At 35.5% G+C, this 144,179-nt stretch overlaps 1 long non-coding RNA gene and 1 other non-coding gene across 3 annotated transcripts, besides 1 other annotated feature; both read right to left on the bottom strand.

Moving 5' to 3' along the window:
- Nucleotides 1-39,759: 39,759 nt before the first annotated feature.
- Nucleotides 39,760-39,891, bottom strand: LOC124900519 (small nucleolar RNA SNORA72). Its single transcript, XR_007088710.1, has one exon. It is a non-coding gene; the product is annotated as a small nucleolar RNA SNORA72 (small nucleolar RNA).
- Nucleotides 65,990-66,536: an enhancer, noted in NCBI's record as "OCT4-NANOG hESC enhancer chr2:140242349-140242895 (GRCh37/hg19 assembly coordinates)". NCBI's record gives its function as "activates a minimal SCP1, AML or CMV promoter by ChIP-STARR-seq in primed H9 embryonic stem cells {active_cell/tissue: H9 hESC(primed)}" and the evidence as "EXISTENCE:reporter gene assay evidence [ECO:0000049][PMID:30033119]".
- Nucleotides 73,554-140,358, bottom strand: LOC105373645 (uncharacterized). 2 transcript variants are annotated; one of them, XR_923378.3, is made up of 3 exons: nt 139,744-140,358; nt 81,461-81,540; nt 73,554-76,746 (listed from the first exon to the last, which is right to left on the bottom strand). It is a non-coding gene; the product is annotated as an uncharacterized LOC105373645 (long non-coding RNA). The 2 variants fall into 2 exon arrangements; XR_007088681.1 differs by having other exon boundaries at nt 76,399-81,540.
- Between the last annotated feature and the right edge of the window lie 3,821 nt (nt 140,359-144,179).

Genomic DNA, 144,179 nt, shown 5'->3' with positions numbered 1-144,179 from the left:
CCTTCATGGCTTTCCTTGGTTCTATTATTCAGGGTTTTTTCTTTTTAAAAAATGACTCCATTTTGATTCTGACAACTTGTACAATTTTCCTTTTTATTACAATCTTTCTCTGAAAGCATTGCTGACCAATCCTCCTGTAGTTTGGTTTTGATTATCTCTTGGTGCTATTATAGACCTTTCCTGGCTTGTTGGTCTTGTCTCAAGTTTGTGAGTGATTGGAGACTAGCCATAAATGTCAACAGAATTTTAACAATGTTTGAGCAACAAGGGAGAGTTGGAGGGAGTGGCTTTCAAGCCAAGTCTAACTGGAGACCATTATTAAGTTTAATTTTGTCTCTTCCATAGGCATTGGCTATCATCTCAAAATGCTGGCCAGCACTATTCTGTTAAGAGTTGTATTTTTGCAGAAATTTTGCAAGTAACAGGTAAAATGTTTAACATGTAAAGTAATATAAAAGCAACATAAGAACTTTTAACATAATGGTTTAGTATTGTATAATAGTTTTGAGTCATGAATCTAGTCTTAAAGGCAACCAATTGAATAAATTAAATGCAAATTAGGTGACACCTGTTTTGTAACCATGTGACTTGTTTTCTTATTTTATATATATATGAGTCTCAATTTTCCCAAATGAATTTGTCCAGGTACAGCATGTAGTATTAGCAATAACAAAGTAGTTTTCTTATCTAGCCAATAGATAATATAAAGCAATTTTATCATCTACTATCTCACGGCTGGGTTGAATTAAAGCAGAGAATGAACACCAGTCATATTTTGGTTGTTGCCAAAGTCACCCACTAAATAGATTAAAGGATCTCTTAGGTCAGGTTCTGTCAAGTTACCAACAGAAGCTACTGATTGTAAAATTTCAATTACACTCTTATCCTGTCAAGTAAAATGGTAGGCATTGAGAGGGGTAAGAATATCATTATGATATGGAGTCTTGTTCTGACATCTTGAGAAAAGCTACCTATAGCATGAAGTCATCAGCTTCTTGTCTTAGTTTGCAGTTTAAATGTCTCTAGTGATGTTATTGGCAGCTTTATAAACTTTCTGTGTGGCCCATTTGTCAGGCCTAAGACTTGTCTCTTGAAATTTATTTAGTTTCAGCTTATAGTTCTTCAAGAAGAGTAGTTCCTGGTTTTAATAGTTTTATGGAAAATAATTAGATTAGAGGAACCATGAAGAATTTAAGAACCAGTCCAGTCTATAGGAGGATAAGAAGAACTCAAAAACCATGCATAGAGCTTCAGTTTAATAAAGATTGTATTATAGTTTTTCTTTAGAAAAATAACTTTTTTATTCATAATAATCTCCAATTCTACTAAAGATAATAAAGATAATTTTTGTGAAAGTAAGTTTATTTTATCAATTTTGGTCTGATCATTTATATGTGATTGATTATATAGGAATCTCAAACTTTAAAACCTTTTGAGATTAGGAAGCCAAACAAAGGCAGACTGTAGTTTTCACATGTAGTCTTAAGGTTCTTGGGCCTCTCGGGATGTGATAATATTTACTCACTGACTGTAAGGCCGGGAATCTTGGAAGCCAGGTATTATACCCTGTTCTCAATATGGCATTCCAGTAGAAGCCTTGGTAATATGAACAATGTTTCTAATTGTATCCAGCTATAAAGAGAGTACATTCTTACTGAACTTGTACAAATAAGCATATTGCTACAAGAAACAAGAACAGTCATAATTAGTTTTTATATTTTGGAGTGGCTAGGTAGAAATAAAAAGCACATATTTCCACTTTTATTCACAGAAGTATATTTTATTAAATTGCTCTAAAATATAGATAGCTTATGATAGAAAATGTTCTTAAATATAGGAAAAAAGTAAGTAAAGAGCAAAAACACTATTTTAAATAAAAGGCATAAGCGCACCACTTTCAGCAGTCATTCAATCTCATATAATTAATTTTTGTTCTGCTTGATCTTGATTAGCAGTTTCATGAAACCATTATTTTCTTCATTAGAGTTCTGGAAATTTTTAGTAGTTCATTGATCTTCAAGTTTTAGAAACCTGTGTTTAAGAATACTAGTTATTTTCCATGAATCTAATTGCAAATGCTTTTAGAGAAGTATCAAAATTGTGGATAAAAGAGACTTAGAATAGCCATGGCTAAAAATATGATGGAAGTTTAGTTATATTGATCAATTGACATGGAAATTTGGTTATTTTTGTGGCACATAACATTTTAACATAACAAATGAGATTATGACTAAAACCATATTAGATTTCTATAAATTTATATAGTTTTTGAAACTCATATTTAAAACACACCTATCTGAAAGAAGATTCAGCATCATTTATCATTTGACAATATTATCCATACAATTTACCAAATATGCCTAATCATTTGATATTACTGCAACATGAGTGATAACGCCCCTTAATGCTCTGCAAAGGATCAACTGTTAAGTCAGTTAGTTAATTCTAGGTGAAAAAGACTTAATTTAGAATTTTGATACTGGGGACGCCCATCAAAAATGCCAAAAATTTTAAAACCTTGATCAAAACATCATGACATGTCATTGTAAGATAATGTCCTTCATTTATCCAGAATGATAATCCAAGTTCTACTTCAAAAGTGATACAGAAAATTACATGAAGGTAAAAACAAAACAAAAACCAATACTTTGAAAGTTCAGTTTTCTATGTAATCGAAAAACCTAATAAAGACACCAAGACAACATAGAACACAGAATATTATCTGATGAGTTGTTTGTTTTGAATGAGGAGGATCATTGTGGACAGGAGGCAGGACTAGATTATAGCTTCCACTTGGACAGACACAGCAGCATGTGAAGTCTTGCATCATAAACTTTTGCTCCAGACCTACGGCTGGAATAAATCAGGAAAGGCAAGAGAACCCACAGACCCACTGAAGGAAGCAGATTGCTCCTGCAGGACCTGACACCCCAAATACCGGCTGGTGTCCATGACTGAGAGACCTACAGATAGTTCACATCACAGGACTCTGTGCAGAAACCCCCTAGTACCAGCCCAGAGCCTGGTAGACCTGCTAGGTGGCTAGTTCCAGAAGAGAGATAACAATAACTAACAGCTTAGCTCTCAGGAAGCCACATCCCTAAACAAACGGGGAGTGTACTACCTCAAGGAAATACTCCATGGGACAACAGCCTTGAGCCCTAGACCTTCTCTCTGACAGAGCCTACCCAAATGAGAAGAAACCAGAAAACCAACTCTGGTAATATGACAAAATAAGGTTCAATAACACCCTCAAAAATTCACACTTGCTCACCAGCAATGAATCCATCCAAAAAGAAATCCTTGATTTACCTGTAAAAAAAAATTCAGAAGGGCAATCTTTAAGCTAATCAAGGAGGCACCAGAGAAAGACAAAGTCCAATTTAAGGAAGTAAAAAAAAAAAAAAAAATGATACAAGAAATGAGGGAAGAAACCTTCAATGAAATAGATAACATAAATTAAAAACAAAACTTCAGGAATCAATGGACACACTTATAGAAATACAAAATGCTCTGGAAAGTCTCAGCAATGTAATCAAACAAGCAGGAGAAAGAACTTCAGACCATGAAGACAAAGTGTTTACATTAACCCAATCCAACAAAGACAAAGGAAAAAAAAATAAGCAAATATGTACAAAGCCTCCAAGAAGTCTGGGATTACATTAAATGACCAAACCTAAGAATAATCAGCATTTCTGAGGAAGAAGAGAAATCTAAAAGTTTGAAAAACATATTTGGGACAATAATTGAGGAAAACTTCCTGAGTCTTGTTAGAGACCTAGACATCCAGATACAAGAAGCTCAAAGAACACCCAGGAAATTAATCACAAAAAGATCATCACCTAGGCATATTGTCATGAGGTTATCTAAAGTTAAGACGAAGGAAAGAATCTTAAGAGCTGTGAGGCAAAAGCACCAGGTAAACTATAAAGGAAAACCTATCAGATTAACGGCAGATATGTCAGCAGAAAGCCCACAAGCTAGAAGAGATTGGAGCCCTATTTAAGACTCCTTAAACAAAACAATTATTAGCCAAAAATTTTGTAGCCAGTGAAACTAAACTTTATAAATCGAGGAAAGTTATAGTCTTTTTCAGACAAACAAATGCAGAGAGAATTCACCACTACCAAGCAAGCACTAAAAGAACTGCTGAAAGAAGCTCTAAATCTTGAAACAAATACTGAAAACATACCAAAACAGAATCACTTTAAGGTATAAATCTCACAAGACCTATGAAACAAAAGTACAATTAAAAAACAGACGGGGCCGGGCGCAGTGGCTCACGCCTGTAATCCCAGCACTTTGGGAGGCTGAGGAGGGTGGATCACAAGGTCAGGAGATTGAGACCATCCTGGCTAACATGGTGAAACCCCGTCTCTACTAAAAATACAAAAAAAATTAGCCGGGCGTGGTGGTGGGCACCTGTAGTCCCAGCTACTCGGGAGGCTGAGGCAGGAGAATGGCCTGAACCCAGGAGGTGGAGCTTGCAGTGAGTGGAGATGGCACCACTGCACTCCAGCCTGGGTGACAGAGCTAGACTCCATCTGAAAAACAAACAAACAAACAAACAAACAAACAAACAAAAGGTAAAAACAAAGGTAAAACAAAAGGCAACAAATAGTACGATTAACAGAATAGTACCTCACATCTCATTAGTAACATTGAATGTAAATGGCTTAAATACTCCACTGGAAAGATACAGAATTGCAGAATGGATAAGAATTCACCAACCAACCATCTGCTGCCTTCAAGAGACTCACCTAATGCATAAGGACTCACCTAAACTTAAGGTAAAGGAGTGGAAAAGTACATTCTATGCAGATGGACACCAAAAGCGATCAGGAGCAGCTATTCTTATATCAGACAAAACAAATTTTCTTCTCAAAAAGAGCACATATGTCATATAATTGTTCTCATAAAAAACACATTTTTTGCATACTTTGTGCACAAAGTTATATATATTAATTAGAATTTTAACTCTTAGTAAACTTATTTCTAGTTAAATCTAGGAAGCAAGACATTTTGAACTATCTTGTCACATGTCAGTATTTTCCAGATGTAAAACATTTTGTCATTTGTAGAAATATTTCTCCATAACATAATTTTATGCATATTAATAGACATAAATACATGCAGTCTTTCTGTAAAATTTAAGAAGCCAATAACAAATATTTATACTCAACAATTAATGTTTTAGTATTTTATGTTACTTGAAAATTGTTATCTATTACTTAATTTAACCTAACTTTAAGATTTTAAAATACATAAAAATTTCTTTATTAACATTTATTCCATTTATATTTATTTATTTTGATCAATTATTCCTGGATTACTTATATATACTGATAATGTAAACAGAACTAGTCATTATTTTAACATATACCCTTGTTAACCATTTTTATAGACTGTAAATATCACATGTTCACCTAAGTAAAAAACTTAGATTTATAGATATTTTACTGATAAGTCAAAAGATACAGTTGTTTAATTAAACCAACAATATTAAATTAACCTTACTTATCAAAGAGTTACAAAAACAAAGAACATTCACTCTGTGTTTTCTAGGTTTATAATTTTATAAATTTTGTGTCAAATCCTGACACCTTAAGACATCTTGCAGAGACAAATACAAAACTGTCTGACCGATAATCCCAGATAAAAATGTATGCTGACAATTCTCAAAATGATTCTTTTTTTATTTTATCTACAAATTTAATACTAGCTTATTTGTTAAAGATTTACTTAAGTCTCATGAATTAAAAAGCATTTGGATTAATTACTATACATTTTAACAATATTTATGTGATTGCTCACTTACCTAAGACAACCTGAATAGAATTTCTTAAGAAATATCTAGCTGACTAGTGCAGATTTTACCATGTAGCCATGAAATACAACATGATGCATTTATATATGTATAAAAACACCAAATATCTATTCACATACAATCAAAGATTTAGAGCTTTCATTTTAGAATTTTAATTATGAGACAGTAAAAGATAGTAATACAAACTACAAATCCACAAATTTATAAAACATATTTAAGTACAAATTATATTTCTAATAAAATGGGAACTGTTGACATATCTAAACTTATTTGCTGTGGTAGGTAATCTTACAAAGGCTATGGGCCAAAATTTTGGGTAAACCAGTTTGGCTTTAAAAAAAATCCTTATTTACATTTTTCGTCCCCCTTACAGCTTCAAATTGTGTTTAGAGTTAAATTTTCAGACTTCTACATTTAAGCTATGACTGGCTGAAGTGTAAAAGAAAAACAAAATCTTCAGGTTACCTTGAATTTTAGTAACATATTTTTCTTTTGTTTGCTGGTCTGACTAGTTAATGCACGGAAGAAAGCATTTTTTAAGAAAACATAATTTGCACTTTTTATGGCTCTTAGCAGGGCCATGTGTGGCAGACAAAGCAATTTTATGCCAGACGGAGAACATTTATTACTGATCTGAGCTCAAGATTTTGACCTATTTGATATGAGAGCCTAACTTTTATAAACATTTATCTAGTTCTTTCTTCTCAGACTATCAATTTTTCAATTAACTATTCCCTCACCCTAAGTTATCATTAGCCAGGCAAACCTAAATTTACATTAAAAAGGATGACTCCTTGGTCTAGGTTAGTGGTTGCCATGGAGCTGCTGTAATTTGTAAAGCCATTAATTTGAAATCCCTTGAAGTTTTGTTTTCTATCTTGGCTGGAATGGCATAAGGAGTTAGTTTATCTTAATACCATCAGAAAATCAATGGATTCAAAGTAGGCAGAAAAAAAAATAGAGAGATAAAGAACTTAGAAGATTCTACATGTTGACTTTACAGTTGGTTGCAGTTTCTAATTCATATCTATGGAAAATGGGCTTGGGGAGTTTAAATGAGCCCCATGATAGTCATTGACTTAAAAATATGCACAAGAAAAAGCCATGTAGCTGGCTGGAGTCCCGGGATGCCTGGCATGCCTTAATATTTGAGGATCTTACTCCATTTCATGTTAATTTCTCAAAAGCAAAGAAAAATCTACAAATCCTGTCAGAGACTGTCAGGAGTTTGGACTGGTGTTTTAGATGGTGGTGACTGCACTAGGCACTTTACGTTGGCCATCTAACGACCACTATTTAGAATGGTTATTTTTGCTCTTGGAAGAGCAAGCAAGGGGAGAATCAAACATGAAAGAGCCAAATCACTTACAGATGCATGTAACCAAACCAAAATAATAGTGTTCACAGAAATTTTAAGCCAGGCATTCAGACAAAACAACATTTTAAACTAGGGAAACAGAACCAAAGTGAATTCACCAGATAAGATGTGTCTCACAGACAAAACATCTATTCTTGGAAACCAGAGTATTCAAATAAGGACACTTGTCTTTATACCAGAAAAGGCCTGCCAAAAGCAAACAATACTTTTGTAGTCTCAAGGGGGATGCCAGGTCCTGTATTTAAGGTGGGCTTATCACTGACTCAGATCCCAAATAATGTAAAAATGAATTTGCAAATAATGAGTAGTCAGATAATCCCAGAGGAGATTCATTAGGGCAAAAAAGGCAATTCATGGAAATGTAGAGTGTGAAGGACTCAGTTGGTACCACACTGGATTCCAGAGGCAGCCAGTTCATCCAAGGTGACCTCATTTTGGTCCCACTTCTGAAGCACTGTCTACATAACATTGAGAGACCCTCTAAAAGAAAATATTCATTCAGGAATAGGCATTGCAATGGGAATATGCCATAGTAAACTATGTGCATATTCCACAAGGTATTATAAATGAAGGCAAGGTTTTGAAAGGGAAAACAAGGAGAATTTCAAAGTTATTTTGAAATAATTATCCTTGACTAAAGGATTAATAACAAGGGTTGTTTCAGTTTGAGGTTGGACAGGCAGGTAGGGATAGATGTCCTTGCAGAGGTACTATTTTGTGTAAGATTGTGGTGGTCTCTGTGCAAGGTTGTGCTTTTTGGGGAGTCTAATATGATAGTCATTGATGTCAGATATTTGTCAATGAGAACCCTCTCTTCATGGGTTTCCCTAGCCCTATTTATCAAAGTTTTTAACACAAGTGACTTCATTTAGTCATCGATATCCCACAATTTAGCCAATCAGTAATTTTCAAAAGTTTGAAATTGCATTGTAAAAAAAAAAAAAAAAAAAAAAAAAAGACAACATTGTAACAAGGTTCCCAGGTGTTTTTCAGGCACGTAAAAGTTTGAGGACTACTGGTCTACCAACTTCAACGAGACCAAGCTCCTATCCTCTCTCCACCCTCATGTTCTACCATCTTCATTTAGCTCTGGCCTCTGGGCTCCTCACTGTTCCTCAAACGTGGCAAGCATTGTGTCATTCAGGATGTCTGCTTCAATTCATCTGTTGCCTGGAATGTTCATCTCCTCACCACTTCCAGATCCCTGCCCACCATCGTCTTAGGAAGCCCTGACCACCCCCACTCTCCCCTGCCAACTCATGTTCTCTAGATTCCTGGACCCTGCTTTGATTTGATTATGATATTTATCACTACTTTATAAAGTTCTTTATATGTTTATATGAAATATTGCTCTCTCCTACAAACAAAATCTCCATAACTGCAAACACTTCCTCATTTGCTTATTTCACTGCTCTATCCCCAAAGCCCAGCAAATAGAAGATATTCAACAAATATTTGATGCTCAAGTGAATATATGACACTAGTGCTTCTAATGAACAGTGGCTTAGCCAAGTATCCAAACTTGTTTTAAAGACCTTAAAAATATAACTTAGGCACTTTTGATGCCTAAAAGAAAATTAGCTGTAGTTTACAAATGCAAAAGGACATATAGTCTAGAACGTCTGGGCCCTGAGTTGTATGAATAATCTGATCATATTTTTGAAGTTTTATGTCTTTGAAAATGGGATAAATGTGCTTTCAATTTTATATAAAGAAAGGTCAGTTTCATTAACATATAGTGGAGATTTTTTCCCTTAAATTCTGAGCATGGGAATAAGGCTACACATGTGTGCTAAGAAAGTAGAAGGCACTCCAGCCTGGGTGACAGAGCGAGACTCCATCTCAAAAAAAAATAAAAAATAAAAAAATAAAAAAAAAGAAAGTAGAAGGAATGGATTGCAGAAGATTCTGTCAGTGCCCTTTAACCTCAACTTACATTTTAATTTGAGGGAGTTCTTCATCATATGCATCTATGGAAGCCAATGAAGATAGATCTTCCCTTACCATAAACCATGGGAGCTTGAAGATGGGCATCTGAATAATTTTAGCAAGCAGACCCTTCTACCAGTGATTTTTAAAACTTACCTGAGTGATAAACATGCTTAAGGAAGTTTAAACTTGATTTACACTAGCCTGGGAATAAAGGGCACACCCTGAGTCCAGTTGTGGTGAGGTGCCCACAATTGTGGTGATGGCACTGGCAGCAGGGTCCTAGCCAAATCCTTCCAACTGCTGGACACTAGCTGTGGTTTCTGTTTCCCTCTTGTTTGTTTCATGCCTATATTTCAAGGCCCCAATATTCAGTCTTCCCAAACATTTTGTGAGATATATGCTAGATTTCCAATAAGTTCCTTTTCTGTTTATGTTAGCTAAAGTTAGTTGCTATTCCTTGCAACAAAGAAATATTCACTACTTCTTATGTATTTTCAATTCTTCTCCTGTGTGTGTACATTTATTTACTTCTTTCTGAGACACTTTCTTTGAAAGTTCTGCTAGTGGTTGCCTATGAGTAGTAAAATCTTTCAAAGTTTGTATGTTTGAAAGTATCATTATGGCCAGGCATGGCGGCTCACGTCTGTAATCCCAGCACTTTGGAAGGCCGAGGCGGGCAGATCACCTGAGGTCTGGAGTTCGACAGCCTGAGCAACATGGAGAAACCCTGTCTCTACTAAAAATACAAAAAGTTAGCCAGGAGTGGTGGCGCATGCCTGTAATCCCAGCTGCTGGAGAAGCTGAGGTAAGAGAATCGCTCGAACCCAGAAGGCGGAGGTTGTAGTGAGCCAAGATTGCACCATTGATTGCACTCCAGCCTGGGCAACAAGAGCGAAACTCCATCTCCAAAAAAAAAAAAAAAGAAAAAGAAAAAGAAAAAAAGAAAGAAAGAAAGTGTCATTATTAGCAAAAATATGCATTAATTTATTCAACATAATTCATTGTGTACCTACTACATGACTGGATCTAAGAAACCCCCTACACACACATGAATAAGATTTACTCTTGCAAGCACAAAGAGTAAATGTTTTTATTATGCTAAAGGAAAGTATTGCTAAGATTTATAACTAATGTAAAAATAAAAGATTGATATTTTTGAGAAAGTCATACACAATTTGGTTTAACATTTCAGCTCTCTGTGTGCTTTTAGAGTAATAGCCATATAGTTTTGAGATTTTTTTTTAAATAAAAGTAAGAATTTAACTTTTAAATCTTATGTGTTAAAAGACATATGTATTTAAGTCCTTTATACTTAGGCATATATGTATATAAGTACATATGTTCTGATACACACACACTGCACACAATATGTATACTCACACATATATGTATATGTGTGTATTTATATAAAAGTCTGTGAAGTGTGTGAATGTGTAGAATTGGACTAACTTTATAGGCTCTAGATTCAAGAAACTTTTTTTTTCAGAAAAATGAAGAGCTAAGAGATTACATAGGAGAGGATACAGCACATAAGTACCATGCAAGAGATTATAGACAACAAAATAGGTGATACACAGATGTCCATGTGTAGATAAAGGCTCATCTGAGTTTATCAAGAACAAGGTAAGGGTTGGAGAGGGCATTACTTGAAGTTTGGATGAGATTTTGATAAACAAAATATTGGAGAGGTAATGGCAAAAATAGGAAGGTACACACAAAAGTACCTCAGATAAATACTCATTATGAAGACACCATGAAATTCAGTAGGATTCTTCTTTCTTTCTTCCTTTCCCATATTTCATGATTCTAAAATGATTAGAAGGTAGTGGGAGTTTCAATAATTATTTTGAAGGAATAATCATAGTGAGTGACTTTTACTGCAGTACAACTTATACAAAATTCTTTTTACTTTCAAAAGAATTATTATATCTCAACAAAAAGGAATTAGTATTATTTCTTGCATTTTACAGATAAGAAAACTAAGGATTGAAATATAAATAACTTGCCAGGAGTGGCACAGCAGTAGGCGCAAAAGCTGAACTGGGTCCTTCTGTGTCCCTGACTCCTGGATCATTATCACCATCCAGGCTGCCTCCTGTTAGCCTCCCTTTGGATCTATACAATTTTAAATCAATACTCTCTCTTTTTTTTTTTTTTTTTAAAAAAAGGTAGAATCCTTATTTTAGTCACTAAACAAGTTTTATAATCATGCCGGGTCCCATATGCTTCCATCATTGTTTAATGTAGAAATATTGCTAAATATCAAGATGCTCCCATCTAAGTACGACTGTTTCCCTAAACTAAAATTTTATACTTTTTTTATTTTTATTTTTTTTTTGAGAGAGAGTCTTGCTGTCTTGCCCAGGCTAGAGTACAGTGATACCATCTTGGCTCACTGCAGCCTCCGCCTCCCGGGTTCAAGGGATTTCCCTGCCTCAGCCTCCCAGTAGCTGGGATTGCAGGCGTATGCCACCGTGCACGGCTAATTTTTGTATTTTTAGTAGAGATGGGGTTTCACCATGTTGGCCAGGCTGGTCTGGAGCCCCTGACCTCAGTTGATCTGCCTGTCTCGACCTCCCAAAGTGCTGGGATTATAGGCATGAGCCACCATGCCCAACCCTAAAGGTTTATACTTTTAACAGAAAAAAAAAAAAGAAACAACAGCACTCCATAGGATAGGTTTTTTCTTTATAAAATCTCAGTATGCAAATATAATTTTATTTATATTTCTCTTAATGTAATCATTAAAGAATATTCTCATATCCATCAGGCACGTGTGACTGTGGATGAAAATGCCATTCATTATTCTCTCTCTCACCACATAAGAATTGTTTTAAGATCTTTAATTATTTTTTAGTCTATTGAAAGTTAAGACCTTCTATCTCTCCTCATTGGCAGCAAATACTGGGCTAAAACTTTTTAGGTAGAAATCTGCTTTTATTTATCACACCCACCAGTGCTAAAGACTCTGACTTCTCCTAGTCCTGTGGCAGAAACAGGTGGGAGGTGTGTTAGTGATTTCAGTCCTGGGTGGATGATCATTCCTCCAGCAGAGAGGCCACGCTCTGTGTCTAGTGAAGGGAGGGACTAGAGGACATATAAACTAAGTTTAAGCCTTTTAAAGACTGTTGGAGCTGAGTAAAAACCTGTTTCAAAAGAGACGGTAGGCGAAAACTCTTTAAGACAGGAGCCCGTTTTCCCGGGGGGAGGAGCCAAGATGGCCGAATAGGAACAGCTCTGGTCTACAGCTCCCAGTGTGAGGGAGGCAGAAGGCAGGTGATTTCTGCATTTCCATCTGAGGTACCCGGTTCATCTCACTAGGGAGTGCCAGAGAGTGGGCGCAGATCAGTGGGTGCAGTGCACCGTGCGCGAGCCGAAGCAGGGCAAGGCACTGCCTCACTCAGGAAGTGCAAGGGGTCAGGGAGTTCCCTTTCCTAGTCAAAGAAAGGGGTGACAGACGGCACCTGGAAAATCAGGTCACTCCCACCCAAATATTGCGCTTTTCCAACGGGCTTAAAAAATGGAGCACCAGGAGATTATATCCTGCACCTGGCTTGGAGGGTCCTATGCCCACGGAGTCTCGCTGATTGCTAGCACAGCAGTCTGAGATCAAACTGCAAGGCGGCAGTGAGGCTGGGGGAGGGGCGCCCGCCATTGCCCAGGCTTGCTTGGGTAAACAAAGCAGCCGGAAAGCTCGAACTGGGTGGAGCCCACCACAGCTCAAGGAGGCCTGCCTGCCTCTGTAGGCTCCACCTCTGGGGGCAGGGCACAGACAAACAAAAAGACAGCAGTAACCTCTGCAGACTTAAATATCCCTGTCTGACAGCTTTGAAGAGAGCAGTGGTTCTCCCAGCACGCAGCTGGAGATCTGAGAACGGGCAGACTGCCTCCTCAAGTGGGTCCCTGACCCCTGACCCCTGAGCAGCCTAACTGGGAGGCACCCCCCAGTAGGGGCAGACTGACACCTCACACGGCCGGGTACTCCTCTGAGACAAAACCTCCAGAGGAACGATCAGACAGCAGCATTCGCGGTTCACGAAAAACCACTGTTCTGCAGACACCACTGCTGATACCCAGGCAAACAGGGTCTGGAGTGGACCTCTAGCAAACTCCAACAGACCTGCAACTGAGGGTCCTGTCTGTTAGAAGGAAAACTAATAAACAGAAAGGACATCCACACCAAAAACCCATCTGTACATCACCATCATCAAAGACCAAAAGTAGATAAAACGACAAAGATGGGGAAAAAACAGAGCAGAAAAACTGGAAACTCTAAAAAGCAGAGCACCTCTCCTCCAAAGGATCGCAGTTCCTCACCAGCAATGGAACAAAGCTGGATGGAGAATGACTTTGACGAGTTGAGAGAAGAAGGCTTCAGACGATCAAACTACTCCGAGCTACAGGAGGAAATTCAAACCAAAGGCAAAGAAGTTAAAAACTTTGAAAAAAATTTAGATGAATGTATAACTAGAATAACCAATGCAGAGAAGTCCTCAAAGGAGCTGATGGAGCTGAAAGCCAAGGCTCGAGAACTACATGAAGAATGCAGAAGCCTCAGGAGCTGACGCAATCCACTGGAAGGAAGGGTATCAGCGATGGAAGATGAAATGAATGAAATGAAGCGAAAAGTGAAGTTTAGAGAAAAAAGAATAAAAAGAAACGAACAAAGCCTCCAAGAAATATGGGACTATGTGAAACGACCAAATCTACGTCTGATTGGTGTACTTGAAAGTGACGGGGAGAATGGAACCAAGTTGGAAAACACTCTGAACGATATTATCCAGGAGAACTTCCCCAATCTAGCAAGGCAGGCCAACATTCAGATTCAGGAAATACAGAGAACGCCACAAAGATACTCCTCGAGAAGAGCAACACCAAGACACATAATTGTCAGATTCACCAAAGTTGAAATGAAGGAAAAAATGTTAAGGGCAGCTAGAGAGAAAGATCGGGTTACCCACAAAGGGAAGCCCATCAGACTAACAGCGGATATGTGGGCAGAAACTCCACAAGCCAGAAGAGAGTGGGGGCCAATATTCAACATTCTTAAAGAAAAGAATTTTCAACCCAGAATTTCATATCCAGCCAAACTAAGCTTCGTAAGTGAAGGAGAAATAAAATACTTTACAGACAAGCAAATGCTGAGAGATTTTGTCACCACCAGGCCTGCCCTAAAAGAGATCCTGAAGGAAGCACTAAACATGGAAAGGAACAACCGGTACCAGCCGCAGCAAAATCATGCCAAAATGTAAAGACCATCGAGACTAGGAAGAAACTGCATCAACTAACAAGGAAAATAACCAGCTAACATCATAATGACAGGATCAAATTCACACATAACAATATTAACTTTAAATGTACATGGACTAAATGCTCCAATTAAAAGACACAGACTGGCAAGTTGGATAAGGAGTCAAGACCCATCAGTGTGTTGTATTCAGGAAACCCATCTCACATGCAGAGACACACATAGGCTCAAAATAAAAGGATGGAGGAAGATCTACCAAGCAAATGGAAAACAAAAAAAGGCAGGGTTTGCAATCCTAGTCTCGGATAAAACAGACTTTAAACCAACAAAGATCAAAAGAGACAAAGAAGGCCATTACATAATGGTAAAGGGATCACTTCAACAAGAAGAGCTAACTATCCTAAATATATATGCACCCAATACAGGAGCACCCAGAATCATAAAGCAAGTCCTGAGTGACCTACAAAGAGACTTAGACTCCCATACATTAATAATGGGAGACTTTAACACCCCACTGTCAACATTAGACAGATCAACGAGACAGAAAGTTAACAAGGATACCCAGGAATTGAACTCAGCTCTGCACCAAGTGGACCTAATAGACATCTACAGAACTCTCCACCCAAAATCAACAAAATATACATTTTTTTTCAGCACCACACCACACCTATTCCAAAATTGACCACATACTTGGAAGTAAAGCTCTCCTCAGCAAATGTAAAAGAACAAAAATTATAACAAACTATCTCTCAGACCACAGTGCAATCAAACTAGAACTTAGGATTAAGAAACTCATTCAAAACCGCTCAACTACATGGAAACTGAACAACCTGCTCCTGAATGACTACTGGGTACATAACGAAATGAAGGCAGAAATAAAGATGTTCTTTGAAACCAACGAGAACAAAGACACAACATTCCAGAATCTCTGGGACACATTCAAAGCAGTGTGTAGAGGGAAATTTATAGCACTAAATGCCCACAAGAGAAAGCAGGAAAGATCCAAAATTGACACCCTAACATCACAATTAAAAGAACTAGAAAAGCAAGAGCAAACACATTCAAAAGCTAGCAGAAGGCAAGAAATAACTAAAATCAGAGCAGAACTGAAGGAAATAGAGACATAAAAAACCCTTCAAAAAATTAATGAATCCAGGAGCTGGTTTTTTGAAAGGATCAACAAAATTGATAGACTGCTAGCAAGACTAATAAAGAAAAAAAGAGAGAAGAATCAAATAGACGCAATAAAAAATGATAAAGGGGATATCACCACCGATCCCACAGAAATACAAACTACCATCAGAGAATACTACAAACACCTCTACGCAAATAAACTAGAAAATCTAGAAGAAATGGATAAATTCCTCAACACATACACCCTCCCAAGACTAAACCAGGAAGAAGTTGAATCTCTGAATAGGCCAATAACAGGATCTGAAATTGTGGCAAAAATCAATAGCTTACCAACCAAAAAGAGTCCAGGACCAGATGGATTCACAGCCGAATTCTATCAGAGGTACAAGGAGGAACTGGTACCATTCCTTCTGAAACTATTCCAATCAATAGAAAAAGAGGGAATCCTCCCTAACTCATTCTATGAGGCCAGCATCATCCTGATACCAAAGCCGGGCAGAGACACAACCAAAAAAGAGAATTTTAGACCAATAGCCTTGATGAACATTGATGCAAAAATCCTCAATAAAATACTGGCAAACCAAATCCAGCAGCACATCAAAAAGCTTATCCACCATGATCAAGTGGGCTTCATCCCTGGGATACAAGGCTGGTTCAATATACGCAAATCAATAAATGTAATCCAGCATATAAACAGAACCAAAGACAAAAACCACATGATTATCTCAATAGATGCAGAAAAGGCCTTTGACAAAATTCAACAACCCTTCATGCTAAAAACTCTCAATAAATTGGGTATTGATGGGACATATCTCAAACTAATAAGAGCTATCTATGACAAACCCACAGCCAATATCATACTGAATGGGCAAAAACTGGAAGCATTCCCTTTGAAAACTGGCACAAGACAGGGATGCCCTCTCTCACCACTCCTATTCAACATAGTGTTGGAAGTTCTGGCCAGGGCAATTAGGCAAGAGAAGGAAATAAAGGGTATTCAATTAGGAAAAGAGGAAGTCAAATTGTCCCTGTTACAGATGACATGATTGTATATCTAGAAAACTCCATTGTCTCAGCCCAAAATCTCCTTAAGCTGATAAGCAACTTCAGCAAAGTCTCAGGATACAAAATCAATGTACAAAAATCACAAGCATTCTTATACTCCAATAACAGACAAACAGAGAGCCAAATCATGAGTGAACTCCCATTCACAATTGCTTCAAAGAGAATAAAATACCTAGGAATCCAACTTACAAGGGATGTGAAGGACCTCTTCAAGGAGAACTACAAACCACTGCTCAATGAAATAAAAGAGGATACAAACAAATGGAAGAACATTCCATGCTCATGGGTAGGAAGAATCAATATCGTGAAAATGGCCATACTGCCCAAGGTAATTTATAGATTCAATGCCATCCCCATCAAGCTACCAATGACTTTCTTCGCAGAATTGGAAAAAACTACTTTAAAGTTCATATGGAACCAAAAAAAGAGCCCTCATCGCTAAGTCAATCCTAAGCCAAAAGAACCAAGCTGGAGGCATCGCACTACCTGACTTCAAACTATACTACAAGGCTACAGTGACCAAAACAGCATGGTACTGGTACCAAAACAGAGATATAGATCAATGGAACAGAACAGAGCCCTCAGAAATAATGCCACATATCTACAACTATCTGATCTTTGACAAATCTGAGAAAAACAAGCAATGGGGAAAGGATTCCCTATTTAATAAATGGTGCTGGGAAAACTGGCTAGCCATATGTAGAAAGCTGAAACTGGATCCCTTCCTTATGCCTTACACAAACATCAATTCAAGATGGATTAAAGACTTAAACGTTAGACCTAAAACCATAAAAACCCTAGAAGAAAACCTAGGCATTACCATTCAGGACATAGGCATGGGCAAGGGCTTCATGTATAAAACACCAAAAGCAATGGCAACAAAAGCCAAAATTGACAAATGAGATCTAATTAAACTAAAGAGCTTCTGCACAGCAAAAGAAACTACCATCAGAGTGAGCAGGCAACCCACAAAATGGGAGAAAATTTTCGCAACCTACTCATCTGACAAAGGGCTAATATCCAGAATCTACAATGAACTCAAACAAATTTACAAGAAAAAAACAAACAACCCCATCAAAAAGTGGGTGAAGGACATGAACAGACACTTCTCAAAAGAAGACATTTATGCAGCCAAAAAACACATGAAAAAATGCTCACCATCACTGGCCATCAGAGAAATGCAAATCAAAACCACAATGAGATACCATCTCACACCAGTTAGAATGGCAATCATTAAAAAGTCAGGAAACAACAGGTGCTGGAGAGGATGTGGAGAAATAGGAATACTTTTACACTGTTGGTGGGACTGGAAACTAGTTCAACCATTGTGGAAGTCAGTGTGGCGATTCCTCAGGGATCTAGAACTAGAAATACCATTTGACGCAGCCATCCCATTACTGGGTATATACCCAAAGGACTATAAATCATGCTGCTATAAAGACACATGCACACGTATGTTTATTGCGGCACTATTCACAATAGCAAAGACTTGGAACCAACCCAAATGTCCAACAATGATAGACTGGATTAAGAAAATGTGGTACATATACACCATGGAATACTATGCAGCCATAAAAAATGATGAGTTCATGTCCTTTGTAGGGACATGGATGAAATTGGAAATCATCATTCTCATTAAACTATTGCAAGAACAAAAAACCAAACACCGCATATTCTCACTCATAGGTGGGAATTGAACAATGAGAACACATGGACACAGGAAGGGGAACATCATACTCTGGGGACTGTTGTGGGGTGGGGGGTGGGGTGAGGGATAGCATTGGGAGATATACCTAATGCTAGATGACGAGTTAGTGGGTGCAGCGCACCAGCATGGCACATGTATACATATGTAACTAACCTGCACATTGTGCACATGTACCCTAAAACTTAAAGTATAATAATAAAAATAAATAAATAAAATAAAATAAAATAAAATAAAAGACAGGAGCCCACCTGACCTAAAAAAAAAAAAAAAAAAAAGACAAAAAGGCATGTCCCATATAAAATGGAAGATCACAATCTCAAAAACAGATCTGATAATGTCATTAAGTCTCTCAATTTAAACATCATCAATGTCCAACAAATCAGCAAAGTGTGTTGTGTTCCACAACAAGGCTGCCCTATACTTAACATCAATACTTTAAAGCTTCAACAGAAAGTATTGGACTGACTTTAAAGTTTAGAACTTGGGAAATGTTTAGTCATTTGACATCATCACCTCCTTTTTTGAATGCTCAAAGCAGTTTCTTTCTAAAAGTAAGTGTGTCATATAGTTGGAGACAGAATTCCTGAAAAGTAGAGCTAGAAAAAGAGACCAACAGAGGTGTCTGCTTTGGTTCTTATTTCAAATGATCATTTCTGTTTTTGACTCCTGTCCTTTGCTTTTTACTAACTGTAGTAAGAACAGGAGCATAAAAGCTAAAATTGAAATTGCCCTAGTAAAGTCACTGGGACCTTAAAGCTTGACAGGGATATTGGTGTTTGGTGATATTAGCTTTAGGTTTATCTGTCTGCATTCCCTTTCACACATTTGTGGAAATGCCAATCTTTTTTCAGATTTTTTTCCTTGAAAATTTATCTCCTGATCTTCCTAACCTCTTACTCTATTCCCAGGCATAAGCATAGCATACATCGCCACCATACTAGGTCTCCTTGGCCATGAAATATGACACTTTTGAAATTTTTTTGTAAATCCTAAGTATTGGTAGAAGGTTTACATTAGTATTGGAAGCGGCATTCATTTTGGCTCCTCTCAAGCCAAGGTTTGATTATTTTCTACCTTACAATTTTTTTTTCTTCTAGCAAGGGCAGAATCTCTTTCAAATCCTACCTGCTGTGGAAGCACAACAAAAGATTGAAGGGATGGGAATGCAGGGAGGCAGCCCAAATTCATTCTTTGACCTCTGAGCTCAAGTAGCTGTCATGCACAAATCCGATTTTTGCTAGAAAGATATATTCTTCCATCCTTCAAAGGACAAAATTAATGAAACTGAATGAGTTGAGGAATTATTTCTTAAGCAATTTTTCACAAGTGATGTGTAGCAAATCTGAGAGTTTTCAATATATATTTTTGTTGGACAATTTGAGGAGGACAAACCAGAGAAACTTTTTGCTTTAAAACATAGAAAACATGCTATAGAACTCAGTGATAGGGACCACATGGTACAGTGGAAAGCATCTTGAACTCAGAGTTTGAAGATGTGAACTGAATTTTAGAATGCTGCTTGCACTTCTTATCATCGTGTGTCATCTTTTTCCCCATGTCTGTTACCTCTCTTTACCCCAACTCATTATAATCATTCATAAACGGTGCTGAGTCATTCTGTCCAATCTCTCTCCTTCCACACAGAAATTTTCCTGAAAAAGGAAGTGATTTGCTCATCCAGAAAAGATTGATCACAAGTGAATGAGACACTGTCTGTATTCTAATGAATTTTAAGTTCAATTAAGCAGGGATAACATGCACATAAGAAATGTGTAAAAGTAGTCATGTAATGTTTGCTTAAATTCTATTATGAGGACATTTGCAAGGTGGCATTTTAGGAAAGAAAGAGAAAAGTTGAGATAAACGGAAGGAGGGGAGGAAGACTTCATGAGGGAACAGGACTTAGTCTGTGCCTGGAGTTCTTGGTAGAAGTTTCTGAGGGTGAACAAAGAAACCATTATTATATAATTGAAATTACACTGGTGTTGAGGCAAAAACTGCTAGCTTTTTTCAAAAAGTCATTTAAAACTCATAAACATTCAGATTCCTGCACAATTAAATGAAGCCACAATAATGATGTAATTATCCTATTTTCACAAGTTAATTGAGAGTATTTTAATAGATAGTATATATGAAAGAGACCAGTGCAGTGCCTGGCATATATCAAGTGCTAATTTGATACTGCATTTGGTTCAAGAGGAGGCAAGGTGTAGAAGCAAAGACAAGGCCATGATAGCAAATATGCCATGTCCAGAGAAGAGTACAGAAACCAGACTGGCTAAAGACGAATCAGTCACTCTAGATTTTGAACTGTAGCAAGAAAAGAGCCATTTCCCTTTGTGGCTAAGAAGTCTACTCTGACCTGTCTAAGCTAATTCTCACATCTTAATGGAATTGCCAGTGGAATTCGGGTTTCTAGATTTTCTACCTAAGTTTAAATCTTTAGTTCCCTATTCGTTGAGTTCACTTAAATTGTTCTTAGTGATGCCTGCACAGTGCCAGACCAACAGGTCAATACAGCCTAAAAGTTGATAAAGGCAGAGGGGAAAAATACAAATGATAGTTGACTATGGGTTATTGAATGAATAGATGAGTGAGTTCAATTTTTAAAACCCTGATGTACTAATGGTATATATTTTTGTAGTATAACTTTATTTATATTCTGAGATCATATATTAATTAGCTTTTTAAGTCATGCTGTGGTAACAAATGGCCCCAAAATCTCTGGGTTACAGCAGTATTTATTTCTCATTCACATGTATCTGCTGCAGCTTGATTTCAGTTTACTTCAGTTAGATTCTAATTTCAGGACCCAGACTGACAGATTGAAGAAGCAGTCTTGTGGCAGAGGGTAGAGTGGTATCACCACATTCTGGCCACATTTAAAATTCTGCAAATTGGGGGCATTTAGCACTTCTGCTTACTTTATGTTAGCTAAAGAAAGTCGTGTGGAGCAGGGATATATACTTCTACCACAGGGAGCACTTTAAGTTGCATATCATTGGAAAGTGAAGTACAATTCTTCTACAAATGAGGAACGACATGAACAAATGGGAAGAAAAACATAACCATAAATATGTGAATTAACATTTTCTAAAAGTTAACATACAACTCTTTTGCCCCCATTCTTTAATGGAAAATGTAGCCTAAAGCTAACATGTCATTCTCACTTCACTAAAACAACCTCTACTTCACAGATATGTAAAATTGCATTACCTGTTTTACCTGCTTGAGCTTCTGTGGGACACTTCAGAGGCTACTGTCCATTCCTAACACATCTCAATCAGACAGAGAGGCAGATTGTGGTCTGTCTCTGAGACCTCACTCTTGGATATGCCTATTATTGTTCAGAGAGTTTAATGGGTTTCCCCAAATCAAGATTTATTGATAAGATTCTAGGTGCTTCTAATATATGTTAAAAGGCATTGTGGCATGCATTGTAGTGACCTTGCGTTTAAAGAATTGCCTCAAGTAAAATGCAGACTGTGTAATGGATAAATCAGTCACTGTCTAGAGTCTTTGGAAAGTATGACTATCAATACAGCTGGAGCAATGAGTGAACTGGATTTGCTTTACATTCACACAGCCTCTCCAACAGTCTCCGTCTGTAGCTGATATTACAAAGCCAGTGTCTGAGACATCTTTGTTTTTATTGTGGCAATATATCTAAGCCTTCTCTTTATCTTAAGTAATCCACTACCCCTGAAATATGACACTGGGTCTCTGAAAGAAAAAAAACAACCTGATAAGATAACCACCTAGAGTGACATTTATATAATTGCCCAGTCAGAAATCATTTCCAGCTGCCTACGTGGAGCTTGCTTCACTGTTGTAGCTAGGAAACAGGGAAGGCAAATAGCTGCTTGTCTTTGGTGCCAACCTTCTGAACTAGTCATGCTTAAAGGAAAGCATTCCTGTACTCGCAGTTACACAGATTTGCCTCCTAAGGTCTCACTTTTTTTGAATGATAATTAGAGGGACCTGCCATTTGAAATCAAACTGTCCCGATGTAGATTCAACAAGAAAGTATCTTTATAATTAATAAAATTCCACATTTTTTCCTCCAATTTGTATATTATAGATGCCCTCAAACCCTCTATTTTAACTGAACTTTTAATCTCAAAATTCAGCTGGATTTACACTAGGGTGGCAGCTGATGTGTCCCTCTCTGCAGTCAGCAGGGATTTTCTGCATTTAGTAGGACTGGCCTAGAAGCTGTTGCCATAAATTCCCATCTGAAGATTTCAGGCAGTCTTTCTAGCCTCTCTCTCCAATTAATGGTCTCTTTGTTTATTGACTCCAGGCACCTCAAGACTTTACAGGTATCAAGAGTCTGCCTTAATGCTCTACTTTTAAACTAAGGTAACCAGTAAGGAAGAAAATTTACATGACATCGTAGGCATCTTCCAACAACTGTGTTTCTAATATTCTACCCAGTTCTCTCTGATTTTATACAATATAAAGCTTGGCCTTATTTATAAATTGTGTTGTTCTTGTCTCCTTAATATCCTTTGTTTCCATGGCTCTTACAGGAATCTAGGTCTACTTACCTCTCAGCATTTCCATTCCTGGAAGCCTTGGAGAAGAGCTTGCACATCTGTTATAGACTTTGATATACAAACCCCAGCCCCAAGCTATTTAGAAATTGGCCTGGGGCCTGGTGGTGTCAACTCAGAGCAAGGTTGACAGTACCTCCACTTTAAAAGTTGAAGTCTTGAAGAAAAGCCAGTCTCATTTGCTGCCATATAAATAATCTTTACTCTGTCAAACTAAAGGTCATTTAAATGGTGAATTACTCAGAGCACAGTTTCAAACTCTTGTGAGTTACATAGACTAACTTAGCCTTAAAGATTTGCACTTTGGGATAATACAAAAGTTTTGAGGGTCAGTTCAGATTTAATGTTTCCTTGATACTCGTTCCTCAAATCCTGTTTTTTGTCTGACAAAGCTCAAATTCATGAGACATACTATGCAGGAAATTCATAGTTATCACTTAGGAATAAGCACTGTTTGGGTATAAACTTCCATTAAATTTTATATATATCTGTGAACATACATCATAAAATTGAGGTTACAATGTGGAAATAATTATTTAATTTTTGAGACCATGATTTTAATGACTATACAGTATTTGATAACATAAACACATCTTAATTTAACTAGTCCTCAACTGATATTCATTTAGATTATTTTCACAAGTTTACTGTCAGAAATAAGACTGAAATGAACATCTTTATAAATAAATATGGGCTCGTGTGCCTGATTAGTTCCTTCTATTTAACATACATTCCTAGAAGTAACTCTTTGAACTCTTTATGTAACACCTCTGGAATTTAAAATTATATCTAAACAAAAACTTAAAAAATAATTTTTCACATTATATGTATATATGCACACAATTGCTTAGCTGGTTTTTTTTTTTTACATTTTTCTAATCTTTCTTTCAATGAATACACTTCATGTTCTACAAGAGTGCTTCTAGAAGAATTAAATGAGTAATACTACAGTTTGGCTGACAGGAAACATTCAGAAATATTTGAAGAATTATGAATGAATAAATGCATTAATAAATGACTTCTCTTCATGTTAACATGGCTGGAAATTCATACTATCTTGTATTTCTTTTTTTTCTGTCTACCACTGCTGATAACCACTGCATACCTCTTCTTTTACACATGAATAAGACATAAGGCCAATAACGGGAGGGCTGTTTTCTCTCTGCTCTCAATCAAATCCCCTACATGGTACTACTAACGGAATGTTAGTAATACAAAATTACTGCTCCTGAGGTACTACACTGCAGCTATTTTTGACCCCTCTGTTGGGACAAAATCTGGTGTCATTATGTTAGACATTCTCTGTCTACTCTATGTAGAGTTTCTATCTGAGAATGCCTCACGTTCATTTTATATTGAAAGGAATTTTAAATAGAACCTCTGACCTATTCTATATAAAAATGTTTTATTACAACCTTTATGATACTTTCAAAAGCTCTTTGGAAATCTAACATGTGAGTAGCCTATAAAATACTTACAGTTCCTTCTGCCAGTGTCAGATGAGAAACATAAGCTGTAGCTTTGGAAGCCAATGGAAAGCCTCATGACTTCAGAATCTGTCTTACTGGCCCTTGTATTGAAGCCCTTGAACTCTGACAGATATTTTATTTTTCCTCCTTATTCCTCTCTGAATCTAAGCTCTCAAGCCTATAGTCATTGTTTAGCTGCCTTTGCTTCTTTCTTTTGCTTTTCATTTACATGTTCATTGGAAGGTGGTTACATGAAAATTGATTCCTTATCTGGGAAAATGATAGTCTGTAGACATGTTTCCCTTCCTCTTCTTGCCTTTTTAGATGAGATCAGGATCTCAGATGCTCTGCTAAGACAGTTGTAAGTCATTGACTTATATTTAATTCTTCCTGTGGAAGAAAATATTCTTGCAAATTAACTTCCTTTATTTCTGAGTACCAGGCAGCAAGAGAAATCCATATAAGAATCTAATAATTAAATGAATTAGAATGCAGACCTGCCAAGAAATAGAAAAAGGGCATTCACAGAGATATGCTCTGACATATTTGAGGTGATTTTCTCCTTAAATTATAATTTTGTGTTAAATATGAGCATCTATTTTATTTCTCCTAAAATGAAGAAAGACAAAATTTTACCCTTCTTCCAGTAGGTTAATGGCCCCAAAATGATACCATGTAAAAAACCTGACTGAGGCACTTAACTTTTTTTCTTTTTAATACCTCCTGATATGGTTAGGCTTTGTGTCCCCACACAAATTTCATCTTGAATTGTAATCTCCCAGATGTTGAGAGGAGAACCTGGTGGGAGGTGATTGGATCATGTGGGTGGTTTCCTCCATGCTGTTCTCATAATAATGAGTTCTCACTAGATCTGGTGGTTTTATAAGTGTTTGGCAAGTTCCTCCTTCACTCACTCTTCTCTCTCTCCTGCTGCCACGTAAGATGTCCCTGCTTCACCTTCTGCCATAATTGTAAGTTTCTTGAGCCCTCCCCAGCCATAAAGAACTGTGAGTCAATTAAACCTCTTTCCTTTATAAATTACCCAGTCTTGGGTATTTCTTTATAGCAGTGTGAAAACGGAATAGTATGTCTTCTTTCCATTTTTATGAACAGATTGAGACTAAGAAGGAGATGTTCTGGATTCTACTCTCAATTAATTTGTAATTCACTGGATATGACCTTGGAAAAATTACTTAAATTCTTTCAGTCTTCATTTTTAATGCTGAAGCTTTTGATAACCTTTATTAAATATTTAACTTTTGATTTTAATGAAGCTTGATTTAATGTGATAGTATCTTTAGTAGATATCTATTTTTGTACCTGCCCAGATTTTATCCGTTCATCTGATAACTACATCAAATTTTCCTCTGGAGTACCACCCCTCACTTTACTTTTACCATGTTCAGTTGGGGATAGTTTACTCCACCCCTTTCTTCAGAGGTAGACATTTGACTGAGTAGCATATTTTTAGGTTCACACTGATTATTCAATGAGAGGTTTGAGATGCAATCAGAGTAAATGAGGAACAATAAGGTGTTGGCTGGGATTTCTGGGAAAAAATTCCTTGTCTTTACCTTGGGATTTGAGGCTGAGAATTCATGAAATAAATAGCGATTTTTGGACTGTGGTGGGGTGAGGACAGAGTTTCTAGGAACTGCTGCATGAAACCACAAAATGAACCCAATTAAATGGAAGAAAGACTCAAGAGAGACAAAACAAATCCTGATGTAATCAGTTGAGTTCCTATAATGCAGCCATGCCTAAAGATAGAATACTTGGTAACATCAGAATTATATAACCCAACAACTGGTGTGTGTGTGTGTGTGTGTGTGTGTGTGTGTGTGTGTGTGCATGTGTGCATACTAATGCCAGGGTATCAAGTTGAAATTGTTTTTTGTACAAATGAAAAAACAAATTACTACAAATGACTTAAATAACAGAGATAATTTATGGATTTATATAGATAAAAAGTACAAATATTAAAAGAGCATTAGATTTGTTTCACTTATGCAGCCTATAATGTCATTAATATTCACATTCTTTTGATTTCTGTAATCTGATTTCCATAACAAAAAGTTTCATATAAAAACTTGCTCCCTTATAGTACCAAGATGGCCAGTTGCAATCTGATTTACATATTTCCTTGTCCAAGGCAAGGACAGATCTTCCTTTTTCGTAAACCTGTTAGAAAAGTATTTTCCCTACAAAATGCTACATATTTACTAAATTCAGTGAAATGTTCATTTTTACATAATTTCTGTGGCCAGAGGATTTCCATAGCTGATGAGCTTAGAACCAGATTTCCTAAAGCAATAACTATGGCCTTGTGGCTTTAACAAGTCTGACCTCACCTACTCAGATACTGCAGTGAGTCAATCTCATCTACCTTCCATGAGGATAGCATAACAGGAAAGTGGTGAAGGTGATGTTGGGAGACAGCCACAATGTCTGCCACAGCCAGGTCAGTATAAAATTTTTGTCACTTACCTGTGACACTATTTTTCTAGTAGAGTATCTCATTTAATTTGCACTTCAGTTTACACAACACCTATTTGAAACCTGTAAATCAAACCTGGGGGAGAAACTGGAAACCACAGTTGCTTTATGTTCTTATTCCATCCTTCCTCTGACTTGAAGCTTCAGTAACCCCAGAAAATCTAAATGAGACAAGATGGGAGGACTGTTTACAGAAGAATGGTTTCTGGAAAGTGGATTGGAAACCAAATAAGACAAGAAAAGTTTGCCAAATCCAAAAGCTGAGGTCAATCGTTAGACCTGCTCTCTACCCTGTTTCTAAACCAGCCAAATCCTCTGATAGATCTTGAGAACTTCATCTCGGTTTCAGGTAGCCTCAAACCCTAGTAAGATTTAACAGTAAACCCTTTAATAGAGTTGCTACCCTTTGGCTTCAGACCCAAATCGTCTTCCACGACACTGCTATCGGGGTGTGGAGTGTCCATCCACCAGGGGACATATTCCACCAGCTGTAATGCTAACTTCCCTGGCCAGAGCAGGCTGGAACAAAGATGACAACCTAGCTAATGATAATGTGAACTAGGGGATAAAGACACTGAGGGTCTTCTGCTGTTAAACACTAGAGCTATAAAGTTACAACAAACAGAGATGCAGAGGAGCTGAAATCACAGTAGAACAGACATCACAAATGGTATGAAAGAAACTTATCTACAGAGAGCAGAATGGAGAATGAGCACACAGAAAAATAAGAAAGGATGTTGTGATTCTGGAGGGAGGATGATGGAGAAGGGCCTGTTTGCTGACTTTCTTCCTGTGAAATACAGTTGTACTAAGGTCTCTAAATTCTGACAGTACCTCCACCCTTACCCTATACATGTTTGCTAAAGCTCTTAAATGTAATTGAATGTTTTATTCTTTTAAGAGTGAATAATATTAATTTAGATAAGCCTCGAGAAGACATATACAAAAAATAAATATATAGGAGATTAATGTCTCTTGATACCTATTCTTAGACAGCCCTAAAGAAAAAAATTAATACTCACAGAATCATAAGGGCCCTAGCTGAGAGAAAGTCTTGAAGTCATAGAAATGATGGTCTGAAATAAACAAAAAACTACTATTTACTTTGCCCATAACATTTCATATGACCTTATTTAATCCTCATAACAACCACATGACATGTATATTATGATCCTCATTTTTTCATATGAGAAACTAAGACTCAAAGAGGCTTCATAACTTGCACAGAGGAAAGTGGCAAAGTAAAAATTTCTTCTATAACCTCAGAGGAAAAAGACTCTATACCTTTACACCATTTTTTTCTTTCTCCTTCCTCCTTTCATAATAAAGATTAGGAATCTTCATATATCAAAGTATTACTTTCAAGCCAGATACAATTTATGATTTTATTATTTGTACAGGAAATATGTAGCCAGAGGAAATAGCAAATGCAAAGACACATAGATGTGTGAAGGCCCAGTGTTTGAGAGAACTACATATAATTCCAGTTCTAGAATAGAAGGTTCAACATGAGGAGTGGTTGGTGGCTGATGAAGCTGCAGAAGTATAAAGGGGATCAGTTAATAGAGTCCCCTCTGAGGGATTCTAATTTTTTAGGTTTGCCTATCATAATACGAACTCTCTTAAAGAAGGGGAGTAGACAAAATGCCATCGAAGGCATCAGTATGTTGTTGCTGAGCTACAAAAACCACATAAAACATAAAGATGCACATACACAGAAAATGACAGATGAAGAAGCCTTGCATTGGAACTTTGAGACAAGAAGAAAAGGAATGCGGAATGATGCGACATTATCTCTACATGCTGAATTTTATTTTTAAACATATGGTATAGTTCTGCACAGGCATAATAATGCTGAAATCTCCACAACTAAATTCAGAGCTCTTTTGTTAAATATTTTGTACAATACCAATACGTTTCTTAACAAGTTCACAAAATGAAATTGCTGATGGAATAGGCAGGCATTGGCTTGATGAGCGCATAAAAACAAATTTTGCTCCTAAGACCCAGGTAACCTGGGCCTTCAATTCCCACTCAGTCTGCAAGCTGATTCTCTGGGTGCCACCTCTCTAGACACTTGCTGGTGTGTAGATGGATGGCGTTAATTTCAGATTGGGAGATCTCGTAATGCTGTCCTGAACCCTGCAAACAAGGTCGGACATTTGTAGAAGCTGTTGCCCTTCAGAGAAACATAGGCTTGTTTATTTTGTCTGTGAATTTTGTCTACAAATTACCTCAGAATAATTTTATGTGTGTCAGGGAACATAATAAATGTTTCCATGTTTACCTTTCCTATGGTTTTCAACAGGAAAAACAGAGGACTTCCTTGGTTTAATTAGAGAACACCTTGTCATCAGGCTAGAAAGCATCAGTTGTCTGGGGTATAGCTGAAAGGATGTATGTTTATGATAATTGGTAAAGGTGGGATTTAAACTCTTTAAGACCTTATCTAATGAAAATTGGGAGATGGACGACAGTCTTTCAACATCTCCTAGCTCCTTTTCACTCGTGATTACCCTGTGATGCTTCTCTCCTCCTCGTGTTTTTGTTCTTTTATGTAACTGAAGGATGACTGACCTTGGCATTATCATCATCTAATCAAATTCAACCAATATTTCCTCAGCAGTAGTTATGCACAAAACTGTGCAGGTACTGCAGAATAGGGTCACTGCCCTTAGAGAGCTTTTAATTTAGATGAGGAGACAAGGCATTTACAAAAGAAATAGTTTAATAACAATAATGTGAAAAGCTACTACTACAGAGCTGTTTGGTAGTTTGGTTCCTGCCCAGAGTTTACATGACATCCAAGAAGAAAGGTAATGTGGAGCAATCAAAATTTGTAACCAATATTATATCCCCTCATCCTCCCATTGTCACTAACATAATAAAGTCTGACAGATTGAAAATTCAGAAATGACTCCAAGGTATTAGGCTTGGGTGACAGTCAATGATTATATTCTTCACAAAGACAGAAGGAAAACAAAGGGAGCTATTTTTAAAGAGAAAATGCATCTAAAAAACTGCTTTGATGATGTTATTATCCTACTCAAAAAATGCCCATGACTTCCTGCTGGTGGCTTGTAGAGTTTGGTAGAGCAAAATGATTACCTTTAGCAGCCTTCATGCTAGGGATTGGTAACACAAGATGTAATAAACTGGACTCTCTGCCACTGAACTCAGTGTAAATAGAGAGTCATGGAAGTGGGTAAACACCTTGAGAAAAAGAAGGCTGTGAATCAAGTTAAGCAGAATTATCAGAAAGCACACACACCAGCCTTCTGGAATACCATTATTGGGGAAAAGTCACAGAAATGAAAGCAGTAATAGTAGGTATGCGTGACCCTGGCTCTTTGCAGTCTGTGGCAGCATATAAAGATATATTAGACTTCTAGAGAGGAACCTGACCCTTGGCCTGGGGGCTTCTAAGCTCCTTGACTGGGGAGGTACCCATCTTTCATGGCATTATTAGGAACTGAGATTCAATACTGGTATGATATCGCAGAACCTAGGCTCAAATGTAGTCCAACATCTAAGCACTCATTGGTTGAGAGAGCACCAGTCTCCCTCCCCTGGAGCAATCAGGAAACTAGGTCCAAGCCTTGAGACTACAGCTGTAAGGCTAGTGGAGTGCTGATCTATCACTCCAGTATTTGTGGTTGTAGGAGTCTTATCCCCACCACCAGCACGATCAAGGTGTGGGGCACAAGTCCACTAGTTACAGTTATGCATCCTGGCAGAACCTTGCCCTGAACTGACATTGTAGCACTGCCAAGATTGATTGCCTTAAGCATTCAGTGTACCAGTTTCTATGAAGCTTTGCTGCAGCCAGTCTGGAAAGAATGTCTTGCAATAGTTAGCCCTAATCTTCAAATGTTAAGAAGCAAAATTGGATTTGGGAAATTCTAAATTTAGGGGTCAGGAGAAGGGAGAACCACCTAAAGAGACAGAAAGAGTATCCAAAGAAGTATAAGGTGAACAAGAGTATTCCGGGCAACAGAGGCAAAAAGAGAAATGAATTTCAAGTAAAGAAGGACATTTACTTTGCTCAGTGCTAGTGAGGCTATAGGGAGAATGAAGCATAAACAAAAGATGTAAGATTTAAAAAGAAAGGGGTATATTAATGAGCATGTTTCAGTAGTGTTACACAGTTAGAAACTAGATTAAAAGTTGTTAAGAAATGAAGAGTGATAAGAAAAGATGGAAACAGGGGCAGGGAGAAGAAGGCAATAGTTTGAGATAGGAAGAGGCAGCGGCAAAAATCTTTCTTATATCTACACAGAGATAACCTGAGCTCTTGTGAGAGGGTCTATTGAGGATGGAGAAAGTTAAGCTGGTTAGAAAGAAATTGTGATCTCTGACAAATGCTTTTTAGTTCTCATGGGTTAACATATACCAAAATTAAAGGAGATCAATGAGGTCTTAAATAAGGTGATTGCTTTCATTTGATTAAGACCAATTTTGTGATTCTTTACTCCAGCTTATGAGAATAGTGCTAGCAGTGGTTTTTCAATCACCAAGGCTAGCTAAGAGAATTGTATTCTGGCTAGGATACTTTTTCATGATCCTTCACATGTCATCTTCAATCTACTCCTTTATTACTTATCAAACAGCTCTACCTATACAAAATAGCATAAGCACATGTTTTTCCCCTCCCCTAGAAATTTCCATCAAAATAAATATGGCCAAAATCAGGGGTGGAGAAACCACATGGGAATTTTCCTCTTGTCCTGAAAAATTATATTTTTAACTTCTATTTGTTACAAAGGCAAGAACTAGGAACAAGTGGATTGAAACATTTACTTTTCCTTGCTGGAGACTCAGCACCCTATAAATGTAATTTTACATTTTTAGTATTTTTTGAAATGTAATATTCAGTCAATAAATAAAGAAACTGAGGCACAGGAAACTTAAAAACATTTTTAGGATCACAAGAAAGGTGAATAAACATACCAGCTGTAAACAGCCAGGTGTCTCTGATTATTTTCATTTAGTTTTCTACTACACTTTTCTGTTGATATTGTACAGATGAAAGTAGAGTAGCTTGTTCTGAAGACACAAAACCATCTTCTATTAGTCCGTTCTTATGCTGCTATAAAGAACTGCCTGAGACTGAGTAATTTATAAAGAAAAGAGGCTTAATTTACTCACAGTTCCGCATGGCTGGGGAGGCCTCAGGAAACAATCATGGCAGAAGGGGAAGCAAATATGGCCTTCTTCACATGGTGGCAGGAAGGAGAAGTGCGAAGCAAAAGGGTGAAAAGCCCCTTATAAAACAATCAGATCTCATGAGAACTATCAGGAGAATAGCATGGAGGTAACTGCTCCCATGATTCAATTACCTCCCACTGGGTCCCTCCCATGACTCGTGGGGAATACGGGAACTACAATTCAAGATGAGATTTGGGTGGGGACACAGCCAAACCATGTCACATCTTATCCCAAAGTTGAGCTTGAGCTTTCCATGTTGTTGGATTTTTTTCTGTTCTGGATATTTTTACTATTTTGAGGCTTGATGGCCTTCTTTAAGATATGTCTAAGCAATACCATAACATAGGCTATTGTCAGCCAAGGTCATTTGAGTTACAATGTCAGTCAAAATTATAGCCTGGTATCTTGTAGAGTCATTTAACCAGTTGAATAACTGTTTTTTGTTCCCTTTACTTTTCAATTCATCAACCAGAAACATATCCCTACAACATACACCTTTACATATCATACCATACAGAAGATATTTACTAAATTACATCATATTAAGCAAAAGAGTTAAAGCTTTTTCCTGCTTCCCAATTCAGATGCTTTGTTACATCATTGAAAGTTTCTCAGCATGTATCAAAGCCACAGATCTTCTTTAGTTTGTATTTGAGATTCAGGCGATGTTAGCTAGAGCCAGTAATAATTACATTCCGAGAACAGGCATATGGTCTAATTCACACTATCATTTTTTCTCACAATTGAAAGATGCCAGTTTTTAAAAATACATGATTATTCCGCCTATAGTGGTCTGCCTTGCCAATTTGTGGGTCACAGACTCCCGTACGCTAAAGCTGGAACTCATAAATGCTTTATGGAATATCCTTTCAGTAGTAGAGATGGAGATTGCAGGGGCCAGATGGGACAATATTCATGGCAAAGCATGAGACTAGAAAGATCATTTACTCTTTTTTTTGTCCTGTTGCTCTAAAGATCTTTTTCCTACAACCATTAAAAGCACCAAAAATAAAGAGGTATTGTTCCAAAGAGTCCACTTGCAGTAATTTTTTAAAAGAAAAATGTTTATATTACAAGGAGAATCGTGATATGAAAAATTCAGACATCTGTTCTCTTCAGCTGACTACCGTATCCTGCTGATTCTACCTCAAAAATACTTCACCAGTTGTCCTGCGAATATAGGCCCTCAACACTTTCTACTTGGATTATTGCAATGGTTTATTACTTGTGCACCCCAGGCTTGCCTCTGCACATGTATGACAGGATATTTATCTGTCATACATGACAGATACACTGAATTTATCCACCTGTATATAACATATAATATATTTTACTTCCATGTCACTTTTAATTTTGTCTTTCTTCTGCCTGCACATAAATTCCATGAAGGCAGATGTCATTTTGTTCACTGGTGTTTCCCCATCTTCCAGAATGATGCCTTCTAATCACTATATCCTAGAGGACAAATAAAAAAATGTGTCATGTATTCATACCCAATTCCTCTCAGTAAATATTTTCTGAATAATTTAAAATTGTAGAGAATATATATCTTAGAATTATATAGAATATATATCTTAGATTGCAGGGAAGTTTCCTAAGAATTGAGTAATTAATATTCTTTTATCACTTTTCTGCCATTACCTTCCTTCACTCTGCTCATTGGAGTAGAGACAGATGGCTTGAGATGAAGCAGTTACTGAGGACCATGAGACAAAACTCATTTGTAAGAATGGTGAAGTAACGAAATCTACAAAGTCAAGATACCATGTCTCATTACGAGATAAAATAAAACTTCTATCTTATTTAAACCACTATTATTTTTGGGTTTCTCTTACAACTGAATTTATCTTTATGGATGGAAATATAATGTAATATATAAATTATTTGGAATGACATGTCCTATCCAAATTCCTGGCATTTTTTAATCCTCTGTCCACTGTCATATTTAATTTTATAGCTGTGGTTGCAAACAAGAGGCTCAAAGAGATTTAAATGGCACAAGGACATAGATTTTTGGCCAGTAAGAATTCAAACACTTATTTTTCCAACATTAAAAGTCATGAATTACACATAAAATCTAGCATTTGGGAGTCCAAATGCATCATAATAACAGAGCTGAGTTCAGATGAGGCAGATGTTCTACATTTCATCACAGTCTTTACACCTTCCACTAATCCTCATTAATCACCATACCTAGCCTGTTTCACACACTTACATTACTTACTGGATGTATTATGGAAAACACCACATATAAGAAGTTCTCCTTTGTTCTTTCTTCTATTCAATCAATGCTTTTGAACTACAGTACTCCCATTCTAAATAATGGGAATATGGTGGTTACAGGGACTACCAAAGTCGTTACATTTTAGAAACAGAAGACAGACAATAACCAAGTAAACAGAAATGCAAATGGATATTTTCTGACAGTTCTAAGTATAATGGAGATAATGAAAAAAACATGTGGAGAGAGAGACAGTGACTAATGTTAGGGAATGGGATCCCGTGGACTAGATTATCAGGAGAACCTCTTTGAGGAGAGGCCATTTGAATTGAGACCTGAGTGACAACCAGGAGTCAGTTATTCAAGGTCTAGACGAAGACAATTTTAGCTGGATGGAATGGCACCTAAAAATAACCTAAAATAAAAATGAGAAAAAATAAACTTTCTCAGACAGAAAAATAATTTCTGGTACATCATACTTTACAAGGTGTTGTGATCCATAGCTATCTAGGAATTCTCCCAATTTTCCTGGGACTATAAAAATGACAAAAAGACATCCTCTTCTCGGTCATAGATAGTGGCTGAAGCCTATAATTCCAGACTGTTAGAGATTGAGGCTGCCGGATCACTTGAGGCTGGACAACATGGCAAAACCCCGTCTCTACTCAAAATACAAAAATTAGCTGGAAATGTTGGAGCGCACCTGTAATCCCAGCTACTCGGGAGGCTGAGGCATGAAAATCACTTGAACTCGGGAGGCAGAGGTTGCAGTGAGCAGAGATTGCACCACTGCACTCCAGCCTGGGTGACAGAGTGAGACTCCGTCTCACTAAAAAAAAAAAAAAAAAAAAAAAAAAAAAAAAAAGAAATCCTCTTTTCTCTATTTAAAACTTTCAATTTCTAAAAAAAATTAAAAGGCTGATTGTTGCTCAGTAATCCCAAAGCCTGATTAAATATGTTAAGCTTAACAAATAGAGGGTAATGGTGTCCATAAAATGTTAATTGTATAAACACAACAGACTGCTAGGTATACATATGCTTCTGTCCAGTCTTCTACTTTTCCATTTTGTTTTATTCAAAATATGCTGAAAGTTATTAGTTCATGAATCTCAAGAAGCAGACTGATGCTCATCTCTTAATCAAGCAAATGTTTAAAATATAAATTCCATTTAAATATCAGTGTAAAAACTGAAAGCCTTAGTTGACTAATGATATACCAACAGCTTTGTGAGGAAAACTAAGCAGTCTATGATTATCATATAATCACAAACACACACACACTCAGAAACACACATAAGTACATTTTCTTTTAAAACTCAAGTTCACTTAGATTGGTGGAAAAGCTCCTTTCTTAAACAGCAATTTAAAAGTATTAAGTATTAGCATTTTTTCAACAACTCAATAAATTTATCTTGACTTTTTACAACTGAAAGAAATGTTGAGTTAAAAAAATTAAACCTTGGCACGCACCTTGGGTGGGGAGTGCATATGTATACAAACAGCCATTCTTAATTAAGGAAACACCATATCACAAACAATCAGAGCTGAGCTCTTTGAAACGTTCCCTCCTATGCCAGCATAATATTCAACCACCATCAAATTTTCTGCATTCTGCATAATGTGCTGGTAATTAACCTCATAAACTTATTTTGTGAACAACTCTCATAGTTGATAAATGTAGGTAAGGGCAAAACTCAGCAAGGTTATTGAATAACAATCAGTGCGTCCAGAATGAAAAATAACCCGCCTTCTTCTGAAATAAGATATGAATAGACTTTACCCTAGTAATTGATATTGCTGCATTTTGCATGAAGATGGGGTATTTTTCATTTAAAGCACATGTGTTAATTTTCCTTCATAGATAAGCCAAAAACCTTGACTCTGTCATCAGACCTTTGGCATCTCCTTCTGTTTCAGTCTTGGGACTCTGCCAATACACAGCTATTCTGTATTTGAACTTCCATGCTGGGGCTGGGGCATAGATAGTCGCCAGAATTCACTTTGTTTTCAACCAGATTCAGATTAAAAGAAGTCACATAAAAACCAAATGCTACTCCTATTAACCAAGCATATGCCAAACATTCGTCTGAAAGACAAGGAACCCTAAAAATCAGCATTAACGAAAGCTAAAGATAAAAGCTATTATAGGAGAATGATGATTGGGACCAAGCAGTGCCAGGTGATGACATTTTGCAACAATCTTCCAAAGTCACAGTGATGTGAAATCTTCAAATAACTCCGAAAAATTAATTAAGAGACTTGCATTCCAGTCCAGCTCTGCACCTGCCTGGTGGTAAGACCTTAAAATTCTCATTATGTATCTAAGAATCTTAATTTCTTTATCTGTACAAAGTGGAGATTGGCCTTGAATACTCCTTAGGCCCCATCCAAAACTAAAATTTGTATGACTTTGGAATGATTCAATTGTTTTCTTTTTTATTTGGAAAATATAAATCACATATTTCCTAAAGCAAGAAGCAATTGTTTATGTGAGTAACAGCTTTTATCATAGTTTCTGGTTTTAAAAATCTTTCAGTAGCTTGCCACTGTCCATATAACAAAGGTATTATCATGGGTCATGTGACCCTACAGAATCACATCTCTGTATTTTATACTCATCTCCCACTTATTGCTATAAATCTTCATTTTAAATTACAGGATAACTAACTATGTGTAGTTTTCTGAATATGCAATTCTATTTCACTCTATTGCCAATACTCTTTTTTTACCACCCCCATTTATCCAGTTAATTTCTGTTTGTAATCAAAAGCCCCATTCAAGCAAGACTGCTTCCCTAAAGACTATGTTGTGCCAAACAGTTAATCCCTTCCTTTTCTGTACTATCCTTTTGCCACATACCTCTTTTCTGTCATTTACATTTATGAGCTATCATATTCAATTCAACATAAAACAAAGCTTATATTATGTTCTTCCTTGCATTACCTAGCACTATGCCTTATAGGTGGGAAATACTCAGTATGTATGGATAAAATTAAAATCCTTGATCTTTTGATTTTGAATGATCCTTTGTTACATGTGCTGATTTAGTTCCATTTACCTTAATAAGCTTGTATGAGAATATACTTAGGACTTGTATTGGTCAGTTTAGTAAAACATTTTAAAACAGTCAATTACTGTTTGATTGTACAGTATCAGTCATTAGAGTAAAAATTGCAACACTTGTAGGAATATGTCTGTACTATAATAGGAAGATATCAAATATTTCTTCTGTAGTTTTAAAGTGTAAATAAATATCAAAAATTCTTAACACATGGCCAGTATTTATAAAGACAATCAAATATTTTAACGAGACAGTTGAAAAAATTGTAAGCTATGCTTCTAAATAGCAGGTCAGTAGTTTTACATCCCATAATTTGTGGAAATCCAAAATGTTGGCTAATGATTAACATGACCAGTTACATTTCAAGATTTCTCTTGGTTTATTCCATTTTCTCTGAGAACAAATCCAATTTCTCAGGAAAACAAAGATTGTTTACGTTTTAAAAAATATGTCCTCCTTATAGATACATACATAGATAATAGAAATGTGTATGTCTACATAGTATATATGTTTTAAATATTAATGCTCAGTTGCTAAACATAGAGGTGCCATTTGTTGGTAAATGTGCTATAATATGAAATGAGCCAGGCCCCAAAAGAAATGAAATGAAATGAGCCAGGCCCCGAAAGAAAAATACTGCATGATTTAACTTATATATGGAATCTCTATAATTTGCATACATAGAAACAGAGTTGGATAGTGTCTATCAGGGGAGGGGAGAAAGTGGAAATAGGAAGTAAGTCAAAAAGTACAAACTTGCAGCCATGTAGGATGAATACATCTAGAAATGTGATGTGCAGCATGAGGAATATAGCTAATAATATTGCATTATATATTGAAATTTGTGACAACTGTAGATTTCAGGTGCTCTCATCACAGAAAAAGGTAATGAAAGGTGATGGATATGTTAATTTGCTTGACTATAGTAATCATTTTATAATATATGTATATCAATACGACTTGTAAACCTTAAATTTATATAATAAAAATAAATTTAAAATGAAAAATCTTTAGATTTGTAATAATGGTTATTGTAAGTCATTTAAAATTTAATATAAAAAATTCAATGTGTAATAAATAATGACCTAGAACATGCTGTAGAAAAAAGAAAGTGCCAAGTTCAAAAACACTGATACATAATCTTTGAAAGTACAGCAATTAAAAGTATGCCTTGGACATGGTTGATATTCAACATATATTTTTGAAATAAAAAAAGACTATCACAAATGATTGCTATTGTGATGTGACTTTTTGATTTTGTTTACTTTTATCCATTTAATTTTTACTTTTACTCTATTTTCCCACTTAAAAAAAATGCCCAGGATCAAATCTTACTCTCTCACAGACACAGATACAATAATTTCAGATAAAGTGAAAGAAGTGATGATATTGAAAGAGTAACAAATATTTATTTTTTAATTTTATATTAAAGATAAACTAAAAATACCTGATTACACTCTCTTTTGTGACCATTTTTTTCATTGTTGTGCTTTGTGTGTGTGTGCATATATATATAGTATATATATATGTATAAAAATATATATAGTATATATTTTCTAAGATAACCAATATTATTCTGAGCAATTAACTCCCTAATGTCTTAATTAATATCAAATGTCTCTTAAACATTCATTTTAACATGTTGCTGAGACAGACATCCATTATTTGTTATTTTATTTTTTATCTAAGAAATTGCAGGTCATCACAAGAAACATATATATATACATATATATATGATACTTAAAAAACGTTGGTTCAGTGTCAGAATGGATGGATGAATGGATAGAGGAGGGGATGGATGGTTGCCTGATTCAATGAATAATAGGGAAATGAATAACTGCTTATATAACTAAGGCAAAGGGGTCCTCTAGGGAGTAGCTGATAAGTTGATGACATATATATAGCATCTAGAGTATGTTTGTTCACAGTATTTCAGGATTAATTTTTATTTTTTCAATCTTTTTCACATTGTCTCATATTAGCCAAGCTCATAGAACTGATGTAAAATTGAATGCTAATTTAATAAATTACAAAAAGAAATATAACTGCTAGGTAGACAATACTTATAGTTTTACTGGCCAACTTATTTACTTTGCAAGAAATTACTTGGAAAGTCAAAATATAAAGACAATGTTGCTAATGAAATATAAATTAGTACAAGGGGTGTTAAGGTAAATGATTATAATGTTAAACCATGTCATGTCCAGTGAATACTTCAAAATTGGTATTGCCAAATTTGGCTTCTGTTGAGAATGTATTTTCTAGGATAACCAATATTATTCTGAGCAATTAACTTCCTAATTTCTTAATTAGTATCAACTGTCTCTTAAACATTCATTTTAACATGTTGCTAAGACAGACATTCATTATTTGTTATTTTATTTTTTATCTAAGATATTGCATGTCATCACAAGAAACATTTTAAAAATATGATAACTTATTTTTTCTTTTGTCTGGTTTATCACCAGCATTTATAAGACCAGAGCTAGGGAATGGGCTACATCTGGGTACACATGCATGGTCTTAATGTAGCAAATGTTTAGCCTGTCCTGGCTCTCACATAATCAGAACACAGAGAATATTCACAGAAAATATGATAACTCTTTGAATGTTAGAAAAACAACTAAACATTTATTGATACAAGATAGTATACTAATGTCAGAAGAAATGCTTAATTCAATTGGTGGGAAAGAATATCAATAAAAATAATTATTTGGTATCACCTAAATTAAGATACATCAATTTCACTAATGCTTTGTGAAGAAGAGTTTATAACCAGGATAAATTCTAGACAATTTTTGTTCTTTAGATTCATGATAAAAATAATAACAATTATACTGAAGTGAATAATGTAAATGATATCTTTAAAACTGTCACTTAGAATTGTTCTGGCAATATGACAACCTTGATGTTCTGAAAAACTATGCAGTATTAAACACCTAGGAATGCTGGATAAACTATATCTTTAAATGCATAGGAGAGCTCTCAAGAGGCTAAAGGAAAATCCAAAGAGGGCCAAAACAAAAAGAAAGCTGACACCAAAGTGATAAGCAAGAACTGAAGCCACATCTGTTCTAAGATATATGATGATAACAGAAATTCAAAACTGTGAGTATTAATCATCACCTGGAGAAAGGAGGAAAAGGTCGTGGTGGACCGACAGAATCCTCACATACATCCAACATCTTTAAGCTACTACATCTCCAGTACACACACAGGCTAGAAATACACACACACACACACACACACACACACACACATGCACATACACACACGCCAGTAAAACAAACAAACAAATAAGACAGCAAATTTAAATAGGGTTTGTTTTTTTTTTTTTCCTGCTTTGGTTAAGACTTTGGGGAAAAATACATGCAATCATTGGCTTAAATTAAAAGGAGTTAAGATTTTAATTAAGAATACTTATACAGTTTAGAAAGCCATAGCCAAAAAAAATCACTCTAATTAGTAATGATAGGTGAAAAAAGATATATAGATACATAGATAGATGAAAAAAGAGATAGGAAAGAAAAGAAAAGAAAGGAGAAAGAGAGAGAAAGAAAAAGAAAGCAAGCCAGCCTTAAAAGCGACTAGACAAAAAAGACACAGAAAATACAGAAGACAATGAAAATAATGACAGCAGATTTCTTTTGGGAGAAAAGACTATCCAGAAAACAGTAGAACAATATCTTTAAAGTATAAAAAGGGGAGACAAAATAAAACAAACCATGAAAAAATAAAAGAAACCTGTGGATCCAAAATTCTATACCTAATGAAATCATCCTTGAAAACCAAGATGAAATAGACTTTCAAAATATATATAAAATCTTAAATAATTCATCACCATCAGATGTCTAAAACAAGCAAATATTAAGAAAGTCCTTTAGAGAGAAGGAAAATGACACCAGATGGAAATCTGGATCCACAAAAGGATTAAAGAACACTGGAAATGGTGGGTATGTGGGTAAATACAAAAAAGTTTCTTTTTATTATTATTTTAGTGCCTTTGAAAGATAACTGACAGTGTAAATAATTTTTTATAATATATTGTGGTGTTTATAACATGTGAAATAAATTGTATGACAATAACACAAAGGCTGAGAGAGGAAAAATAGAAATATTTAGTTGTTAGGTTCTTATATGTGAAATAGTATAATATCAACTGAAAATAGATTGTGTTGAATTAAATACGTATACTATAAACACTAAAGCAGCCACTAATGTACAAAAATATTACTAAGAGAAATTAAGGAATACTAAAATTATTGGTGAGTTATGCCAGGTTCCTGAATCAAAAACTGTAATATTGTTAAGATGTCAATAGTCAAAATATACTGGAAAAAGAAGAAACAAATTAGAGAACTTATACTATCTGATTTCAAGACCTGCTATTATGAAACCGTGGTAATAAATATAGTGCTGCATTAAGAGATACAAAAATAGGTCAATAGAATAAAATTATATGACAAGAAGTAGACTCATGCATAGATAGTCAATTAATTGTTTAGCATTCAAGAAAAATGCTAAATCAATTCAGTAAAGAAAGGATAAACTTTTCAACAAATAAAACAATTAGATATTCACATACAGCAATAATAAAACAAATGTTTCATAACTTGCACAATGCAAAAATTAACTCAAAATAAACCAAAGATCTAAATTATCTAAATTTTAAAACTAAAGTAAAACTTCTGAAAGGTATCATATGAGAAAATTTTTGTAACTATGGATTAGGCAAGCATCTTCTTTTTGCAGTATATGATTTCATTTATATAAAGTTCAACAACAACATAAACTAATTAAAGTTTATAGAAATCAGAATAGAGATTACCTCTAGGCAAGCAAGGATGAGGGTAGTAGTGGTGGCATGTATTGAAAAGGAGTGCAAAAATATGTATATGGTGATGAGATGTTCTATGTCTTTTTTAAAAAGGTTTTATTGTTGTTGTGTAGAGTAGTTTTAGGTTCACAGCAAAATTGAGAGGAAGGTACAGGGATTCCTCATATACTTCCTGCCCCTACACATTCCTAGCCTCTCCCATTATGACCATCCCGCACAAAAGTGATACATTAGTTACAACTGATAAACCTACATTGACACATCATTATCACGCAAAGTCCATAGTTTATATGAAGGTTCACTCTTGCTGTTGTTTGTTCTATGAGTTTGGACAAATGTATAACGATACAAATCCATAATTATAGTATTATTGTGGTAGTTTCACAGCCCTAATAATCTTCCATACTCTGCCTATTCATCCCTCCCTCCTCTGTATGCCTTGGCAACCACTGATCATTTTACTGTCTCTATACATTTGCCTTTTCAACAATGTCATATAGTTGGAATTCTACAGTACGTAGCCTTTTTAGGTCGCCTTATTTCATATAGTAGCACGCATTTAAGTAATTGCCATGTCTTTTCATGGTATGATAACCCATCTCTTTTATTGTAGAATAATGTTCCATTTTCTGGATGTATCACAGATTATTTATCCATTGAACTAAATAGGGATTGCGGTTCTTTCCAAGTTTTGGCAATTATGATTGATGATGTAAACACCTGTGCACATAAGATTTTTACTCTTTTGGGTAAATTCCAACTCCTTTGGAAGCATGATTGCTGAATCATATTATAAAAGTATGCTTAGTTATATTTAAAAAGAAAACAAAACATCAAACTGCCTTTCAAAGTGACTGTACCATTTTCCATTTCTAACAGTAATAAATTAGAGTCCTGTCACTTCACATCCTCACCAGCATTTGGTGTTGTCAGTGCTTTGAATTTGGCCATTCTAATAAGTATGTAGTGGTATCTCATTCTTTTAATTTGCATTTCCCTTATGATATTTGATGTGGAGCATGTTTTCATATGCTTATTTTCCATCTGCATATCTTGTTTGGTAAGGTCTGTTAAGTCTTTGGCCTATTTTTAAGTTTTGTTTTGTTTTGTTTTCTTATGTTGAAGTTTAAGTGCTCTTTGTATATTTTGAATAATAGTCCTTTATCAACTATGTCTTTTTCAAATATTTTCCCCCAGTATGGGGCTTGTCCGTTCACTCTCTTGAGAGCATTTCATGCATGGGAAATAAAATTAACTATAGTTAAGTCCAACTTATCTTTTATTTGTATTTTTTTTCTTAATTTTTTTCTTCTACTTTTAGGATCCAGAGGAACACACGCAGGTTTGTTACAAGGGTAAATTGTATGTTGCTAGGGCTTGGTGTACAAGTGATCTCATTACACAGCTAGTGAGCATAGTACCCCATAGGTAGCCTTCCGACCCATATCCCCTTCCCATTCTCTCTTCTCAAGCAGTCCCCAGTGTATATTGTTTCCATCTTTGTGTCCATGTGTACTCAATGTTTAGCTCCCACTTGTGAGTGAGAACGTGGTATTTGGTTTTCCATACCTGCATTAGTTTGCTTAGGATAATGGCCTCCAGCTGCATTCATATTTCTGCAAAGAAAATAATTTTGGTCTTTTTTTATGGCTGTGTGTGTGTGTATGTATGTATATTTCAAATTTTCTTTATTCAGTCCATCATTGATGGGTACTTCAGTTGAATCTCTTTTTGCTATTGTGAATAATGTTGCAATGAACATATTAGTGCATGTGTCTTTTTGGTAGAACAATTTATTTTTCTTTGGGTATATATGCAGTAGTAAAATTGCTGGATAAAATGATAATTTTTAAGTTCTTTGAGAAATCTTTAAAGGGCTTTCCACAGTGGCTAAGCTAATTTAAATTTCCACCAGCAGTGTACGTGTTCCTTTTCCTCTGTAACCTTGCCACCATCTGTTCTTGGTCTTTCATTTAAGTCTTTAATCCATCTTGTGTTAATTTTTGTATTTGGTGAAAGGAAGGGGTCCAGTTTCATTCTTCTGTATATGGCTAGCCAGTTATCCCAGCACCATGTTTTGAATAGGGTGTCCTTTCCCTATTGTTTGTTATTGTTGACTTTGTCAAAGATCAGGTGGTTGTAGATGTACAGCTTTATGTCTGGGTTCTCTATCCTGTTTCATTGATCTCTGTGTCTGTTTTTGTACCAGATTTATGCTGTTTTGGTTGCTGTAGCCCTGTAGTATAGTTTGAAGTCAGATAGTGTGATATCTCTGGCTTTGTTCTTTTTGCTCAGGATTGCTTTGGTTATTCTGGTTCTTTTTTGGTTCTATATAAATTTTAGAATAGCTTTTCTCAATTCTGTGAAAAATAATGTTGATAATTTGATTGGAATAGCATTGAATCTGTAAATTTCTTTGAGCAGTATGACCATTTTAACAATATTGATTCTTTCCATCCATGAGCACGAAATGTTCTTCCATTTGTTTTTGTCATCTGTTACTTCTTTCAGCAGTGTTTTGTAATTCTTACTGTAGAGGTCTTTCACCTCCTTGGTGAGTTGTATTTAAAGTTATTTTATTCTTTTTTGGCTATTGTAAATGGGATTGCATTCCTGATTTGGCTATCAGTTTGGAGATTTCTGATGTATAGAAATGCTACTGATTTTTGTACATTGACTTTGTTTCCTGAAACTTTACTGAAGTTGTTTTGCAGTTCTAGCAGCCTTTTGGTAGAGTCTATGGGGTTTTCTAGGTATAGAGTGTGCAAAGAGAGAGAGTTTGACTTTCTTCAGGGATTGTGCCTTTAATTTCATAACTGAAATCTCATTGCCAAACCCAAGGTCATCAATATCTTCTCTTCTGTTATTTTGTAAGAGTTTTACAGTGTTGCATTTTACATTTAGGTTTATGATCCATTTACAGTTAACTTTTGTGAAGACCCTAAGTTTTGTGTCTAAATTCATTTTTTTCCATGTGAATGTCCAGTTGTTCTCATACCATTTATTACAGAGACAATTTTTTCTCCATTGTATTTTTTTTGCTTCTTTTTAAAAGATCAGTTGATTATATTTATGTGGATCTATTTCTGAGCTCTCTATTCTATTTGTAGATTTTTTTTTGCCAATACCACACTGTTTCTCTTATTATAGTTTCATAGTAAATCTTAAACTTGAGTAGTGTCAGTTCTTCAAATTTGTTGTTCTTCTTCAATATTGTTTCAGCTATTCTGGATCTTGTGCCTCTTTATATGAACTCTAGAATCAATTTGCTAATAGCTAAAAAAAATAATAACTGTTTGGCATTGTGATTGAGACTGCATTGGATCTGAAGATCAAACTGGAAAGAAATGGCATCTTGACCACACTGGAGTCTTTGCCTTGTTCTCAATCTCAATAAAAAAGAAGCTATTTTCTCACACTTTAGAATTATGTTAGCTATCATTATTTAAATAAATATTTTAGATCAAGTTGGTGAAGTTTCCCGGCATTGTATTTTGCAGGGAGATTTTTATCATAAATGGATTTTGTGAAATGCCTTTTCTGCATCTATTGATATAATCATGTGACTTTTCTTTTTCAGCCTGATTATGTGATGAATTATGTTAATTTATTTTTAAAAGTTGAATTAGCTGTGCATTCTTGAGAAAATTCCCTCTTGGTTTTGGTGTACAATTGTTTTCATACAATGTTGGACTTTGTTTGCCAGTATTTTGTTGAGGATTTTTGCAACTATGCTTGTGAAAGTAATTAAACCCTTTAATTATTGTAATGCATTTGTCTGGTTTTAATATCAGCATGATGCTGGACTAATAGAATGAGTTAAGAAGTATTCTCTTTGCTTCTATATTCTTAAAGAGATCCTTTTTTTTTAATTGATAAATTTCTTCCTTGAATGTATGGTAGAATTCACCGGTGAACTTATCTGGACCTGGTGCTTTCTGTTTTGGAAGAGTTTTAGTAAGTTCAGGCTGCTATAACAAAATTATATAACCTGTGTAGCTTATAAACAAAAGGAACTTATTTTCCATAGGTGCAGAGAATGGAAAGTCTAAGACCAAGTTGCCAAAATTTTGGTGTCTGAAGAGGGACAAAGATAGCTTTTCATAGATAGCTTCTCCCTGTGTTCAATACACTGTGTGTATTGAAAGGGGAAAGATAGCTTTCTGGTGTTTCTTTTATAAGGGTACTGGTTCCATTAATGAAAGCACTACTCTCATAATCCAATCTCTGAATTAGCCCCATCTTTGAATACCATCACATTGATGATTAGATTTTCAACATATAAAATTTGGGGGGGACACAGACATTCAGATCATACCATTCTACCGCAGATCCACAAAATTTATGTCCTTCTTGCTTGTAAAACACATCATTCCATCCCAATAGCCTCAGAAGTCTTAACATGTTCCAACATCAACTCAAGTCTGAAGTCCAAAGTTACGTGAAAATACTATCTAAACTAGATATGGGTGACACTCTCTAGTTGTGAGCTTATAAAATAAACAGGTTATGTTCTTCCAAAGTACAGTGTTGGTACAGGCTTAGGATATACATTCTGATTCCAAAAGGGAGCAATAGGAAAGATGACAGAGGTAACAAGTCCCAAGCAAGTCTGAAACCAAACAGGGCAAACAAAATTAAATATTAAGGATCAAAAATAATCTTTTTTTACTCAATGTCATGCTTTCTGGAAATACAGGATAGGGGTTGGGCACCAGGATCCAGGCAGCCTTGTCCTTCAAAATCTAGATGGAGATAGCCACATCTCAACAGTTCATGCACTGTATGCTCTGGGGAAGATGAGATGGCACACAGTGGACACTGCCAATGTTGAGTATTTGTGCCCTCTGGAGAGGTAGCCAACTCAGTCCACACTGCACCTGAAACCACTGGAGTCACACCTAGGGCAGCCAAGGAGCACTGTGCTAAAATTCATGGAGCAGAGCCTTGAAATGGCTTCGACCTCCAGTTCCTTGCACTCTGGACCTATGATGGGAGGTGGTAACTCCAGTAATTTACAAAATGCCCTCAGGATTATTCCTCTCTTGTCTAGATGAGTAGTCCCTGGCTTCTGCTGAAATAGCAAGTCCAGACTAATCTTATGAAAATCACTTGTCTCTACCTCTATTCTCTCCTGAACATATTTTATCATTCTTTGCAACGAGTAGGCTGAGAATTTTCCAAATTTTTAAGTCCTGCTTCCTTTTTGATTAAAAGTTTGGCCTTTAATCATTTCTCTTTTCTTACATTTTATTGTAAGAATTGAAAAGGGGCCAGGACACACTTTAAGCACTTTGCTTAGAAATTTGTTCAGCCAAATACCCAATTCATTGCTCATACCTTTTGCCTTCCGCAAAACACAATTTAGCCAAGGATTTTGTCAGTTTATGACAAGGATTGCCTTTTCTCCAGTTTCCAATAACATATTCTTTATTTCTGTCTGTAGGGATTTTTTCCCAATATTTACTGTGAGAACCTGAGTAAACTCCTGGAGGGTAAACTTATGAAAGTGTGGGGTCCCCCTATGACTACGTCCCTCTGGAGTTTTTAATTCTCATACTTGTCCACACCTAGCCTCCAGCAATGTCAAATACAGTTTAGGTTTTATTACCTTGACACTGGTTCCCATGGAAGTTTTTGCTCTGATATGTTGTGATTCCCTATATCCCCCTGTCAGTTTCTCCAGTTTTAAGGACAGTGGTTTGCCCTGTCATCTGACTTCTCTTATGGATCTAAGATTTTTTTTATTTTTCAGTTTGTTCAGCTTTTTGCTTACTATTAGGATGGAATGGTGACTTTTAATCTCTTTATTTACAGAACTCAAGATTTTTTAGATATGACACCAAAACCATGACCCACAAAAGAAAAAAAAATGTAAATTAGACTTTATCAAAATTAATACTTTTTAATCTTCAAAAATTTCTAAGATAATTAAATGGAGACATAGGATGGAAAAAATAAGCATTTGTAAATAATATTTTGATGAAGTACTTATATCAAGATTATATCAAAATGTCTTCAAACCCAATAGGGAAGCAAACAACCCACAAAAGGTCTGCAATGTATTGGTGCACTTTACTAAAGAAGATACACAGATATAAGCATGTGAAAAGATGTTTAGCTAAATCAGTCATTATGGACATATCAATACATATCTTTTAGAATGTCTCATAGAGTGTTTGCTAGTCAGAGTGTAAAATGACACAAGGTTTTAGAAAACTATTATATTTTCTTTTTTTTAACTTTTAATTTCAGGTTTGGGGGTACATGTGGAGGTTTGTTACCTAGATAAACACATGCCATGGGGGTTTGTTGTACATATTATTATATCATCCAGGTATTGAGCTCAGTACCTATTAGTTATCTCTTTTGCTCCTCTCCCTCCTTCTACCCTCCCCATTCCAAGTAGACCCCAGTGTCTGTTGCTTTCCTCTTTGTGTGCATAAGTTCTTATCACTTAGCTTCCACTTTATGTGAGAACATGTGATATTTGGTTTTCTGTTCCTCCATTAATTTGCTAAGGGTGATAGCCTCTGGCTCCATCCATGTTCCCATAAAAGACACAGTCTCGTTCTTTTATGGCTGTATAATACTACATGGTTTGTATGTACCATATTTTCTTTATCCAGTCTGGCACTGACGGGCATTTAGGTTGATTCCATGTCCTTCCATTGATGGGCATTTTGGTTGATTCCATATTGTGAACAGTGCTACAGTGAACATTCACATTCTTGTTTCTTTATGGTAGAATACTTTATGTTCCTCTGGGTATACACCCAGTAATGGGATTGCTGGGTCAAATGTTAGTTTGCTTTTAGCACTTTGAGGAATCGCCATACTGTCTTCCATAATAGTTGAAATAATTTACACTCCCAGTAACAGTGTATAAGGGTTCCCTTTTCTCTGCAACCTTGCCAGCATCTGCAATTTTTTGACTTTTTAAATTATAGCCATTCTGACTGGTGTGAGATAGGTATCTCATTGTGGGTTTGATTAGCATTTCTCTAATGATCAGTGATACTGAACTTTTCTTCCTATGATTGTTGGCCCCATGTATTTCTTCTTTTGAGAAGCGTCTGTTCATGTCCTTTGACCACTTTTTTATGAGTTGTTTTTCTCTTGTAAATTTGTTTAAGTTCCTGATAGATGCTGGATATTAGATCTTTGTCAGATGCATGGTTTGCAAATATTTTCTCTAATTCTGTAGGTTGTTTGTGTACTCTGTTGATAGTTTCTTTTGATATGCAAAGGCTATTTAGTTTAATTAGATCCCATTTGTCAATGTTTGTTTTTGTTGTAATTGTTTTTGGTGTCTTTGTCATGAAATCTTTGCCTATTCCTATGTCCAGGATGGTATTGCCTGGGTTGTCTTCCAGGGTTTTTATAGTTTTGGGTTTTAAGTTTAAGTCTTTAAGCCATCTTGTGTTGATTTTTGTATATGGCATAAGGAAGGGATCCAGCTTCAATCTTCTGCATATGGCTATCCAATTTTTCTAACACCATTTATTGAATAGGGAGCATTTTTCCCATTGTTTGTCTTTGTTAGCTTTGTCAAATATCAGATAGTTGTGTATGTGCAGTCTTATTCCTGGGCTCTCTATTCTGTTCCATTGGTCTATATTTCTGTTTTTGTACCAGTACCACGCTGTTTTAGTCACTGTAGCCTTGTAATATAAAGTCAGTTAGTGTGATGCCTCCAGCTTTGTTCTTTTTGCTTAGGATTGCCTTGGCTATTCAGGCTTGCTTTTGAATCCATATAAATTTTAAAGTAATTTTTTCTAGTTCTGTAAATAATGTTGTTGGTAGTTTCATAGGAATAGCATTGAATTTGTAATTGCTTTGGGAAGTATAGCCACTTTAATGATATTGATTCTTCCTATCCATAAACATGGAATGTTTTTTCACTTGTTTGTGTCTTCTCTTATTTCTTTGAGCTGTGTTTTGTAGTTCTTATTGTAGAGATCTTTCACCTCCCTGGTTAGCTGTATTACTAGGCGTGTGTGTGTGTGTGTGTGCATGTGTGTCAATTATGAATGGGATTGCCTTTCAGATTTCGCTCTCGGTTTGGTTGTTTTTGGTGTATAGGAATGCTAGTAATTTTTACACATTGATTTTGTACTCTACAACTTTACTGAAGTTATTAGCTAAAAGAGGTTTTTGGCTGACACTATGGGGTTTTCTAGATATAGAATCATGTCGTCTGCAAACAGAGATAGTTTGACTTCCTCCCAACCTATTTGGATGCCCTTTATTTTTTTTCTCTTGCCTGATTGCTATGGCTAGGACTTCCAATACTTTGTTGAATAGAAGTTGCTAGAGAGGGAATCCTTGTCTTGTGCTGGTTTTCAAGGGGAATGCTTCCAGCTTTTACCAGTTTAGTATAATGTTGGCTGTGGGTTTGTCATAAGTGGTTCTTATTATTTTGAGGTATATTCCTTTAATACATAGCTTATTGAGAGTTTTTAACATAAAGGGATATTGAATTTTATCAAAAGCCTTTTCTGCATCTATTGAGATGATCATGTGGTTTTTGTCTTTAGTTCCATTCATGTGATAGGTCACATTTATTTATTTTCATATGTTCAACCAAACCTGCATCACAGGTTATAAAGCCTGCTTGATCATGGTGGATTCACTTTTTATGTACTGACAAATATGGTTTACAAGTATTTTGTTGAGGATTTTTGCATTGATGTTCCTCAAGAATATTGGCCTGAAGTTTTTGTTGTTGTTGTTGTTGTTGTATCTCTGCCGGGTTTTGGTATTAAGATGCTGCTGGCCTCAGAGAATGAGTTGAAGGACTCAGAGAAGTCCCTCCTTCTCAATTTTTTGAAATAGCTTTCATGGAATGGTACCAACTCTTCTTTGTACATCTGTTAGGATTTGACTGTGAATCCTTCAGGTCCTGGGCTTTTTTGTTGGTAGGCTATTTATTACTGATTCAATTTCAAAGCTCAGTATTGGTCTGTTCAGGGAATCAATTTCTTCTTGGCTTAGTCTTGGGAGGGTGTATGTGTCCAGGAATTTACCCATCTCTTCCAGGTTTTCTAGTTTGTGTTTCTAGAAATGTTCATAGTAGTTTCTGATGGTTGTTTTTATTTCTCTGCAGTGAGTACTAACATTCCCTTTGTCATTTCTAATTGTGTTCATTTGGATCTTATCTGTTTCCTTCTTAATTAGTCTAGCCAGTGGCCTATTTTATTAATTTTTTCAAAAAACCAACACCTGGATTTTTTGATCTTTTGAATGTTTTTTTGTGTCTCATTTTTCTTCAGCTCAGCTCTGACTTTTGTTATTTCTCATCTTCTGGAGCTTTGGGGTTGATTTGTTCTTGCTTCTCTAATTCTATCAGTTGTGAAGTTAGGTTGTTAATTTGCCATCTTTCTAACTTTTTATGTGGGCATTTAGTGCTATGAATTTTCCTCTTAATGCTGCCTTAGCTATGTTCCAGAGATTCTGGTATGTTGTATCTTTGTTCTCATTAGTTTCAGTTAATTTCTTGATTTCTGCCTTAATTTCATTATTTACCAAAAAGTAATTCAGAGCATGTTGTTTAATTTCCATGTAAATGTATAGTTTTGAGCAATTTTCATTGTGTTGACTTCTATTTTTATTGTGCCTTGGTCTAAGAGTTTATTTGGCATGATTTCAGTTCTTTTACATTTGTTGAAGATGGTTTTATGCCCAATTACGTGGTTGATTTTAGGGGATGTGCCATGTGGCAATAAGAAGAATGTACATTCTGTTGTTTTTAGGTGGAGACTTCTGTAAAGGTCTATCAAATCCATTTGATCCAATGCTGAGTTTAGGTCCTGAATATTTGTTAATTTTCTGCCTCAGTGATCTGTCTTATACTGTCAATGGAGTGTTGAAGTTTCCCACTAATATTCTGTGGGAGTCGATGTCTCTTTGTAGGTCTCTAAGAACTTGCTTTATGAATCTGGGTGCTCCTGTGTTGGGTACATATATATTTAGGATACTTAGGTCTTGTTGAATTAAACCCTTTACCATTATGCAATGCTCTTCATTGTCTTTTTTGATCATTGTTCTTTTGAAATCCATTTTTTGTGAAATTAGGATTGAAACCCCTGCATTTTTCTGTCTTCCATTTGTTTGGTAGATTTTTCTTCATCCTTTTATTTTGAGCCTATGAGTGTCACTGTATGAATGATGGGTCTCTTGAAGACAGCATACCATTGGTTCTTGCTTTTTATCCAGCTTGCCACTCTGTGACTTTTAAGTGGGGGCATTGAGCCCATTTACATTCAAGGTTAGTATCGCTATGTGTGGATTTGATCCTGTCATTGTGCTGTTAGCTGGTTATTATGTTGGCTTGTTTGTGTGTTGCTTTACAGTGACACTGGTCTGTGTGTCTAAGTGTGTTTTTGTATTATCTGGTAGCAGTCTTTCCTTTCTATATTTAGTATTCCTTTCAAGTCCTCTTGTAAGGCAGGTCTGGTAGTAATGAAGTCTATCAACTTTTGCTTACAATAGTAAGCAACTTTTGCTTTACAATAGTAAAGTTTTGGCTTTGTGACTTGATTTAGCCAACAGAATATGGTTGAATCAACATTGTGCTAGGTCCAATCTAGGCTTTAAAAAAGCATTACAACATTTCTGCTCACACTCTTGGACCTCTACTTCCATGAGGCAAATAAGCCCAAGCTAACATGCTACAGGATGAGAGACCAAAGCTTGTTTCATCCATAGCTATAATAAAGCACCCAGCCTAAAGACCCTCCAATTGGTTGCAGACACTTGAACACACCTAGCTAACATCATCCAAGCCCAGCTCATACAAGAAGGACCAACCACCTGAACACAGACCTAAGTGCTGATGTACAGAACCATAAGCTGAATAAATTATTATTCCAAGTTCAGAGTAGTTTGACAAATAGTAAAAGTTAACTGATACATATGTGAAGAAGTTATACAGAATATAACACAGACTTGCAGAGAGAGAGAATATAAGATCGGCTGTGAGACTTCAAAGATAGCATTCAAAGATCTAATGCTCACTTTGAAATTCTTAAAGAAAACAATAGAATAAGGAAGAGATATTTGAAAAGATAATAATGCTTGTGGTGGGTTAAGTAGTGGCCCACACCATACCCCAAAGATAATTTCATCAAGAATCTCAAAATGTTACATCATCTGGAATAAAGATTTAATTCACAGATACAATTAAAATAAGGATCTGAAAATGAAATCATACTGGATTAGGATGGGCCATAAAACTAATCATCACTGTTTTTATAAGAGACTAAAATGAGAAGACACAGAGAGGAAGGTTACATGAAGACAGAGGCAGAGATTATAGTGATATATTGATAAGCCAAGGAGTGTTAAGAATTTCTGGGTTCTACCACATCCTAGGAGAGAGGCATTGAATGACTCTTCCCTCCGAGCCTCCAGGGGGAACCAACCCTGCTGACACCTTGATTTTGGACTTATGACCTCCAGAACTATGAGATAATACATTTCTGTTGTTTTAAATTACCCACTTTGTAGTAGTTTGTCATGGCATTCCTAGAAAACTAATACTCTGGTTAAGGAGTTTTAAAAACTAATGAGGAATATGAATTCTCAGTTTCAAAATTCTAACACATATTAAAAGAGTGAAAAGGAAAAGACAACTATACCTACACAAACTGGTTAACTCGCCATCAAAGATAAGGTTATATGACAAAAAGTCTCCTAGCCACCCAATTCTCTTCCTCCCTGACACAACTACTCTTATCATTTTGTTTGCATGTATGTATCCCCTGCCCTAGATTTTGTATTTGGTACAAAATTTAATATTTTTAAAGATACATTTCAGTATCAATTGTTCAAATTAAAAGTATGTAAATTTTCTCCAGATTGAGAATATTCTTAGTTCTTAGGGGATATTCATCTGTTTTTGTCTCTTAGGGTAAAGTGGGGGTACCTAGGCATTCTATATTGTGGTTAATTTTGGTAAACTTTCTTTTACCAACCTAAATATCCATAATCGGCTATTTTGGTTTAGGGGTGACAAAGTAACAATCCTCAGACAGCATTTATTAGAGGTGAGTTTGGTTTGGCTAGCATTGTGATATTTATTTATGTTTTTATTTTATATTAAAGTAAAACATTAATTTAAAATTCATTAGGCTGGGCTTGGGTTTTCTGGTTGTTTCACAGACCTCCATTGTCTAATTTAGACACTTAAGTTACCTGCTTGGTCTTTTCTAAGCATTTACATTTTCTGTAACTTATTATAACAATAACTTATTAATTCATTAACAGAATAATACCACACTGTTATAAGTGATATTGGGATAAACTTTTATAAGAAAGAAGCATGGTCTTGATAAATGGTTTAGTGGGAATAAAAAGGATATGCTACTTGATGCTATAAGAAATTTAACTAATAATACATAAGGAAAAAAACATCTGGGAGAAACTTTACCATAATGTTGGCAACAGTTATTTCTAGGACAAGATTGTAAATATTGCACTTTTTTTTCTTATGTAAATGTTCCAATTTTTATATAATAAAAATATATTACTAACATCATAAACTATTCTAAAAGAGGGAAAAAAGAAAACCATCTTTTTTTTTTCTCTATTGGACTTTGAACTGTATTTATTGATATTTAATTACATTCCATTTTCTGTTAGGAACAACACATTGATAACTAAAATGACCAATTTTTAAAAAACCTATAAACTAAAATACAATACTACTTGTATTGTAGAACAATCCCCAGCCTTTTTGGCACCAGAAGCCGGTTTTGTGGAAGACAATTTTTCCACAGACCAGCATGATAAGGGGATGGTTTCAGAATGACTAAAGTGCATTACATTTATTGTGCGCTTTACTTCTATTATTATTACATTGTAATATACAGTGAAATAATAATACAACTCACTATAATGTAGAATCAGTGGGAGCCCTGAGTTTGTTTTCCTACAACTAGATGGTCCCGTCTGGGAATGATGGGAGGCAGTGACAAGTTCTCATGAGGAGCGCACAACCTAGATCCCTTACATATGCAGTTCACAATAGGGTTTGCATTCCTATGAGAATCTAATGCTGCCACTGATCTGACAGGTGGTGAAACTCAGGCTGCAATGCAAGTGGTGGGGAACAGCTGTAAATAAAGATGAAGCTTCACTCGCTCACCTGCTGCTCACCTCCTGCTGTGTGGCCTGGTTAGGGATCCCTGTTGTAGAGGACCAATACATTGACCAATACAAAACTTTCAACACCTCTTTTTCTTTCAGCTTAAGGGATTTATTACAAATACAAATGGTCAAGAAAGATTAGAACTCTACAATGTTTTGAATCCCTACTTAATCATACACTTCCATTATGATTTTGGTAAAATTTCTAATCCCTTCATCTTAGTTTTCTCATCTGCAAAATCTACAGTTGTTTCAAAAAGGTTAAAAAGATAGTGTTGAGAAAGTGTCAGGTATGTTGTAGATGCTCAATAAAGTATGTATAACTTTCCTCGAGACTGAATTTTTCCTTTTCAATTGATATCAAATGAAGAAAATCTGAGCATTATAAGACACCAAAACTATGTTTCTTTAGTTTCTCTGGCTTTTTAAAAAGGGGTTATACTTCTTTGTGATAGATTAAGTCAGTTTTTAAATAATCACAATGACATGGATATATATTGCAATTGTTACATTTTTTTCTATATATTTTTATATTTCCAATGGTTGGAGACTGCATTTCTATTTTTCTGCACTCCTATTTACTTTACACACATTAACATATGCGTAATTTTTACACATACAATATACATCATATTGATGTAGCATGCAGGTAGCTCTCTAGGGTAACACTCTCTAGCTTTCCCTTCTCTGTTCTTTGAATACATAGTCACACAAAGATATTCATGTACAATAAAGCAAAAAGTTTGTAACAATGTAAAACATTGATTTACCATTTCCCTAGTTCTATTTGACTGTCCTTTTCTTCCCTTCTTCAGTTTTAGAATCTCATACTCATTGCAAGGCATTAATATTTTGAGTCACACTCTTAGAAATAATCCAAATGTCACATTCATTTACATGCACAATCTGCTTATTAGAATTCATATATATCCAGTTTTTAATGCTTAAATTGAATCACTTCTCACAAAAAAACTGCCCCAATACATACTTTTTAAAAATTTCACCCATCCTTTTATACTAATTTGATTCATGCCAGTTTTGATCTTCTGTGATTTGTGCATTTGTGCATTTGGGCATTTCATTGTTCAAAGGGCTAAACTATTAGTTCCAGTTACATGCTCAACAAACTTATCACTTGATAAAGGAAAAGGCACCGTAAACAAAACCCTGGAAGTAATTATATCCTACAAAGCCTTCTATTTTATATCTACCCTACTAGGTAAGTACCAGAACCAAGAAGAAAGAAACCATCAATATGCTCTCCTAAATAAATAAAACTACATAATTGTTTTAATGGTTCCTCACAAAGAGTAATTGAGATTTAGTATCACATTATGGTTTGAACTTTTATTGACTTTCTCCCGGCATAAACCAGCAGAGATATTTCTTTATAATGTTCAAATGTGCTTCTTTTTTTTTCTTTTCTTTTCAATTTTACTCTGGGCACTGATTTTGTTATTACACTCAATATGTTGTAGCATTTATGTTATTCAAACAATTTTGGCTTTAATAAATAAATCTATAATCTGTCACTCTTTCTATACAAAACCTAAAATAATTTTATTCCTCTGATTTGAAAATCCTAGCAGCCTTATGTCTTATTTATATGGTATTGACAGAGGCCATTCCCTTCCTGGAGCCCTGGGCATCTATAAATTATAGTAAGCACAGAGTTGGGTAATGAGATATGCTGATAAAAGTGATGTTAATAGAAAACTGAGAACATTTCACTCCGAAAATCAGGTTGAACATTTATATTAAAAGAAGCAATAAACACTTTCTTAAATCTATAAATGTATTTAACTATATTTTCTCTTGAATTTTTACTCTCGCTTCTTTATTTTATTGCAATGCATTTTTCTTACTCAAATGCTGAAATGCAAGATCCTGGTCAGGAGAAAACTTTCAGCAGTTTCTCTTTTCTTTTAGGCTTAAGAGGCTTATTATAAACGCAAGTGGTCAATAAATATCAGAACTTAGTAATATCACTGTGAATCCCTACTTAACCATAAACTTGCATGACTATTTAGGTAAAATTTTTAATATCTCTTCATCTTAGCTTCCTCATCTTCAAAATAAAGTTTAGAGTCACTTCAAAGAGGGCTAAAAAGATAGTGTTGGGAAAATGTCAATTGTATTGTAGATGCTTAATAAGGTATTATGACTTTCCCCTAGATTGATTAATTTCAAGTTGATTAGGCTTTTTGAGGACATTGTAAAGGTTGATTTCTACATAAACAATACTTCCAGTTCAGTTGTCCATTTATTTCAGATATTTGGGTGTCTAATCCCCTCTGAAATTCACCACTTATTGCTTGACTTACGTATCAATCCTTTTCTTCTACTAGAGTCTATGTTTTGCTCTTTAAACTGTGAAGATTGCCAGGTTAGCAACTGTGTCTTCCTTGTTCACTATTGCTACTCTGAGGTCTATCAATAATGCCTGAAACAGAGTTGATGCTCTAAATAATCTTTACTGAGTGAATTCAATGCTGAATTTCTTCTCTCTCCACCTCTCTCTCTCTCTCTCTCTCTCTACCTCTATCTCTTGTCCCTCTCCTCTACTACTTTTCCCATTCAAGTTAGGCATCCATCGTAAGTACTTTAGTAACACCCTCTAACACTTCTGTGGCACATGCCATATGTCTACTAGATTATAATCTTAAAGCAGCAACTGGCCTTCTGCAGTGTTTGCAGGTTGAGCCCATTTGCAGTATTAAACATATGACAGACTTTCATAACTCAGCTATTGAGTGAATAGGAAAGTAAGCAAAAGAATAATCCATTCGTTACTAAAATTTTAGTATTCAAAGAAGTTTAGGCACTAAAGAAAAAATGGAACAAGTTTGACAATGACTAGTGATGGGGTGGGTGATTGTGCCGTCCTTTCATCCATCCATCTACTCATCCATTCATCAATTTATCAGCTAGCAAGCAGGTATTTAGAATTTGTTTATGACATCAGCACTAGGCTTTGGGAGATGGAAATAAAGTATATAAAATATATGAGAAGTGGTTCCTAACCTTAAATTGTTCACAATATAAAAAAATGCAAATAATGCTAAATCATTTATCTGGAATTTTGACGATTCTGGACCAGCATTAAGTGGGTAATAAAATGTCATATCAGATTTGTACTTCAGTCCACGGGCTTGCAGTAATGAAATGCTCCTGATTGTAGTTATTTGAAATTATAACTCAACTGTCTAATGTACAAGCTAAGCTCATTGGTTTTAGCACCAGTGAGAATTCATGTACTTATTGCACATATAAGATAACATATTTAGAAATAAAAAATATAAGCAAGTAAATGGGATTTCCGGTAAATAACGTACTAAATTTACTATATTAATAAATAATTCCTACTCATTTGTTTCAGCAATGCTATCCATCCAAAATGTGCCAGGTCAGTTATGACTCCAATCCCAAATGTCATTCTTCTGTCAAAATATGGCAGTCACTGGTGTTAGATGTTTCTTCCAAGAACAAATTATTTCCGGCAATAAAAGCCCATCTGTTTATCCAATTTGTGAATGTGCTCTGCCTACATTATCATTTGCCCAACTAGCCTTGAAATAAAATATCATGACAAAATATTATAGGCCCTGCCATGACATCATTTCTCTACATAGCTATTGGAGGACAGCAATTTCTCTAGCTTGGGGAATGAAATACACTGAAGCTAACAAACAATTCACTCTCCAATAATAGGTGCCAACTCTGCTGAAATACTGTGTCAAGTACTGCTGGGGATGGCAAAGGTTAATTACACCACCTGAGCCCTCATGAAGATTACAATTTTCTGGGAGCCAGAGCAGTCTATTGTAGTACATTTATTATTTTAATTGATTTTTTAAAGACATTCTCTTTGAAATAAAACAATAAAATTCAAGGTCATTGGAATTAAAAAAAATAATGCTAAATATAGCAAAGATTCACTTACATTACACATAAAAATAAAAAGCTGTAAATACAGTCATGCTTCATATAACAACCTTTTAGTTAACAACAAATATTATATTTGTTAATGATAATAAATGACTATTTCTAGTTTATGTATTTACTATACTTTTATATGTATACTATATATGATTATGTATATACTATACTTTTTAGTGTTATTTTAGAGCCTACTCATTTTACTTATTTGAAAACAAAGTTAACTGTAAAACAACCTCAGGTCTGTCCTTCAAGAGGTGTTCCAGAAGAAGGCATTGTTAGCATAGGAGATAACAGCTCCATGGTGCTACTGTCCCTGAAGACCTAGCAGGACGAGATGTGGAGGTGGAAGACAGTCATACTGATGATCCTGACCCTGGGTAGGCCTAGGCTAATGTGTGTATTTGTGTCGTAGTTTTTTACAAAAACATTTAAAAAGTTAAAAAATCGTGTTTAAAATAGACAAAAGCTTACAGAATAAAGATACTTTAAAAGAAAATATTTTTATACATCTAAACAATGTGTTAGTGTTTTAAGCTAAGCGTTATTGCAAAGAGTCAAAAAGTTTTTTTAAATTAAAGTTTATAAAGCAAAAATGTGACCATATGCCAAGATTAATTTATTATTGAAAGAATTTTTTAAATAAATTCAATGTAGCCTAAGTGTACAGTGTTTATAAAGTGTGCAGTACCAAACAATATTGTCCTAGGCCTTCACATTCACTCATCACTCACTCACAGGCTCACCCAGAGCAAATTTCAGTTGTGCAAGTTTCCTTCCTGGTGACAGTCCTATACAGGTATGTCATTGTTTATCTTTTAGACTTTATTTTTACTGTACCTTTTCTATGTTTAGATACACACATCCTTACCATTGTGTTACAATTGCCTACAGTGTTCAGTACAGTAACATGCTGTACAGATTTGTAGCCTAGAAGCAATAGACTATACCATATAGACTGGGTGTATAGTAGGCTGTACTATCTAGGTTTGTGAATGTTCTCACAATGCTTAACAATGCATTTATCAGAATGTATCTCCCTTGCTTAGCAATGCGTGACTATATACTAATTAATCAATCATAGTGATAAGTCTCACACAATAGAGCCTTTGAAGTCATGTCTGTGAAGACAGTGACATAGAACATTTTACTTTTTACTTACATATATCCCTCCAAAAAAAAATTCTCAAATGTAACAAATTGGAAAGAAGATTGAGAAAAAAATCACATTGTCTGAAGTGACAGAACTGTAAATACAGGAATTATTTTTTATTTCTTTTCTTCTGTGTTCTTTAAATTTTTAAAAACACTTCATATCATGAAAAATCAAAATACATCCCACATAAATTTAGGCTTGCCCTTCTTGCCCTTCTGACTTACCTACTTAACTTGTACATAACCTGGGGCCCAAAGCCTCCAGATTGGCAGAAATGTTTTTTTTTTAAAAAAATAGGTTTATAGATGGAAATTTTTGTGCAGGACCCCTTAAATAAAGACAGTATTTTCGAGTACTTTATATTTCACCAAATGCTTTCAGAAATACTATGTCATTATCTTTTCACCAAATAACCCTGGACAATAGACATTATTCTTGTTTTAGATCAGGCTATTCTAACTCAGGTTAAATGGCTTGCCCCAAAGCGAGGATTTAGTAAACATCAGAACTGAGCTTCAAATCCCCCCCATTTCATAACTCTGGGTCTAAGGTGTTTATTCTGCACATATTGTCTCTCACTACAATAATAGCCTCTGACTTCACTTGTATGTTGGGACAAGTTATTTCAACAAAAGGAACATTTTAAACATTGGTTTCCAAGCACTTTTTTTTTTTTTTTTGCCCACGGTTATACATAAACTATTTGTTTTGCCTTTAAAAATAAAAGCCCATTTGACATTTTATTTAAAATAATGCATCCAATGTTCAATATAAACCATAATGTATCTGGGGTGGTTACTTCTAGGTCTCAAATGCCTCTTAACATCCCTTCTAGGTCATAATTCATAATGCTTTTCTCTGTCACCCCACAAAAAAAAAAGCAGGATAAAATGCAGTGTAGCCTAAGTGTACAGAGTTTATAAAGTGTACAGTAAAGTGAGAAAATGTTTTCATGAGTGATCTTAATGTCCAGGCTAATACAAGACATGTACAGGCCAGGCACAGTGGCTCACGCCTGTAATCCTAGCACTTTGGGAGGCCGAGGTGGGTGGATCACAAGGTCAAGAGATGGAGACCATCCTGGCTAACACGGTGAAACCCTGGAACCCAGGAGGCGGAGCTTGCAATGAGCTGAAATCGCACCACTGCATTCTAGCCTGGGCAACACAGCAAGACTCGGTCTCAAAAAAAAAAAAAAAAAAAAAAAAAAAAAAAAAAAAAAAAAACATGTATGATAACCACAATCCCCCACATCCAGTCCAAAAGAGAAATAACCTTCCAATAAATTTATATAAGGCATTTATTTTGAGACCTGCCAATAACTTATGCCTCTGTGTCACCTCATGCCTGTGCCACAGAGGACAAAACAGTAAATTAATTTTATATCATCTAAATAAGATAACTTTAATCAAGAGTATTTGTTCAATGACCAATATGTGGATAATTTTCTAACTTTAATTTTTCAGAGCTGTCTCTAGACTAATGGGTAGCAAACTCGTCTTAAAACAAAAGACCTGAATGTCACATAGAGCTATGGAAACAAGACATCACAAGCACTAATAGGATCCCTTGTTCAAGTCTTAGTATAATAAAATATTAATAATACTGCATAGCAATGGAAGAAATTATATATTTTTAAAAAGCTATTTGGTGCCACTACATGTTTCTGGTCTCCATCTAGTGTGTATCTTCTAAGCCATGGCCAAACCCTCCAGTTGTTTTGGCCAACATGTTCTCCAAGGTCTTTTCATCACTGCCCTTAACCTCTATGCCCCCAGGCTCATCATATTCAGCAGACAGAAATGCAATCAGGTATCATCTTTCTCAAATACAAAGCTTCTCTTACACAACTATGCAACCACATATTTGTTTTGATTTCTGTCTTTGTAATATTTTTCTTCATTCTCAGATGTAGTGTCCCTTCTATTCAAAGGCATTCTACTCTCTCTTCCTTGTACTTATCCACTTCCTAGGTCCTAGTTTAGATTTACATTTCTTTGTCTCTGTATAACCCTGAGCCTAAATCCTCCGCCAATAATCAAATATTTTTCTTGTATTTCTCATCTGACTTCAAAACATGATCTATTCTCATTGTTACCACTTTCTGACCTCATGTTCATTCTTAATCTATTGAATTCCAGCCTTGTCCCCTGACTCTACTAATATTATCTCTCACTAAAATCAAAAAGAGCATCCAAATTTTTAAATCTGGTGGATATTCCTAAGTCTTTATTATACTAAATCTTTGCATTGAATTTGCCTTAATTACTTCTTTCTGTTTAAAATGTCATGCTCCTCTCTTCTTACCAATGTTCAACCAAAACAGCATGGTACTGGTAGAAAAACAGGCAAGTAGACCAATGAACAGAATAGAGAACCCAGAAATAAGACCATACACCTACAAGTATCTGATCTTTGCCAAACCTGAAAAAAAAAAAAGGAACAAGCAATGTGGAAAGGATTCCCCATTCAATAAATAGTGCTGGGATAATTGTCTAGCCATGCAGAAGATTGAAATGGTACCCCTTCTTTACACCATATGCAAAAATTAACTCGAGATAACTTGAAGACTTAAATGTATAACCCCAAACTATAAAAATCCTGGAAGACAACTTAGGCAATACCCTTCAGGCACAGGCAAAGATTTCATAACAAAGATGCCAAAAGCAATTGCAACAAAAACAAACATTGACAAATGGAGATCTAATTAAACTACAGAGCTCTGCAGAGCAAAAGAAACTATCAACAGAGTGATCAGACAACCTAGAGAATGGGAGAAAATTTTTCCAAACTATGCATCTGACAAAAGTCTAATATTTAGCCTATATATCAGGAACTTAAACAAATTAACAAGAAAAAAACAACCCCATAAAAAAGTGGGAAAAGGACATGAACACTTTTCAAAAGAAATACATGTGGCCAACAATCATATGAAAACAAGCTCAACATCACTGATATTACAGACATGGAAATCAAAACCACAATGAGATGTCATTTCATACCAGTCAGAATGTCTATTATTAAAAAGTCAAAAAATAACAGATGCTATCATTTTATACTCGAACACTTATACACTGTTGGGGGGTGGGTGGAAGAGTGTATGATGATTCCATACACTGTGGAAGAGTGTATGATGATTCCTCAAAGACCTAAAAACAGAACTACCATTTGATCCAGCAATCCCATTATTGGGTACACCAGGATATATAAGCATTCTACATAAAGACACATGCACATGAATGTTTATTGCAGCACTATTCACAATAGCAAAGGCATGGAATCCACCTAAATAACCATCAGTGATAGAGTAAAGAAAATGTGGCACATATACAAAATGGAATATTATGCAGTCATAAAAAGGAAGGAGATCATGTCCTTTGGAGGGACATGGATGGAAATGAAGGCCATTATTCTTAGCAAACTAACACAGGAACAGAAAACCAAATACCACATGTTCTCACTTATAAGTGGGAGCTAAATCACGAGAACACATGGACACGCAGAGGGGAACAATGCACACTGGGTCCTTTCAGAGGGTGGATGGTGGGAGGAGGGAGAGAATCAGAAAAAAATAACTAATGGATATTAGACTTAATACTGGATGATGAAATAATTTGTACAACAAACCCCCATGACATAAGTTTACCTATGTAACAAACCTGCACATGTACCCCTGAACTTAAAATAAAAATTTACTTCTATGGCACCAGAACTTCCTTTCTTTCTGCACACTTCTCTGAGTATTAACTCTCTCCCAGAGCACAAACAAAATAATTTACTAGGCAATTTCATCAGTACCACCAAAAACGATTCCTATTTCACCATTCTATAAATTTTTTAAAGTTTAAAATGGAATCATGTTTAAAAATTTTATGGAAAACTAAAATTTTAAAACAAATTATAATTTTGAAATTGTTTTTTTAATATCAAACAAGTAATATGATAGATATATTTTGATAGTTTTGTTTCTCTTTTGGCTAATTTTAAAAATTAATTGATATTTGTAAAATCTATTTTAAGAGTCTTGAGACATTAGTTTTTATTCGAACACTGCCACTATTCTCAGGGGAACTATTTAACCTTTTCTTTGTTTTTACCATTCTATAGATTCATGAGTAAAATAAAATGCTATCCCTGCTTATAGATAATCAGGAATGAAATAAACATAAGGAAAGGAGTTCTCATATTTATAAAAGTATAAACTACAAAATTATGTTAATTTCTAATTCTAATCATTTTAAAGAACCAGAGCATGCTCTGCTTACCCTGGGAAACTACTTTCTTCTTTTTATTTCCAGATTGCTTACTGTCTGTGTGACTTATTTGTCATTTACTACCTAGAGTACTAGTAGGCTTTTCATCTGTATAGCTCTTATTTTACTAATTAGAATGTAACCCCCTTGGGAGGAGAACTACATTGTATTCTTACTGTATTTCTCAGGTTGCTTTTCAAAAATTAGTTGCTCAAAATTGTTTTCTGACTACTTTATTATATAATGTATTTATTAAAATACAGTGTTTTTTATTCCTACTAGAGCATCATATATAGATTTTTTCCCATTTGACATCTACTTAGAAGAAAATTACTGCCTGTTCAGTTTCTAGCATATGGAGGTAGAGGGAAATAACTGTAAGAATACATTTGTGTATAAAATGTGTCTTTAACCACTCACGTATTTTTAAATACCCTAGAAAGGGATTATTACAAATAGAGCAGTTTGGGAAATAAAAGTTTGGTGTGAATAGGTTTGTAATAGTTATCTATTGCTGTATAACAAATTACCCCCGTATTTAGTGGCTTGCCTAAAAACATAGTGACATTTGTTATAGCACAGAGGAATATGTTTCAAGTCCTCTGGCTCTAGGTCTCTATGAAGGTTGGATCAAGGTGATGGACAGTAGGGGCTACAGTCATCTTAGGCTCAGTTGGGGTTAGAGTCATTTCCAAGCTCAGTTAAGTGATTGTTGGTGGGGTTTAGATCTTCACAGTTCATTGGACTGAGGGCCTTAGTTCCTTATGAGCTGTTGATCAGAAGCTTCCCTCAATTCCCTGCTATGTGGCATACTCCAGAGAGCAGCTCCCAATATTGCAGCTGGTTTCCTCCAAGTGAGAAAACAACAAGGGAAGAGAGTGTGGGCTACAATGAAGTCAACAGTCTTTTGTAACCTATCCTAGAAAGTGACATCCCATAACGTTTACCTATTCAGTGCATTAGAAGTCAGTCAGTTGGTCTTACCCACATTCAAGAAAAGAGGATTACACTGGGGAGTGAGTACCAGGAGGAAGGGGTCACTGAGAGCCATGTTAGAGAGGTGCCCACCACAGGGTGATTTTATTCTTTCTTTCTAATGAGAGAGATAAAATTTGGGGATAGTAAAGCATGGAGGGATGAATTGGGAGAAACTCTCCTGAGCTGAAAATTGAAATCAGTATATGAAGAAGAAAAACTGTTATATAGAATATTAATAGGAATAATAACTTTTAAGTAACAATCATATCTAGGCTTTGTGCTAGACTTTATTGTCTCTAACCCATTACAATCCTTTGAAAGTGTGAACCCCTAAAGGTATTAAAGACAGGTCTCAGTTAATATAGAAAGTTTGTTTTGCCGAGATTGAGGATGCACACCTATGACATGGCCTCAGGAGGTCATGACAACGTATGTGCAAGGTGGTCAGAGCAGTTTTGTTCTACACATTTTAGGGAGACCTGAGACATCAATCAACATGTGTAAGATTAACATTGGTCCAGTCTGCTGGAAAGGCAGGACAACTCGAAGCAAAGGTGGGACAACTGGAAGAGGGGAGGGGACTTCCAGGTCAGAGTTAGATAAGAGGCAAATTGTTGTATTCTTTTGAGTTTCTGATTAGCCTCTCCAAAGGAGGCAATCAGATATGCATTGATCTCAGTGAGCAAGGGGGTGACTTTGAATAGAATGGGAGGCAGGTTTTCCCTGAGCAGTTCCCAGCTTGACTTTCCTCTTTAGCTTAGTGATTTTGAGGCCCAAAGATTTATTTTCCTTTCACAAAAGATAGCATTATTCATGGTTAACAAATTAAGAAATGGTAGTTCACAAAAGGAGAATGACTAATTAAGCCTCATTAATTATCAAGTGACAGGGCACAACCTATATTAGAACACAATTCTTCTGGTCTTCAAAACTCACAAATTTAAAAATAAGAAAACTAATATAGAGTTGGAGTATTTCATTTTTAACATAAAATCTCCTTTTATCATAGATCTGTATCTTCTTTTCTTTTTTTAAAAAAATTATAATTCAGATGCTTTAAAAAATGGCATTCTTCTGGAAATGGCATTTTTCTGGAAAACACAGCACATCAAGTTGCAATTTGGTGCTTGCTACTTTGATCAGTTTTCAATACTTCCTGAAAAGCCAAGTTTGTTTTGGAGAGAGATAAATGAAATGCTACTTAGGATATATCTGTGTGGGATGTGTGCTTTTAAGAGGCGGGTGGTGGTGGTTGCCATATCCTGGCTTATACGATGGAAGAAAGTAATACAGATATGGGATTCATGGCTCTGAGTCACACACATCACTGTAATTCTGGTAATATTTATCTCCCTGTTCGGGTAAGGTATACATCTTTATTTATATCTATAGGTAGAGCTATATTATCTGTCTAACCAGCCTCATCTCACATTCAAATATTGCCTAATAACCTATTACTTCATTAATCTTCACTACAATTTAATTTGAGGAATGTTAACTTAGCCTAATAATAAAAATATAAGTAGTACAATTTATCAAATTAACTGAATAAAGAAGAAAATCATATGATTATCTTAATAGGTAAATAAAAATTATTTGTTAAATTTAAAAACTCAGTCATGATAACTACTCATTGAATTAAATTAAAAAGAAAACTCTTTGCCCTGATTAACAGTTACCTGTGAAAATTATACCACTTTACACTGAAGGTGAAATATTTAGAGCTTTTCCTAAACTGGAGGAAAAAACAACGACACGTGTTACCAACATTTGTATCCACCTTGAATTTGAGAAGCTAGAATTGTGCAATAGAGAAAGATAAAAATAGGATGTAAAACAATAAATGAAACAGATAATATAAAACTGTAATTATTTATAGATGACATAATGATGCAGGTAGAAAAATCCAAGTGAATTCATATGGGAATATTACAAGGTCACTAAATATTGTAAATATGTAGAATCAACTGTATTGCTATATATTAGTAACAAACAGGAAAGTTAATTTTAAATGATAATATTTGCTATATTATAATAAATATAACCCATTAATTGTTTTCGTAAAAGATATGAGGCATATACACTAAAACAAACTAGCAACAAAAACAGCAACAAAAGGCCTAAAATACCACTGAGATAAAGAAAACTACATAATTGGAAGCAAATGCGATGTTCACAGGTTAGAAGATTCAAAACTATAAAGATAGCAACTCTCCATCAGATTTATCTATAAAGTCAAGGCAGTCTTAATCAAAATCTCTCCATTATTTTCTTACAAATTTACAAGCTTATTTTGAAACTTACATTGCAATACAAAGAGCTAAGAATAGCCAAGACAATCTTGAAGAACAAAGCCAGGGCACTTATGCTTCCAGAAATCAAAACTTGTCATGAAACTACAGTAATTTAGATAATATTATGTTGGTACATAGAAAGTCCAATAGACAGAAGAAATGGGGAGAAAAGAGACCTGATTCAATGCAGATTCACACAAATATAATAATTTGCTTTATAACAAAGTTGCTTGCTTTATAACACTGCAGTGCATAAGACAAAGAAGGCCTTTCAATAAATGATGCTAATGTATTAGAGTTTCCATATGGGAAAAAAAAATTGAAACTTTACCTCTACCTCACACCACAGATAAAAACCAGTTCCAGATGGATTACAGATCTAAATATAAATGTTAAAATAATTAGCTATTTGGACAAAAACAGTAATAATATCACGGTAGTTCTGAAGAAAGCAAAGTTTTAAAAAATGAAACACAAGAAGAACTACCTATACTGGAAAATATTGGTGAAATGAAATTTATTAAAAATGAAAACTTAGATTAAAATAAAATGAAATCAAAAGTTTCAGAGAATGAAAATACAGGCCACAGAGTTATGATGGATATTTTCAAAACATATATGCCACAGTGAACTCACATCCAGGATATTCAAAGAACTTTTACAGATCTATAGAAAAAGTAAAGACTCAAAAGAAAAATTGGCCAAAACTTTTGCAGACACTTTTCAAAAGAAGATATTCAAATAATTATTAAATATATGGAAAAGATCCTCATGCATAGACACCAGAGAAATGTGAATTAAAATCTGAAAACCTATCAGAATTGCTAACAATTACAAAGAAAGATGATGTGAAGTGTTGCCGAGGTTATGAAATAACTGTAATTCCCACACACTGATGGAAGTTATATAAATTGGTACAACACCTCTTGAAACTGTTTAGTAATAGCTACTAAAGCTGATGATAGACACAAGTTATACTCTGGCCTTCTCAATCTAATTATACTCCACAGAAATACAGACATATGTTTACAAAGACACATAAAGCAATGTTCATAAATAGCACTATTGTAGTAACTACCCAATGTTAGAAGAATCGACCGATAAATTGTGGTATATTTTTACAGTACAATGCCATATATCAATGAGAGAAAAACTATAATTAGAAGTAACCATAAATACATATCACAAACATGGTTTTGAGAAAAACAAGGAACATACACTATGATTGCAGTTATGTAAGTTTCAAAAGTAAGCAAAATTAACTTATGGTTTTGAAATTCAGAATAATGATTACCTTTGAGGGGAATAATTACGAGAAGGGTCATAAGAGTGTCTTCTAGAGTGTTGATAGTGTTCCATATCTCGATCTAGGTGACGGTTAAAAGTTTGTCTTTACTTTGTGAGAATTTATCAAGCTGTACATTGAGTGTGTTTCTTTATTATGTGATATTTTAATGAACTGTAAATTTAGAAAAGGGAGAAGGTACACTTCTCTTTTTTCCCTTTCTCCTTTCTTCTACTTGGAATATGAATGTGATAGTAGGAGCACAAGGAGCTGTTTTAAGTCAGCAATCTTGAGACAACATTCTCGGGATGGCAGAGCAATAAGAATGGAGGATCCTGGGTCCCAGTTAACATGAAGCTGCTATGCCAGCCCTAAACTGGCAACTTCTGGGCTTTTCTTACATGATACATATATTTTTATCTTGTTACATATAAAGTAAGGGAGCAGTATTTTTTCCTACGCACTAAACAGTATGACAAAATTAGAGTTCATACTGCCAGAGTTTAGACAGCCCATTTCTTTTCTTCTTGACTAAAAGGAATAATAACAAGGGACTTAAAAGTTAATCATTCTTCAGGCCCACTTTTGAATTTCTCCATCATTTTCATTAGACATAAAATCTCCCAAACAGATTAATGGAAAAGATGTAGATGTAATTATTTTCCCATGGGCATTAACAAAAGCAGTAACATGCACTTTATTTATTGGGGCTGTTCTACACCATCACAACTCTTTGGGAGACTTTTCTCATCAGCATTCTTTGCTTGAAAAGAGTGATAGCTTTTCTGCTAAAGTTAAGGTAATTCCACCACTCAGCTTTAGCGAACACCCCTTAGCACATTAATGAATAATATTTGTGCATTAGCAAACATGCTCCAGAGACAAAATCAAATCAAATGGGCTTGGATGTTCATAAATTCTGACACTTCTAAGCTCTCCTAGAGAAACTGCTTTATAATGAATTGCTCAGGTTACATGCATTCCACCAGGAGACTGAAGGCTCTGCTGTACTTCAATAGAGTGAAATTTAGTTAAGGATAAAACAGCAACAATAATTAAGAATTTTCACAAATCCATAAGGATTTAATTAAAATTTGACTTTCTAATCATCAACTGTGTACATTCGGTGTTGATTTAAATCACCTAACCTTTGGCAATGTTCTTCCACGTATTGTAGTACACACGTTGATCACACAGTTTTTCAAAACTCTCCTACCCCCTCCCAATTATGTTAGTTAGTTCCTTATAGGTGCTGGGATGATGACAGAAGAATTCCTACAAAGGAGGCTTAGAGATTAAGTGGATTTCAAAATGAGTAGTTTGCAATGGTTACTGCTTAAGAGAAGCAGAAAAAATGTTTTTAAATAATTAAACCACTAATTGAATACAGGTCTTGATATATCTATAGTTCTAATTTCTTTATGTAAACCTTCCCTCCCATTAAAAATGATCTCATTATTTCAAAGTTGTCTGTTAATATCCTTTTCTGCTCTTGTTCTAAATTCTCTTCCCATCCAAACTTTTGTTTGTGATGCTTCTACTTTCCATCGACATTTTCACACTTGCCATTCAAATTTAAATCATAATCTGTTTTACTACCCTACCGCTTGCTGAAAACTCAACTTGCTGCAACCTTCTCCAGGCTCCTTGTTCTTGAACACAATGGACACTTTTCAGTCTCTGTTTAACTTGTGTAGCACTCTGAAACATTTCACAATCTGAGTGAGTTCTCTTTTGGGAAGAAGCCATTGTTCCCTGGCCTCCGTAGGTCTTTGTTTCCCATCATTTCAATGGACTTCTTTCAGTTTTGTGTCAGTTCTTCACCATCTGATCTTCCTTTAAGTTTGTTGTTATTCAAGGTTCCATACTAAGCTCTTTTGTGGTCTCACTCTGTTACTGCCCTTGGAAATAGCCCATGCACTTCCATAGCTTTACCTACCTTCATACCACTAACCCCAAATTAAATATCCTCATTTTGTACTCCATATCTCTAAATACAGCTCTCTACAGACACTACAGGCCCAGAGGTGTCTCCACTTGCATGCCTTCCAATGCCTCAAATATTAAAAGTCAAAAAAGGAACTAATTAAAATCTGACTTTCTCATTTTCATCTGAGTACTTTAGGTTTTGATTTAAGCTGTTAACCTCTGGCAGCGTTTTTCCTTTTAAAATATGCTAATCTGACATGCCCTTTTGAACAAACAATATATTTGATTGTAATTATAGCTGTAAAATAGGGAGCTTTCTTTCATCCCTTTCTCCACCACATCTTATCATATTATCACATTTTTTAAAAATTGTGTATTTTAAGTGGTTCTTAGAAATATATACTTATTGCTATCACCATTGATCTCAGTCCAATCTACCACCTTATCTTTTATAATAGCCTACTAGATGGGCACTAATTTTTTTAACAATTATTCTGGTAGACCTATCAGGCATGTAGGATATCATTTCTCCTCCTCCATAGATGTATCATCTCAGTTTGTTCCTCACTCTATAGCCATGGTGACTGTTTTAAAACTAAATCTGATCATGTCACTCTCCTTGAATTTGTTTGTTAATTATCTCAGCACCTTAAGATAACGTAGGAGTTTAAAACTCTTAATCCATTCATTCTTCAGATACATTTTGTTTGGCACTTTTTGGTGTTTTAAAAACATTAGATTTGAATGTATTCAATTAGTGGCTTCACTCATCCCCTTCAATACAGAACTAAACAGTTTCCTATATCTTACCTCCTGGCATTCTTCATGTTAGACACCTTTCTGCCTAACCCATGAATTCATTTGAATTTGTGGTTCTTTAATGGTTTACTTTGTCTTTTCTGATTGTGTCCATGCTTATTCCAGCCTTAACTATCGCTAAACTCTTTGCTTCCCTTGGCCTCCTTGGGTCTTTGTTTCCCATAATTTCTTTAATGGTTAACTTCCTCTTTTCTGGTTACTTCAACCTAGCCAAAATCGTATTTCTTTCCGAAAGCATATAAAGTTCAATCTGCTGTGCTTTGCATATACTGATCCCTCTGTCTCAAATGCATGCCTTCTCCCTTTCATACTAAATACACTCATTTTAACACTCAGCTCAAATGACAGGCTTCCATAAACATTTTAATTCTAACCTCAGATAAATGACCACTTCTTTCTTTGCGTCAACACTGTAACATCAGCATGCTTCTAATTTAGACTCATTGCCATGATTATAATTTTAAAAAATATATCCGTATACCTTAATAAACCATATTTTTTTTAATTTCTTGTACTCCTAGTGCCTAGCATAATCCAAGATGCACAGTGGTGGCTCAATAAGAATTTGTGACTAAACAATACATAAATTGATCATTTTACTTTTTATTTATTTATTTATTTTTGGCTACAATTTTATTATTCCGAGCCCCATCTACTGGTCATTTCTTCAAGCTACAGACACATAATCCCTGGAGCTTTTAAGGAAGTGTTAGCTTTTAAGGATTGTCTTCATAGAATCAATTTATAATGGATTTATCACAACCACATCACCCCTAGTAGAAACTATAAGTGCAAGGATGAATGCCACCCAATTAAATAACCCAAATGTCTTTAAAAACTGAGCTTCTCCAGCAGGAGTAAGTAATTATTTAAAGCTCTTCAAAATATGGGCCACAGACCAATTTAGTATGTCAGGATTTTACAGCTTAATTGGACTCAGTACACAGAAAGAAAGGCTTAGGCCTTTTTCCAACAGCTGTTAGCTGATGGAGGAGTCATATGGTTATAATTTTCATTGTTGAAAGGGTGTCTCAGATAGCACTATCCAACTTTATGACTTCCAGACACTTTTTTATTGTTTTTCCCCACAGGAAACGTTATACATATCAAAACAAATACTCTGCCTTCCACTGTTAACCAGGAAAAGTGGAGATTTACAACAGTTGTCTAAACAATTGTTTCTTAATTAGTTACCTGCTTTGTGTAATTTAGCTTTGAGCTTACTTTTTACTTGAGAAAGAATGTTCTGTGCAGTCTTTTCTTGGTTTTCTACAAAAAAGCAAGAAGCTAGATAAATCAAAAAATGTTCGGTAGGTGATGTGCTCAGCACGATTGGTGAACATTTACTGTGGATCCTTAAGTGTATAAGACACAGAATTCACTCTGGAGAATTAATCTGAATATAATCCTTTTGTCTAAATATATCTGGAATCTACTTGCTTTCCACTGTTTCTAATGTCACCTACTCTGCTGGGCCGGTTTAATTACCTGCTTGTGTAACTGGAGTTGAGCTTAGGTTCTTGGCCTTGCTGACTCCGAAGAATGGAATAGTGGGCCACGGTCCCGCAGTGAGTGTTACAGCTCAAAGAAATTCACAGGCCAGAAGAGTGTGCAGCAGCGCAGTTTATTGAGCAAACCAAAAGTAAAGCTTCCACGTGGTGGAAGGGGACCCGGAAGAGGGTGCCGTTGCTAGTCTGACTTATATTCCCATGTTGTTCCCTCCCATATTCTCCCTTTGTCCATTCAGAAGAGTCTGTTTTTCAATCCTCCTCTTGATTGGGTATTTTTGAATCCTCTATTTGATTGGTTAGGAGCTGAATCCTGGCCGTCGTGTTCTGGTTTGTCCTATAGGGCAGTGAGGACCTGTTTTTCTTCTTTCTGTGGAGGGAAAGTCTCTATATTGGAAAGTTCCTGCCCAACCCAGGAAGTTTCTTCCATTTATGTCCCTCATTTGGACAACTGCTATAGCCTGCTAACTGGTTTCCTCATCAATTTCTGTTCTCTTGCAATCGATTATGCAATTATCCCAGTGTCCTTATTACTATACTATAGTAATTCTTAAGATAAAGGGTACAATCCTCAACCTGCACTCTAAGTCCTTATAGGATCCAGTTCTGGCTTCCTTCTCTGGCTTCATATTGATGCCTTTTTCCCTTCCTTTAGGAAGTTCTGCCATAGTGGCCTTTTTTCAGAGACACGTCATTTCCAAGTCCTTTCTCAGTGCAGTGATCACTCCTTTGCTCTTCTTTATACTTAGAACCTTCTCCTCACTCTACCCCTACCACCTTGGTCAGCTCCTACTTATTTTTCAACGTTCAGCCTCTCACATGCTTAGAGGATCCTTCTCTATCTTGTCGTAAAACGTTGGGCCACCCTATTATTTGCTTTAGTAATGGGCCCTGCTGCAATCCAGACAACTAAAAACAAGTTAGTTAACAAAACAGCAACAATTTACACATTCATATGAGGGTTACCCAATACAAAAGTGTTTTTTTTTTTTAAATCAACTTCCAGAAATTAGTTGAGATGATACATAAGCAATAGCTTTAAACATCTAAAACTGACTCTCATGATTTTGGATGAAAATGTTTCCAAACTAAATTACATCTTCATGTATTTTTAAATAAATCATATTGAACAAAATAATTGCTTCGGTGACATGGGGCTGTTGTGATGAATATGAACGATGTGTGTGAGAGCCAACTGGACCTGCTGCTGGAACCTCATGCTTATTAACCCTCCTGAATCAAGTTTTTCTCTATACCGTCAATGATTCCAGTGGAAAGGCCACTGTTTGAGGTAAAAAGGTAGAACTGAGCTCAATCTAGTAAATTATTCTTTCTTGATTTCCTACTAGGTTACTATTGAAAGATGACTTTCCATGCACCTACATGGTGAGGGCCTTTCTTTGAAGAGCAGTCTTACAGATAACGTATGCCTCCAGAGAGATATGAAGACAAACCTTCCCAGAACTATCTAAGGATAAATAATCGTAATATCCTCTTTTTCTCCTTCCTGAAGATATTTGCTTCTATACAAGGGTAATATGTTTTTTCTGTCTCTCTCACTCTTTCTCTGTCTCTCGTAACAAGAAAGGTAGATGTGCCACCAGCCCCACAGAAAGTCAGTCTCCTATTGTCACGGTTCCTGTCCTGTGATGTAACCCTCTACACACACAGGTAACACTTGGCCTTCATCATATTGCCCTGTGGGAACTGGGGTGCTAGGAACTGATGCAAGATGCTGCTCTGCCTGATCTTTTTGCTTTAAAAATTATCTATTTCTCTCATCCAGTGATTTTGTGTTCTTCTGTCACAGTTACTGACTTAAAAATAAATTATTTCAATTCCCTAAAGGTGAAAAGAGTAAAAAGACAAGAGAGACATATAATGTACTCTGGGACAACTTCTCTTTCTGGAAGTTAAGAAATGGGAAAAAAAGTGTTTGCCCTTTTCTAACAATGATGACCAGGATACAGATAAGAGGAACAGCAACATAGTACTTCTCGTTATAAATGCTTACAATAATCTCTTTACAAAGAAACTTACTGTTATCTCACTTAACCCCCAGCAATTTCATGGAAGAAGTACTTTTATCACCCCTACATTTTAAAAAAGAAGAAATTAAAGATTAGAAAGGTTAAAAGACTTCCTCCAAGTCATGATAATATGCGTAGAAATTGGAATAAATGCCCAGGTCTGCTTGACAAAGAATCGATGCTCTCTTTTGCTAAGTAATAATGAAAGCACCATAAGGAGTGAGGTTGTATCATTTGCTGACTGCTAAATTTTTAGTGCCTACCATAGTACCAGAACCTCAAAATACCTTGCCTCTTCATAGGGCAGCTCTCAGCATGGCAGCTTGCTTTCCTCAGATCCAGCACACGAGAGGGCGAGAAAGGGTTCTCAACCTGAAACCTTGTTGGGATCTAGTCTTGGAAGTGACATATCATTTTTGATGAATTACAATTGTTAGAAGCAAGTCTCTAGGTCCAGCCCACCCTTAGAGGGATGATTACACAAGGCGTGAATACAAGGAAGCAGGGATCCTTGGCAGCCATTTCAGAAGCTACCTACAGCACAGGGTAAGATCTCTCCTTTCAATTGCTGGCAGGACGCTGGCTCTAACTGCAAAACCATGAGAGCCATGGTTCCTGGTTTATCCTGCGGTGCTCTGCTAGAGAGAGGCACTGGCTTCACCTATTACCTCTGGATAGTTCTCTACTCTTTTAATACACTTAGAAGGCCTTGATTTTACTGTTTTAAGTGTTCTGTTTTCTGTAGCTATTCCTGTTGGTACCCTGAAAAACAACTGCTAAGAAGAAAAAAAGAAATGAGAATGAATGTACAAGAATCCTTGTATTCATTTTAGCTAAATTATCCTCCCATATGACTAATATTTCTGAGTCACTTAAAAACTTAAGGATATTCAATGATTAACCAATAGCACTTGCTGCAAGCCATAATTTTTTAATATATATTTTATGGCAATTGATCCACGAAAGAGCTACATATATTGCTATTGAGTGTGTGCACATTTACATGGGTGCTTGTGTATAAAATAAGCTTATGACAGTGATCTACATGAAATTACACCACAAATGTTGCCCAGTTGATGATCTCCATCTTGGTTCTTCACTGGAAAATAGAAGTTTCAGCTTGATTTTGTTTTTTAAGCACTTCATTGTTAAGAATAAACATTTCATAATGAATGGTGATATATATTTAGGACTCGTGGCACATGGTTTGTTTTGATCTTTATCTTGCTTTTTTTTGTACCCAGTAATGAAGCTGTTCTTTACCTAAGAAAAATAACCAAAGATAAAATAAAATAAAATAAAATAAAAAGTTAGAATGCACTCAATGGGAGAACTGTATTTTAGCTTTGTTGTTCAAGTTTTCTTGTTTCTTTACTTGCTTGTTTTTAAACGAGAGCACAGAGCACACACCTTATACAACCTGAAAATGGACAATTCTGGGCACCCATTTGTTTGGTTTTGAATAAATTACCAGAATCTAAGGGTATACCCTAAAAAAATTGAAGTAGTTGGGAGAATTTCTTAATTAACACAGGCCTCTAATATATGTTCAGCAATGGGAAAACCTGTCAATCAGCTTGAGTCCCTAGTCAATCATGAGCAAAGCTCTTCAGAAGGAAGGTGGTCATAGAAGTCAGACTGGCCCAACAGTAGCCAGCCCCTCTTTTCAAAAGAAAACGAAATAGAATTTGGAGTTGTTATTCAGGAAGTTTGGATGTCTAAACGGCTGCATAACCAATTATTTTTTCTCTCTTTTCCCCCAGTGATTCCTGGGCTATTTTCCAAATATGGGATACTTCTAAAGTATTTAAGATTTAATTATCCTAAGCAACTATCTTTCCTATGAATGCCAGTGACTTTAAGAGGAAATAGGGTTTATAAAAATTTCATTTTCATTTATTTCCAGAGACTAATCTGATAATTAGGATAAAGTGCTAACAATCTCAAAATACAGAAGGATGCAAATTTTTCAATGCAATTATTCTATATTAACTAACCACTTATTCTATATAAATTATTATGCTTGGCATAGATATGAGAAAAATAAAATACCCACTTTTAAGAAGTTCACAGCCCTAATGGGGCAAGAAATACATACGTATAACTCTACTGCAAGAAACTTCTATTCTTCTGGAAAAATTCACGTGGAAAGTTTCTACTTCTACCATAGATCTAAATTCCAAATTCAGACATATGAAAAACATGACTTAAAAACACATTTAGTCTTTAACAAATTTTTTCATTAAACTTATGTGATTCTGAAATTTAAGACTCTTCATGTATTTTCCATAAACGTGCCTTTCCAAACTGTATCCCTTAGAATCAATAGAGCTCAGAGGAAACTTCCACGGGATCATAAATAGAACAAGAAAGGGGAATATGGAAAGGAGTGGCAGATGATTGACCAGGGCTCTAGAGTCAGTCTCTCTAGATGGCAGGTTGGCCAATTATGTCTTGTTCCCAAATCCCACCATGTGTTTTTGTGAATAAAGTTTTACAGGAACACAGTTATAACTACTTACTTATGTATTGTCTGTGGCCACTTTATGATTCAACAGGAGATTTTTGTTGCAGCAGTTGTGACAGAGATGAGTTGTGACAGAGATGAGTTGTGACAGAGATCATAAAATGGGAAAAGTCTAAAATGTTTACTACCCCTTTCTAGGAAAAGTTTGCCCACACTTGATCTATATTTAATTTGAATCAGATTTGGTGATCTTATCTGTTTCACATATGAGATTAAAATATACAAGAAGAAGAAAAAAAATGAGAAAAAAACTAAACTGTCTTTTCTCCCATAATCCAGGGGAGTAGTAGCAATTGCCTTAGAGGTCAAAGACTCTTATTCCAGAAAATATCGCTTCTATTCAGTTTCATTGAATTAAAAGTGATAAGTAAAAGTTGTACATATTTAAGGGGTACAACGTGATGTTTTGGTATACACATATATTGTGAAAAGATTGCCACAATCAAGCAAGTTACTATATCCATCACATCACAGTTACCTTGTATGTGGGTGTGATAAGACCATTTAAGATCTACTCTCTTAGTGAGTTCCAAATACACAATACAGTATTATTAACTATAGTCCTCATGCTGTGTATTAGAACTCCAAAATTTATTCCCCATACATAGCTGAAACTTCTTACCCTTTAATGAACATTTTCCTGTTTCCTGACTCCTCAGCTCCTGACAACCACCATTGTACTCTCTACTTCAATGAGTTCTGCTTTTTAGATTCCACATATAAGAGAAATCATGCAGTATTTGTCTTTCTGTGCATAGCTTATTTCACCTCCAGGTTCATCCACGTTGTTGCAAATGGCAGAATTTCTGTCTTTTTTAAGGTTGAATAATAATCCACTGTATATATACACCATATTTTCTCCATCCATTCATCCATTAATGGAGATTTAGCTTGATTTTATATCTTGGCCATAGTAAATAATGCTGCAAGGAACATGGAGTGCAGATGTCTCTTCAACATACTGATTTTATTTCCTTTGGATATATACCCAGAAATGAGATTTCAAGATCATGTGGTAGTTCTTTTTTTAATCTTTTGAGGAATTTCTATGTTTTTTCCTAATGACTGTACAAATTTACATTTTTACCAACAATGTAAAAAGTTTCCTTTCTTTCTATTCTCACTAACACTTACCTTTCACCTTTTGATAATAAACATTCTAATAGATGTGAAGAAATCTCTCTGATGTTTTTATTTGCATTTCCCTGATAGTGATATGGAGGAACATTCTATACTTTATTTGTTGAGAATTTTTATCATTAAAAAATTGGATTTTTTGGACTGCTTTTTCTGCCTCAGTTGAGATGTTCATTTAATTTTTATTCTTGATTCTGTTAATGTGGTGTATCACATTTATTCATTTGCATATGTTGAATCATTGTTGCATCCCAGGGATAAATCTCACTTGATCATGGTACATGATTCTTCTAATACACTGTTGAATTTGGTTTGGAGAAAATATCTTAATAAGCCTTTTGGTCAAAAAGCAAAGTTCTTTGGGCCTGATATAGATAAGAGCTTTATACCAAATATGCAAATTATACCGTATTATAATATAAGAAACATGCTCAATTTCCTCCTGCTATACCTTTGAAACAAAATGCTGTCAGAATGGTGTTAAGAGTGACCTTGGTGTGCACAAGAAGCAGAAGAGAGAATTAATGGAAGGGCGGACATGGGGAGTTTGCTCTGCAACATGGTATGAAGTGAAATCTCAGAAGACGACCAGTAAGAATGTTCTTGTGGTGGAGATGGTCGATGAATTTTAGAATTCAGGGTATTATATTATGATTTGCTTTATTCTTTTTGCTAAAAGTATCCCAACACCACTTCCATAATCTGTAAAACTTTAGTAATAACGTGATACTAATAGCCATGTTTATGTTACAGGGAAAGCAGAGAAAGAGCTGCTCTAACTTGGGTCCTTCTACGGGAATGGAGATCATGTTTCAGAGATGCTGAAACAATGCTTATGAGCTAGATAACTGCAGAAAAGCAGGCTGCCAATACTCAGGAGGTACATTCAGGCAATTCTGCTTTCCCTCCAGGATAGAGAGGAAGGAGATGATTGATGAGAACTAAAGTAGGGAATAGATTCCACTATTATATGAGATAAGGTTTAAGCCTTTCCTTTCCTTTTATTTTTTTTGTGGGAGACAGGGAGAAGGGAGTGACAGGAATTTGGATTATAAATGTGAGAGACTGAATATACCAATGGACCATGGCCAGACCATATATAAAAATAAAACTCTGACCTATAACTGGCAGCAACCTGCCTAGGATCCCAATCAGGAAGCCAGCCTGCCGTAAGTCAGACTTGTGGAAAGCCAGATTGCCATCTCGAGTAACAATCTAGAAGCAAAAAATTCTGTAACAATCAGCTCTGAATAGTCGGAACTTAATAAATTACAACTTTTCTAATTTTGGTTCCCATGTCCAACTTAGGACCAATCAGAGAATGTATGTATCCCTTAGCCATTCCATAGGATGTCCCACTTCTAGTTAGCCTGTAGCATTCCCCATGCCAAAAGCCTTTGATCAGGGCATAATTGAAACCTTCTCTTTCTCCACTAATTAAAACTTTTCCACTCCTCTGCCTGCCTTTGAGTCTCTGCCAAAATGCAAGGGACAAAGGCTAACTCCCTTGCTATAGCAAGCTTTGAATAAAAGCTTTTGTTTTCTAATTTGGTTGGTCTTTGTTTATTTCCACAAATGTTAAGATTTTTCTTAAGATATAGATTGAGATTTGTGTCCCCTTTCAAAAAAAAGTGGAAGCCATTTTATAATCCAACATTTTTATTATATAGATGAGAAACTTGATTTTGGAGAATATCATTGACTTGACATTAGACCAATGATTCACAACCTCCTGCACATTAGAATCAGTTGGGGATTTTGAAAATATCTGATGCTCAAGTCCCTACCCCTAGAAAGACTGGGGTAAAGCCAAGTATAAAGATATATATTAAAAGCTTCCTAGAAAATTCTAATAAGCCATAAGAATCTAGATTCTCTGTCTTACAAGACGGTAAAAGTCAGATGCATGTGCAGAAAGCTGAACTCTTCACCTCACTGTTTTCCATTATCCTCTGACATCTGAAACCTTTCATCATCTCAGTGGAGAAAATGATAGGTAATCCAAAGAAATACAGTAACATTCCTCCTGGGTAGAATTTAAATACCAAGCAGCTCCACCTGTCTAACAAATAAAACAAAGGAACACAAAAATGACCTCTAGGTAGTCAAAATAGTGTCATTTATTCATAGAGGACTCCCTCAAGCCTTCACTCAGAAAATAGGTATTCTTATTTTACACATACCTCTGATATGTTTGGAAATCCAGGTTTCAGATTTGCAAGTTTTAGAAGTGCAATGCTTCATGCCCTGCCCATTTTTATGATTGCCCTGAAAAATGATACTCAAGAACAATGGAGAAGCTGGGAAACTTACAAAATCCAGGATGTGTATAACTTCTTATGCTATACATCTCAGTAGATCCTGGGATCACAAAACAACCAGAGATCATATATCTGGGGAAAGAACACAAATAATTAAAACACAAATCTGTTGTTTAGCTAAAAACATTTATTCCCAATTATTCAGAGAAGTTGATATTTCAAATGGCACATTTCTCTAAACTTTTGCACAGCAGAAATGTTTTGAAATTTACCAATATTGTGTTTTAAATAAATGAGGAAAACTGTATCAGCTTTTACTTCCAAAAATGCTTACCCAGTGAGGTATATTTTGCAAACACCAAAATATCAGTCAAAGCTATGAACGATGCTCCATTTTTAATGTATCTGCTTCAGCACTTGCTGCTTTTTCAAAATATTTTTCTCTTAGAATTTTATTCAAAATGAATTCTTGGCTGGGTGCGGTGGCTCATGCCTGTTATCCCAGCACTTTGGGAGGCCAAGGTGGGTGGATCACTTGAGGTCAGGAGCTCAAGACCAGCCTGGCCCACATGGTGAAAAACCCATCTCTACTAAAAATACAAAAACTAGCTGGGAGTGGTGGCAGGCGCCTGTAATCCCAGCTACTCGGGAGGCTGAAGCAGGAGAATCACTTGAACCTGGGAAGCGGAGGTTGCAGTGAGCCAAGATTGCACCATTGCACTCCAGCCTGGGTGACAGAGCAAGACTCTGTCTCAAAAAATAAAAATAAAATTAAAAATGAATTATTGTAATTTACAGCAAGTGAAAGAGTCATTGGTTATTATATTCCTACTCCCATTGTTTGTTTAAATAAAATCCTCCTAGCTAAGCCACAAGTGAAGTTAACACTCAGTATGGAGAAAAACGTCCTCTATTGACCCTTGGGTCTCTGTCAGTTCTAATCTTTACTGCTTGTAGCCTAAACTAATAAACCCTTGCCCTTGAAAACCTGCTTGAAGGGTGATCATGTGAATGACACGAAGGCAAACACAGACAATATGTATATTCATTCAATATTTAATGTTCCTTTCCTGCATACACTTTAAAGTGAACATTTTGCATATTGCCTATACTGGTACTTGAAATAAAGTGGCAGCTTCAGTAATAATAAATGCAACAAAAATATTCATTTTAGTGGAGATCCTAATAAATTTGGAACATTGCAAGTGGTGTTTACAAAATGACCCAAATCCAAATATTGAAAACATTTTTGTGTTAGATGTTACATTTCATTCAAATATCTGTCATTGAGAGGCACTTCTAGATAGACTCTGCCATTTTTATCTCCTCAAAGTTAAATATCAAATGTCACCTGTCGTGACATCCACAAACTACTACTAGGCTAAGCCAGAAGGAATAAATTTAAATAAAATTAAAAGGCATTAGTTATTTACATTACGTATTTTAAGTGACTGTCTAAAGTAGTAGAGTTTGGTGGTCTCTATTGCCTGAGGAGTCCGCCTTCTATTTAAAAACCTTTGTGTGACCTATCAAGCCTGACCATAAGCAATTACAAAGGCTTTGCCTAGCAGGTCTCATGGAGAAGAAAGCTGCTCTCCCCACTGCAGATAGGGTGCACAGCCAGTGCACGGGGAGGTCTCTGCAGGGGGTTGCAGTCAAGGATTCAGGTTCCCCAGGCAGGTCATGCTCTTCATGCATTTACCTTCCTAGCCCAGGTGTCTTCTTTCCTAGGTTTCTATCTGAGGCCTTGGGCAGAGTTTCTCTTCAGGTGTCTCTACCAAGGCTTCCTTATGGTTTGTAGGTGGGGCCTAAAGACACTTTTCCCCACTCTGACACAGCACCCAGCACTTTTCCACGACTACTGCTCTCCCTTCACCTCTCCACCAACCCCAGAGTCTATAACATTGCCAAGCCTTTTGTTGGAGGCTCCCTCAGCTGTGAGAGGACATCACATCTATATTGATTCACCTGACCTCCCACAGGTGCTCTGTTCTGTGGTGGAAAATGGAGCAGAGGGAGTCTGTGTTTTCTCTGGTTTTAGCCTCTTGCATATATCACAGCCATAAGAGATTAAAATCTTAAGGCTTTCTTTTTTGGCTTATTGTTTTATTCGGCTATCCTGACACCTGACAACTCAGCAATCTCATTCTCTCCCAACTTAGCTGAATTCCTGACACTAGTTTCAACCCATATTATGATCCAGTTCCCAAAGAAGGATCTGAATGAAATGTTTCTGCACTGTTGATAAGCTTTGAGAATTTAGTATTAGTGTACCTCATTTCCACAATTTTAAGGGAGCATGTTGTTATCAAAACCCACAATGCTTGAAGAGTGTGACTACCTGAATGTGTGAAATATGGGTCTTCTCCAACCTCCACTAGATGACCTCATTTTTCTCTTTTATTAATTGCACTACCACATTCTGAGAACCCCAGTGCTATCCCTTAGCAAACCAAAACCATGGACTCTCACAGTACATGGTAATTTGCATCTCACAAGCCTACCCTCTTCTTTATATGTTTCAAATCTAACCAGAACTTTCTTCTTTAATCTAAGTTCTTCTCCCACTACATATCTGTTGCTTTTGCAGATTGATTTTAATGAGCCACATAGGAGAGTCTGCTGGATAGTTTTATTTCAGGAGGCTTTCTGCAATGCTTACACCTATTTCTGTAGGCAGATACTTATTCTTCAGCGTCGTAATATTGAATCTGTACCTTCCTGGGTAAGACACCAGCTTGATTTATAAATAATAACTATTCCAGATTGGCAAAAAGCTGTTGGATGTATTGCAGCGCAGAAAATAATTCTCCAAAGTATGGCACTTTGGCATGCTGAGCACTTTGAACTAAAGAAAATTAAAAGGCCTTGGAAGCAGTCTCAGAACCACGGACTTTCTGACCTTCTGTTTCCACTCACAAGCATAGGGTGAACTCTCTCTCTGAAGTTCCCTTATCTGAAGTTCCTCCAGGAGGAATGCCTTTGCCTTCCACCCCCTCCCTAAAATGTATTAACCAAGGAAAATTCAACTCATATTGTAGAAAGGAAGACTGAGGAATGTCATCAAACACTGACTTTGTCACAAGCCATTGTCTGTTCTTCAGTCCCATTCAATTTCCAAAGAGAATCATTTACAAACTATTGTCTGTTTTTTGGGCCCATTTGATGGTCCTAAAAATCATGTACCACCCCTCAAATTTACCTACTTTTCCCCATCTCCCTGTTCACTATGAAGAAGAGTATATAAGCTTCTACACCTCACTGGGTCATTGGGTAATCACTGTCCTGTGATTTCCTTGTACTCATACTAAACTTTCCTTTTTCTTTTGTTAATCTACTGTCAGATTTTTTTGGTTGGTTTGTTTTTTTTGTTTGTTAGTTTTTTTTTTTAGCTAATTCAAACATTTGAAGGGTAGGGAAAATTCCCTTTACCCCTACATATGTTAGGAAACTCATTCCTGCGAGTCTCAGTCCACAAATGTGAAGACTAATCCACACAAATGGTCACCAGAAATTACATTAAAAAGCAAAAAAAAAAAAAATACTGAAATGCTGATGGTGATGGTTGGTGGTATTGGAAGCTGAGATTTGACTAAGATTACTGCACAGCAACAGGAAATTTCTTCTGATATTTACTTTTAAAGCACAAAAACAGATACACAATGGATCTTACAAATGAAAGCACTCTTTAGGCGGCAAAAAAACAGATACTTTGATTAAGCAGAGATTTCCCAAAAGCAGAGATTGCAGAGAAAGAGCTCTAAAATGTCCTGGCCTCTGGGGCATGCCCGTGATTGCTTTCCTCGTCTCTGTGAATACATATGTAAGGGGCATCACTATCCAGGGTTGATCCTTTTTCCTTGAGGTGAATGAGCCAAGCAATACATCTAGTACAGTGTGAGCTTTTTGAGGAAGTAAGCAAGGTTTCATTTCTTGTTGTTACTATTATTACACTCCACCCAGTAGCGTTTATTGCCTCAAGGAGAAGTACACATTAGCCTAGAACAAACAGGACATAATAATTTATAAATAAATATTTTTGTTTGTGTAGCAGAAATAATAATAAAATTCAGAGCACTGGCTTTCATCGAGTAAAGAATTTTTTGAATTCTTGAAACTTGGCTCTGGGCATTATGAGAAAATTTTGTAGGAATTATAGTTTTGAGTGAGTAAAAAAATGTGATGATTAAAGAGCAGTTTCCCTAATCTCAAGAAAGGCCGTGATAATTGAAGATCTTTAGGATTCCGAATGCAGGGAGAGTTAGGATTGCGAGAGAAGAGCTGGAGAATTTAGAAACAACTTGGGGAGTTATATCACTAACCCATGTGTGCTCTTTGTAGATGAAAGTTTAATAAAGGAAATTATTAAGTGGTGATTTGACAGCAAAATTATCTGTTATGAGTATAAATTGTGCCACAAAGGTTAGTCTGACTTCACTTATAGCACCACAAAGCAAGTTCCCAAAAATACACTGATGCTGTGACTATATATTTACTTATATTTGAATAAATTTAAGTCTATATAAAAATATATTTATATTTAGATATAAATATATTTATTTTTATTTAATACATAATTATATATTACATTATAATTACATACTATATTATATAAATATGTAATCAGTTGTGTTTATATAATTATAGACATTATATATGTTAAAATCCTGTTTGATACTGTGCTGTCATTTTGGATGGCAGAAATAAGGGGACAGTTCAGCAAAACTTGAGTCCAATGACCAGAGGACATATTCTGTGTAAGGTTTCCAAGGACAGATACACACATTAGTCTCCTATTGCTTCTGTAACAAATTACCTCAAACTTAGTGCCTTAAAACAACATACATTTATTATTTTATAGTTCTGGAGTTCAGAAGCTCTGAAGTCCAGGTGTCATCAGGGTGGCTACATTCCTTCTGAAGGCTCTAAGGGAGAAAGTTTCCCTTACTTTTTTCAGCTACTAGAGGCTATTTACATTTCTTGGTTCATGACCCTTTCCCTCATGTTTAAGGCCAGCAGCCTAGTATCTTTAAATCCTTCTTTTACTGCCTGACCTCTGCTTCCATTGTCTCATCTCCTTTTCTGAATCTGAACTTTCTGCCTCCCCCTTATAAGAACTTCTGCAACTCTATTGGGCTCACTCACATAATCGAGGATAATCTTCCAATATTGAGATTTTTAAAGTCTACAAAATCTCTTTTCCAACATAAAGCAACACATTCACAGGTTCTGTGATTAGATCATGTACATCTTTTGGGGACTGTTATTCTGTTTACCATATTATGGTTTCAAGTGTAATATGTAAACCTCATTAAATCAGAATCGAGGCTAGAAATTCATCATTTGACCACAAAGCTTTATTGTCAGAATGTGAGATTTTTGGAACTCCAATTAATTTCTTATCCAATTTCTATAGCAGTTTCTGGTCTCATACATCTCAACAAGACAGGAAAAGGAAAATTAGTTAATTTGCTAAGGTTAGAACTAATTGGCAACTACTTTCTACCATTATAGACAAAAGGATTATTTTCAATAAATTTAATAAATGTGGGGAAACTGTCGTGTACAGAGCAACATCATGCCACTGATACACTACAGTCGTTTTGTTATTCATCTCATTTGAAAGCAAAAAAGGAAAAGGAAAAGAAAAGCAATTTCCAAACTTTAAGTGTACAGTTTCTCTAAAATAATATCATACTTAATAAGTTACATGCTTTTTCATGTAAAATGTTACTTTAGGCCGGGCGTGGTAGCTCAAGCCTGTAATCGCAGCACTTTGGGAGGCGGAGGCGGGCGGATCACAAGGTCAGGAGATCCAGACCATCCTGGCTAACACAGTGAAACCCCGTCTCTACTAAAAATACAAAAAATTAGCCAGGCGTGGTGGCGGGTGCCTGTAGTCCCAGCTACTCGGGAGGCTGAGGCAGGAGAATGGCGTGAACCCAGGAGGCGGAGCTTGCAGTGAGCCGACATCGCGCCACTGCACTCCAGCCTGGATGACAGAGTGAGACTCCGTCACAAAAAAAAACCAGTTACTTTAAAATATGTATCACAGATCTTTTCATGAAAATTCATTAGATAGATAGAATTATTTATTTATTTATTTATTTTGAGACAGAGTCTCGCTCTGTCCCAGGCTGGAGTGCAGTGGCGCTATCTTGGCTCATTGCAAACTCCACCTCCTGGGTTCAAGCAATTCACCTGCCTCAGTCGCCCAAATAGCTGGGATTACAGGTGCATGCCACCACACCTGGCTAATTTTTGTAATTTTTTTTAGTAGAGACGGGGTTTCACCACGTTGGCCAGGCTGGTTTCGAACTCCTGACCTCAGGTGATCCACCCGCCTCGGCATCCCAAAGTGCTGGGATTACAGGCCTGAGCCACTGTGCCTGCCAGAAGAATTTATTTTTATAAACCTATGAAATCTTTTGATAGTCCATCTTTTTTCAAGAAGAATTAAAGTAGACTGTATGTTTCAGTTAGTGTCACTTTTAACATTCATAAGTGTACGGGTTTGATAAATTATATGACCACCTCAGGATAATTCTTTCTACATTAAAACACAAATAGAAGATAGTTCAATTTGTTGTCTGCCTTCTCCATAATCAATATATGTTGAGGATAAAAAAGAAAAAAAAAATGCAAATGCCTAGAGGTAAAAGGGAATATCTTGGAGCAACAGATGTTGTTAAGGACCTTAGAGACTGAGGGCAAATGGGGTCAGATACAGGATTAGAACAGCAGCCTGGGGCCCTTGCTGAAAGCTGGGAGAGGGCTGCGATAGAGGAGCAGCAGCCAACAGTGTTGTGCAGTTTCTCAACTGGAAATATTAATGAAGCAAGGAACTACCAGACATCCAAGAAACACTAGAGCCTAAAGAAACTGAAAACAAACAAAAGACATTATATCCAAGGGAATAGATGACAGAGCAGCCAGAAAAAGTCAAACCAAATAAAACCAACAATTTCAGGAAGATGACAGAAGGTATTTAATCAAAGGAACATCAGCAGAAAGAGTTAGAAAAAAATGTATAAACAAACACCTGGAGATGGTGGAGGTGAAGATAAAAAATACAGTTTTAAACAAAAACAGTCCATTGTTGCACTAAATAGTAAACAAATCCAAATTTTGATTTAGGAATTTTCTTCAATTACATCAGAATAGAATAATGAGATGATAAGTGTAATATAAAAATTTGAAAAAGGAAAATAAAGAAATGGAATTCAAAGAGAGAAAAGAAAGGCTGTAATTGTAATTACTGAAACTAATGGAAAAACACTACTGCTTTTAAAATATTGATCTTGTATTCAGATGCCCTATTAAACTTAAAAAAATTAATTCTTACTTAAATTTACCCATTTATTCTTTTGGTTGTCCTATATAGATAAAATGGCATCCGAAAATAAAAAAAAAAATCTTCATCTTTAATTGTTTTACCTATACTTTCACATGAATATAGAAAGATATTCACAATAATTCATAACAGCAAAAATATTGGAAACAGCCTTTCTTCCATCAGTGAAGGAAGAAATCAATTACATTATGATGAAATGCTATATAGCAATTAAAAATGGTGATCCGATTTATAAGTATCAAAATGAATGAATTTTTAAAATAACGATGAGAAAAAATTTTGCAAAGAAAAGTGCAGTGAGATACATTTCAATGTAACATCATAGAGCGAACATCAAATATTATTGTTCGTGGTTCATTGACTTTACACATACAAGACACAGTAAAAAAAATAGATTAGCAACATTCACCTTAAATATGTTAAAATGGATGTCAGAATAGGAAAATAGAACTGGGAACGGGGTATAAAAGGATTAAAAATAAAAAATAAAAAATGGGATATTACTTGGAACAGTGAAGAAATGATGTCACCAACCTAAAGAATATTAATCAAAACAATGTTATTCTTTCCACCTAGTCTGGTGGATCAGGATAAAAACAAACCAAATCCAAAGCTAAAAGAATTTTTTAAATAAAATTAATACATAAAAATAAATGAGCAGAATTTAAGAAGAAACAAAAGGAAAACCATTTGTATCATAATGGCCATCTTTTCTGGCAGACACCGAGAAAGGAGGAAAGATGGATTTTTCTAACTTATTTTTCAAAAAGTAGTTACAATGGACCCTTCTTCACCTAAATCCTACAAAATGCATTTGCATGTATAGAGGGTGATATTGTGGGGATAAGAGGACAATTTCTTATTAATACCTTCAAAGCTTAAAGAAACAGAATTCAAAATGCTGGTTCTTATATTGCCCTCTGATAACAATCAAAGTCTTGATTATGAAGGATAATTCAGGATAGCCAGTATGTGAGCAACAGCATGAAAAGTGCCAACCTTGTTCATTGCACCTTGCTGAGGACTATCTGTATGCACCAACTCAAAAAGAATAATAAAAAAATAATATTTACTAATTCATATGAAAAAGGCACCCAAATCTAATGGGATTATTGAAACTAACAGAAGTAAATGACTTGGTAGGGTGACTAAACTTATCTCTAAATAACTAGAGTAAGATTTATTACCTGCAATTAGAAGAAAGGGCTTCTAAATGTGAAAGCAAGATTTCAGGCCTAAAATACATGACTTTTACAGTAGAAGTTTCTTCACATTTGTACTTTTAAACCTGTTTATTTCTAGTTATAAGGGGGGAAATAACTATTAACAGGTCTAAAAAGGGCTGACCATACTGCTCATGTTCAGTGTTTGAACTACCAGTGTTCTACAGCCTGTAGAGTTGTTTGCTCCCAATTTAACTTCTGTCAGTTCAAACAGTGTTTCCATTCATTGGCTGGTATGATAATTTCTGGGGATTTGGATGCCACGATTGATTAACTCACTGCCAAACCTTTACTAATACACAATCTGGACTGGGACAATTGTTTCCCTAAGGGTTGCTTCTCAGCATTAGTTACTGAATGCAGGGAAAAAAAAAACAAAGTGGTCTTGTTGATCAATAGACAGAATCAAATACAGCTGAATGGAAGCCTATGGGACAAATCTAGGTTTGTTATTTTCTTAAATAACTCTAATAAGGTTTCATTTTTTTCTAAAATGCCAATTTGTCAAAATTTCTGATCTGGATAAAAATCTTGATGCTCAGAATAGGGCAGGGAAATTGAAAGATCAGTGTTACAGGTCGTGTTTCTAAACTTCAGTCTGTGGACCACCTGGTTCAGATTCATGGGGGTGTGCTTATTAAATATTCAGATTCCTGGTCCTTACTTACTACCAAATGAACTCTATAAAGCAGGCACCAAAAACACATGTTTTATAAGTTTCTTATAATCTAGAAACTCAACCTAGAGGGTTTTAATTTTAACTCAGTAGTCTTAATAATTCTTCATTATTTCTCATTAGAGGAGTTCTGTTGAATAATTCAAAGTCATTGATTATTAATTTTAAATGCAACGTGGATCCTTGTAGGGATCTTTCCTGAATAGAAATCTGCGCAGGCATCCTAGGTCCAGTTTGCAGTGGTCTGTTTTCATGTATTAAGGAATAATGATGAATTCCATTAGATAGAGACTTTGGATTTCAAATCTGAAGTCTCTGCAAAATGACTAAATGATACATGAAAATTCAGAAACATTTTGACAAATCTCATAGGAGAATCTTTTCATTAGTCTACTGTTAGATCAGAAAGAATTCCGTTTAGAATATACTATGGTGCTGCCAATTTTAGTTATTTAGAAGTGAACGCTTTACCTTTGGAGGACCACTACATGGGACTAGGATGATATTCAAGGATAATTAGAGGGGAATGTGGCCCAACCATGGCAGGCACACAGCAGAGAGCAGGTTTAGGCAGTGAAGGACAGAAACCTAGATTAGCTTGAATCAGAGTCTGAACAGATAATGTAAAACCAGAACATTATGTTCAGAAACGTCTAAACTGCATATATGTTGACTTCCATCAATTATTTTGATGTTTCAAAATGTAACAGACATAGCTTATAACCCAATAAATACCCACATCATAGAAAAATATCAGTAATAATTGGAGAAAGAAAAAACAGACCAACCTTCTTATTCGAAATATGTTTTAGCTTTTAGATCCAAGCTTAACATGTCCAGGAATTTTATTTGCCTCATTATTTAACAAAAATGAAAAAGAGCGGTCAATGCTAAGCAATACTAATAAGAAAAATAAAATAGTGAGGGTAAAAATAAACTGAATTAAGACAAATTTTTAAAAATACATGGTTAATGAGCTAGGATGATTACATAATGTTAAGAGATGGTTGATATGAAAAAATCTTGAAGAAAAATAAAGTAGAAAAATAAGATTTGAAAAGATAAAACATGAACACAAATAAATTTAAAGAGTTTTTAAAAAGGACTAGAAATTTAAGAGATAAAATAACAAGACACATATATAGGAATGCAAGAACCACTTATAAGGATAGGGGCTAAAAGAAAAATTCAAGCTGTATATAGAAAAGTCCAAAGTTTAACACCCTTGAGAACTAAAAACAGTCTTCTAGGATGAAGCACCAGCAAATCTCTGGAAAACCTCTTGTCTTTACCTCTGTCTTAGTCCATTGAGACTGCTATAAGAAAATATAAACTGGGTAGCTTATAGACAACAGAAATTTATTTCTCATGGTGCTGGAGTCTGAGCAAAGTCCAAGAGCAAAGTACCAGCAGATTAGTTTCTGGTGAGGGCCCACTTTTGGCCTCGTAGTCAGAGGCTTTTTTCCGTATCCTCTATTATAAAGGCACTAATCGCATTCATGAGAGCACCACCTTCATGACCTAATCATCTCCTCGAGCTATTTTATGCCCTGAAATGTTATATGATTAGTTTATTATAACATAGTGCTCAAATGCCACAAGTTTTTTCATAATTCTAGCTATTTTTTTTTTTTTTTTTTTTTTGAGAAGGAGTCTCACTCTGTCGCCCAGCTATTATTTTTTTTTGAGACGGAGTCTCGCTCTGTCGCCCAGGCTGGAGTGCAGTGGTGCCATTTCGGCTCACTGCAAGCTCCGCCTCCCAGGTTCACGCCATTCTCCTGCCTCAGCCTCCGAAGTAGCTGGGACTACAGAAGCCCACCACCACGCCTGGCTAATTTTTTTTTTTTTTTTTTTTTTTTTTAGTAGAGACGGAGTTTCACCATGTTAGCCAATTCTAGCTGATTTTAATTTGTCTACTCTTGATATACTTCATTTACATTGGGCAAATATGAAATCATTGCCACCTTTTAACCTTTTAATATCTACTCCTTAGGAAGTATTTTAGCTTGTTCTATGGTACACAGCAGAAGTGGGACAAATACTATTTTGCATCAAAGAAAAGGATGTATATTGCTTTGCCTCTTTCTGCACTTGCACTTCTTACTGTATATTTTAAGAACACTAGTAGTAATCTGTGTGGTAAGTTATTCAATCAAGCTTTGTACAGTAAAATATAAGGTCATATTGCTGGATGTTTACTAGTTGCAAAAATATGCTAATGGTACATAATTGCATATTGCTGCACCACACACTTCACCCTCTTAAATGAGGAAATAGCTCTAACAGCATTTCATACTCTGGAGGGGACATTTCTTCTTGAAAGGAAGTTTGATACACAAGTTTTTCTTCCAAAAGGATTTCACCAGAAAATATAGCATACTGAGATGGGCAAAATACAGCTTTTTGTTCGCTCTACATATATCATTAATGTCAGCTGTTTAAAAATGGATGTCTCTGAGCCAGTTTGCAGCATGTTTTATGGCTGCAAAAGTGTTTAGTGTAGATATAAGTCAGAATATGATTTGTTCCTGACACCAGATGCTGCCTGTGACGTTTTGTCTAGAGAGAATAATGAAGGGAATCTGCCGCAAAGATTCTATCCGTTAGGCTTTTCTTTTTAATCAGGTCACAGTTCGAAACCTTCTGACAGTGCCAGCTCTGTACTGATCCAAGGATTATCATGGTTGATGGACAGTGAGTATTCCACCTCAATCTCATTTGGACTGATGAGTGGTTACAGTTTGCTAATGCAGCATTTGTTTTTATATTAGAATATGAGAGGATGAAAGAGTTCACTGAGTAATTTTCTTTTAAGATTAATTCAATAGAAGGAGAATGCTAAAGTTTTTCTGTCACTTGTCAACTTATCTATTAACAAAACTGCAGAATTGATACATTTGAAAGTGAGTACATTCAACTTCCTGAGTTTGAAGGCCTCTATAAAAATAGCTTCTAAAAGTCGAAACCAGGAAATTTGTGATTTGAAAGTCAGTATAATATGATGAAAGAGATCAACCACAAAAGCTGGTGAGGATTAAGAATAGCAATAGTTCATAGCTAAAAATTTGCATATAGCTAAGTAGTTATTTCTTTTTAACATATTGCAGTCAAATCTGAACATTCTCCTGAACAACTTAAGATTTGCTGGTCTCATGAAGGAGGTCAATCCTCATTACCTGGCAGGACTGATCATTCCCCTCAGCTTCACTTTTCCTAAATAGGAAAGTCCAACTATTCTAATCAGCTTGAGACTCATTTTCTGAACTCAGTTATAAAGTTTTTGTGCTGTGATCTTTCATTGGTTTGACCCAAATGGCTTACCAAAATGGATTTATTATATCAGTGTGTCTGTGCTGTCTCTACTTTTTTCTATTTATTTCTGCTATGTTATCATAAACATATTCTCTACTCTTTTAGACCTAACAATGAAATTGATTTTGAAAGGTACTCACTAAGAAATTAAATCAAAATTGATAATATTCTAAACGTAAGACCTAAAAATACAAAACTCTTAGAAGAAAGTTTAAAAGTAAATTTTCATTACAGAGTTTTAGGTAATTTCTTAGATATGACACCAAAAAGACAAGCAACAACAACAACAAAAATAGATAAGTTGGGCTTCATCAAAATTAAAGCCTTTTATTAGTACAGCCATTATAGAAAACAATACGAACTTTCCTCAAAATTAAAAATAGAACTACCATTTTATAGTAATCCCACTACTGAATATATTCAAAGCACATGAAATCAGTATGCTGAGGAGACATCTGCAGTCCTGTGTTCATTGCAGCATTATTGATAATTGCCAAGACATGGAAGCAACCTAAATGTTCATCCACAAATGAATGGATAAAGAAATTGTGTTATATATACACAATGGAATACTATTCAGCCATAAAATAGAAGAAAATCTTGTCGTTTGTGACAACATGGATGGATCTGGAGGATATGTTAAATGAAATAAGCCAGACACGGAAAGACAAATACTGCAAAATTTCACATATGTGGAATGTAAAAAAGTTGGACTTAGAAACAGAGAGTAAAATGATAATTACCAGAGGCTGGTGGGTGGCATAATTGGTAAATGTTAGTCAAAAGAAACAAAATTTCAGGTAGACAGGAGAAATACCTTCAAGAAACCTATTATACATTATGGTGACTATAATTGACAACAATATACTGTATATGTGAAAATTGTTAAGAGGTTAGATTTTAAGTGGTCTCACTCCAAAAAAACTGATACATATATGATGTAACACATATGCTAATTAGATTTAGCCATTCCACAATGTATACATATACTGAAACATCATATTATACATCATAAATATATGTAATTTTTACTTGTAAATTAATGAAAAATAAACCTTTTGTGTTGAAATTGATTCCATTAAGAAAGTAAAAAGGCAAACCACAGAATGAGATAAAATATTTGCAAATTAAATATCTGATAAGAAACTTATGCCCAGAATGTATAACTAACACTCATAACTCAATAATATAAGAAAAATGACCCATTTTAAAAATGGGCTATGAATCTGCATAGCCATTTCTCCAAAGATACACAAATAGAAAATAAGCACATGAAAATATGTAAAAATACTTTTAAAATAATGTGTCAATAGGAAAATCTAAATCAATACTATAAGGAGATACAACTCTGCAGTCACTAAAATGGTACAATGAAAGAGATAGATAATAACAAGTGTTGACAAGAATGTGGAGAAACTGGAACCATTATACATTGCTGATGAGAATGTAAAAGGTAGAGTTGCTTTGGAAAACGGTCTGGCAATTCCTCAAAATGTTTAATATACAGTTATCATATGACCCAGTGATTCCACTCCTAGATGTATGCTCAAGAAAACAGGTGTTCACGCAAACGCACATACACACACAAAATAAAATATGCAAATAAATGCTCATAGCAGCATTATTCATAATAGCCCCAAATTTAAAACAACTCTGTTTTCCTTCAACTAATGAATGCATAAACAAAATGTGGTATATTTATACAATAGAATATTACTCGGCAATACAAAAGAATGAAGTAGGTACAAGGAGGAGCTTCAAGACGGCTAACTATAGGCTTTTCATACTCACCTCCTCCTCTAAGAAGAACCAAATGGTGAGCAGATAACCATGCTTCGAGTAGATCATCCCAGAAAGAACACTGGAATTCAACAGAAAAGTAACAGGAAATATCTAAAATAAGGAAGATGAAGGAAGCAAGGCAGCCTGCTCAGCTAGGATTGGCTGGATGGCAGAAGAGACTCCCCAATGTGGGTAAAGTGTAAGTGAGAGACTCCCAGAGGACACGTTTCCACCATGGACTCCCCAGATCCTATCGAGAGAGCCCCTCAAATGTCATGGGCCATGAAACTAACATAGGAAGCTGTCAGGAGACTGTGTGATGGCACTGCTACAGGGAGGAAGCTCATACTGAATACCACACACTCCTTGACACCTAAGCAGCTAGAGCAAGGAGTCATTGTAGAGCTCTGTCCCCAACAGACTATACACTGCCCTGGAGCCCAGTGGTGCTGTAGGTGAGGCACAGGAAAAGAGCAGACTGCTGCCCCCAGAGCTGAGACATGAGTGACTATGGACTACTGCAGACAGGGCTGAGGCATGATTGAGATGTAAGCTACCACCATTGGGGCTGAGGTGTGAACAACTGCAGGCTACCCTACCTAAAGCTGTGAGTATCAGCTACCACAGCAGGGACTGAGTCGCTAAAGCTGCCTGAGCTGAGGCACAAGTAGCACTCATGCTATGCCACACCTGCCAGCCTAAGCTGCTGTCTCTGAGAGTGGCACCTCCCTCTCCAATGGCAAAGCAACAATGTGACTTCTGATGCCCACCACCCAAGCATTCTGATGGTGGCCTGGGAATCAACCCACCCTTACCTACCATGACTGGCTCCTGCGTATACCATCAAGAGACCTAAAAACAAGACTCCCTAGCCCAGCTTTATCTCACATCCCATGCCAGAGTATACGGTGTGGAGGCCAGAGGACTGCCCAACCCAGTCCATCACCATTGACACTAGAACATTCCTCCCAGGGCCTGAGGTTAGACCTACACACCCAGTTATTAATGCCACAACTGGCACCTATCTGCATGTGCCATCTGTGGGCCTAGACACTGGCCTACTGAACTCATTGAAGCCACTGTCACCACCAGCACACACCACTCAAGACCTTGAGGGTCATCCCACCATTGCCAATGCAATCACTCATACCATATGGCTGGCCAGGGAACTGAGAAGCCACTCATCCACCTGGCCCACTACTGCCACTACTGGAATCCAGATAAGGCACATGGAGGTCAAAGAATTGACCTGCCTGATTCGTTAACACCAGTGTCAGTGTACACTACTCTGGAATCCAAGGGCAGATACACTAAGCCCACTGCTACCACTACTGGGGCCCAAAGACTGGCCTAAAAGGAATCCCTGTCCCCAGAAAAACTTCACCACAGCCCCCATGAAAAAACCACATTCTAAGCAACTGAGAAAATCACACGTACCACTGATACTGTTTACAGTGAAGAAATCATACAGAGACTGCATTACCACACACACCAAGAAGTAAAGCCAAAGTGCCCTACCCAACCGACACTACAGATACATACTCAGAAAAGTCATCTCCTATGAAAGCAAATTCAAAAAACTGGAAAAAGAGCTTGTTATATCAGATGTGCAGATATCAAAATAAGAGCACAGGAAACACGAAAAAAACAAGGAAATATGACGCCTCTAAAAGAACAAAATAACTTTTCAGAAACGGATCCCAATCAGGAAGAATATCATGAAATCTTGTAAAAACAATTCCAAGTATTGATTCTGAAGAAGCTCAGACTGAATTCTAGATATATATGGATCCAACACTGGAGCACTCAGATTCATAAAGCAAATATTATTAGATCTAAAGAGAGAGACTGTAATAGTAGGAATCTTCAATACCCAACTCTCAGTCTCAGCATTAGACTGATAATTGAGACAGAATATCAATAAAGAAACATTAGATTTAAAGTGAACTTTAGACCTAACAATCAAAAAACATTTTAACCAATAACTGCAGAATATACGTTCTTCTCATCAGTATGTGGAACATTCTCCAAAATAGACCATATATTAGGCCACAAAACTAGTTTCAAAAAATTAAAATAATATCAAGTATCTTCTCAGATCACACTGGAATAAAACTAGAAATCAATACCAAGAGAAACTTTGGAAACTATATAAATACTAGAAATTAAACAACATGCTCCTGAATGACCATTGGGTCTATTAAAAAAATAAAATGCAAATTAAAAAAATTCTTGAAACAAATGAAAATGAAAAAAACAATAACCAAATCTTTAGGATACAGCAAATACAGAGCTAAGAGGGAAGTTTATAGCAATCAATTCTGACATAAAAAAGTAGAGATTTCAAATAAACAATCTAATGATGCAGCTCAAGGAATCAGAAAAGCAAGAACAAACCAAACCCAAAATTAGCAGAAGGAAAGAAATAATATACATGAGAACAGAACTAAATGAAATAGACATAAAAATACAAAAGATCACCAAAATGAAGAACTTATTTTCTGAAAACAAACAAAAGTGATAAACCACTCACTATCAAGAAAAAAAAAGAGATGAGACAAATAAACAAAATCAGAAATGAAAAAGGAGACATTACAATTGACATCACTGAAATAGAAATGATCACTAAGAAACTGGACAACCTAGAAAAAGTAGATAAATTTCTGCACAGGTACAAGCTACCAAGATTGAATCAGGAAGAAATAGAAAATCTGAACAGTTAAATAATGAATAGTGGAATTGAATCAATAATAAAAAGTTTCACAACAAAGAAAATTTCAGGACTGGAAGGATTCACTACTGAATTCTACAGAGCATATAGAGAAGAGCTAATATCAATCCTCCTGAAACTAATTCAAAAAATATGAGGAGTAGAGGATTATCTCTAATTCACACTGCCCAAAACAATCTGTAGTTTCGATGTAATCCATATCAAAATAACAATGTTATTTTTCACAGAAATAGAAAAACTTAGCCTACAATTTGTATAAAAGCAAAAAAAAAAAAAAAAGCCAGAATATACAGAGCAATCTTGAGCAAAAAGAACAAAGCTGAAAACATTACACTACTTGATTTTAAAATATATAACAAACCTATCGTAACCAAAACTGCATGATATGATATAAAAATAGAGATATAGACCAATGGAGCAGAATTGAGAACATACAAACAAATACATATATATTATAGCAAACTTCTCTTTGACAAAGACATCAAGAACATACAGTAGCAAAGGATACCATCTTCAATAAACGGTGCTGGGAAAATTAGATATCTATATGCAGAAGAATGAAACTGGACCCATATCCCTCACTATATACAAAAATTAATTCACAATGGATTAGTTACATAAATGGTAAGACCTCAAAATATAAAACTACTAGAAAAAAATAGGGAAAACACTTCAGGAGATTGGTCTAGGTAAATATTTTACGGCTAACACCTCAAAAGCACAGACAACTCAAACAAAAATAGACAAATGGGACTATATTAAACTAAAAAGCTTCTGCACAGCAAAGAAAAAAATCAACAGTAAAGAAACAACCTGTAGAATGGGAGAAAATATTTTCAAACTATTCATCCAACAATGGACTAATATCTAGAATACATAAGAAACTCAAACAACTCAGCAATAGAAAATAAAACAATCTCATTAAAAATGGGCAAAGGACATGAATAGATAATTTTCAAAACTAAACATGCAAATGTCCAACAGGTTTATGAAAAAATGCTCAATATCACTAATCATCAGAAAAGCAAAAATAAAAACTACAACGAGATATCGTATTGCTGCAGTTAAAATAGCTCTTATTAAAAAGACAAAACATAATAACAACAGATGCTGGCAAGGATGTGGATAAAAAGGAAATTCTCATATACTGTTGGTGAGAATGTAAATTAGTACAACCACTATAGAAAACAGTATGGAGGTTTTTTTTTTTTTTTTTTGAGACGGAGTCTCGCACTGTCGTCCAGGCTGGAGTGCAGTGGAGTGATCTCGGCTCACTGCAAGCTCCGCCCCATGGGTTCACACCATTCTCCTGCCTCAGCCTCCCGAGTAGCTGGGACTGCAGGTGCCCACCACCACGCCCGGCTAGGTTTTGTATTTTTAGTAGAGACGGGGTTTCACTGTGTTAGCCAGGATGGTCTTGCTCTCCTGACCTCATGATCCACCCGCCTCAGCCTCCCAAAGTGCTGCTATAACAGGGGTGAGCCACTATGCCAGGCTGGAGGTTTTTCAAAACATTGAAAATAGAAGTACAATACCATCCAGCAATCCCACTACTGGCTATCTACCCAAAGGAAATCAGTATATCAAAGGGATACTTGCCCCCTCATGTTTATTACAGCACTATCTAAACTAGCAAACATATGGAATCCACCAAATAGTATCCATCAACAGATGAATGAATAAAGAAAATGAGGTATGTATATACAAGGGAATACTATTTGGCCATAAAAAGAATGAAATCATGTTATTTGCAGCAACATAGTGAAACCGGAGGTCACTATGTTAATTGAAATATCCCATACACAGAAAGACAAATATCATGTTCTCACTCATATGTGGGAGCTAAAAAAGTAGGTCTCATACAGGTAGAATAGAATAATAGATACTAGAGCCTACGAAGGTGAGCTGAATGGGAAGAGGGATAAAAACAGGTACTTTGACAGGTACTAACATACAGCTAGATAAAAAGTTTAAATATAGTTACTTACAATGTATTGTACATTTCAAAATAGGTAGAGGAGAGAACTTAAATTGTTCCAAAACGTAGAAGTGATAAACACTCAAAATGATGGATAGCTCAAATATCCTGACTTGATCATTACATACTCTATCCATGTAACAAAATATCACATGTAACCCATAAATATGTAAAATAGTATGTATCTATAAAATTTTGTTAAAAAAGAGCATCAGAAAAAAGATGAAAATTCTTATACAAGCTATGACATTCTTAAGCCTTAAAAATGTTATACTATGTTAAACCAGTCACAGAAGACTATACATTGTGTAATTTCATTTATATGTAATGCCTAGAAAAAAAAAAGATACAGAAAAAAACTCAATTAGTGGTTATTCAAGCCAGGCCGGAAGGAGGGGACTGGGTGAAGAGTGACTGTTAATGGGTACAAGATTTCTTTAGGGGGTAATAAAAATGTTATAAAATTAGATTTTTGTGATGATTGCTCAACTCAGAGGATATACTGAAAACCATTGAATTATGTACTTTAAATAGGCAAATTTGTGATATGTGAATTATATCTCACTAATGCTGTTTAAAAATGGGTACTAGCAACAAAAAAGAATATTGACTTTTAACTGTTGCTTAAAAATAACTGGAAGTGTACAAATCAATCTTTATCATTTGGCTGTAATACATTTTTGAATCAAAACACCAATTTAGTTGTTTAATCATTTTATCATCTTTTTAGAACAGGAAATAGAGTAGAATAAAGCAAAATGGTCTGGAATATAAAGAATAGAATAGAATAGAATAGAATAGAATAGAATAGAATAGAATAGAAATCAGAGAAGAAAAGGAAAGAAATAGAAAGAAAAGAAATAATAGAACACATTAGTGATCTTATGTATGAATTACATTTTAAGGCTGGTGATCAAAATGCATTAAAAATGCTTATATATGTATAATCTACTTCCTTTCTACCACTTCCCCTCTCTGCCAGGAAAACAGACGAAACTAGTGTATCTTCACATAAAATTTCAGACTGTGTTTAAATGCCTACTTACTGTGTACATTTGCTGTTTGTCACATGAATGGGATTTCACCTTTCTATAAACATGACAGAATTTTGTGAGAGAGCACTATCCATCACTGTTTCCAGAGGAAAAAAACCTGGATTTTAGCCAATGTTTATGTGAATTACAACAGTTGTATAAACTATATCATTTTGGCAGGACACTTAGTTGTTCTTGTTTTCGTCTGCTTTTTTTGTTCAGCTTTGGTATTCCTTAAAGTGTTATACCTTTTAACCAAAGTGACACAGGTTCATATTTGGCTCAGCCATCATTGCTTACTGTACAGCCCATGTGAAATTGCCAAACAAGTTTACTGTATCTGAGAGTGTATTAACTCTAATATGGAAATATCTTCCATCCAAAAAAAAAGCAGAATAAAACAATTTTCTTTGTTCCAGTACCCCAGGGAGCACACAGCCAGCAGAAGACAAAGTCATAAAGAGGGTACTGAAATTCGAGACAGAAATACCCATAATGGCAGCCCTACAAAGCTCTTCACATTAATTCATAAAGTAAGCAGGGCTTGTAGAGTATATTTGAGGAAGAAGAAAAGAAATCCCCACTAGTCTGTTAATTACAAGTTCTCATATAAGATTAGACTGCATAAAGGCATGAGTAAAGCCTAACACCTGTTGGAGATTGGTTGTAAAGCTTTTGAGAACAACCCAGGTGCTTTGTGTGGTACAGATGATGTCAAGAAGGAGTCAGTCTGAAGATATATGTAGGGGACCTGAGAACCACGAAGATGCAATGAGAAGCCAAGATACTTATAGACTATATACAAACTCTGTTGCTCCAAACCAATGCTATATCATAAGAAAAAAAATGTAGACTAATATTACACTCCACTGCAGATGTATGATTTCTATTGTGTTAATTTCAGCTTGGTAACCTTATTTTTAAAATAATCATGAAATTTAGAGTACCAAGAACTCAGCTGCTCCCAAGAGTATCACCTGTTCTGCATTAGAAAGCTTTAAACTGAAGAACAAAAATTTCTCTCTGGTAATGTTATATATAGGGATGTTATACATAGGGATGTTATGTTATATATATAGGGTTATATATAGGAATGTTACATATAAGGATGTTATATATAGGGAACCCTGGGCCACACAATTCTTCTGACTCTCAAAAAGTCAAGTAATTTCTCCTCCTTTTAAAAGGCTGTCTTCAGGGGGCTTATTTCCTCTTAGATGTTCTACTAAAAATACATAATACCTTGAGATAAACATTCTGTTGATTTTCCAGGTGGACAGTTTATATTGTCCTATTTCTCCCAAGATCAGAACAGAGTTCCCCTACCACCAACAAAAATCTTAGTTGTGACACAGTAAAATGAAATATTTTCACTCAACAGCTTGAAGTTTCACATTGGCCTATCTCTATTGTTTCATGCAGCATAAGAAGTGATGGATGAAGGCTTAGGAGTCAGAAAGAAACAAGTTAAAACAATAACTCTTCTACTTATCACCCATACCACCTCAGGCATCACTTAACTTCTCTGTTCCTTACATAATTAGAATAATAACACGTGGTAGGTTTTATAAAGTAATTATAGAGTGTTAAAATGTAATAATTAAGGTATATCTCAATCCTTAACAAATTTCAATGGAGTTTATTATTTGGGGATAACAGAAAGTTTAGTAGTCTTTCTATATCTTTGTATCTTACTGATTTTTTTTTCACTTGTTACATTTACAGATCTTATTGTGGTCTTTACTCATTAGTGGCAAAAACAGTGCTCTTGCCTTGAATATGCCAGTTAATATGCAGAAATTGAATTGAAACCAAACACACGGGACTAAATTATACAGAAAGGACTGAATCAGACTAAAATATAGAGAAAGAGAAAAATAGGACTCTAGGACTAAAACATACAGAAAGAGGAAAAGTGAGCATAATTCTGCTCCAAAACACTGGTTGTTGTTTATGCCTAGGCTAGAATTTCTCAGTTTCAGCACTATTGGCATTTGAGGCTGGATGTTTTGTTGTTGTGGGGGACTGTCCTGTATATTATGAAATTTTTAGCAACATTTCTGGCTTCTAGCTACTAAACGAAAGTACCACCCCCTTCCATATAGCAATCAGCTTATTATTGCTCCAGCTTTCTGCCTGGAGAGAGTCTCTAGGCTGCCGAGGAGGAAGGAGATCCCAGGCAGAGCCCACTGGAATTCATGAGTTGAGGGGATGCAGCTGAGATTCAATGGAAACCACAGTATTTAGAGTTTACCATACAGATACATGGGAAAGAATACATGACACAGCAGGAGAAGACACAGAAACCTGGGAGTTAGTTGTATCAGTGAACACAATAGATTAGAGTTCTGAGGAAAAGCCATACAGCAAACCAAGCAGAGAGAAGACAGTGAGCAGGGCGAAACCTTGGTCACTTGAGAGCAAATCAAAGATGTAGGTCAAAAACCCGTCAAAGAAAGGTCCAGAAACTTATGAAGATGGAAACGTAGGGCAAAGCGAGAAAGCCAGCATGTAGACAAGCAGCTGGAGCAGGAGACTTAAGACACAAACTGCAGAATACTATGATAATAAGATCACTATCTGAAACTCAGAAAGAGTCAGATGATCTTTCCACTATTCTAAAAGTGAATTTGAGAGCTTGCAGTGGAAGCAAATAAAAAAGCTGATAGAACAGTAGACATTTGAAGATTATGGTAGATCCTCACACTTAGCCAACCACAGATGAGTCAGAAGTACTTACAGAACTAACAAATAACTGAGAGATACAAGGCATCTCTATATTGCACATTACAGAGTGTTAAATATTAAAAGGTTAAGCCATATCTTAGATCCTTCTCTCATTCGCATGCATGGAACTCAATTATTTTGTGACTCTCTAAAATGTTTGCTTTCTTTTCTTAGACCTGTCACCTTACTTTGATGCCCTGTTTGGTTATGAGAGTGTTCTTGTCAATATGTCTTGCTTCCTCAACTAAATTCCGTGTCTCTTAAGGTCAAGAACTTCATCTTCTTTGCATTTCCCATGCTGCTTAGAAAAATGCTAAGTATTTGGAAGATACTCTGTTAACCTGTCTAGAATGAATGATGAATATTACTATTCCCTGTGTGTGAGCATCTGTTTTAGAAATGACATGGGAGAACTGAGGGGTTTTGGAAGACATTTGACGGCATTGTGGGTTTAGGGGGCTCACTATTATAGTACTAGAAATGATATCAAGTTGGTCACCTGGGTCTAATTTATTATGTAAATCTTAATGAATATAAAATGATATTAAATTAAACGATGAATTTAAATGAGAAGATTTAATGAGAAATTTCCATCTGCATATTTCACCTGGGCCACTGTTACTGTTTCCCAAACTCTATATTAGAATACTCAAGTGTGCTGAAAAGATCAATGAAATATAACATCCTGGACTTTTCCAATCAATTTAACCATTTTAAGATGACAGAATAGAACAAGTGAGAGTCCGACACAAAAACAAAAAGGAAGATGAAAGATGTGTGATGGTGAAAGGGGGGAGGAAAGGATGTGTGCCTGCATATGTGTCTACAGACATATTAAATTTTTATGATTTCACATATATTTATGGATTAAATCTATTTCTCTAGTAATTCATCATGAAGTTTCTGAGAATAATTCATATACGTTCTCTTAGACAAGCACAAAAACGTGCTGAAGACTACCTTATATTACTTGTGTTTGGAAAGGACACATGTTGAAAATGATTGGGGGGAAAACTGACTTTAGGCTAAGAGTTCTAAGGTTTCATGGGAATAAGAAGTGAAAGTGATATGAAGGTCAAAGTCATTCTCACCAGGGTGAAGTTCCAATGTCAGTCATTGCTCTCTGGCAAACCAGTAAAATTAGTTATAACCATAAAGCTATTACAACAATTCGGTTTAAGATGTTTCATTGAGTAAAACTAATTCTAACCAACAGAAAATTCCATAACTTTGCTGATAACTTAGCTCTTTTTTCTCTTTTTGAAAAATGTTGCTACTCTTATTGTGTATTAAAATACAATTTAAAATATATGAAGAATGTGTACAATTGTGTAAATTTACATAATGTAATAGAAAATGTTAAACTGCCAAATGGTACATATGCTATGATTATAATGATATAAAATTTTACAGGCAAATGAGCAAAATAGAGAAGATATAAGAACTTTAATTGTGCTAGGTTAGTAGAGTTGCAGATGATTTAAAATGTGCTGAAATATTGTGAAAATACAGTTTTCCTTTTTTAAAAAATTATAACATAAACACATTAAAAAATAAGATCACCTTTTTCTAACCAGACACCATTACAGTTTTTATGGAATTCTCCAGGCTGACACATTAATCAAAGAAAATGTCCATCCCACATCTTTGGTGTCATTTTTTTACCTTCTTACTTCCTTGCATTAAGAGGCAAAAGATCCATATCAAATTATGCCATGTCTTTTGATAAATACATTTATGTGAAAACATATAACTCATAACTCTTGATTTTTTTCACCAAAGAAAGTAGCTGATAATAAAAAATGTTCCATTTTTCGTAGCACAAGCTCTATCAATTTGAGCTTGTTGATGCATTTAAGTGTGATGACATTAATTACACTGGCAAACACTCCAAAAGCGCACTTTCTTTTATAGCAAAATGCCTTTTAAATAAAATGTTTTCAAATCTGGCGAAGAAAGTTTAGAAGGGAGATAAGCCTCATTATTACTTGTGATTATTATAAATATTAAACCCTTTTATGTCATAAATTATAGAACCTTAAAAAAGAATTATCAGCTTCAAGCTAAATGCTAAAATAATTTTTCTTCATAGCAATATATCTCAAAGCAATGTGTGCATAATTATAACTTCTGATATGTTATTAGAGCTAAATTTTGATATGAGAAATTTTTAAAACTTTATATTTTAATACAATTTAAGATTTTTCCAATTTTTTTAAATATTGCATATTTGATCAAAGTGGTTGTGATTTAAGATGTAAAAATTCCCCATTTTTGGTAAACAAAGTCTTGTCAAAGGATGAGTAGAAACTACGTAGCTATGAAAAGGTTAATTCATATATTAGGAACAGTTTTACTGCAGAAAATTTAAATCGGCTTAAAATGTTTATACCCTCCCACTTTCTACTGCACCAACTCTATAATGAGGTAGGTCAATTGAGCTTTTTACCTGCTTTCAAAAATAGCACAAAAATAGTTCTTAAGAATTACGTTGAGTGAGAATCAGAGATTGAAAATTATCTGCAAGAATATGTATAACTTCCTTCTCCCGGCACCATCAAACGTGTTTCTCTCCTTTATTCCCCAGATTGGTTGAGGAATTACAGTATACTCAGTACTCCAAGCTGCCTCTGTGGAGGTAAGGTTTTGATGTCAGTTCAGCAATCAGATAAACTGGGGTTTTCTTGGAACTTCAGTATCTGTAAGCAGCAAGTACCAGAGCAAATGATCTAAACTCTTTTAGATTTAGGATCTTAGCCCATTTACATTTAAGGTTAATATTGTTATGTGTGAATTTGATCCTGTCATTATGATGTTAGCTGGTTATTTTGCTCGTTAGTTGATGCAGTTTCTTCCTAGCCTCGATGGTCTTTACAATTTGGCATGTTTTTGCAGTGGCTGGTACTGTTTGTTCCTTTCCATGTTTAGTACTTCCTTCAGGAGCTCTTTTAGAGCAGGCCTGATGGTGACAAAATCTCTCAGCAGTTGCTTGTCTGTAAAGGATTTTATTTCTCCTTCACTTATAAAGCTTAGTTTGGCTGGATATGAAATTCTGGGTTGAAAATTCTTTTCTTTAAGAATGTTGAATATTGGCCCCCACTCTCTTCTGGCTTGTAGAGTTTCTGCCCAGAGATCAGCTGTTAGTCTGATGGGCTTCCCTTTGTGGGTAACCCGACCTTTCTCTCTGTCTGCCCTTAACATTTTTTCCTTCATTTCAACTTTGGTGAATCTGTCAATTATGTGTCTTGGTGTTGCTCTTCTCGAGGAGTATCTTTGTGGCATTCTCTGTATTTCCTGAATTTGAATGTTGGCCTGCCTTGCTAGATTGGGGAAGTTCTCCTGGATAACATCCTGCAGAGTGTTTTCCAACTTGGTTCCATTCTCCCCATCACTTTCAGGTACACCAATCAGACGTAGATTTGGTCTTTTCACATAGCCCCATATTTCTTGGAGGCTTTGTTCGTTTCTTTTTATTCTTTTTTCTCTAAACTTCAGGATCTTCTCTCTTGTTTCAGGGGATGATTACCCAATTTTCCATGATATAATTCTTAATCATTGCATGTCTGTAACAAAACATCTCATGTAACTCATAAATATACATACCTACTATGTACCCACAAAAATTAAGAACTAAGCATTTTTAAAATGAGGATAATGATATCTATTTCTTAAAGTTGTTATAAGTCTTAAAGTTGTTATAAGTATTAAGTAATAATCTTTAAGTAGGTAATATTTATTTGAATTCCTGCCTCCCCTTCATCTCTAATATCCAAACAGCAAGCAAATCACATAAATTCTAACTTTAAAAAATGCCTCTCATATCTGAAACCTTTTCTTACTGTCTCTCATTTTCCATCTCCTCCTCATTCTATTTATCTTCTGCAACATTGTTAGTATTCCCTTTCTCAAAATCCATCTAGTTATATCATGTTTCACCATTTGCAATGACTTACTGTTAATTCCTTCTTGTTTATATTCTAAAAGTCAACAACTTGGCATGCCATTCAGAACTGGCCCAGTCTGGATTCATCTCACATCTTATGTTTTGGATTTTACTGTAACCACATTGCAGTTAGTGTTCAACAAACACTCACACATCTATGACTTTGTCTACACTAATCCCTCTAACTAAAATATTATTCCTCAATGTCTCATTTTCATATCCCATGTCAATGTCATATCTGTGAAACCTTCCTCATCAGTGTTTCTATAGTATACGTTTCTAGTATAAACTTGATTATGATATATTGTGAAATTATATGGCATTTACACAGAATTGTGAGCTACTTGAATTCCAACAGCCAGTCATTCTGTAAATAGAAAACATTAGCATATAGTAGTTTTTGATTAAATAAAAACACCTGCAGATAGACTTAATAAAAGGAAAAGAAATCTTTGTGGTGATTTGACTGTACTTAAATATTAACAGGTTATAATATTTTCAAAGCATTTATTTAAGCAAAATACAACCAGTGTATAAAATTGTACAAGGCTGTGTATTAGCATTATTTCAGAAAATATATCTTATGAAGAGCTATATAGCCATCTGCTGTCTTACAGTTATTTACACTAGGAGCAAGGTTCAATGTCTTGATATTTTCAAATCATGATTCAGGCTCAATTTTGGAAGATCTACTAGTAAGGGTGCTTTCACCTTGAAGAACTTGAATATAAAAACAGAAATGTTTTAAATTTCAATATTTAGTGAATCCTTAAGTTAAATTGACAAGCTGTACAAATACAAATTTTCTTGGTTTAACTCAAAGAAAAATTGATCAAGCCCAATAAGTTTTGAAATCACGAACTACAAATACCAAGAAAAATAAATGTATAAGAGATGTTAAGAATAAGACCAAATATATCATTTATCAAAATAATTGTGAATGGGTTAGTACCCCATTTTAAAAGCCAAAGGGGCCAAAAAAATTTCAGTTACATTTAAGTAACAGGATGAGAAAGGATGTGCCAATATTTCAAGCAAACCCACATAAATTAAAATAGAAATTTAGGCCAAATATATTAGATTGGCAAAAGAAAAATTAGTAATTATGAAAGCAACAAACAATCAAGGATGAAATATATTTATATAGTACACAAGCAGTGCAATGCATAAGACAAAATTCTTAGAAATACAAGGAAACTTTGAGAAAGCGCAATTATAGTGAGGGATTTTAATTTACTTCTCTGGAATTTGAGCAATGAAGAATATAAAATATGGGTTAGTATGAAAACAATATTAATGCTATAATTAATAGAGGCTACAATTTTTGTTTATAAGACATTTTATAAAATAATTTTATGTTTGAACATAAGGAGAATGTAAATAAATTCTAAATAGTAAAGGTGCTTTTTCTCTGACCAAAAGTGATAAACAAACAGACAAAATCAACAATGAAAAGATAAATTACAACAAAACACATAAAAATAAAAGTTTAACCATATTTGAAATGCCTAAAATATTTGTTAAAATTAATATTAGATTTAAAATAACTAAACTGCAATGTAATCAAGAAAGTAGTGGAAATTATTAAACTAAAAATATGGAAACTGTTATAGTTAACAATTATTTATTTTAGTGCAACTGTGTGTTGTTTGCTTTCTAATATTTTCATGTAGACATTTTTGACTGAGTCCCAGGCATCTCACTTCTGAAAAACATCCAGGTTGTTCAAGAACCATATATTGAAAAAGATCAATCACTGAGAATCAATATAAATCACTGTACTCAATAGAAAAGTAGAGTCTTAGAGTTTTTATTTTTATAAGTTAAAAAAGGATATATTTAGATTACTTCATTTAATAAAAGACACACACATAAAGTCAAAGAAAATATATAAAATTAAAAAATAAAAATAGCTGCGCACAGTGACTCACACCTGTAATCCCAGTACGTTAGGAGGCCAAGACGGGCAGGTCACTTGAGCTCAGGAGTTCAAGATCAGGCTCGGCAACATGGCAAAACCCTGTCTCTACAAAAAATACAAAAACATTATCTGGGCACGGTGGTGCACGCCTGTAGTCCCAGCTACTCGGGAGGCCCAGGTGGGAGGATAACCTGAGCCCAGGGAGGTTGAGGCTGCAGTGAGCCGTGATTGCACCACTGCACTCCAGCCTGGGCGACAGAGTTAGAGCCCATCTCAAAAAAAGTAATTAATTAAAATAAAAGCAAAGTTAAGAAAACAGAAAATTATAAACATTAAAATTAATAAAAAATTATAATGCTTATAAAGGATTAGTAAAAGAGACATAGCCAACAAATTTGTCTAAAGAAACACTATGAAAACTCAACACAATAACATTGAGTAAAAGAACATAAATGAGGTTAAGTAATCAGAAAAAGTATACTCAATAAAATTTCATGATAAATTTGAAAACTTAAATTTTAAAATACATTTGATCTTAATTCACTCAAGAAGCTAAACTGACAGCCGCAAAACACACAGAAAATATCATCAAAGATTAAGCACTGTATTAGGAGTCAGTGTTTCACAGACAAGTTCTTCTTTTTTTCTCTATGTTACCTAACTATTCAGGAACACAAAAGACAAAAAAATTTCCTGATTTATTTAATAAATACTGTTAGTTAAAATAATTTACTATAACTTTATTAACTATGCTAATTATAAAATCAGTGCTTGATATACATTCTTCTATTTAAATGGTTTTAATTATCATAAAGTAACTTTTAATATGAACAGCATTTTCATGCCCATATTAAAGATAGGAAGTCTGAAATTTAAGAAGGATACGTGTCTTGCTCAGAATATTTATATGGGGAGAGTTAGAAGTAAATACATGCACCCTCACCGCAGAACTTATATTTCTGATATCTACGCTATGTGCTCTTAAAACTAAAATGTCTGGCAGCACACAAAAAATTTTTAAAATATTGACAATAAGAGAAGAGAGAAAGGGAGAAGAGAAAGAGGGAGGACAAAGAAAAGGAAGAGAACAGAGAAAAGAAAACACACTTAGTCTCACTTATGAATATGCTCAATGCCTCAGAGGAATATAGAAATGTTATTACTTCAATTTGCCTTCCATATCTTTCTGATACCTAATAAGTTTCTTGCTATAGTTTCTTTGTGTCCATAAAGGATTGGTTCTAAGTGCCCCTTCAGAAACCAAAATTTAAGATGCTCAAGTTTCTTATATAATATAATGTAGTATTTGCATATAATCAATGCACATCCTCCTGTGTACTTTAAATCATCTGTAGATACTTATAATAATACAATGTAAATAGTTTTTATACTGTATTTTTATTTGTATGTTCAGTTGTATTGTTGCTGTTGTTTTTTTTAAATTTTTGATTTATGCTTGGTTGAGTCCACAGATGTAAAACCCATGGATACAGAGGGCCAACTATATACTTTTTAAACAAGAAAAAAAGAGATACGTTTTAAGTAAAATTATGTTATTATATTTATTTTGACTATATATAAGATTTTTGGAATCTGGAGCAGTTCCAAGACTGCACAGTGAAACACGAGGGACAGGTATCTTGGTAATGGTTTCTTCCTAGAAGACAATGAGAAGATTTCAACACTTTAATTCCAGTGTGGCAATTGTTTGAAGAATGGCAAAATAGTTCCCTTTGCAAAACAGCTGAACTCTGAGAATGTTTCTTTCTTCTTGGGGTAAAATTGTGTATGCTAAGACTGTGGATTCCAAGAGAGAGAATTAAAACTGAATATACAAGCCTGATCATGTCTGGTATGCCTCAGTGTTCAGGTTTTCAAAGCATATACCAAGAAGCAAATTGATCTGAGAGGACAAACAACTGAGTCAACTCATCCTGCATGCTTCACCAGCAACACTAGGTGACTCTCAAGAGATGCTTCAGTCATCATGCCCTTGAGCCAGCATTGCCCATGGATGGGTCCTATGTCATGACTCAACTTCTGATTATGTAGAGTCACCCATCTGCCCTGAGAGTACCTGGCATCATGACCCCAAGACAGGACTTGAAACCCATCTTACTGTCTTTGAAATTGCCTCTATTCACAGCTTACTGTTGGATCCCATCTCATTATTGCCTTGGCCCACACTTAACAGAATCAGATTACAAAAGCCAAGAGGATTTTTTAAAGAAGCAAGAGAATGAGGAGAAGTGGTGGAAGAAAAGTCAGGAAGTTATATCACTTTCAAAAGAGCACTGAAGTGAATAGAGCTTTTAACTATAACATAATAGAAAAGAAATGTGGCTTGGAATTTTTTGTCTTTTTTTCAATAGTAGAAGCACTGTGAAAATTGTCAGCATCAAAATGGAGTCATTTGTGTTAAAGCCCCTCGCAAAAAAAACCCTGACAAATAGAGCTGGACAAGGCCATGAAGGGCGAGTTCTCATGCATAAATGCCTGATAACAAATACTGTCGTAAAACACTGGAAAAATTACAACACTGCACACAGGTCATCACAGCCTTACACAAAAAGCACTTCTGAAAGGACATCTGCCCAGCAACTGCCTGTCCAAACTTAGAATGATGTAACCCTTGTCATTGATGCTTGTAGTCAAGGATAATTATCTCTAGACAGTAATGTAATCCTCCTCATTCTTCCTTTAAAAAACTTTGTCTTCCTTTACCTCCCTGAATACACACATATGCTACTATGACACACATATTTTCATTGCAATGTCCTATTCTTAAATAAATATCATTTTCTTTTAGATCATCTCTATTTGTTATTTAGGTTGACATAAATTGTGTCAAAAACGGGATCTTAAGAAAAATCACTAAAAAAAAATTGTTGATTCTTGAAACTTGTGTGAGGTACTCATTTGAAACCTTTGAGCTCTTTGTTTCCACAACTCACCTTTTCTCCCCAGGTGAGTATTCTCTCAGACTGAGCCTCCCTCTTTCGATAGGAGGTTTTCAGTTTATTTGAGATTTGATTTGGTTATAAGCCTGCCTTAACAAAAATCTTTACATCCTTCTTGGGATAATAAAATACTTTTTGTATTTTCTGGCAAGTTCTTTCAGGTATGAAAACAAGTGTCTTTCTGGTTGGAGCAGTCTGGTTTTTACAGAATTTGTTCTGCCTGTGAGGCATGAATTTTCTGGTGTAGTTACTTTTGGTTCTCTCTGCATGCCTAATTTAATATTTTGTTTGATCTGTACGCCTGGGTTAAATTTTCTGCGAACACTCTTTATTATTTTATTTTAATTTAGTTACATGCATTCATAAATTATTTGGCTCTTTTCCTTTGCTTGTTTCTAAAAATCCTCTGAGAGCAGAAATAAACTCTCTAAATGATGTACACGTGGTGGCTAATGCAAAGTGACTCGTCAGTCACCACCATCTAAAAGACAGGTCCAAATTTCTGCCACTCTGACAGGATTTATAAAATTTTTCACTTCTTTCAGAAAATCAATAGGAAATACAATGGGATTCTCAAACATTATGGAATGCCAAAGTTTTATGTGACTCTAGCCAGCTACACAGCGTAGTTCATTCTTGTGTTCATTTTTAATTTATGGACAAATTACATCAAGGAAGGTTCAGAGTTAAAATGGTCACTATTCAAATTCTCTTACAAAAACCTGCAAAACAAGTATCAAATGCACATAACTCCAGAGTTAACATGTAGAGCCTTCTATGTTCTTTATAACTGTTTTGTTTGTTTGTTTTTCTGCCATTTTGAATCTCCAGACAGGTCTACTGGTGTTGAAATAAAACTCACTGCTTATGGTATTCCAGCCAATATTAAACATAAAATCCTAAAGGGCTTTTAAATTAGTGGTTTTACAAATTACAAGAGCTCCATGTTAATCAACAACCCAAACACATTTTGGAAATGTAAATTTAGGTTTACCTAATACTTGCTAGGGTGATAGAACAGTTAATTGAAGGCTTGATAGTCAACGAAAAAAGAACTAGATAAATGTTTATAAAAGTTAGGCTTTCAGATCAAATAGGTCAAAATCTTGATATCAGAGTAATAATATACATTGTTTCAGTCAGGCATAGAAATTAATTGTTCTGCCATGCAAGGGCAAAAAAGAAAGAAAAAAGAAAAGAAACTGCTAAAATGCTTCCCTGCCCATTTTGACTAGTTAAGCAAACCAATAGCAAACAAAAGATAGATTTGTTCCTGAAAAATTCAGATTATTTGAGGATTTTGTTTCTCTTCCACAGTTCAACTGGTTCTAGCTAAAATGTAAATTTTAAAGATTTAACCTCAACTTATTTGAAACTGACTAAAAAACATTTTAAATTTAAAATGCTATGAAAACTGCTTTATCCAAAATTGCAATCCACTGTCTTCATTAGGTTACCTATTGGAGCAAAGAAATTTTGTTCACGTGAACTGATCCTATTTTGTCAGAAGTATTTGGATACAACTATCTTTTGTAAACAAGTTAATTTGTATTGCTATGTTTATTGCCTTGTGACTAAAATTCTAAATGAAAGCTATAAGATCTCTGTGTATGTGTGTGTGTGTAAAGGTGTTTATAGTTATGCACATACATTATGTTATATTGTGTTTAAATGGTAAAATCTGGCATTGTTAGCCAGAAATCCCTAAGAAATCCTATCCAGCTTGGCTTAAATAAATGAGCACTCATGTAAAATATGTAGTAATTAACTCAAATGCCTTTTACTTCACCCAATTTGAGTTAATCTTTAATAAATAATTTGGTCTTAAACTTGTTGGAAAAATACAAATAGAAATATATTCAAAATAGCATAATTTTTCCTGGGTTTATGGGTCATACATATAATTTTCTATTTGTCTCTGCTAGATATTTTAAGCAGTTAGGGTTTGACACAAAGGTTTTAAGACTATAAACCCAGCCTAAAACAGAATCTTTGTTGATTGGTAAGTAAGACTAATTTCACATTGTCATTCCTTTGTTTTTCAAAGTAATTTTGCATGTGATCAAGTTGGCTATAATTAGAAGAAAATTATTTATATGCCATTCAAAAGTTTGAGCTTTGATAGTAAAAATACACTAAGACAAAACTGAAAATTTGGTCCCCTATATTACAACAGGGTTTTCTTGAAGTATTAATCTGCTCTTAGCAAAACTGGAACAGGTATTGATTTCTATTTTACAAATCTGTTTAATAGCCATCTTTTCAACTGAAGGCAGATTCTATTTCTGCCATGTATCTCCTAGTTAATTTTAATTATTTTTTTCTAGTTTCAAATACAAAATGCTATCCTTTTTTATTCAGCAGAGTAATCTCATTTCTTGCAGCAGAGATTTCTTCTTGAAGCTTCTCAGATATATACCTCAAAACTTTAATTTTTTTCTGTAATTAACAGTATATTATTTATAGTTCATGGATCATTACTTTTAGTTCTTTTTCCCGAAGAGGACTGGGATAATCTCTCTTTCCTTTTACCTTTTTGTCAGGTCACATAACCTTCTTCTGCTGTTCTAATTTTACTGTTTTGACCTAATGCTGAAATGTGTATCACGAAGGCCTAGGAAAGCAAAGTTTTCCTCCAGTGTAACTTGGTACCATACACTTGATTTTTCTTGATGTGTCTGAATTGTTTCATTTAAGCAGAATACTTTCCATGCTGTTACTAAAAGTTACGTGTTCCCCTGATCAAGGTATTAGTGTTCTTGTTTACATTCCTCTAGAATCTGGTATACATGCATAACCTTGAACACACTCTTCCTGTGTCTGATAAATTCAACTGCTCTTTTTTATCAGGTTGACTTCCAGGTTATCTAAATGGAATAGACTCCCAATAAGGAGAAGTAATCACAGTACAAGAGGTTTTCCTTTACCTTTTTGGTAACAAACCTAAAAATAATAATTTTTTGTGTTTTATTAAGATAATGCCCTGTGTTCTCTTTTCTACATTATTGATTACTTAAGAAAACTGAGCTTTGAAAAGGTTAAGATTTTATAAATCTATGTAACTTTCTGTATTGCTTATGAAGCTTTCAATTATCCCTCTGCTTAAATTATTGCTATTTCACACTAACCTCTGATCCTGTCATGATCAAGTGTTTTAAACAGTTTTGACATCTTTGGCAGACCTTCCCAAGATCAAATTCTATAGACTTGCTGTATTAAATATTCTTTATAGATAATAATAAAGTATTGTACACTTAAAAATTTGTTGAGAGAGGATCTCATGTGAAGTGTTCTTACCACAAAAAAACAAAAATGAAAACAAAGGAACACAAGGAAACGTTAGGAAGTGTTGGATATGATACGTCTATCATTGCAAATTTGGTGATGGTATCAGGTGTTTATATCCAAATTCATCAAATTGCACATGTTAAATGTTGTTCTTTGTATATTGACTGTACCTCAATAAAGGTATCTTTTAAATCACAAAAAATTAAAAATTAAGTCTTATGTGACCTAGGATTGACTTTGGGATTTTCAAGTTGGAGTCCTGGAGAGCCTCAAGAATGTATTCCTCATCTTGTGGATACAGTAAATTATCAGGCCTAGTTTGGTAGATTGTATGGGAAACATTGTCAAATGATAAATAAGTCTAGGTATTTTTTCAGTTACATTTATGGGTTAATATTGATATAATTGTTTCAAAAATTATGTAAATTCATAAAATCTAATGTTATTAGTTATAACTTTATTATGTTAAATCTTCTTTAAAGTTACGTTGTATGGAAATATTATGTGTCTAATCTAAAGATGATATAAAATTTATAAACATTTGATGATCTGGTTCTCCAACTGTCATGATTCTGGTTATTACATAAAAGGTTGTATATAACAGAAATAACTAAATTCTATGGTCAATGGTGAACTTTCATTTGAGTTTAACCATGGCTATTAAAAGTTTTTTTAATCTATGGTTATTTTTTAATTTTTCTCTAAAAGCATCTGTAATCAGCTACAGCCAAAATTGCTTTTCTATGAAATAATTGAATAATTGATGATGGTAATGTTTTTATGACTTTTACTTGACACATTGGTTTTTCACTTAAATGTTATGTTTTCCACATTTAAGAAAATTTTCTTTCTTAAGCTAAATATAGTTTACAGCAGTTAAAATATATTTCTGTAAACAAAGATGAGAGCATTTGTCTTTTTTTACCTACTTGATTTCTCCATAATTCAGAAACTACTCATGAGTATTTTTATGGCAATATGATTATTTGCATATATCTAATAAAAATCATCCCTCTCATTGTAACAGGATGCAAGTGAAAACACTGGTTATATTACCAAGGCTTAGACTAAAATATTGTATTTGAGTGCATGGAATACCTGGCTTCAAGGATTTCCAGCCTTATAGTGATAACATAAAAACTGTAACTTCCTCGAAGGCCTGGAACCTGGTAAAATCTGAAGTCTGCTTTCGTTTGGCTTTCTAGTATCAACAAGTTTTTAAATCTGAGATTCCTATGTGATTAATGTAGACAGAAGAAATGTTTTTAAAGAAAAGCTATTATATACCTGATATTAGACTGTAGCCCTGTGCATTGTTTTCAAGTTCTTCTTCACCAATAGAATAGACTAAATCCTAAACTCTTCATTTCCTCCAATTTAATTTTCTTCCACAGAATTAACAAAAATGAAAACTGCTCTGTTTCTGAAGCCCTATAAGCTGAAACTAGATGCATTTTTCGAAACAATTCTCAAGCCTGATGTCCAGGGTCACACAAATATTCACAAACCCACCCAATGCCATAACCAGAGACATCAAACTACAAACCTGGAAAATAAGTTGAAGTTTTCACCCATTAGACAGCTTTTCCCAAGATGTTTCCCAGCACATGTTATAATGAGACTCTTAACCATCTTAGTGCCCACTTTTCCACTTGGCAAGCTGAAGGCCCTTTAATTTATTCATTTGGCTGCCTTTCAGCCTCAGTTCATATCTCAAAACTATTATAAAACTAGGACTGTCATATTACTATTAATTTTTCTTTTCATTTTTCCTTTTAAAACTCTGTATCTGTAACTTTTAAAGTTTTTGCAGACACCAACTCCTAAGAGAATAATGCTGGCCCAGCACTTTATGAAACTATGGAACAGATATAATTGAACTTAATAACAGACTCCCGGTAGAATTAGTCTCCGAGTCACTCCTTTCAATCCTCCCATGTTGCTCAAATGTGGCTAAAAGCATTTTAACACTGACTCCTACCCACCATTCAGTCCTTCCAATGTGGGATAAGACCAGCAACTCAGGACAGGTCCATCCTGACACCAAGGAACATCCAAACATAACTATGGGATGATTGATTAGTGATGCTTTTGAAGAAAGATCTTGATCAAAAGGAGGAAATGTGAAAGTTATCAGAATCAAAGTGAAGTTACTTGTATGTGTGTGTGTGTTAGGGGGTGGGGGTTGGGGAGTTCCTGTCGAATAGAGCCAAAAAAGATCGTGAAGAGAATTCTCATACATAAACGACGGATTTAAAAAAAAGATCACAAAAGAATTATCATAAAAGACTGCAAAACCCACAACCTTGCACACAGACCATACCAATCTTACACAAAAATACTTTCTCTTTTGCAAGGACATCTCAGCCACTGCCTGTCCAACCTTTGACTACTGTGACCCTCCTTATTGATCTTTGTACCCAAGGATAATTAGGTAATCCTCCTCCTCTTTTTCCTTAAAGACCTTTGTTTCTATTTTCCTCCCTGAATATTCAGTTTACTATGACATATGTATTCCATTGCAGTGATCTATTCCCTGATACCCATTATTTTCTTTTAGACAGCCTCCTTCTATTATTTACGTTGACAGCACAAAGCTAAATTCCTAGGATTTTTTAAGCTAAATTTTTCTCTAAAATTTCACACTGCATTATTTATAAAGAGTCATGCTCTGCTAAAATTTATTCCATAACCTATTTCTTTTCATAACTGCTCTTTAGACTTTCATGGTTAAAGAGAATCTGTGTGAGTCTCTGTGTGTGCACACGTGTGTGTGCACACATGCGTATAAAATTCTGAGAATTGGCAGGGCATGGTGGCTCATGCCTGTAATCCCAGCACCTTGGGAGGCCGAGGTGGGTGGATTACCTGAGGTCAGGAGTTCGAGATCAGCCTGGCCAACATGTCGAAACCCCCTCTCTACTAAAAATACAAAAATCAGCCAGGTGTGGTGGCACGTGCTTCCTGTAATCCCAGCTACTCAGGAGGCTGATGGGAGAGAATTGCTTGAACTTGGGAGGCGAAGGTTGCAGTGAGCCAAGATCGCACCACTGCACTCCAGCCTGGGCAACAAAGTGAGACTCTGTCTCAAAAAAAAAAAAAAAAAGTTCTGAGAATTTGAGAATTGGCCGGGTGCAGTGGCTCACACCTGTAATCCCAGAACTTTGGGAGGTCGAGGCAGGCAGATCGTCTCAGGTCAGGAGTTCCAGACTAGCCTGGACAACATGATGAAACCCCGTTTCTACTAAAAATACAAAAAATTAGCCAGGCATGGTGGTGTGTGCCTGTAATCCCCGCTACTTGGGAGGCTTGAACCTGGGAGACAGAGGTTGCAGTGAGCCGAAATAGAGCCATTGCACTGCAGCCTGGGCAACAAGAGCAAAACTCTGTCTCAAAACAAACAAACAAAATATTCTGATAATTTTGCAACTATTTTATTTATATTGTAAATGCATACATATTTCACTAATCATTTGAGAAGCATGTTTGTTTTATGGGTCCTTTATTAAAAAACATTTTTTCATAGTTAAATATAGCATCTAAATTTGTAACAGATGTATCCATGCCCCATTAGAAATGCAAAAATGTGACCAAACATATTCAATTTTAGCAATTCAAGGATGGATAAGTATGAGAAAACAAACATTTATCATCAAGTTAGCAAATAATGGGGAGAAATTATGAATATATAGTAGACACAAAAATATTGATAATATACAGCACACATTTTTTATAAAATTACCAAGATACAATTGGACTAAATGAATTTCTGAATATTATGAAACATAATTATCTAAGATCAATATCAAACATCATATTGCTTCTCGAGTATAAAGACATTTTTAATAAGGCCAGAACAAGACAGTGGTATCTGTTCCAACATTATTAAATATTCTACCTAGTGTAGAGAAATAAATATAAGCAGAACCATACATGTATGATCATTTAATATATGATAATGGTGACTCAACCAACTTGGAAAATACGAGTTTTTCAATAAAGGAATTTATACAATTGTTTATTTGTAAATATATGTCAATGTGTGTTTTGTGTGTGTATATAGTTAAACCTCTTCCTAATTTCAAACATGAATATGAATTCCAAATGGAATTTAATACGCGAATTAAAAAGATATGGCTGAGTACAGTGGCTCACGCCTATAATCTCAGCACTTTGGGAGGCCAAGGTGGGTGGATCACGAAGTCAGGAGATTGAGACCACCCTGGCCAACATGGTGAAACCTTGTTTCTATTAAAAATACAAAAATTAGCTGGGCATGGTGGTGCATGCCTGTAGTCCTAGCTACTTGGGAGGCTGAGGCAGGAGAATTGCTTGAAACCTGGGAGGCAGAGGTTACAGTGAACCGAGATCACACCACTGCACTCCAGCCTGGTGACAGACTCTGTCTAAAAAAAAAAAAAAAAAAAAAGATATTAATCAGAAGAAAATGAATGACTTCAAAGACTTCAAAATATTCTCACAGTGAGGAAGACATGCCTGAGCAAAACCCCAAATCAAGGAGACATTTACTATGACTAGATATATTTCTAATAACCTATATGACAAAATTTTCTGTATACAAAATTTACAAACTGTAGTCAGGGACACAATATTTGAAATACATATACTAGAAAACTTCTCTATCTATAGTTACATAGTACCCTTATATATCAATGAGGAAATGGCAATCATCACTTAGAAAATATAGTAAAGGCTATGAAGGGATATTTTACAAAAAAAGAATTTCAAACGGCCAATAAAAACATGAAACTCTCCAACAGTTCAGTAAATGTAAATTAAACATTTTGAGAAACAATTTTATACCACTAAGGGTTAAAATAATTTTTAAAAATGTTATCTAGTGTAATGACAGATAGGAAATAGTCATTCTCCTACATGATTACAGGAACTACAAACTGATGTAAAGTATTTGGAAGTTAACCTAGCAGTGTCCTCTAAAATGTGCACACACTTTCAGCCGATAATCCACAATAAAGGAGGAATGAATGTTGAGTTCAAATAGCATTGCAGAAATAAGTAGACTTACTTGACAGAGAAATAGCAGCTTATATCAAAAATGGCACTATGAGTACAAGAATTCTGAAAATACACATAGGCCAATTTAACACCAGCTGAAAACAATAACTGCTGATCCTTTATATATTTTGGCTCAAGAACATATGGAATGGTTTGCACAACCTTAGTGGAAAAAAAAATGATAGATTAGCATTATAGGGGGAGGAGTGAACAGGTGCCAAGCAAGGGGAGCTTAGACACCAAGTTACAGTGGTTATAATATAAACAGGATATAAAATCTTAGTTTGGAAATGGAAGTGGGCAACAATGTGAAACCACCCAAAATGTAGATACTGGTTAGAAATCAGAATAAAATTAGAAGACGCAACAATGACAAGAAGGCTGATAACAATAACAACAACAAAAAAAGGAGGTTTTAGTTTTATATAAACCCTAATATTTGTGCTCAAGAACATTTGGATTATTACATACTCATCTCCTTCATCACTGTTCTATGTAAATTAATATCTGAGAACAGATTCCTATTACTTCGTTTATTCTAACCACAGGTATCATCGTTTTGACCTGAGTCCTGAAGAGGTAGAATGTTCTCTCTTGGCAATGCCTGGGAGATGAATTGAGATAACTTGGTGGCCTGATGGAGGTGGGTGGGGGAGGGGGCACAAACATAGAGCTAAAAACAGCAATATGTCTCAAAAGTTGACAGTAGTCTTCAGACTGTGAGGTATCTGGAAATGTGGAGTTGTAAAGAAAGATATTTACATTTTATTGTATAAAGTTTATTTAAAAGGGATGTTTTCATTAATTTTTGCTTGCTTTAGACTTTCAGATTTTGAAAGGTTAGCCAGGATATCTAGTAGATTGCAGAAAAAAATCTGATGTATTTTTACAGTAAAATATAAGTCATTGAATGCATTTCATGTTTTTGACCTGCTGCTTCAAACTATACCACCACACTAATTTGAAATAAACCGTACTCCAACGTCTTTCTGTTCCTAGGAGTATTTTTGTGAAGAGGCATTAAAACAACTACTTAGATGAGTGCTAATAACATGAGAAACATTGACATACATTACATATATTGATTATTACCTTCCCAATTACAGAATTCCAAAATGTGCAACAGAGTCTGTTTTACCCTTACAAACTTATTCATCTTTCTTTAAACATTACATTTGACAACACTTACCATCTCCTTTGATGCTTTCTTGATCAAACATTAGTCAGACTCCTGAACCTTGTTTTGGGCCCACCCAAGGGCCTCCTTGAAAAACTCACAATGACTTTTATCTTTTACTTGTATTAATTCTGAAGTCTCTGACTCCCTCTACCCTACAAAAGTTGCCTTTCCACTGCTCTCTTCCACAACCCATTTGTTTTATTCAGACCCATTTCCTCATGCACATTAATTAATTCTTGCTGCTGTAGCTTTGTTACTATGCTGATTTGCTGCTGGTCTCTTCTCTCTTCTCTCTTCTCCCATTGACTCAGAAAGTTTGACCTATTTAAAGGCCAAATTAAAGTCATCCACCTTCTTACAGCAATTTCATCAAACTACTCATCTTATAAAATTATATGGTACTTCAAAACAATAATATCCCCTATGTTACCCATTCCTGCATTGCTATAAAGAAAAACCTGAAACTAGGTAATTCATAAAGAAAAGAGGTGTTTGGCTCACAGTTCTATAGGCTGTACAAGCATGGTGCCAGCATCTGTTCAGCTTCTGGGGAGGCCGCAGGGAGCTTTTACTCATGGTAGAAGGTGAAGCAGGAGCAGATATGTCACATGGCAAAAGCAGGAGCAAGACAGAGAGAGGAAGGAGGTACCATAAAGTTTTAAACAACCAGATTTCAGATTTCACGAGAACTCATTCACTCACTATGGCAAAGATAGTACAAAGAGGATGGCTCTAAACTGTGCATGAGAAATCCACCCCCATACTCCAATCACCTTCCGTCAGGCCCCATCTCCAACACCGGGGATTATAATTCAATGTGAAATTTAAAGGGGACCACATCCAAACTATGTCATCCCCTAATTAGCATACATTTACCTTTAAAAATATTTTCATTTATAATTATTGCTTTCATTACATTTCCTAAGGTAGATACAATGGTTAGAATTTCTTCATAAGAGTTATCATTTCCTTCATGTCCTCAAGTACCCTTCAACATTCCTCATGTCACTCTTACCAAAACCTTTATTACTGAAGAGTTAAGATTTTAGCCAAATGTGCACTTTAAAGGCAACAATATCTACAATGGGAATTTCACTGTTAGAGATATTTTTATAATATTTCTCTGGATTGATCATCACCTTTCATAATTCATATTGGTTGATTAAAAAATGCATTGCTTGAAAACAAAAAAAAATCACAAACGTCAAATAACAGATGTTAACCATGTACAGGTGGCTGAATAGCTCATGGGATGGCTGATTGGATTTGAGACTTTTCACCTTGTGGTAATCAGTCAGAATTTGGCCCATGGTTGACAGGTCATCCTACAGCTGTTAACGGGATACCAGGTGTGATAGGCTCTCATTACCAGCATGGTGGGCAGGTGTTTACATCACAGTGAGCACCCCTGTGGCTACTTCCAGGAGCAGCAGAGGCCCTGGTTCCCGGAAGGCATAGCTACCTGTCAAGAGTAATGTGGGCTGCTATGCATAATGGCTGCAGTGTTCCTGAATTATACCGGAAATACCATTAAGCAAGCAGTGACACCTCACTGTGACTTACTAAGATGTGATAAATGGCACATTTAGAAATAATTTGGTAAATTTTAAAATACCAAAATCAGCTCCAATTTAAGCTCATCATTATCTCTAAATGAAAGGGCTTTTTCTAGAAGACTAATTCAGTATTTACTTGAATCATTTTTAATACTTAAAATGTGCTGTTTAATTAATTTTGTCCCCTCCAAAAATCGTGTTAAAGTTGAATTTCTAATGTGTAAGTATTGAGAGGTGGAGCCCTTAAGAGGTGACTGGGGCATGATGACTTTGCTCTCCTGAATGGATTAATTCATTCATAGATTAATAGATTAATGAATCAGTGGGTTATCCCGGGATTGGAACTGGTGGCTTTATAAGAGGAAGAGAGATTTGAGAAAGCTCGCACAGCCCCCTCATCCTGTGGTGCCCTGTGCCACCTTAAGATGCTAAGAGTCCTCACCAGCAAGAAGGCTCTCACCAGATGTTCCCTCTTGACCTTGATTTCCCAAGCCTCCAGAATTACATGAAATACGTTTTTCTTCTTTATCCATTGCTTAGTTTCAGGTATTCTGTCATAAGTAACAGAAAATTGACAAAGACAGAGTGTCACTTGGAAACATTTTTTAAACTTGACCCCATGAAGCAGGCAGAGCCCAGGTGGTAAACTCCTTCATTAACCACTAAGGTTTCTCAAGAAAGCCTATTAAAATTCAGTCTTTCGCCAATAGAAGCCACCTAATAAATGTCAATTAAATTAATGCATGACTATATTCGATTCTTTTTTCAAATAAAGGGATTGGGCATAACAATGTCTAATATACTTTTGTGATCTCAAATGCTATCTATAAATGATAAAAGAAATAATCTTCCTCTAGGATATAACCAAGATTGTGTACAATAATCTGTGCTTATTCTAAAATTAGTTTCTCAAAGAGGAAGATAGTGATGATTTTTGTTTTCTGCCCTCAGAACTCTTTTCTGCCACAGACCACTTTATAGTCATCTGAGTTACAAATACTTCAGGCTAAGGTTTTTAAATGTGGCTGCTTCCATTGCAATTCTCTCCTTAACCAGTAAAATTTAAATAGCAGCAGGGGCTACCCATAGAGTAAGTGATGGGCTGAGGGTATGTTGGTAGCAAAGAAGAGGACAACATGTGTGTAATTGGATATTTCTGGTTGCCTGACAATTAACATATATTATATACAAGGTCAAAGAGGCATTGAGTAACCAGATTCTCTACAGAAAGCTTGATAGTACCTGCTGATAATTTCCTCAATGCTTGTTAATAAGCTGTCTACGTACTGGTGGGTAGGGAGAAGAATCAAGAAGAACTTGTTGACTTTGTACATCCTCAACCTCAGACGATGTCATCAGATAATCAGTAAGACGAACAAGACCAGATCTGTTACTTTATGGCTTAATATTGGCTCACCTGCAGAAAGCTCCAGATTCTCCAAGGTTCTAATGTCAAAATGGTACATAGTGAGAGAATTGTTGTGTGAACCTGAAGTGGGTATCCTAGGGTAAGTTTCACTCGTACATAGACTCTTACGTCTGCTTCCTTCATAGAGTGTACTGAAGAAGCCTATTGGAAAAGGCTACATCAATTGAACAATAAGGGACCAAGGTATTATATGTCTGGGAGAAAAAAATAATCAGCAATTCTCCACAGCACCCAAGACTTGTGGTGCCCTTGAAGAAAAAAGAACTTCGGCAGTTCAATGACTCTACTATCAGAAAATATACTTAACAGAGACATAAGAAACTAGGGATTTCTCCACATTACCAAAATGTAGCCCAGTATAGGAGACCTTTTTTTCCATCTTTCTCTCCCATCCCAGAGGAGCTAGAACTAGAGGTTGGGAAGTATAACCAAATTGCTTCTCCTACTGATGGGACTTAGGCTATAGACAAGTAAAGGTGCAGAATCTATCTTGAATATCATTATGGATCCAGGAAAAAGAGATTTTTTTTCCTGCTGCTGGTTTGAAGGCAGTAGTCATTGGAAAAATTTTACAAAAATTATATTTGTAGCTTGTTGGATACCAGTCATTCAGTAAACCAGTGCACATGTACGGGAAAGAGAGAGTGGTATTAGGTAAACACTGAGAGTGTCAACCTAAAGTAATCAAAAGGGTTAGAATCCAATTTAAAGGGAGTTTATTCAAGTGAAAACTGTGAGGATGAACCACCCTGAAGAGCAACTCAAAGGAATGGAGCCAGTGATCTAAAGTAGGAAAGTTAAGGCTTCATTTATAGAGGCAGAGACAAGAGTTTTTAGCAGGATGACAACATTTTTAAAAAATATTTTAAGTTCTGGGACACATGTGCAGAACGGGCAGGTTTGTTACATAGCTATACACGTGCCATGGTGGCTTGCTGTACCCATCAACCCGTCATCTACGTTGGGTATTTCTTCTAATGCTATCCCTCCCCTAGTCCCCCACCCACCGACAGGCTCCAGTGTGTGATATTCCCCTCCCTGTGTCCATGTGTTCTCATTGTTCAACTCCCACTTATGAGTAAGAACTTGTGGTGTTTGGTTTTCTGTTCCTGTGTTAGTTTGCTGAGAATGATGGTTTCCAGCTTCATTTATGTCCCTGCAAAGGACATAAACTCATCACTTTTTATGGCTGCATAGTATTCCATGGTGTATACGTGCCACATTTTCTTTATCCAGACATTTTTTATACAAGACTGACAAGTAGTTACAGCAATTTGATTCGTTATAGGCAGCGTTTCCTTTTGGAAAGGGTACATTTAACACCTTTTACAGGGGGTCTAATAGCCATGGGTTTTCTGTCATCTGGTCTAAGCAAAGCAGGACAACAAAGGGGAAGTTAATCTATAACAAGAATCATTAATTAAAAAGGCAGGAGGTTTTTGTCCCTGATGTCATTTAATTCTCTCTAGTCATTGTACAGAGCAAGAAAAATAAGAAAGCTAGTTAATCTATAATATGAGAAACAGAAATTGTAACCATATATGACTCAGATCATAGACACATCTCCCTTAAGACATAAAGTATTTGGGGAGTTCCAACAGCTTTTAACTTGCATTTATTTTCATATGGGAAAAAGGGAAAAAGAAAAGAAAAAAAATCTCAGAATTATGGACCAGCAGCATTTTAGAATAAGCACAGATTATTATACATAATCTTGGTTATATACTAGAGGAAGATTATTTCTTTTATCATTTATAGATCACCTGGAAACTTCTCAGAAATGCAAAATCTTGGGCACTTCTACACAACTACAACAGAGTTTCTCAAAATTTATCATACATAGAACTATGTAGAGAATTTGATAAAACAGATTCCTGGACCCATCTCAGAACCTCTGAATCAGTTGTTCTAGGGTGGATCCAGAGATTCTGTATTTCCAATATGCTCCCAAGTAATGTTTTTGTTACTCATCTATAGATCACATTTTAGGTCTGTAAGACAGGAAGAAGCTAAATACTAGTAATTATCTACTTAATAGACTTTCAAAAGAATTAAATATTATCTAAACAAGAGGAAAGTAGAGAGGTATTTTCCTTTACCTACTTCCAACCATTATATCCACTTTACTATACAACAAAAGGCTAATTTTCTTGCTTATTTTCCAGAAATAAATAATAGTTACTCATTAATACATCATGTAATAATTAAGGAGCTGGAGAAAGAATATCTAGCCAAATGTGAAAACAAAATCCAAACAAACCCAAGAAGATAACAATACATATATCTATACTTAATTTCGTTCATTTTTCTATTCTCCTATTGGTCTTTGTGTGTGTGTGTGTGTTATACATTTACCCCAGCATTTCTTGTGGCAAGCTTTCATTATTTTACTGCCTTAATAAGTCTCTGAGTGTATTCTCTTAACATCTCACCTTTCTCTTTCACGAGATCTAAAGTAAAAAAAATGTAACTGAGTAACATCTAATAGAACTGAAAAACTACATAAAATAAGCTGCATATTTTGCAAAAATCCCAGGCCTATTTATGAAAATGTAAAACTTGCAAACTTTTTTCATAAGGCTAGAAAATAAAAACACATGAGAAGTAATCATACCCTGCCTATGTTATGAAAATCTAGCACCCACAAAGAAAGCAACTGCTGTTTTCTTTTTGTGTGAAGAAATGTTCAAAGAGACCCTTTGATGAGAAATTGGGTGAGGTATCTGAGATGAAAGATAAGACAGAAAATTGTGCTCAGTCTACCCTCACCCCAACAGTCTTATCTGAGATTCTCTCTAGAGATCAGCTAATGTTTTCTCTTTTCTCAGCATGGAAGTGACAGGAGAAGCTGAAGGCTGGCGAGGAATCATAAAAGTGAGTTTCAACAGCTTCTTCTCCCCATAGCAAACATTACCATTAACAATAGCTGAGGGTTTCACCACTCTGCGATGTGATCTCTTTGAAATAAAGTTTACAGATAAACATACTGATAGACTACGTAAACCAATAATTAGATTATATTCCAAACAGCACATGCCTTCGGTCTACGGGATGGAAATTAGGAGAACAAATCTAAGTAGAAAATACTAACATTTATTTTTCACATGGAGCTAAATGACCACCTAGATTTTTGACAAAGGAGCACCTCTGTTTTCTTTAAAGGATAAAAATTAAGACCTATTTCTATTAGAGCTAATATTTGTATTTTCCTGTGACACTGTTCTTGTGCTTAAACCTGGAGGGTATTCCATAAATGTTTGCTGATTCTACTTGATATCACTGCTCCTTTGCCTCCTTCACTTACAAAATCATTTATCCCCGGATAGGAAGATGTCAGACAGGTCTCCAATTATAGCATTCTCTGCCTATTTAGATACCAAACTAAATACTAAGCTAAAACCCAAGATTCAAGCCCCTCAGAGTAAAGCATCAACAAAAAGTATTAGGTTGGTGAAAAAGTAATTGCAGTTTTTGCCATTAAAAATTAATGGACGACAAAAACTGCAATTACTTTTGCACAAACGTATAGTTTTTTTTATACTATTGTTACAGGTTTCAAATATTTTCTAGTATTTTCTATTGAGGTTTCTGCCATTAAAAGTAATGGCAAAAAAAAATTGGAATTTAAGAAAAGAAATTAAAAGTAATGGCAACTGGAATTTAAGGAAAGAAATGGCAAAAACACAATTACTTTTGCACCATCCTATAGTTGAAAATTTGTTCACATGGAAATCTTATAGCTATTTTTACAGCACAAGGAGATGATGTTTTTTGTCTCACTAAGGCTACTGGGAACAGCCTTCATATGTGTTTCATTATATGTGATTAGCTTTAAAATGAATGCCTTGTATCTTTACTAATAGGTTTGCATTTCCTTATCCCAATTTTATTTAAACTAGAGTCCTATTCGAAAGGTCTATTAACGGTAAAGCAATTTTATTTTCTATGAGATGCATATTGCTATTTTTCACTCCTGGTGCTTTTAAGAGGGGGCACACATTGACTTGACTCTATTATATCATTAAAAAAATAAAGCAAGCATCCCTTTGAAGCAGGCTAAGGGTTTGGGAAAGAAAACAACTTACTTTCAGGACTTTCATTTTGGGTAAAGCTACCATCATCTCTTGGATAGTCTACTGTAATAGTGTCCTACAGAAATAATCTCCTTATTCCATGTTGCTCATATTCAATCTATTCTCCAACAGCAGTCAGAATAATTTGCTAAAAATACAAGTAAGATCCCACCACTCTCATGCTTTTAAAGCTCTTTGGCTTCTTTTACTCTTATTATGATCTAAATCTCTTATCATGGTCAACATCATCTAGCCTTTCCTATTTCTAAGGTCTCTACCACTATCCTCTCCATTTATTCTGCTTCAATCCCACTGGCCTTTATGGTTTTTGTTTTGTTTTGTTTTTGAGCATGTTGATTACAGTGTATCCTCAAGGCCTTTGTTCTCATTATTTCTAGAACCTAGAATGCTCTTCTACAGTTATTTACATGGCTCTTCCCCCTACACACACTATAGTCAGATCTCTGTTTAAATATTCTCTTGCCAGAGAGGCCCTATTTACTACTACAATTAAAATAGCCCCTGCAACTCTAGACCTTCACACTGATCTACTATTTCATGGTGAATATCTGAATATATATATATATATATATATATATTCAGAAATTAAACCTATGTGTGTGTGTGTTTGTGTGTGTATGTGTGTGTATGCATATACATTTTTGTCTTTCTCTGCCATTGTACTATATACTCCAGGGTATATTCTGGGTTTGCTCAGTTGATCCACAGCATCTGGAACAATACATGGGTACATAGTAGGCACACAATCAGTGTTGAGTGAATAAAGGGGAGGAAGCAAGAAAACATATATATGTTCAACAAAGCCTGAGGAGTATTCTCAGAGCTCAAGAACTGAATAAAGATAGTGCATTCATTAATGGTATGGTCCACTCGTAGACATCCTTATTTTTACTTGTGACTAACTCATCACACTCCAATAAACTGACTTCCCCAAACACATCTTGAGAAATGGTACTGAATCACTACTAACTGTTATTTCCTAAAGAACACTTACAGCCAAAATGCCTAAATGGTCATTTGAGAGAGGTCCCACATTGTAATCAATGTCAGAAATGTTAATATTTAAAAAAGCAAATAGGGAATAATGTATGTGCACACATCTGATAAAGTTTAACTAATCAAAAAATAAATAAATAAATAACTCTTTTTCTTCTAGCCCTTCCAGTAATGGTAGAGTAGACTATATAAATTATATCATACTACTATTTCCTACTATAAATTTCCTAGTATTAATAAAAGCAATCATAAACTCAGGATAATATATGTAAAACAACAGTTGAAAGGAACTGAGGAACAAAAAGAAAAAGGTAAAATTAGAGCCACTATGACTATTGAATAAGAAGATCATACTCAGATTGTCTAAAGAAAATTAGAGTCATAGCCATGTAGAAGATAGAGATCAAGAAGAAAGCTGCAGTCCTATTGAACTAGGCAGTCAGATGTTGAAGTTTAGTCCTGAGTAAGAATCTGGAATTTAAGGAAAGAAATTCTGGACAAAGAAGAGAACATAAAGCGTGAGTATAAACTGTCACATAAGCTTGTACGTAAATTTGTGGCTGACATCTGAATTGTTCATACATAGGATGAGACTCCATACAGTTCATGAGAAACAACAGCTCTTAAGGAAGAAAGATCTTAGCACAGATTTCAATTGCTGCTGGCAAGAAAGAGTTTGATGTTCATTTTAGGCCAAATTATAGGGCCCTAGTAGCCATCTCAGGCTTTCCACTGAATTCCCAGAAGGGTTATGCCTTATAATTAAAACCCGTATCTCAGAACTAAGGGTATCTCTCTAGGATTAACAGACAAAAGAGAAATAGATTGACCTATGTAAAGTAAAAGTTAAAGCTAACCCTCAGTAAAATCAAGATACTGTACTAATAACAGGCTGTTCCAAAAAAAAAAAAAATCTTTACAACTTAGAGGCAGATAACAAAATTCAGTCTCTTCAACTTTAAAAAGTGAACATAAACGAATAAGCGCTAGAAATAAAAATACAAGGGAAAATGTAATAACTAATCGTATACAGAACAGTATTCAATAGAAGCAGGTAAATGACACAGATTTTGGAATTAGTAGAAAATAACTTTAACATAACTCTATTACTTCTGCTTCTGACTATGGTGAAATAACTGGGAGTGTTCTTCCCTTACTGCTGTAACCATCGAAAAAACTAGGCAAAATATTTAGACAACTTTTTTTTTCAGATTGAACAACAATCATTGTAGAATTGTGATCCCTAAGAAGAAGAGGAAAAGGAGAAGAGATCTATCTACAATTATCCTGGTTTCCTGCCTAAAGATAACATTTTAGAGCTCAGTGCACAGTAAGACAAGTAAAGCATTATTTTACTTTATTAAGTTATTATTAATTTAGGAGTGAGATATCACAGTTGAGGGAGGATAAGAAAGTTGGAAATTCAGAGTAATGAAGATGAGGGTGCTAAACCGAGAAAGAGGTCCAGAAAGTTGGTCAAGATTCCATTTTTTATGCTAAATTCTATGCCATGCATATGTAAGATGAAACTTCATGTGGCCAAGAAAAAAAATGACTAGGAAGCAGTAAGCTAAATGATTTTCAAAGCTCGTATTAGGCTACCAGAAACTGAGTTCCAGTCCATCAAAATGGACATTCTTTGTTTAACATGAAGGACACTAAATAAAATCCTCAGGAAAAGCATGACTTGGTAGTAGTGCTGATCTAGCTCTGCATCAAAAGCTTTTATAGCCCCACCATAACTAAATGAAAAAGAAAACTTGGAAAGATCAAACCGATTGCCAAATAATTTAATCACCTGTCAGAAGAAGGTCTAATATTTTTCTAAAAGATAACAAAACCAATCATTCCACCATGTAATATTCACAGTATTCAATGTTAAGTCAAACATTCCTAGTAATGTAAAAAGGAAAATGTGACCCTAACCAAAAGCAAGTCAGTTCATAGAAATAGATGCAGACACGACAGACATAGAATTAACAGATAAAACCTTTTTTAAAAAGCTACTAAAAATATGTTTAAGGACTAAAGAATAGGAGAGAAATGAAACTTTTTTAAAAAGCATAAAATACAAAAAATACAATATACAGAATGTAACATTAATTTGATGGGATAATAGAAACTTTCAGAGAAAATATCAATAAACATAGACATATTAATAGAAATTTTAAAAACTGAAACATATAGAGAAAAAAGACTAACAGTTACCAGAGCCTTTATACTTATGTAGTGATATCAAAAAGTCTAACACATGTATAATCAGAATCCCAGAAAGAGAGGAAAAAGGATGAAAACGTATTAGAAGAAATAATACAAACAAAATTCTAGATTTAATGAAAAGTATAAACCTACTGATATGGTCTGGACATTTGTCCCCTCTAAATTGCATGTTCAAATGTGATCCCCAGTGTTGGAGGTGGTAAAACTGGAAAAGGGCCCTCACCAGAAGCAGATGCCAGCACCATGTTTCTTGTACAGTCTGCAGAACCATCAACCAAATAAATCCTGTTCTTTATAAATTACCATAGCCTCAAGTATTCCTTTATAGTCATGCAAAATGGACTAATACATTCACTAAGTCAAAACTCTCAGTGGACCGCAAGTAGAACAAATTCAAAGAAACCACATAAAAGCAGGTTGTAATCAAAGTTCTAAAAATATATAAATAATAATAAAGGAAAAATTTTAAAACACCTTGACAAAAAAGACATATAGAAAACTTTCTAGTGAGAAACGAAAAAAACAATCTTCAAAAATGAAGAGAAATAAGACTTAGACAAACAGCAGCTAAGATAATTTATGCTAAGCCAACCTATACTACATCAAATGATTAACAACAACAACAACAAACATTTCTAACACATAAGGAAAACTATGCCAGGTGAAAATTTGGATTTATACAAAAGAAAGAAGAGCACCAGACAAGAAAAATATATGTGAAATATAAAATATTTTTCATTTCAAAATATGTCTTAAAAGGTAATTGAGATCTCCTGGTTGTCCTCATGACAAGTAAATGCCATGCAAGTTGTCACTCCTGACCTTACAACACAAAGAAGCTGAACAAATTGAAAACCAAAATATTTTCATGGACTCATCAGAGGCCTGAAGTCACATGGAAAATATCACCATTAAATCTAAAGATATTCAGAGAAATATGGCAATCAAGATCTGCTTATCTGGAGCAGAAGCTACTGATGCCTCAAGTGGAAAGAAACTTAAATAGTGATTTTGACAAATTGCTAGAAGCTGAGTGCAGATTAGTCTAAGTGAGAAACCCCTGTTTGTTGCAGTCTTACGAAGGGCCCACATTTTTGCAGGCTTTCCCTCCAAAAACCCTACCAAGTTCTCAGAGTGAGGATCTGGAAGGACCCCCACATGGCTCTGGTAAGGGGAAGGAAACAGTAATCATGATGGAGCCTGGCAGCAATAACACAAGAAACTGGAAAGTGAAATTGTGACTATCTCAAGCCTTCAACACCTCTCTGTCAATAGCTGATAAACACAACCAGCTGAACATCATCAAGGATGTAGATAACCTAAACAGCACTGTCAATTAACTTGATCTAATTGACATTTATGGAATATTCCAGCTAGCAAAATTGGTAAAGAAAAATACACTCACACATAAATTGCCAGAAATGAAAGAGGTATATTTCAGAACATTAAAGATCATACAAACATTAAAGAGAAAAATAAGAAATCATTTTAAAACTATATGCCAATAAATCCAACAATTTAGATAGAATAGAAAATATCTTTGAACAATACAATTTACCAAAAAATAAAAGAAAAACAGAAAATCTGATTAATTCTATATCTACTTTGAAATACTGAATTCACACTTAAAACTTTTAAAAAATAAAATCCTAATGCCAACTCAGATGTTTTATTAGTACATTATGTTTAAGAGGAGAAAAAACCAACTTATGTAAACTATAAAAACACAGGAGGAGAGGACTAGTCCCAAAAAGTTTTATAAAGTCACATAACATTAATATCAAAACCTTGCAAGAATTTTATTTGATTTTTGAAATCACAGAAAGAAAATCATAGATCAATATTCCCTATAAATATAACAAATATGTCCTCAACAAAATAGTAGAAAACTAAATGTAGCAATATGTAAGAATAATAATATACCAAGGACGAGTTACCACAAGAATATAAAGTTGATCCAACATTCAAAAATCGCATTATGTAATATTATGTAATTAATAGAATATTGAAGAAAAGAATCAGTAGAATAAAGACGATTAAACTTGTGGTAATCTCCATAAACACAGAAAAGGGATTTCACAATGAATCAACACATTCTCTTTTAAAATGTTAGGTAGGAGTAGACGAGAACTTACTCAACCTGTTAAAGGGCAACTTAAAAAGAAATTCCAATTAAAATATTGAACTTAACGGCAAACTACTGAAGGCTTTCCAATATTGGGAACAAGGCAAGGATATTTCCTCTCACCATTTATTTTCAATAATGTGCTAGAAGCATTAGCCAATGAAATACAGTAAGAAAAACAAATAAGACAAAGTTTAGAAAGGCATAGATAAAACTACTCTGATTTACAAATGATGAGATGTTATACAGAAAAGCCTAAGGACTCTGTAAAAAATAAGAGAGTATTTTCACTGCCTTAGAGTAGAAACACTTTTCTTAGGTATGGTTAAAAATATGAAAAAAAAAATATGAAAACAATATCAGGAAAAAAACTGTATAAATTGAATTTCTACATAATTAAAATTTTATACTCATCAAAAAGTGCTGCTAAAAATAAGTTTGTAATATACAAGATCAATATTTTATAAATTAAGAATGAACAAAAATAGATCAATTGAACCAAACTGAGAGTCCAGAAATAGAACCATATACAGCCAGTCAATTTATTTTTAATGAAAGCAGCAAGGTAATTTAATGAGGAAAGAAAAGTCTTTTCAACAGAGTCCTGGAACAACTAGAAAGCTCTGTGAAAAATAATAAACCTCTTTGGCTATGTGGGCTCTTTATTGGTTTGATATGAACTATAAGATTATTTTTCCTAGTTCTGTGAAAATGATGGTGGTATTTTGGTGGGAATTGCATTGAATTTGTAGACTGCTTTTGGCAGTATGGTCATTTTTACAATATCGATTCTACCCATCCATGACCATGGGATGTGTTTCCATTTGTGTGTCATCTATGATTTCTTTCAGCGTGTTTTATAGTTTTTCTTGTAGAGGTCTGTCACTTCCTTGACTAGTTACATTCCTAAGGATTTTATTTTTATTTTTTGCAGCTTGTAAAAGGAGTTGAGTTCTTTATTTGATTCTCAACTTGCAAAAAGAACAAATCTGGAGGCATCACATTAACTGATTTCAAACTATACTATAAGGCCATAGTCAACAAAACAGCATGGTACTGGCATAAAAATAGGCTCATAGATCAATGGAACAGAATAGAGAACAGAGAAATAAAAGCCAAATACTTACAGCCAACTAATCTTTGACAAAGCAAACAAAAACATAAAGTGGGGAAAGGACACCCTATTCAACAAATGGGGCTGGGATAATTGGCTAGCCACATGTAGGAGAATGAAGCTGGATTCTCATTTCTCGCCTTATACAAAAATCAACTCAAGATGGATCAAGGATTTAAATCTAAGACATGAAACTATAACAATTTTTGAAGATAACATCAGAAAAATCCTTCTAGACATTGGTTTAGGCAAATATTTTATAACAAAGAACTCAAAAGTGGATGTAACAAAAACAAAGATACATAGGTGGGACTTAATTAAACTAAAGAGCTTGTGCACAGCAAAAGGAACAGTCAGCAGAGTAAACAGACAAACCTCAGAGTGGGAGAAAATCTTCACAATCTACACATCTGATAAAGGACGAATATCAAAAATCTACCCAAAACTCAAACAAATTAGCAAGAAAAAAAACAAACAATCCCATCTAAAAGTGGGCTAAGGACATGAATAGACAATTCTCAAAAGATGATATGCAAATGGACAACAGGTATCTGAAAAAATGCTCAACATCACTAATGATCAGGGAAATGCAAATCAAAACCACCATGCGCTACCACCACCTCACTCCTGCAAGAATGGCCATAATCAACAAATCAAAAGATAATAGATGTTGATGTGGATGCAGTGAACAGGGAACACTTCTACACTGCTGGAGGGAATGTAAACTACTACAACTACTACGGAAAACAGCTTGGAGATTCCTTAAAGAACTAAAAGTAGAACCACTATTTGATCCAGCAATCCCACTACTGGGTATCTACCCAGGGGAAAAGAAGTCATTATGTCAGAAAGATATTTGCACACTCATGTTTATAGCAGCACAATAAGCAATTGCAAAACTGTGGAAACAGCCCAAATACCCAACAATCAACTAGTGGATAAAGAAACTGTAGTATATATCTATGATGGAATACTACTCAGCCATAAAAAGGAACCAATTAATGGCATTCACAGTGACCTAGATGGGATTGGAGACTATTATTCTAAGTGAAAAAACTCAGGAATGGAAAACCAAACATCGTATATTCTCACTCATAAGTGGGAGCTAAGCTATGAGGATGCAAAGGGATAAGAATGATGCAATAAACTTTGGGGACTCTGGGGGAAAGTGTGGGAAGGGGGGTGAGGGATAAAATACTACAAATTGGGTGCAGCACATACTGCTCAGGTGATGGGTGCACCAAAATCTCACAAATCACCACTAAAGAACATAATTTTGTAACCAAATAAAAAATGAAAAAATAATAATAATAAACCTCAATCTTTACATCAAATGATGAACAACATTTCATTAATTATATCATACACCTAAACATTTAAGCTAAAACTATAAAAAAGTCAACATAAAAAATAGAGAACGTATTTTTATACTGAAGTGATAAATATTTCTTAGGACTCAAACAGCATTAGGCCGGGTGGGGTGGTTCACACTGTAATCCCAGCATTTTGGGAAGCCAAGGCAGGTGGACCACGAGGTCAGCAGTTTGAGACAAGCCTGGCCAATATGGTGAAACCCTGTCTCTACTAAAAATACAAAAATTAGCCCGGCGTGGTGGCGCACACCTGTAGTCCCAGCTACTTCGGAGGCTAAGGAAGAAGAATCACTTGAACCCGGGAGGCGGAGGTTGCAGTTAGCCGATATTGAGCCACTGCACTCCAGCCTGGGTGACAGAGTGAGACTCCATCTCAAAAAAAAAAAAAAAAAAAGAAAAAAAAAAGAAAAGAAAAGAAAACTCAAACAGAATTAACCATAAAAAGTAAGGACTAATTAAACTACAACAATATTAAAATGTTCTGCTCATTAAAATATGTTATTTAGAAAATAAGGCCAGATGCAGTGTCTCACACCTGTAATCCTAGCACTTTGGGAGGGTGAGGAAGGCAGATCACCTGAGGTTGGGAGTTGGAGACCTGCCTGACCAACATGGAGAAACCCCGTCTCTACTAAAACTACAAAATTAGCCAAGCTTGGTGGCACATGCCTGTAATCCCAACTACTCAGGAGGCTGAGGCAGGAGAATCGCTTGAACCCGGGAGGCAGAGGTTGCAGTGAGCCCAGATCGTGCCATTGCACTCCAGCCTGGGGAACAAGAGTGAAACTCCGTCTCAAAAAAGAAAAAGAAAAGAAAAATAAGAGTTACAAGTTAGAGAAAATATTTGCATACATATATCATAAAAAAACTAGTGTATGGAATAAATGGGAACTTCAATTCAATAATAAAAGGCAAACAGCATAATAAAAATGATAATTAAATTGGACACTTTACCAAAGAAAATTTATGGATTTTTGGAAAGTACTAAGAATGCAGTCAAAATTAATACTCGTTAGGTAAATACAAACTGCAAATTAAAACCACGGTGAGATATGAGTATATATCCATTAGAATGACCAAAATTAAATGGACTGAGCATTTCAAATTTTTATGAGATGCAATTTAATTGTAACTATCACACATTGATAGTACCAATGTGTATTAATTATTTTTTTCTTGCTGCTGTAAAATAAAAATACTTCTTAGGGGCTTATAACAATACAAATTTACTGTCATGCAATTTTCGAGGTTACAGGTCTGAAGTCTAAAACCAAGGTATCAGCAGTGCTATCTTTCTTCTGGAGGCTTAGGACATAATCAATTTCTCTGACTTCCCTAGGTTCTAAAAGCCGCCTGCATTCTTCGGCTTATGGCTCCTTCTTCCATCTTTAAAGTGTATTATTCCAGCCTTTTCTCCCATCATCATATCTCCTCTCTCTGATTTTGACTTTCCTGCCTCCTTCTTATAAGGAATTACTTGTAATTAAATTAGGCCCACAAGGATAACCCAGGATAATCCCCCATCTCAAGATTCTTAATTTAATCACATCTGCAAAATCCCTTTTGTCATGTAAGGTAACATTTTCAAATTCTGGGGATTAGGATATCTTTAGAGGACCATGATTCCCTCTACCATAGATTGTAAAATGTTATCTTAGGCTGTCTCATTAACTTAAGCAACTACCTCCCTTATAATTCAGGAATTCCACTCCTATTTGGTCAAGAAAAATAAAAGCATATGTGTATCAAAGCTTTGTCCAAGAATGTTCATAAAATCTTTATAATAGGCCCAAACTGCAAACAACATAAATGTCTAACAACAAATGAGCGTAAAAATTGATTGTGATAAATTCATAATAAAACCCACTACAGGTTGAACATCTCTAATCTGAAAATCTATTCTAAAATTCAAAACTGTTTGAGCGCTGACATGATGCCACAAGTGGAAAACTCCACATCTGACCTCGTGATGAGTCACAGTCAAAACTTTAATGCAAAACATTATTTTAAAATATTGCATAAAATTACATTCAAACTATGCGTATAAGATGTGTATGAAACAAAAACAAATTTTGTGTTTAGACTTGGGTCCCATCCCCAAGATTTCTCATTATGTATATGCAAATATTAAAAAAAAAACATTTTGAGTCCCAAGCATTTAGGATAAGGAATACTCAATCTGTATTCAGAAATAAAATAAAATGAACTAATGATACACAAACAACATGAATGAATCTTAAAAACAGAAACAAAAATATTATGCAGAATAAAAGAAGCCTTACCTGAAAACATCACATTCTGGTTGATTTCATTTACATGAATTTCTAGAAGTAGTAATTTAACACAATATGATAGAAATTCCAGTTGTGGTTGCCTCAGATGGCGGGGGTGGGAGGAAGACACGGAGAGGAAGTGACTGCAAAGAGGCACAGGAGAACTTCCTGAGGTTATGAAGATTTCCTGTATCTGGTCTAGCATAGTGGTTATGTGTCCGGAATTGGTGGGTTCTTGGTCTCACTGACTTCAAGAATGAAGCCGCGGACCCTCCCAGTGAGTGTTACAGCTCTTAAGGTGGCGCGTCTGGAGTTTGTTCCTTCTGATGTTCGGATGTGTTTGGAGTTTCTTCCTTCTGGTGGGTTCGTGGTCTCCCTGGCTCAGGAGTGAAGCTGCAGACCTTTGCCGGGTTACAGCTCTTAAGGCGGCGCCTCTGGAGTTGTTCGTTCCTCCTGGTGGGCTCGTGGTCTCGCTGGCTCAGGAGTGAAGCTGCAGGCCTTCCCGGTGAGTGTTACAGCTCATAAAGGCAGTGTGGACCCAAAGTGTGAGCAGTAGCAAGATTTATTGCAAAGAGCGAAGGAACAAAGCTTCCACAGTGCGTAAGGAGACCCGAGCCGGTTGCCACTGCTAGCTCGGGCAGCCTGCTTTTATATCTGGCCCCATCCACATCCTGCTGATTGGTAGAGCCGAGTGGTCTGTTTTGACAGGGCGCTGATTGGTGCGTTTACAATCCCTGAGCTAGACACAAAGGTTCTCCACATCCCCACCAGACTCAGGAGCCCAGCTGGCTTCACCCAGTGGATCCCGCACCGGGGCTGCAGGTGGAGCCGCCTGCAAGTCCCGGTGCCTTGCGCCCGCACTCCTCAGCCCTTGGGTGGTCGATGGGACTGGGCGCCCCGGTGCAGGGGGTGGCGCTCGTCAGGGAGGCTCAGGCCGCACAGGAGCCCATGGAGTGGGTGGGAGGCTCAGGCATGGTGGGCTGCAGGTCCGGAGCCCTGCCCCGAGGGAAGGCAGCTAAGGCCCGGTGAGAAATCGAGCAAAGCGCCGGTGGGCTGGAACTGCTGGGGGACCCAGTACATCCTCCGCAGCCGCTGGCCCGGGTGCTAAGCCCCTCATTGCCCGGGGCCGGCAGGGCCGGCCGGCTGCTCCGAGTGTGGGGCCCGCCAAGCCACGCCCACCCGGAACTCCAGCTGGTCCGCAAGCGCCGCGCGCAGCCCCGGTTCCCGCTCGCGCCTCTCCCTCCACACCTCCCTGCAAGCTGAGGGAGCCGGCTCCGGCCTAGGCCAGCCCAGAAAGGGGCTCCCACAGTGCAGCAGTGGGCTAAAGGGCTCCTCAAGTGCCGCCAAAGTGGGAGCCCAGGCAGAGGAGGCACGGAGAGCGAGCGAGGGCTGTGAGGACTGCCAGCACGTTGTCACCTCTCAGTTATGTGGGTATTTACATTTGTCAAAACTCATCAAGCTGTGCACTTATAACTGCTACCTTTTATTACATGTAAATTCAACTGAAGTAAACTGTCCATTTCCTACCCAGATGCTTAGGGTTTTTAAGAGAAATAGATTTCAAAAGTGTGTGAAGAAAGAGGATAAAAAAATCTATTTTTAAAATTTCCAAAGCATTCTACACTTACTTTTTCATTGCCAAAGCAGATCACAAAGGAATGTGATTATGACACAAAAGGACCAAATAAAGGGACCAGGGATATTGCAGAGGTACTCAAAAATTTTATTTTATATCTACTTTTATGTACCTGACTATTAATTTTATTATTTCTTGAGGTTTTTGGGCATTGTGAAGGAAGGATACTATACCTCTCAGCCAGCTGCCTGAGGAGAATGGCTGGGACTGCATGTGCCTGGCCCATTTGAGAGAGAGCAGAGCTTTTCTGGCTCTGAGACTGCACACAGCCTGCTCAGCACGGGGCCTCTTCACTCCCAGCCTGTTCTCAGTACTGTTGAAATGTCCTAGAAAGTCTAGATAACTGCTTACGAATGGTCAAGAAACAATTTCCTCTCTGACCACGTATTCTTTCTACCCCTTCCACATAATTTTTTTTCACTAAACCAAATTTTGCCTCACTATGGCTTATCTTTATAATCTTGCTCTATTTTCTTGGGTTATCAGTTTCTCTACCTTGCCTGAACTCCATATTAAGATAATTTAATGATGCAATCAATGACATCTTAGAAATTAGTTTGTCAATATTCTACCCAAAGACAATAATACTGTGTACATTCAGAGTAGCCCTCATATTATGTATTTTTCTGTTCCTAAACTTAACTGATCTTTTTCTGACTTAGATCTCTGCATATCACTCTTTCTACCTTTTAGTTACACCCTCCCTGCTAAAAAGGCGAAATATTTTTATTCCTTTTTTAACTTTCCATTTGTAGATATTCCTTCAAGCATTCACTTACTGTTTTGACCTCAATACCAACACCTTCAAGCACTCACTTTTTGCTTTAACCTCTTAATACCAATAGATAAGCCAATAACCCAATAACTTTATTAATCTTACTTTCCAATTCATTTATATCAACATAATTTGACATGAGTTTCTTCTTCTCCTTTCTTTTTCTGTTCTGAAAAGAAAAAACAAAGGAAACCCATGAGGAAACTCTCATGTTAAATTATGCCCTTTTTTGTTCCTCATTTACAAAGAAAAACAATGACTCCCCATTGCCAAAATAATATATTAATATAATATGTCTCAGTCAAACCTTTCTTAACTGGTCCAAATACAACTTTCTAATTATTTTTCCTGCTGTTTTCCATTATGTGGATAATCCACAATGGGCTATTTGCAGGTCCCCAAAATCATAGAATGTTCCTACTTTGAGGGTACCTATCAGTTGTTACTTGATAAGTGTGACTATTGTTATAAATATCTCAAAAAGTAATTTGACAAGTTTCAAGAGGCTGGAAAATTTTCTTTCTTTTTAGACCAGAATTGTTTTTTGGAATCTAGCAAGGAAAAATAATTATAAATATATTAGAAAGAAAGAAGAATGTTTAGGCCAAACAAACACACAATTAAAATATTTGTATATTAATTATTTTTTATTGGAACTTTTTACAATACAATAATTCCCAAAACTTGGCAAATCTGTATAAAACTGAAATGTCTACTGCCATCTGATTTAAAAATACTTTAAATTTGGGGCCAGGTATGGTGGCTCATGCCTGTAATCCTAGCATTTTGGGAAGTTGAGGTGGGGAGACTGCTTGAGCTCAGGAGTTCGAGATCAGCTTGGGTTACATGGTGAAACCCCCCATCTCTACCAAAAATATAAAAACTTGGCCGGGCGTGATGGTGCATATCTGTTGTCCCAGCTACTCAGGAGGCTGAGGTGGGATGATCACTTGAGCCCGGGAGGTGGAGGTTGCAGCGAGCTGAGATCCTGCCACTGCACTCCAGCCTGGGTAACAGAGTGAGACCCCATATCAAAAAAAAAAAAAAAGAAAGAAAGAAAAAAGCTTTAAATTTGGTAATACTTCATTTCTAACATCCATTTTTCTTCTCTCTCATATAAAGGTATCAAGGTATTAGGTAAGCTATTTTTAAAAATCAGAAAGTTTAAAAGATATTTTTCTCTTTTCTGTTTTTGAGGCAGTCTCACTCTGTCTCCCAGGCTGGAGTACAGTGGTGTGATCTTGGCTGACTGCAACATCCGCCCCCCAGGTTCAAGTGATTCTCCTGCCTCAGCCTCCCAAGTAGCTGGGATTACAGGCCCCTGCCACCATTCACGGCTAAATTTTTTTGTATTTCTAGTAGAGACCATGTTTCACCATGTTGGCCAGGCTGATTTCGAACTCCTGACCTCAAGTGATCTGCCCACCTCAACCTCCCAAAGTGCTAGGATTACAGGTGTGAGCTGCCAAGTGGCCAGAATTTTTCCAGGCAACAATTGTCCTTCCTTTTACTCCTACTTCATCCCACTCTCCAGATGCAATCGCATTCAATTCTTTTAGTACTTTTTTCAGATGTTTACATTCATATCTCTAAATAATAAGAGCATATTGCTATGAGACTTTCAAAACAGAATCATGATATATTTGTTTGAGAAATGGTAACACAGAAGACAATGAGTTTTCTAGTGAGAATTTATAAATTAGGAGTGGGATTTATAAATTAAGAATTTCTAGTGGGAATTTATAAATATCACAAATTAGGAGATTAGAGCAGGATATTCCCAGATGGAGGTATGACTTTGCAGTCTCTAGGACATAGCCCATGATACTACTCTTGCTAAGAGAAGACATCACCAAGAGGCACAAGGACACTTTTATCTCTTCCTAGAAGTGAACTGTCCATTAATATGCAATAAAGAGACACTAAAAAAGAGAAACATAAGCTGGAATTGAAATCTCTGTGATTAGGTAGTTCTTATAAACAGGGAGGTTTCAATGCAGAGCAAATAGATGGCCACTTTTTGCTTTTTAATCA

The sequence above is a fragment of the Homo sapiens genome, chromosome 2 (genome assembly GCF_000001405.40).
Source record: "Homo sapiens chromosome 2, GRCh38.p14 Primary Assembly".
In the NCBI taxonomy this organism is placed as follows: Eukaryota; Metazoa; Chordata; class Mammalia; order Primates; family Hominidae; genus Homo; species Homo sapiens.
This window is presented reverse-complemented; position numbering and strand designations above follow the sequence as displayed.